Source organism: Cryptomeria japonica, chromosome 11, assembly GCF_030272615.1.
Source record: "Cryptomeria japonica chromosome 11, Sugi_1.0, whole genome shotgun sequence".
Classification (NCBI taxonomy): Eukaryota; Viridiplantae; Streptophyta; class Pinopsida; order Cupressales; family Cupressaceae; genus Cryptomeria; species Cryptomeria japonica.
Genome location: NC_081415.1, coordinates 664278620 through 664422798, shown reverse-complemented (window position 1 = coordinate 664422798; position 144179 = coordinate 664278620). Strand labels below are relative to the sequence as shown.

The 144179-nt window shown below is 37.3% G+C and overlaps 1 protein-coding gene across 1 annotated transcript; it reads right to left on the bottom strand.

The window, feature by feature from the left end:
- Positions 1 to 47396: 47396 nt before the first annotated feature.
- Positions 47397 to 139190, bottom strand: LOC131860390 (uncharacterized). The gene is made up of 2 exons (XM_059214795.1): positions 138864 to 139190; positions 47397 to 47636 (listed from the first exon to the last, which is right to left on the bottom strand). The coding sequence occupies exons 1-2, from the start codon at positions 139188 to 139190 to the stop codon at positions 47397 to 47399; spliced, it is 567 nt and encodes a 188-aa protein (XP_059070778.1).
- Between the last annotated feature and the right edge of the window lie 4989 nt (positions 139191 to 144179).

Here is a 144179-nt window from a genome sequence, read left to right as displayed (position 1 = left end):
TTATGCATTTGGGGTCCATTAGTGGCTTGCAATAATTAGGTTTCTTACCGATTTCCAAATCTTGCCTAGAAAAGGGCTACAAGGAATTAGCCTAATTAGGCCTCCTAAAACCCTTTTTTTAAGGCTTAAGTGAAAACAATTCAAAGGACCCCAAAATAATTTTGGATTTTCTTCAAAGATACACCTATCCCTAAAGTATTTTTGTGGTTTTGACCCCAAGTTTCACCATACAATGTATGAACCTCAAAATGAGGGTTTTGAAGGGTTTACTAGGCCTTTAACCGACAGTGAATGAAAAAATTGGGGTTTTGGTATCAAAATGATTTTTCAAAGCTTCTCCCTACATAAAAAATTATGTCCCAACTCCATGGACCCCTCCAAACTCTGAAATGGTGATTTGGCACACACCCCTACACTTAGCACTTCATTTTCACCTTATTTCCTCTAGTCGGGTTGCTCCTAGACTCGCCTAGAATAAGGTGACAAACATACTTAAAATCCTCTCCATAAATTGAACATATATATGTAAAATTTATAGGTGGTTTCCTAACATTTCCCAACTAGCCGTGATGGCATCATGTGTGGAACTCATGGGGCAAGCATATTTACAAGAAAACTGCTATATACAAGCCAAAATTGGTTGTTTACAAACTTCAATAGGAAAACACCAATGAACAGGATTTAAAAGACTCTAAATTGAACCAAAAATACAATAACACATAGGAGTAACTCAATCCATTTTTGGATCAATTGATTCAATCCATAATCAATTGCAAAAATGAGTAAAATCAAGCCAAAATGCTGCCAACAAGACTGAAAATAAGTAGTTTCAGTTGTTGAACTTACATCACACACTTCTCCAACCTTGGTAAATGTAAAAGAGAGGGTATATATAGTTTTCCCATGTGTGGAGTCCTCCTAGAGCATTGTACAATCCCTAACTCCATTACTAACCAATTTAGGACAAAAGTTGTCATGACAACTTTTTGCACTTTTTGGTCTCTCCAACCTATAAGACCTATTCTAAGTCATCACATATGACTTTTCAAACATGTCTAAGACCTATTTAACTCTCCCTAATTCTTATACCAATTTTTGACACTTTTGACCAACAAGAAGGTCAACTACCTACTCAAACTCACTATTTACACAAAAATGCAAACCTAAGAAGTATGAACTCAACCTAGGCCTACATTGACACAAAATACTAACTCTTGGACCCTCCTCAAGTCCTTATTCATGATGAATCAATGATGAACAGTTATTACCAAACCGGTACTGAGAGGGGGGGGTGAATCAGTACTGATAAAAACTTTTCCTTGAACCGGTTTGACTAAGAACCCTGCACTTTGACTGGCAAGCAATAACACCAGTCTAAACTAGATTACTACCGGTTAAGCATAGTAAAAGACATAAACTGATAACTCAACTTTCCACACAATCTAACATCTTATTTCCACTTCACCCATATGCATACACTAGTAGTACTGCAATACAAATGTAAAGACTTACTGGTTCAACATGCTTTACCGCTTAACAGAGAATAACAAAGCATCACATGAAAGGAATCACACATAACACACATATTTTTCACATGGAAACCCAACTGGGAAAAACCACGGTGGGGATGAATACCCAAAAGCTAATTCTTGAACTCTTTAGAAGTTCACTCTGTTAGGAGCCTAGTCCGGTTAAAGACTATTACAACGGTTTTGTTAGGAACCGATCCTGTTAGGGATCACCCGGTTAAGGGGTGGCTAGAATACCCCGTTAAGGATTAAACCCTATTAAAGGTTACCTTGTTAGAGGATTTTAGAACTCAATGACTTTGAGTCATCCTGTTAAAGGATTTATAGCAAGCTAGTTAAAGCTACCCTATTAAGGGATTTTGCAACTATTGAAGTGGTTAGAGATCAACAGGTATTACAATGATCTAGTAACAACACTCAATGCCAATGTAGATCTGCTTCAGTTCCTTCCTTCTGCACTCACACTCTATAGGTATCTATTCTCATATCTGGTCTGGCAAGAATCACATATCTTTGCACTTAGATACAAACACAACATTTGCCAACAACCTCAACATGAAACACAACATCGACCTTATAGGAAACAGATAGGTCGGTAGTATAAACCCTAAACCCTAAACATTTAGGTTGAGAAATTTAGATGGTTCAATCCTCACCATTGAACACTTTGCATTTGAATACAATGGTCTTGAACAAATCTCAAGATGTTCTCCATCATTCATTCTTCACCGCATCTTGGAGGTGATAACCCATTACGCCTTATCCATCATTTACAGAGACTTCGCACATTCCTGAGGTAGATAGGATCAATCTCCTTCATGCAAGATCCCTCACTCACACAAGGCTGATGTGGCAACATGATCTGATCTCCATTAGAATGCTAACTCATCACACAATATCATCGATTGAATCACACAGGCTTGGAACACTTCAACCAGAAACCCTGAAGCTGAGACTACCAACCGGTAGTCATGCAAAACTTCCATAGACTGATGCTCATATCAGCACACCAGTTCACTTTAAACATACCGCTTCACTATGTTATACCAGTTCTTACATATACCAGTTCACTAGTTGTACTGGTTCTCACATATACCGGTTCTCAGTATTATACTAGTTCTCTTGAACATATTGACATCAATGACAACATACAATATCATCATGTCAACATACTTTGTACATATGCCAACAATCTCCCCCTTTGGCATTGATGACAATATACAAAGATCTCTCTGAGCTTCACAACTTCTCCCGCAATACTACAGATATCTTCTCCACTTCACATCTTCTCCCCCTTTGACAACAATGTCAAAGTGAAGGCATAAGCATCTATGTTCTACTATGCTACTCCACCTAAGGAGTAGCATCCTTCAACTCACCAATCCTGAGAAAAATATATCAATGTAAGTCCTGACTGATATGGAGCACATGCCTTTAGTTTACCTCTTGAAGGGGCAGCACCCCTAATTCACCTCTCAAGTAGGTAAAGGTAACCTTCGATAGAGGCTTGATGAATATGTCTGCTAACTGCTTCTTACTAGAAACATGTTCCAGTACAACTTCTTTGTTCTGAACCTTTTCCCTTAAGAAATGATACTTAAGCTCAAAGTGCTTGGTCCTAGAATGTAAAACCAGATACTTGGAGATGTTAATTTCACTTGTGTTGTCAGAAAATATACTTACCGGTTCAGATACAGGAACTTTGAAGCCATTTAATACATGCTTCATCCAAATTGTTTGGGTACAATTCATGAATGCTACAACATACTTTGCTTCTGCTGTAGATTGAGAGATACAACTTTGTTTCTTACTCATCCATGAGACTAGTCTTCCACCAAGAAAGAATGCACCACCGGTTGTGCTCTTCCGGTCATCCACATTACCAACCCAATCAGCATCTATAAACACTTTCAAGTTGAAATCATTACTGTATGGATACCATAATCCATAGTCAATAGTTCCCTTCAGATATCTCAGAATCTGCTTGACTACTACCAAGTGGGATTCTCTTGGGATTTTCTGGAACCATGCAGTAATGCCCACTGCATGTGCAATGTCTACTCTTCTATGTACTACATAGTGCAGTTTACCAGTCATTGATTGGTATTCTTTCTCATTTACTAACCCTGAGTCATCCTCTTTGGATAATTTACAACCGGTCACCAGTGGTGTACCAACCAATTTGTTGTCTTCCATGCCAAAGGCCTTCAACACCTCTTTGACATATTTGGACTGAGTGATAAATATTACATCTTTCATTTGTTGAATCTGTAGTCCAATGAAGAACTTAATCTCCCCTATAAGTGACATCTCAAACTCCTTTTTCATCTCTTCTACAAAATCATGACTCATCTTGTCATCTCCTCCAAAGATTATGTCATCAACAAATACCTCACAGATTAGAATTTGATCTTCTGACTTCAGGTAGATATTACTATCCTCACTTGATCTCTCAAATCCAATCTTCACAAGATGGGAGTGCAAGCGTTCATACCATTCTCTAGGTGCCTGCTTTAGTCCATACAAGGCCTTATGTAGCCTACACACCATGTCACTGTCTTTCGATAGGGCAAACCCATCTGGTTGCTCTATATACACCTCCTCTTCTAGTATTCCATTCAGAAATGTAGACTTTACATCCATTTGATATACCTTGAATCCCTTGAATGCTACATATGCAAGAAGCATACATACTCCTTCCAATCTAGCTACTGGAGCAAAGGTTTCTCCATAGTCTTCTCCTTCTTCTTGGGCATATCTTTTACACACCAATCTGGCTTTGTTTCTAACCACTGAGCCATCTTCATTCAACTTATTTCTGAAAACCCATTTGGTGCCAATGACATTTTTATGCTCTGGTTTGGGTACCAAAGACCATGTACCATTCTTTTCTATTTGTTCAAGTTCCTCTTCCATTTCCTTGATCGATTCTTCATCTTTATGTGCCTCTCTGAATGTTTTAGGCTCAAATTCAGAGATCATGCAATAGTTTTCTCTGATCTTTCTTCTTGTAAGAATTCTTGCATCCTTGTCTCCTATGATCTGCTTTGGATCATGATTCAGCTTTACATACCTAGGAATGATCTTAGGTGTTTCCTCTTGCTTTTCTTCTTCATCCTTATCTCCATCAACATCAACATCCACTAGTGTAGGAGCACTGTTACTGGTGCTTGGTTGTTTTGCAACCGATTCCCAGAAGGTTACTACCAGTTTCTTCAGGTTTCTTACAGTTTTCATCAACTCTAACATTGATGCTTTCAACAATTCTCTGAGTCCTATTGTTGAAACATTTGAGAGCTTTTCTTTTTGTGGAATACCCTAGGAATATTCCCTCATTATATTTTGCATCAAACTTGCTCTGATATTCACTCCTCTTGATATAACATTTTCTACCAAACACTCTGAAGTAGCTTACCACTGGTGTCTTACCGGTCCAATACTCATAAGGTGATTTGTCCTTACCAATTTTGATGAGTACCTGGTTCATTATGTAGATTGCAGTGCTCACTGCTTCTCTCCAAAAGGTGTGAGCAACCTTTCCTTGGATCAACATAGTTCTAGCCGCTTCAACCACAATTGGGTTGTTCCTCTCTACTAAGCCATTCTGTTGTGGAGTCCGAGGGGCAAACAGTTGCCTCTTGATGCCATTCTCTTCACAATATTTGTTGAATTCACCGGAAGTGAATTCCCCTCCTTGATCAGTTCTAAGGAATTTGATTCTTCTACCGCTTTCCTTTTCTACCAGTGCTCTGAAAGCTTTGAACTTTCCAGAGGCTTCAGATTTATCCTTTAAGAATGTGACCCACATCATTCTTGAGCAATCATCTGTAAGAATCATAAAATACCTATCTCCCTACACACTCCTAGTTTTCATAGGACCACACAAATCAGTATGTACAAGATCAAGTAGATTGTTTGTAGTGAAAGATTTGTTGGCATATGGACACTCCAATGAGACATTGTGTGTGATTGAAGGTTTTGTCATTGATGGAAACCTTGCAATCCTATGGCATTAGCAAGACATTATATCGGCAAAGCATTACACAAGCAACCTTGCAATCCTATGGCACTGGCAAGACATTCTATCGGCAAAACATTATTCAAGCAAGACATTATACCGGCATCAGCAAGATCACTCTACACTGGCACCGGCACCGGCACAAAAGAAAAGACGTATTCTGGCATAGAGGCCGACAGGATTTTTGATATGTAATATTTTGTTTATTATTGTAAGCCGACTTGGCAAATTGTAAAATGACTCTTATATATAAAAGAGATGGATATGGATATGCAGCATAAAGAAAATTATTAGGTAGACCTAATGTGTGAATTATAGGTCAAGGGTATATGTAAAGAACAGAGCAAGAACCGGTACTGAATCTAGCATTGAAGATGCTATTGTAAAGAAGTACAGAATATTGGATTTGTATAATCCTCATTGTAAGTCAGTGTGACTTCTTATTGAGCAATGTGCTCTAGGCAGTTGGCCTTCCTACATGTGCAGGCCCCTATTGTAAGTAATATTCTCTTATTGGCCAGTAAGTGAATATTGTGGGTCACAAATCCCACCGAGGTTTTTCCCACATCGGGTTTCCTCGTTAAACATCTTGTGTTATGGTGTTCTTTTCATGTGGATGTTTTTGGTTCTGTTAATTACATTAATTCTTGCATACCGGTATACTGTTACTTTATGTTTTGCATGTTCTATTTTAAGAAAATTACATTACCGGTGAGATACTGATTCACCCCCCCCTCTCAGTATCTGTGGGAACCCTAACAATTGGTATCAAAGCTTGGTCCTCTATTTTCAGAAGCCTAATAGCTTGAGGAAGATCTTGACACTGGTAAAGATGGAAAATCTGATGAAGCAACTTGAAGGAGCTCTTACTGACTATGATTCAAAGAAGCTGAAGAATATCAAATTAGAAGATGATTTAAAAGCAGCTCAGGACATTATTCAGGCACTTCAAGAAAATCTTACTGTTACAAGAAATAAGAGAAGAGAACTTTGTGAAAAATTGTAAAATGAGAATGATGAAAAGGAATCACTTAATGATATGATAAGCAAATTGAAACAAGAGATCATGACAACAAAAAATGAAATGCAGGATATGACTATGAGATTTTGCAAAGAGATTGAGGACAGAAAGAAGAATGAAGAAGAATTGACTAGAAGACTAAGTGATGCAGCAAATGAGAACACAAGACTTAACTATGAGAATGACATGTTGAAGACAGATCTGATGCATACTCAAAATGACTCGAATGAACTAATGAGACAAAAATAAATCTTGGAAAGGGAATTGGAAACTGCAAATCAACACAAAGAAAAATTCAAGAAAAGCTCAGAAGAACTTGGTACCTTATTGAAGAATCAAAAACCCGAAGGTGAGACTTCTGGAATTGGATTTGAAGTTGGAGAAAGCTCTGGTACTGCAAATACTCAGGATCACAGCAAACCGATAAGACCTCCTAATACTTACAAATTCAATGGAAAATGCTTTAAATGCAATAAATATGGTCATAGGGCAAATGAATGTAGATCTAGGAATTATCAAAATATCAATCCTCCCACCGGTCAATGCTCCAAATGCAACAAAATTGGTCATAACTCTGAAAACTGCAAAATGAATGTAAGATGTTATGTTTGTGGAAGATTTGGACATTTATCAAATCAATGCAGAACACAAACTAGCATAGGTTATGGGAAAGCTATTCAGAAAAATAATGTAACTTGTTATGCATGTAACAAGATTGGTCATATTGCTAAATTTTGTAGAAGTAAAGGTACACTGGTAGACAACAAAAGTACTAGCTTGAAAGGTAAAGAAAAGGTTGAAGAGGTTAAGCAAGAATTCTCAAAGCAATGGATTAGAAAAGGTGATCTAAATATTGGATATACTCCTCCACCAGTAGAACCAACAAATACTCCACTGCTAGGATAATGTGATGCTCCACCGGCAGGATAGAGCAATGCTCCACCAGTAGGAAGTTCTTCATCAAATTGAAGAAAATTATCTTGAGGATCTGGCAATCTAATGACACATGTGCTATTATTCCCTCGGTTAGAGAAAAGAAGTTGAAAATCACTCATTACCGGCAAATAAAGTTAAGCTAATACATTACTGGCAAGCAATTAATGTGGTAGGTAGTAGAAAAGACTTTATAAAATAAGGTTTTGGCTCCATTTCACTTCACCGAGCATTCAAACTTTCAGAGAGCATGAAAATTTTTGAGCTAAGGCATTTTGAGCAAAGAGGCAAAGCATTTCAGCAATCAATCCATCCAAAGGTAGAAAAAGGTATTTATCATCATGGCATCCTCCTCTACACCTGAATTCATAGCAAACCCTACAGTAGTCAAGGTTATAAAATGCCCTAGGCCCATATTTCAGCTAGTTCCTGAGGTAGCTAAGAAAGATGACAATACAGGTGCTTTTTCCCAAATTCCAAAAGGTGTTATTTATGCAGAAGACCCTAGAATGTATATTCATTGCAACATGGAGGAATTAGGAGATGAAGAAATTAAAAACATGTATAGGACTATTATATGTGACAATTCCAAAAATGTGAAACCTGAACATAAAATTGTTGAAACCCTAGGATTCACTGAAATCCTCTGCATTCCTGAATTTCCTAAGGAAGTGATTAGGATAGCTTTAAGTAGGGTACATGGCTCATTCTTTTGGCTTGATTCAGTTCACAAAATTACAAAGGAAGCTGTGAAAGCAATAACAGGGTTACCTTCCACCAGTAGCAGACCCAACAAGACTAAGAAGGTCTCCAATGACCTAGTAATGAACTTAACTGGTGCAACATCAGACAGAAGGTCTCTAAGGGTTAATGATGTGACCAATATAAATGTTAGATTTGTTAGCATGATTTTAGGGTACAAAGCAACTCATGCAAATAGACTCAACTCAGTCTCCAGTTTATGCATTGAGAGTGCTCATGATATGGTAAAAGAAAATGTGAAAATTGATGTATGTGAATGGTTAAAAGATGAGTTGATTGATAACTTAGCCAAAATCAAGAAAGCTAAGAAAGGAACTTTTAGATTTGGAAATTTACTTGTATGCTCAATGCTACACATAACAAAACAGGTTCCCAGTATAGGCAACAAAGATTTTGGATATGACATACCAGTAGGAAAACAATTATCAGACTTATTCAACAACATGGGTGAAAACAAGGAAAATAATATTATGCATTAAGAGTGCTCATGATATGGTAAAAGAAAATGTGAAAATTGATGTATGTGAATGGTTAAAAGATGAGTTGATTGATAACTTAGCCAAAATCAAGAAAGATAAGAAAGGAACTTTTATATTTGGAAATTTACTTGTATGCTTAATGCTACACATAACAAAACAGGTTCCCAGTATAGGCAACAAAGATTTTGGATATGACATACCGGTAGGAAAACAATTATCAGACTTATTCAACAACATGGGTGAAAACAAGGAAAAGAATATCAATGAGTATTTTCAGGCACTAAAGGTCATAATGAATAAAAGAATCAGACTATCACAGGAAATTGTCAACAAATACAAGGATGATATATGTTTTGTAATTAAAAAGGATGAGATCTGGATGGAAGCAGTCATCCCTAGGACAATCAAGGTAACAGAGATGGGTTATGAGACCGATGATCATATCATTGAAACTTATGCCAAAGCACTTCTGGAAGCACCTAGGGAACAAAAGGAAGAAGTATTTGGTAGTGTTGAGACCATAGAAAGTCAAATTCAATCTAAGAAAAGAGTGAAAAAGGTTGAGGCATTTGTGAGAAAAGGATCTAGACAAGCAAAAGCCATAAAGGAAGATGTATTAAAGAAAACCGACATAACTGAAGATGAGTTGGTAGCACAACAACCTGAAACTCATCTATCACCGATAGATACTTCCTCAGAAGGAGATATGCTAGCAACTTTCAAAAGAGTTGTTAGGAAAAAAGACCCCTCACTGGCAACCACTCCTTCACCTAGAAGGACAAGGCAGAAGCAACAAGATGTGAGATCTCCGGTCAGAAAGGTCACACCTAAAAAGAAGTTGACCCCTAAGAAGAAGAAAAAGACAAACACAGACTTGGCCCCTCTTGATATATTCCTGAATGAGATCATAGAGGAAGGAAAATTGAAAAACATAGGGAAAATTTATGACACCCTATCGGATGATGAGAAAGGGCAAGTTGAGGAGAGTGTAATATTACACATGGACATGTATAAAAAGTTTTTGATGCAAGTCTTAAATGAAATTCCTGATGAACTATACAAAAGACTTGAGGCCAGAAGGCAAGGAATAATTGAATTGGATAAGAAAATTAAAATAGAAAAACTACTTGCAGTATATCCGGTAAACTCACCTAAAGAAATTGATGATCTGATAGCTCAGGCCAACCGGATAGTTTTTTCCACTGCACACAGGCAAATTTCACTAATGGCAGGGAGAGTTACAGAGGTTTTAGAGGAAACAGAAGATGGTTGGGATATATTCTTGGTTGAAAAAGAAAAACAAGAAGAATATAGGAATCCCAAGCCCATTAAGGTATATCAGAAGGACAAAGGGAAAGGTAAAGTTGGTGGACCACCAAGTATCAAGATTAAAGACAACTTACCCCCACCTCCTTTAAAAACTCCACCAGTAAAAACAACAACTACTGAAGATCAACCAGCAACCGAGAGTATGGATACAGAGGATAATAATCCTAATCCTGAAGTCCTATATACTGTGAATGTTGATACTCAGAAGATCAACATAGTGGTAGATAAAGATACAACAGATAAATCAGGTATAGCCAAAGAGCCTCCGGTAACAGGGAATACAGAACAATCGGCAGCAGATACAGGGAAAAAGGTGGAATCTGAAACACAAACAGAGAAACCGATAGAGCTAAAGGCTCCAGAACAGATGCCACCAGTAAGAAATGAAGCAGGAAAACCAGTGCTTAAAGAAATGCAGACACAAACAGACCTACCAGAGGTCAATACAAGCATGGTCACTTCCACCAGTACTCATTTTGTTGGGTCACCATCAAAGTCACCAACAAATGTGACTGAGGTATTACTTGAATCTATCAAGAAAATAACTGATTATAGCTCACAAGCTTACAAAGCGATAGATGATTCAATCCCATTTTTGAAATCAATAGCTCCTAATTGTAATATAGACAATAAAGATTCTTTAGGAGAGTTGGATACACTTTGTAAATATATTTCTGGAAATTTTGAGCAAACAAAGGTAGAATCTGTAAAGGAAATTGTAGAAAAAGAGAAACAAAAATTCTTTGAGGAAGGAATAAAGAAGTGTAACAGGGAGTGCGACACACTTCTACCGGAACTATGTAATTTGTTAAAAGAGTACAAAGAATTGTATAAAGATACATGTAAAACAAACTTTTTGACTGTAGATATTGACAAAAAGATAAGAAAGGCACAAGATGAGATAAATAAACTTGCAGACAATTTTGTCAACTCACCTGATTCATTACCAGTTTTTGAAGAGAAGATAGAAAATTTTGAGAAAGAATTGCTCAAATTGGAAAGAGAGAAAGAGGCAATAATAAACAACGCAAAACTTTTGAGATCTAAACAAAGTCCAAGATTGGACTATTTAGCATCTCTACAGAAGGAAATCTCAGAGGCATTAACATAGGGAAGCAAAACACCGACAGAGCACTTGCAATATCTCACCGGTACAGTAAAAAGAACTGAGACAGCAATAAAAGATAGTAAGAAGTTTACGGATGGTATAAACTTAATTTTGGGAGATCTTCTTCAGATAATAACTACCCAACTACAAGGTTGAGGTTATGGATTGGTACAACTACAAACTCTACTAACCTTTGTCATTGATGCCAAAGGGGGAGTAGTATGATGAGAAAATTCAAAACACAGGGATCATATGCTCAGGGGGAGTTCTCACATTTTTGGTAACATTTTTGGTCTACACATTTTTGGATATCTTTTTGAAATTTCTCATGAGTGTTGCCATCAATGCCAAAGGGGGAGATTGTTGGCATATGGACACTCCAATGAGACATGGTGTGTGATTGAAGGTTTTGTCATTGATGGCAACCTTGCAATCCTATGCCACCGGCAAGACATTCTACTGGCAAAGCATTATTCAAGCAAGATATTATACCGGCATCAGCAAGATCACTCTACATCGGCACTGGCACCAGCACAGAGGCCGACAGGATTTTTGATATGTAATATTTTGTTTATTATTGTAAGCCGACTTGGCAAATTGTAAAATGACTCTTGTATATAAAAGAGATCATTGTAGACATTTGTAGGATATGGATAGGAAGCATAAAGAAAATTATTAGGCAGACCTAATGTGCGAATTATAGGTCAAGGGTATATGTAAAGAACAGAGCAAGAACCGGTACTGAATTTGGCATTAAAGATGCTATTGTAAAGCAGTACAGAATATTGGATTTGTATAATCCTCATTGTAAGTCAGTGTGACTTCTTATTGAGCAATGTGCTCTAGGCAGTTGGCCTTCCTACATGTGCAGGCCCCTATTGTAAGTAATATTCTCTTATTGGCCAGTAAGTGAATATTGTGGGTCACAAAATCCCACCGAGGTTTTTCCCACATCAAGTTTCCTCATTAAACATCTTGTCTTATGGTGTTCTTTTCATGTGGATGTTTTTGGTTCTATTAATTACATTAATTCTTGCATACCAGTATACTGTTACTTTATGTTCTGCATGTTCTGTTTTAAGAAAATCACATTACCGGTCAGATACTGATTCACCCCCCCCCCTCTCAGTATCTGTGGGAACCCTAACAAGATTTACCTTTGAAAGTTGAGGAAGACATTTTCCCCAATTGACACTCTCTGCACAGAGGATTTTCCAGTTTGCTCAGTGCAGGCAATCCTCTAACTACCTTGATCTTACTGGCCTTTACAATGTTATCAAAGTTTACATGGCAGAGTCTCCTATGCAATATCCAGCTATCATCAAACTTATCCATAAGACATGTACTGATATTTGCATTCAATTGAAATAGGTTACCTTTGGTCTGCATACCGGTGGCCATCAGTTCACCATTCTTTCCTTTGATTTTGCACACTCCATTTTTAAATTCCAGAGTGAGTCCACTATCATTCAACTAGGCAATACTCAAAAGGTTGTGTCTAATACCTTCTACCCAATACACATTGTCAGCACTGCTCTTTCCATTCAGAGAGATAGACACTCTACCTTTGACCATACATGGTGCATCATTACCAAAACGAACAACACCACCATCATACCCTTCCAGAGATAGAAACTTACTCCAGTCACAAGTCATATGGTGAGAACAGCCACTGTCAATAATCCACTCATTGGAATTATCAAAGCGGGAGACAAGAGCCTTCTTATCTGACACATCTTCCTTGACTACAACAAACGCAATATCTTCATTCTCTTCATCTTCTGATTCCTCACTAGTGACACCTTCATCAACTTCTACAAAACATTTTCTCTAGTTTCCTCCTTTGAACTTCTTGAACCTCTATGTTTTATCCTTGTTGTCACCATTAGGGCAGTTTATAGCAATGTGTCCTATCCGGTTACATGATTTATTTTGAGGTTGATTTGTTTGTTCAAGTGTGCTTTGAGGGTTTGCAACAATGGCCAGTTTCAGTGTTCGAGAGTTTTACATGTTGGAGGGCGCTACCAACATTGTAATGTGGAAGTGCAGGTTGTAGGATCTCTTGGAGGAAGTTGAACTATGGTATATTATGGATAAGGGGCTCACACCTCCCACTAATCCCAAGTTAAGATCACCTATATCAGGTCAATAGAAACCTTCCAATCACTAGAAGATCCTAGGCATCTCACCCTACAACTTATCATAGGGCCACATGCCAATCATTGGCACAAATTTGCTTCAACCACTTAAGCTTGGGCATCACACCCACCTTGTACATCTTACCTCTGTATTTACCGATTCCCTTGGGAAGTCTCTTAGCAAGAAGAGCTTCAAATTCCATCAGGATCTCCTCATCATCCATTTCTCTACTTTGTCTTGGTTCACCACTGGTACTATTTTCTTTGCCTTTTCTAGATGGTGCAGCAGATGCTCTGAAGACTGATTCAGTCTTCTGAATACTTCCATCATAATTATTTAGCTCATAAGTTGTTAACTTTGCAATGATGGAATCCAAGGATATCTTTGTCTTGTCTATAGACCTCAACTCCTGAATAGCAGCAACCCTTATTGCATAGACTAGTAATAAGGATTCTTAATCCATATTGTTGAATGGTCTCTCCTTCAACCATCTACATGTCTTCAAACTTTCCCCTAAGGCTTTCTTCCTTAGCTTGTTTCACATGCTCATCACCACCATAGATATTCTCAAGGGCATCCCATACTTCTTTGGCATTCTCTTTGTCCTGAACATCAATAAACTCAATGTCAGATAAACTGCTAATTAGGGCTTCCATGACTTGCCCATTCTCCTGAATCTCTCTCTTTTGATCATCGGTGAGAGTATTGGTACGAATGACATAAGCATTCTCAACATGGCTCCAATGTTGAGCACCCATGCTTCTGATGTATATATTCATTATTTCCTTCCATATTTTAAAGTTGTCTCTGTTGAACTTTGGACCTTCCCTCTTCATCATTAGAGTTGGATCTTTACCTCAAGCGGTTAAGCTTACAACACAGAGGACCTCGAGGATGCTCTGATACCAATTGATGAATCAATGATGAACAGTTAGTACCAAACCGGTACTGAGAGGGGGGGTGTGAATCAGTATTGATAAAAACTTTTCCTTGAACCGGTTTGACTAAGAACCCTACACTTTGACTGGCAAGCAATAAAACTGATCTAAACCAGATTACTACTAGTTAAGCACAGTGAAAGACATAAATCGGTAACTCAGCTTTCCACACAATCTAACATCTTATTTCCACTTCACCCATATGCATACACTAGTAATATTGTAACAAAAATGTAAAGACTTACTGGTTCAACATGCTTTACCGCTTAACAGAGAATAACAAAGCATCACATGAAAGGCATCACACATAACACACATATTTTTCACATGGAAACCCAACTGGGAAAAACCACGGTGGGGATGAATACCCACAAGCTGTTCTTGAACTCTTTAAAAGTTCATTTTGTTAGGAGCCTAGTCCAGTTAAAGACTGTTACAATAGGTTTTGTTAGGAACTGATCCTGCTAGGGATCACCCAGTTAAGGGATGGCTAGAATACCCGGTTAAGGATTAAACCCTGTTAAAGGTTACCTTGTTAGAGGATTTTAGAACTCAATGACTTTGAGTCACCCTGTTAAAGGATTTACAACAAGCTAGTTAAAGCTACCCTGTTAAGGGATTTTCCAATTGTTGAAGTGGTTAGAGATCAATAGGTATTACAATGATCTGGTAACATCACTCAATGCCAATGCAGATCCGCTTCAGTTCCTTCCTTCTGCACTCACACTCTACAATTATCTATTCTCATATCTAGTTTGGAAAGAATCGTGTATCTTTGCACTTAGATACACACACAACATTTGCCAACAACCTCAACATGAAACACAACATCGACCTTATAGGAAACAGATAGGTCAGTAGCATAAACCCCAAACCCTAAACATTTAGGTTGAGCAATTTAGACGGTTCAATCCTAACCATTGAACACTTTGCATTTGAATACAACAGTCTTGAACAGATCTCAAGACGTTTTCCATCGTTCATTCTTCACCACATCTTAGAGGCGATAACCAATCACGTGTTCTCCACCATTTATAGAGACTTCGCACATTCTCAAGGTAGATAGGATCAATCTCCTTCATGCAAGATCCTTCACGCGCACAAGGCTGACGTGGCAACACAATCTGATCTCCATTACAATGCTAACTCATCACACAATGTCATCGGTTGAATCACATAGGCTTGGAACACTTCAACCAGAAACCCTGAAGCTGAGACTACCAACCAGTAGTCATGCAAAACTTCCATAGATCGGTGCTCATACCAACACATCGGTTCACTTCAAACATATCGCTTCACTATGTTATACTGGTTCTTACATATATCGGTTCACTAGTTGTATCAGTTCTCACATATACCGGTTCTTAGTATCATACCAGTTCTCTTGAACATATTGACATACTGGTTCTCAGTATCATACCAGTTCTCTTGAACATATTGACATCAATGACAACATACAATATCATCATGTCAACACACTCTGTACATATGGCAACAATTCACTAGTGACTTGGCTAGGGTCAGTACAAGCCAAAATTGTGAAAACTAAATTGCCTAAGTCCTAGGTGCTCCTGCACCACCAACCCTCTTTCTTGGAATCCCCATCCAGCACCTCATGCTGAAATTGGGCACCCAAGAACATTTCAACTAGAACTCCTTCCTCTTGGACCAAATTTTCTAGAACATCAAACCTATCTAGGGTGACATCATTTTGCCTATCCAACTAGGTTCTCTTCTTACCTTTGTCTTTATTCTGAGGTTTGATAGGAATGAAGCCATATTTATTAGCATGACTATTAGGCATAGGGGCTTTCCTCTTATCTTCCCCCAGAACAGAGTGAGGAGGATCAGAAACAGCCAGTTTAGAAGATTTATTTCAGGGACATCTCCACTGTAAATGACCATATTCATGACAAATTTTGCATCTAAATGGTAGGGTCTCATAGTCCAACTGTTGGATCCAAGAAGATGTCCCCAAATAGATTTCCATAGAGTCTAGCAAAGGATTATTTAAATCAACTTCTACACATATACGAATGTAGGAAATTACCTTTCGATCTTGAGTTTGTGAAGCCGAACCCACAGGTTTACCAAGAAGCAGTCAGATTGGGTGAAGAATATCTTCTCTCCAGAATTCCAATGAAAGCCTCGGCATTCAGATCCACATGGGCACATGAGAGGGAAGCTCCTCAGTAGAATTAAAGACAATATGCCAAGGTTTGATAAAGAGTCCCACCTGGTTGAAAAAATAAGGGTCACCCTCAAAATCCTTGTTCCTGTCTGCCAAGTTAGAAAAAATAACCAAAAAATAGTTATTGGCTGCCATAAGTAGATCCATGTCTCCTTTAGGATTCTAGACACAGCGTGCCCAAGACTCTAAAATGAGTATAGAGAGGCGAAGACCGATAAATTTTCATACGAGAGCATGATTACACCAATATTCAACATACTCTAAAATTTGCTTAGGTTGAATAACCAGAACTGGATGATCTTAGGATCTCTCCAAACAACCATTCACCTTTTTCATGTGAAAAGGCTCTTTCAAAGAAGAGATGTCTGCCCCTGATTGGGAATGACCAATGTGTTTCTTTCCACATGCATGCATCAAATGAGACAGATCTGCCATATCCAGATCTCCAGAGATCATCTGAGAAGAGGATAATCCTCTATTCTCCATGGACCTTGTGAAAATATCAAAAGAAGAAAAAGAAGGGGGGTAGAAAACCCAACCCCAAAACCCCACACACCCTAACGACAACCCAAAGCAGAAGAACCAGAAAAGAGTTTCAAAAAATCCCTACGGCAGCCCAGAAAACCCGACCATGGGCAAGCAAAAATCGACCCCCAGCAAGCAAGAAACCCCCCCCCCCAGAATGAAGCAAGCAGAGTACAAGACACGGGCTAGGGCACATCAGCCCTAGCACGACACCCACACACACACAGAGCCATCTCATAGAGAAGAACAATTCATAGAAAACTATTTAAATGGTTCTCATCTCAAATATAATTATTAATTTGTAGTATAATATTATATTATTTTTGGTATTTATGTAATATTAATTATAATTAGTTTTAATAAAATAATTATGAATAACTATAAAAGTGAAAATAGACATTTTTTAAATAACTTAAAGAAAAATATTTATTTTTATGACTATAAGTTATTAAATTATTTTGTATATATTAAAATAATTAAAAAAATTATGATTTTTTTTTTGGTAAAAAGGCCTTAGCCGTATTTTTACTGATAAAAAATGTTACGATCTCCACTTAGTGTGGGGGCTAGTAGGAAAGAGCGGAGAGGAGAAAACCTTTGGCCTTGTCCGAGACCATTGGTCCAGTTAAACTAACAACCTATAAATTACAAATGACCTTTTATAGGTTCTGCAATCAGGCTTGTAAAAAAACCCCTTCATATGGAGAAATTGTGCTTGGTATGGGTAGGTGTATTTCTGTCCAACTTTCCCATTTCCCTTTTGTCATCCTAGTCCACTCTGCTTATCCTGCAAAACAGATTTCAATACTTTCTTCTGCAAAACCACTATATTAATTGTTAGTTTCAAAAGAAGAATAAAGCCAATATTATTTCAGTACCCTCTCCCCTATTGATATTCTAGACTAGGTTTCTTTCAAAATAGGTCAACATCAGAGATTGTTGTTCCTACTTTGAAAGATTACCTAGTCTACAATACTTCTCAGAAATGAAAGCACTGGACAACAAAGGATTGATGCTACCACAACCTCTCTAGTCTGAACTTTAGTAACTTATTATACTAATCATGTTTTCTATCTCATCTAAGTATAATAACTGATGCCCTCCTAAATGGCAGAAGGTTAGTCTATGATCAAGTAACACAAAAACACACAAACATTAGTGTTAGTCAATCTAAAACTAAACATATGAAGGCATACCAAAAGAGACACAAAGAGACATGCTAATACATCTAATAAGTAGAACAAAGATCATGAGACATCTCCAACTGCCTCTTAGCATGGCCTTAGCTTCTTCTCCCTTGTTCCTCTCCTCTCCAAGTTCCAAAATAGTGTAGCTCTCAGCAGCTTTTTGCACTATGGATGCTTATGGAGGATTGAGATTTGTAGTATAGCTCTAAATGATGAAATAAAAAGCTAATACTAATGCTAAAATGATGTATTTTAACCAAAATGATAAAATGTTAGATTTCTTATGCTAAAAATGCTCTCTAAAATGTCTATAGCTTAGATGCATACAAGTTTTTCAGGATCTGGATTATGAAGGAATGGGCTCTATTTATAGGAAAAATGGAGCAATGGATGGCCAGGATTGAAGGGTTTAATCAAGGGTCTAGCTTGAAAGTTGGGGATCCATGTGCACAATTTGCACCAATAAAATGGTGACAAGTGTCAACATAGGGTTGGGTTGAGAGAAGGGGTTGGAGGCATTGAATGCCTGAGAAGACCTCATGGTTATCTAGAAGGTAAGGGTCAAGCCTAAATTAAGATTACCCACTGGATTAAGAGTTAATCCAAGGATAAACCTTTGTGCAAATGATTAAGAGATAATCATGGTCAAAGCATTAAAGGCTTGATGAGACCCTTGGGTTGGGTAGAGGTTGAGTCAAAACAAATGTTTTAACCATGTGGGAGGGTTTGGGTTAACCATTAATGGTTTTTGAAGACTTTGTGGATTAAGTGGTTGAAGGTTGGAAGCTTTCAAAAGTTATCCAAGACTTTGAGACATTTAGTAGTTGAAGGTTGAAAGCCTTTAATGGTTATCAAAGACTTTTAGGCTTTGAGAAGTGACTCCATTTTGCTTAGGAATGTGACAATAATTAGGGGATGGATTAGGCTAATTAGGAAGGGGTTAGAAGAATCTAGAAGGGCATTAGATTTTGCAAGTGGATTTGGTGGGTGAGGGAAAATAGGATTTTATTAAAATAAAAATTCATTTATTTCAATAAATGTGTGCAAGTTGCATTTGTAGGAAAATGCAAGTGGGGGGTGGATAATGATTTAAATAAATGTTTTATTTAATTTATTTAAAAGAGGAAAAAGGGGATTTTTAATTAAATAAATAGATTTTATTTATTTAATTGATTTGAATTTGATTTAATGAATTAATTAAAATAAATTGAATAATTTATTTAATTAATAGAAGAATGTTTGGAGATGAATTAATTAAATATTAATTTAATTAACTGATGGCTAGTGGATTTTTAATTAAATAAATACAAAATATTCATTTAATTAAGCTGGACAGATTTGTGTGACTACATTTGCCCCTCTTTGAGACGGTGCGGTTTATCGCGTCGTTTCAAAGAAAGAAAAATAGGTGTGAAGAAATGCCCTATAAAATGTAAATTTAATGGGTGGTATGCCCCCTTGAGAGATGGGCCGAAAAATTTCAAAAAATTGGGCGATCTCTCGAAAAAGAATGAAAATTGGCAGGGTGGTAGAAGAGAAGAAGTTAGGTATACGGGTGAAAAATAGGAGAAAACAAGGGAAACATGGAGAAATGGGGGGCTCGGGAAGTTCACGGGGACCACGGCCATGAGCGGGGCGAAGTTACGGTGACGGCGGGGGGTATAAATAGGGTGAAAGGGGTGAAAATAGGATCATTTGTGACCGTGTCTAGTTGAAAACGAGAGCTCTGATAGTGACATTTGGAGGAGCAAGGAGGAGCTACTATGCCGATTCCGATCACCGAGCATAGATTCGAGCGAGTCCAACGGTTCCAGCGCCCAGACGACTACGGACCAGCGGTACGCAAGATCGAAAACTGACTTTTTATGCATTTTTGATAGGTTTTTAGCTGAGTCCAAGTCAAGTCGGAGCAAGAGCACTGGAACTCGGGTTTTGGCGCTTTTGCTCCATAAACTAGCGCTATTGTGTCGCAATGGTGCTATTGTGCTATTGTTTGAGCGCTTTTGCAATGAATTAGCGTTATTGTATGAAAGTTTTAGCACTTTTGAGTAAGTAGCGCTATTGCAGGGGTAATTGAGCACTATTGATGTTTAATAGCGCTATTGAATAGCTAGTTTAGCGCTTCTGTTGTTGTAGCGCTTTTGTATAGTTGTTTGAGCGCTGTTGATAGGGTTGTAGCGCTATTGTGTAAAATAGTGCTGTTGTAGGTAAAATAGCGCTTTTGCTTAGGATAAAGAGATGCCCCAGCGTTTGGACAAAATAAATCTCCTGATGCCTAATGATGGATGGAAGGCGAGGTGAAGTGGGAGTTGTTTTGAACCATAGCAGCCCGATGAGACTTAGGTCATTTGTTAGGATAAATGCCTGTTGAAGTCTAGGTGGCCATGATTGCTTACCTATTGAGACCCGAAGATACTTGATCAAAGTATCTGATGATAGTCTAGGTTTAAACTTAAGAAAGTTTGAAAACAAAACAACTGATGGTGATTGATGAATGTCGATGTGCAGGAGAATCTGCGCGTGTTACAGTTACGCGAGCGCCACCTTGCGACACAGGGGTTGCGGGATCAATTGACGCAGATAGAGATTGATTGTATAGCAGCGACTGGTCTCTACGAGGTGATGCACATGCCCGTGATTCGGATGAATCACGGCCTGATCATAGCATTGGCAGAGCGATGGCACAGTGAGACGTGTACGTTTCATTTAGCCCAGGGAGAGATGACTGTGACCTTGGAGGACGTGTGGCGCATCCTTCGGATTCTGATTCGAGGAGAGCTAATTACATATGACAGATCCTGGGGGACGCTTTCTTGTCAGAGGATTTTTGACGATGATGTATATATTGATGATGGCTCGATCGCATGGGAGGATATAGCGGCACTATATGAGCCCCTTCCAGCAGTGTTATCAGGGATTGTGGGAGGACTGTTGTGTCCAGACAGGCGGTCACATGGATTGGCAGTGGGATGGGGACAGGTGATAGAGATGATGATGACTGAGGGGACTCGATTTGCATGGGGGCCGTGCGTGTTAGCGCACATGTATCAGGAGCTCCACGAGGTAGTGTACCGAGGGAGGGGTTCTCTAGCAGTGGGCATGACGCTGCTACATGTTTGGGCATGGGAGTACCTACCAGTGACTCGACCAGTGAGTCTCAGATTCTGAGCCGTGGACCAGCCATACATGTTTATGTACAGTGGCATGATGAGTCAGCCCCACTTGGGGAAGGTAGAGTGGTGGCAGCGGGCATTGGATGACTTGGATGCAGTGATCTGGTGGCCATACTTGGAGTCTGAGCCATGGGATGATGACGCGGAGGCACTACCTTATGTCTTCATGACCCGATTCCTTATTGGGAGGACCTCCTATCATGTAGAGAGACAGGTGCCTGGACGAGTGATGAGTCAGTTCAGATGGCAACAGGGATTGCCTAGCGGATCAGGGGAGTATGCACGGGTGATTCAGGAGCGGTATGCATGGGGTCCAGTGCTACCGTATGATCAGGCACTGGCAAAGTTTCGGACACTGCAGGCGAGGCCATGGGACCTACGACCGAGGGTCATTGATGCAAGGGTGACAGATGCGTACACACAGTATCGAGCGGTGCACCTGATCCTACGGATATCAGACCCGGCAGAGCCGATCCCATCTTTTGAGGGTGAGAGAGGACGGGGACGAGGACAGAGAGCAGGAGGCCGAGGAGGAGGAGGAGATGGAGGAGGAGGTGGGGATGGAGGAGGAGATGGAGGTGGAGGAGGAGGAGGAGGAGGAGGTGGAGGTGGTGGTGGAGGAGGAGGGGGAGGAGGTGGTGGAGGAGGAGGAGGGGGGTTGGGGATGCCAAGGCAGCGGAAAGGGAGAGGTGGACTGCCTCTTCAGATATCACAGGGACCATTGATGCAGGGAGGAGTGCAGCTGAGTGGGAGGGGGATGGAGAGAGAGATCCCGATGGATACAGGTGCAGGGGAGGGTGGTGCAGGGGAGGGCGCTACTGGAGGGGGTGATACAGGTGAGGCAGCCATGGATACGGGAGAGGGAGATACCGGGGATCTGCGGGATTATATGATAGGTTATTTGCAGACCTGGATAGAGAGGTTAGAGGAGGAGGTAGCAGCGAGGGATGTGCAGCTATTTGCACGTGAGTCAGAGCTAACGGTGGTGCTGCGGGAGAGAGATACTGCAGTGGAGAGATTGGCAGAGCTGCAGGAGAGAGTCCGAGCTGGAGTAGGAGCATAGGGGCCTACAGGGGAGGTTATGAGGTAGTTTGGGCGAGCACAGGCTGAGATAGAGTACTGGCGAGGTTTATATGAGCAGGTGGTGCCACTCAGTCAGCGAGCTCTCAGTTATACCTAGATGCAGCAGACGAGATCAGAGCGATCACAGAGGATGCAGAGCAGTGGGGGTGTGATGGGTCCTTTGAGGCGGGAGAGATCAGGGGATGCAGAAGGGAGTGGTGGTTCGATGAGGCCTCCACGGAGAGATGGATCAGGTGGTGCAGGCACCAGTGGTGGAGCAGGTAGAGGTGGTGGGACAGCATCGGGTCAGAGCGGCATTTGAGAGAGCATTTTTGCATACATGTATTGTATCATTGTTTATCTATGGACTGTATATTGGATGGCTCTTGGTAGCCGATTTTGTAGACTTCTTTGTACTCTGATATATGAGATGATATATATGAGGAGATCCCATATTATGATGATATGCATTTGATTATGTATGGATGGTTATGCATGATGATGATTTATTGCTTTAGATGGATATGTGTACATGGATGCATGTGATGAGATGTTTCTTTTATGCATGTTTTTATGATGTTTGAGATACTGACATATGAAATGCAGGTTTATATATGTATGATTTGTTTTTGATTTTGGATGCAATGCTTTATGTATGTAATGCCTGATGATGATTTATGCTTATGCTTGATGCATGAATAGGTTTTTGGTGTTTCCTATTGCGATGTAATGATGAGATAACGTTAATGCAATGGTGGAATGAATGATGTTATGTATGGATATGCATCTAGATGTGTTTAGATGAATGTAATATGGAGAAACAAAATGTAAGATACACATGTTTATATGATAATGTCTAAATGAAATGTATATGTAAAATGGATATGGCACAATGGTATGAACCAATGATTTATAAACAAATGGACTTATGAATCTAAAATGCTTTAAATATGAGAGTGTGATGATGCTATAACTAATATTTGTAATAACTGCACCTTAATGCAATTAAAAAGAGGATAATGAATGTGATGTTTTAATTATGAATGTATGCAATGATAAATGATAAGGGATAAGGAAATGATAATGGATAATTGACATGATATGAATGCTTAGTAAAAGACTTAATATAACAAAAGACAATTTAATCCCATGAATAAATCGACCTATCTATGATGAATGCTATGATGCAAAATGATTGATGAAAATTTAATGTCCAAAATGAACTATATACAAACTTGAAAATGACATGAATGTTTAATGCAAGATATAACTAAATGTTTAATGCAAGATGCAACTAAATGTTTAATGCAAGATGCAACTAAATGTGAGGATGATATGACCATGAGGAATGCAAGGTTTGTAAGACTTTGTATGATGCATTGATGATGTATCAGAGTACTCGGTCATGATTGTATCCAAGACCAGCTTAATTTTCTCATTTGGCATATAAAAGCCTATATATGAATGAATGAATGGATGGGTGATATGCAACAGAATGCAAGATATAAATAGATGAGGCGAAATGATGATCCATAGTGCTCTATTTTCATCATTGAGCTTTAAAATGTTTGGAAGAGAATACAAGCATCTTGACATAATGATTCAAGATGACCTGAGTATTTCTTTCATGGATTTTAATATAGCAAGTTAATACAAATGACTTGATATAAGGGTCAAGTCGACCAGAGTATTGCTTGCAGAACAGACAAGGATTATCTCCGTTCATGCATGACTTGGATCGTCCTCCTTGATCTTAGGTTGATCAGATCCTGAGACAAGTGCATACCGTAGTAAGAAATAAAACCTTTATCCAATTTGGAGGAAGAGGAACCAAAGAATGAGCATTGTACCTGTAACCAAACAGTATATACATAAAGAATAAAAGAATATGGATCCTTGGTAATGGTTCATGCCCATATGGTCGAGGTATACGCTGTAGTCAACAAGTCGTAATGATCTATGACTGCATTTTGGCCTATGATCACATAGCTTAGTGAACTTCCCACGTAGACACCATTAGTACATGCCCCAGAACTTCATCGGAAATAATGTGCAAACGATACAACACAATGCTGAAAGATGCCGATACAGATAAACAAACGATTATATTCACAAATCAACCAAGTATTTGATAGCCTAACAGAATTTTCTTGTCAAAGAAAACGTCATCTTGTCTTTGTTTTGGTAAGGAAGGATGCATCCTTGTTTAAAGACAGTTTGGATTGTTGATGTTGATTGTTTTGGTCGAGTGATAAGTGGTCAGTTGTGTGAGTGTTTGTGTCAATGTTTGTTTTGTATCTGTGCGGATGAATATGTACAAGGTGTTGCCATGTTTTTGTGTGATTTTTCAATGGTTTTGTCAATGTTTTTGGATTTTGAATTGTTTTGAATGTTTTTGGTATTTTTGCGAGATATTTTCTGAATGTTTTTGCCAATGAATCACCAATAATGTAGAATCCACTTCCATCAATAGGTTAAGGGTATTGCCCCCAGTTTTAGACCTGACTATGAAAAAGCGGGATGCAAGATGCGTGGAGTACTTTCTTAATTGCAGATCAAATAACAAGCCATGGTTTGGATGGATGGATGTGTGTATGTATGAATGTGATCGCAACGAACCTGAAAGATACTGGAGCCATTGCCTTTACGAGTGGCGCCTGTTTGCCAGGTTTCACCATCGCACTTACCCAAGGTGCCACCGGAGTGTTTGTTCACCGTTTGGATGTATGATTTTTCTTTACTTTTTGAATGTTTTTGTATTTTCTTCAGGACATTTTTTGAATATTTTTGGTATTTTCTGATATGTAGGGGAGCCTAATGCTCTATACACCTTAGGTATAAAACCGTTTTAGGTGCATGCTATTGATTGGATCTGCAAGCGGTTCTCCTTCTGATGTAGCCAATTGATATGCCCCAGACCCGAACACAGCAGTGACAACATACGGGCCCAGCCAATTTGATTCAAACTTGCCTTGATGTTCTCAGTTTGGTTGGTTGCGAGGATTCTCTCGAAGAACAAGATCACCTACCTCAAATGTACGAGATCTAACTCGGTGATTGTAGCTTCTGCTCATGCGCTGCTGATAGGCTTTGAGATGATTATATGCAGCTTGTCGCTTTTCATCAAGTAACTCCAAGTCCTGAAGATGGGATACTCTGTATGCTTCATCATCGATGAGATTGTGCAATGAAACCCGTAGTGATGGTATCTCGACCTCAATAGGTAAGATAGCTTCAGCACCATAGACCAATGAGTAGGGAGTTGCGCCTGTAGGGGTTCGAATGCTAGTCCGATATGCCCATAATGCTAGATTCAATTGAACATGCCAATCACGACCGGCATCATTGACAGTCTTCTTTAGGATTCTCAATATGTTTTTATTGGATGCTTCGGCCTGACCATTGCCTTGTGGGTAATAGGGAGTGGAAAAGCGGCGTTGGATATGAAATTTTTCACAAAGTTCACGGACATCCTGATTTTTGAAAGGAAGACCATTATCTGTGATGATGGACATGGGCACACCATACCGGCAGATGATGTAGTTGAGGATGAATGAGGCGATCTGCTTGCCGGTGACTTGGGTAAGTGGAACAGCTTCGATCCACTTTGTGAAATATTCGGTGGCGGTAATAATGAATTTATGGCCATTGGATGAAGATGGATGAATCTTACCCACAAGGTCTAGGCCCCATTGATAGAAAGGCCATGGTGTCGTGATTGGTTGCAGTTCCTGGGCTGGTGCATGTATCAGGTCACCATGAACTTGACATTTCTTGCATTTCCTGACAAAGTAGTAGGAATCCTTTTCCATAAATGGCCAATAGTATCCAGCTCGCATGATCTTCTTGGCTAGTGATGGACCACTTGAGTGAGTCCCGCAAATTCCTTCATGTACCTCTTCCAAAACCTTTGTTATCTCACCTTGTTCCAGACATCGAAGGAGAGTACCATCAAGACTATGTCGGTATAGGGTTTCGGCAATAATGGTATATCGAGCAGTTTGGCGAATGAAGGTTTTTCGTTGGTTATTTGATTGGTCGGGAGGAAGGGTATGATCGCGGAGATAGGTGTAGAACTCACCGTACCATGGGGATTCGGAACCGACAAGGTGACATATCATTTTAGATTCGGGGATATCATAAGTGGGGATCCAAAGCTGTTCTACCAAGAACTCGTAGCGTGTTGAATTCTATGGAAGATCTAGTAGAGATGCAATGGTAGCCATGGCGTCAGCAGCTCGATTCTGATCTCTTGGTATCTGCTCAAAGGTGATAGTAATAAATGATGTCTTTAGATTGTACCATTTGCTTGTATGGCATGAGTTTATCATCCTTAGTCTGATACTCATCAGTTGCTTGTCGAATGACCAGTTGGGAGTCACCATATACTTGTAGTTCTTGTAATTTCCATTGTACGGCTAGCCTGAGTCCTGTGATCAAGGCCTCATACTCTGCTATGTTGTTGGTGCATGGAAATGTGAGCCTGTAAGACTTCGGGATGCTATCACCTTGAGGTGTGATAAACAGAATGCCTGCCCCTGAGCTGTGCCTAGTGTATGAACCATCAAAATATAGTTTCCATGGTTGTACTTCTGTGATCATGAATATCTCTTCATTTGGAAAATTGGAAATGAGGGGATGATCGCCTATGAGTGGTGCATCGGCCAACTGATCTGCAATGACCTGCCCTTTGATAGCTTTACGGTCCACATACTCGATGTCAAATTCACTTAGAATCATTACCCATTTGGCCAAGCGACCTGTCAATGCTGCTTTGCTGAGTAAATACTTGAGTGGATCAATCTTTGCGATGAGTTGTACCTTGTGTGTCAACAGATAGTGCCGCAATTTAGTGGCTGCTAAGATTACTGTTAGGCAAGCTTGCTCAATAGGTGTGTAATTGAGTTCATAGCCAACCAGTGTGCGAGAGATGTAGTAAATAGCACACTCTTTGCCTTTTGCATTATGTTGTGCCAATAATACACCTAATGTTGTACTTGTCGCTGAGATATAAAGTAACAACGGTCTACTTGGATCTGGTGGCATCAACAATGGTGGATTCATGAGATAGTCTTTAAGTGTCTGAAATGCTTGTTGGCATCTTGCATCCCACTGAAAGTGGATGTTCTTGTGTAGCAAGTGTGTGAATGGGTGACACTTATCAGCCAATTGTGCAATGAATCTTTGGATGGATTGAAGCCGCCCTTGTAATGTCCTTAGTTGACTGATATTCTTTGGAGGTGGCATGTCCATTATTGCCTTAACCTTTGCTGGATCGACCTCAATGCCTTTGCTTGAGACAATGTATCCTAGAAGCTTCCCGGAGGTCACTCCAAAGACACATTTCTTTGGGTTGAGTCGAACATGATATTGTTCCAGTCTATCAAAGATTTGATCTAAGATGTGGAGATGTCCTTCTCTAGTAAGTGATTTTGCTAGTAAGTCATCCACATAATCTTCCATCATAGTATGCATCATGTCATGGAAGATGGTGGTCATTTCTCTTTGATAGATTGCTCCTGCATTCTTTAGCCCAAAAGGCATTACATTCCAGCAATATGTGCCCCATGGACATGTGAAGGCTGTCTTATGTTGATCTTTGGGTGCGATCTTTATCTGATTGTAGCCGGAAAAGCCATCCATGAGTGAAAGCATCGCATGTCCTGCTGTTAGATCCACTATGATGTCGATATTTGGTAGGGGAAAGTCATCCTTAGGACATGCCTTATTCAGATCTCTGAAGTCAGTACAAATGCGGATGCCCCCTTTTGGTTTGCCGACAGGCACAATGTTGGAGATCCATTCTGCATAATCAATTGGCCTAATGAAACCAACATCTAGGAGTTTCTTGAGTTCTATTTTGACTAGCACTGCAATCTAGGAATGCATCTTACGAAGATTTTGCTTGACAGGTTTTGCTCCTTCTGCTACGGTGAGGTGATGCATGACTAAATCAGGATCAAGCCCAAGCATGTCTTCATATGACCATGCAAAGTTGATCTGACGCTTATGGAAGAACTCTATAAATTTAGGTTGTTCCTCTAGAGTGAGAAGAGATGCCAGATGTATGATATGAGGATTTTCAGGAGTCCCCACATTGTATTCTTTGGTTTCCTCGATGAGAATCGTTGATCGTTCCTGTTGTGCATTAGCAGGGAGAATGTCAAACCCTTCATCCTCAGGTACCTCAAAGAGGTTTTCACCGTTGGATACGCTCTTTCTTTTTACTTTTGTGGGATCAAACAGTGCCACAGTGTGGTTTTCACTAGAAGATCCATGGTTTATTGCTATATTTTTGCAGCTGAAAGGTTTGACATCCGCCCCGAAGTATGATGCGCTATTAAGTTCAATGGCGAATCCAGCTTTGTGATCCCCGCTTGGTAGATTATCCCGTAATTCCAAAAAGTCAATGATAGCCTCATCGTTTTGGAAGAGGTCAAGACATGGAGGATTTGATTGGTTCCATTCGATGAGTTCAGGGTGGATAATGGGCATTACTTCATCGATTAGGTTAAGTGCGGGAGATGTATCAGTGAAGGGTAAGACGTTATGGTGAAGGTCGTTAATGGTACTCTCCCTGTCAGAATCAGGCGTAGGATGAGACATAGGGTCTGTGGAAGATGTTTCCAGCTCAGGTACCCAAGTGGTCTTTATCTGTGCTTCTCCGTAAACAGGGATGTCTTTGCGTGGCGGAGGTGGTGATGTGTCTTCCTCATCTGAAGTGTTAAGTTGTACAGAATCAAATTCCCACTCATGTGAGTCGGTCTCTGAATCACTCTCTAGCATCCGATTCCTATACCATACTGGGATGTCTTTGGAGTTAAACACGGCAGGTGTGATTGGTTTATGTATCTTTGTAGTGATCGGTGCTGCAGGAACTGTGATGGGGATTAAAGGATTTGTTACTAGAAGTATCGGCAGTGTTGATTTAGTGGCTTCTGTTGGAATGGCTGGTGCCATAGATGTTGCTGTAGGTTTCCATACAGTTGTTGCTACACATGGTGTTGCTGATGGGATTATTGGTTCGTTTGGTGGGATGAATGATATTGATGACGGTTGCGGTGGGGTTGTGAGGCTCGATGGGGTAGTGGGGATAGTGCTTGATGGTGCTTTGATTATGAAAGGTGTCCTCTTTGCAGTAGGTGGGCAAAATGGTTTGCTGGGTTTTCCTTTGAATTTGAGTTTAGGAAGGATCTCTTTTTCAAAGCCTAGGCCTATATTACCTTTGGGCTTGAATTCTAGTAGGAGAGGTTCATGTCGTCCTTGTTTGCAGTATCCCAAAGTACTATGACCATCATATCCCATTCTTTGCATAATGAGGAGGCCTTTGCCATATTGTTCTGTAGGAAGTGTAACTCGCGGTTTATCAGTGGTGATGGGATCTTTATAGATCCAGTCCGCTAGGTCCTCATCTTGTGTCTCTTCCTCTTGACTCTTTCCAAGGACGAAAGGCGTCAAGGCACATGCTGGCGTGATTAGTGGTTGCTGGAGTAACTGCTATGGCTTACCATGTGTTCTAGGAGAAGTGGGCATTTGTCCCACACAAAAGAGTTGACTCAAATTGTATTCCCCGGGACCTTCCTCTGCGACTTTCATCTTAAGCTTTTCTTGCTTGGGTATAGGGGTGTTCGAACTGGCAAGAGGGGTGGGACTTACATATGATGTGGAGGAAATGGCTTCCCTATTATTAGGAACAGTAATCTCTAGTTGATGGCTGATATTATGGCAAAAAGAAAAGGGATTTGCATCGCCCAGGATTGTGATCTCTGTACCGTTATATGGGAACTTGATACATTGATGGTAGGTAGATGGAACAGCTTTCATGGCATGTATCCAAGGTCTCCCTAATAATAGATTATATGGCAGAGGAAGGTCCAGAACCTGACAGATGATGTGCTTTACTACAGGGCCCACTCGGATTGGTAGTACCACAGCTCCTTTGGATGAGCGCTCTGCATCATCATAGGCCTTGATGGTGATCTTCTTGCGAGGATCCACTGATTCTATTGCATATCCCAATGCTGTGACCAACTGTAGTGTACAAATGTTTAGGCCTGCTCCATTATCTATCAAGACGCGCTTGATCCTATGTTGGTTGATAAAGCCTTCAATGTGTAGTGAAGCATTATGAGGTTGTTGGAACGAAGAGTTGTCACTTTCGGAAAAAGTGAGACAAGGTGATGCCTTTAGATTTCCAACCATGGCTTGAAATTGGTCCGTATTTAGGTTTGTTGGGACTGACACCTCTTGGAGTGCTTGATCCAAGATAGTTTTATGAGATGGTGATAGACGCAAAAGCTCTAAAATGGATATAAGCACAGGGGTTTTGTCTAATTGTTCCACAAGATTGTATTGCTTTGGGATGGAGGTGGTGCCTTGTGGAGCTGCCTTTATGGTAACTTTGCCGCGACGCGTAACAACATTGCAATTGGAGTTGGGATTTTTGAAGGTTATAGTTGCAACTTGTTCATTGGCATCATATAGGTGATTTACAGTGTAGTTATACGCAGCCTGCGTATAATCAGTGGTATCAGTGCCTCGCCGAGAAGTGGAAGGACCCCTTTGATCTTGTGATGGAAGTGGATTTTTGAACATCAGATGATCATTATTTGTTGTTTTTGGGTCATGTCCTTCAATTTCAATTTCTCCTCGGTCAATAAGATCTTGAATGAGATCTTTCAATCGGTGACAATTACTTGTCTTGTGTCCTCTTCCTTGATGGAACTCACAGTGTTCAGTATCTCTCCACCATGCTGGTTTGACCTGAGGCTCGTAGTTGGATAGTTTAGGTAGAGTGACCAAATTCTGAGAAATGAGTTGTCGCAACACTGTTTCAATGGGTTCCCCTAAGGGAGTGTATGCGCGTTTTTGTTTTTGTGGACGAGGTCTTGGTTCATCATGAGATGTGATGCGACCTTGATTGGAAGGAACATTTGTGTTATTCTGAGGTGGAGGATTTTGTCCTGCAAATCGAACCACAGGTTGTGCATTTTGGATAGTCCGGGCATCCACAACCCCATCATTGACGATATTCTTGTTTTTATTCCAGAAGTTTGGTTTATCGCTATTGAAGCGTGGGCGAGGACCATCTTTTGGTTCATTAAAGATTTTGATGAGTCCTTTCTTGATGAGTGCCCTTTCACATTTTAAACCCTTGGTGATCATATCATTAAAAGAGTCTGTGTCTTTGACATCCAGGTGAAATTCCATTTCTTTGTTTAAGTTGGAAATGAAAATTTCCACTAGTTCTCGTTCAGGTAACTGAAGAGAACGTCTGCTAGACATTTGGCACCATCGTTGCAGGAATACTGAGAATAGTTCACCTGGTTTTTGTTTGGTGTTGCACAGATCAGCCATGGTGATGTCGCGTTCAATGTTATGAGAGTAATGAGATAGGAACTTCTGGATGAGTTCCTCAAATGTTCTAATGCCACCCGGTAGTCGGGAAAACCATGATGTGGTTGTTCCTCCCAAACTTTGGGGAAAAAGGCGCATTAGGTATGTGTCTTCATATGCCACTTCAAGACAAGCGGAATGAAATTCTCAGACATGATCACGGGGATCCCCCTTTCCTCTATATTTTTCAAATTTGGGTGTTTCAAACCCGCGTGGAAAGGGTGGCATATAAAGATTCCTATCAAACAGATAGGGACAAATGTCGTTAAGTGAGAATTGATTGGTCTTAACACCACTATGAAGTTGTTGGGCAAGATTCTCGACTTGTTGCCGCAACATCTCCATTTCATTTGGAGGAGGAGGTGGTGGGTTACCTCGAGGGATGTTATACCTAATGGGATCTCTACCTCTTTCTTCTTCATGGCAACTTTGTCTTTCTGATGCTTGTCTTAATTGGGCAAGATCAAAGTCTGAGGGGAGTTTGGCTCCTTCTTGAGCGAGTTTTAAGAAGTGAGCATCTGCATTGCTCTTGAGTATTTTGTCAAATAATCTGTTAAAGAGAGGGTTATGCTGAGCCCTTTCTATTGTTGCAGTAGTAGGAGTACTTGGGTTTTCGTCATTTGCATTTCCTCCAAGTGCTTCTTGGAATTCATTGAGATTTTCCTCTTCTTCTTCTTCTATTTCTATTTCTCGTTGCCGTGACTGTGATCGGGTTTGGGCCATTTTGTTTATGAGTCTTTGTTGAAATTGAATGAAAATGATGATGAGTTGTCGATGAAATGAAATATTGATGGTTGGTGATTTATGTTGTATGTGGATCTCTAGCACTTTTAAGGTAGATGTAACCGAAATTCCTTCTTCGAATTGCTTGCTTGTTTGATAAGTTTTTGATGTGATAAGGTGTAGAGAAATCTGAGATGTGTTACAGATTGAACTACCTAGTAATGAGAGGATTCACTCATGAACTAGTTTTAACCTACGTAGATGTGTCTCTTAGGATGAGCTTATCCTAGATGTAGAAACAATCTAAAAAGTGATGTGATGTGTTTGATTTTAAGCAATATCTAAAAAGGAATCTTGGGACAAGAATCTCTTAATGTTTTGAGAGTTGGGATGGATTGATGATGAAGTGATTATGTATGAGTGAGATGATGGAAAAATGTTTTCAACTTCAATAAAAACTTTGTGTTACAAATGGGACAAACTCTATCTCTTCCCTTTCCGGTGTTGATGGTATTTCTCGAGCTGTGTTGTAGGTGATGCAGACGTTTGGGAAGAAGTTGGGATTAATCTTTCCTCCTTGATTTTTGTGATAACTTACAGCTCTATATTGCATAAAAGCTCTGGGGTTCAATGATTCTGAATCAAACTCGTTTGTTTTTCCTTGAAGGTATAGACGCATGCGATGTAGAAAGACTCTATGTGAGACAAAAATTTGTCTATTGAGATAGAAGAATTTCCTCCTTTTGATCAAAGCCTTTGAGCTTAATGGTCTCCTTTTCAAGTTGATATTCTGATGACACTTCTTCTTTCGCAAGATGTGAAGAATGGTCATAAAATTTGTCTATTTGTTGTTTGCACTTGGTTTTTGGTATTTTTTTTTGAGAAATGTTGGATGGATGAATACTTTGTTTTTGGGATTGATTTTCTGATTTTTCTTTGACAAGAAAACAAAGCAAGCACACAAACACAAGAATGTTGCCTCCAAAGGCACAAATGAGTATGGGTCTAGATCAACCCAATCCTTGGACTTTTATATAACCCTTCCTTTAGATGTATTTTAAGGTGTATTTCCAAAGCCTGAAGTCGGCTCAATTTGCACTAGGTCTGTAAAATGAACACACTTCAAACACTTTTTATCCCTAAGGTCAAATGGCCAGTTGTGATAAATTTAGCCCACATCTTGATATTTCTTCGACTTTGGTACTACATACCTTATGAATCCCGCCATGGCAGGTAAGGATGTGATATACTAAGTCTTGTACGAGCATAACAAATAGATGATCCCTATGATGGGGGAGTCACCACTTTTATCAAGCCACAAGTGACTTTTCAAAAAGCTATGTTTCTACTCAAGGAAATATGTATGGTGAGTATCTTGGGAGAAAAACCTTCTATGCTCTTGCACTAAATTATATCTCAAATATCCTCAATCAATAGAACAGGTGGGCTACTACTTAAAGGTGTTTAGTCATGTTCGATGTTTTTGGACATAAGTTCATTCTGCAGTGACTCACTTAAGAGCCTTGTAACTGGTGGTGGGGCCCATTTGTCCTTTCAGCCAGTTACACTATAGGAATAGCTATACCCAAGGCTACAGCTTTTGCTCTCACCTGATTTCTATAGCGGCTCAAAGGATTTACCACTCGAGGTCGTTTCCCAAGAGTATTGATCCCTTGGCAGGCCTCTCTTAAAAAGATAAAATTTTGATTACTAACACTTTTCTCTTGCACCTAGGACCACGAGAGCCAAGGGAGAGGATAGTGTGTGTTAGAAGTAGGACCACTCGACTGACTTTTTGCACAAGCGTGCCAAATACGTAAAACACTTGTTCTTTTTAATCCAGCATTTGTAAATGTGATCTAACTATTTGGAGATGTTGCTCCAACAGCCATGGTGTTCGTTTTAACTTCAATGGCAAAATGTGTTGTAATCTAAAAATTTGGAAATCCTGGTCAACTTAATGAAAAACACGTTTTTGCTTCAAGTAAAATTTGTTTGCAAAAATCAAAACAAGTGGATTGTGTATTTTATTTGCACCAAAATTTTGAAGTGTGGATTGTAAATTTTAGGTCCAAATTGATGCAAGGAAATCAAATTTGGGTTGTTGATTTTAAGCACCAAGAGAAAATGAGTCCTAACTAGAAAACAATGAAAAAAATTTCTTCTTTTGTGTTTTTCAAGTTCTTTTTAAGCACCAAATGACAAAATGTGTGATTTTTATGGTGAGTTGTTAACCTGCATGAACAAAAACAAGTTAGTAAAAATCGGTGTTCAAGGGGGGCTTCCACAAGCCTAAGATGTTCAATTTTTCGGTTACAAAGCGACTTGGACAACACTCTGTCGCAATAGCGCTAGTCTGTGTTTTGGACAAAAGCGCTAATTTATACAATAGCGCTAGTCTGCATTTACAGAAGCGCTAATTTAAACAGTAGCGCTGAAAGAGAAGAAATTACAGAAAGACAGAAGCGCTAGACTTTTTCCAGTAGTGCCAGAATAACCACAGAAGTGCTAAAACAATTTCAACAGTGCGAAAACTTTTACAATAGCGCTATTGTAAAAACAATAGCGCTAAAAGAAAAATTGTTGGTAGCGCTGAAACGTGTTCAATAGCGCCGAAGCGCGACCTGTGTGGCACTTTCAACAATCAAACATGTTAGTAAAAAAAAAAAATGAGATGTTTTTGGTGATTCGATTCACGTCGGGTTCACCAAATGATGCCCTCCTAAATGGCACAAGGTTAGTCTATGATCAAGTAACACAAAAACACACAAACATTAGTGTTAGTCAATCTAAAACTAAACATATGAAGGCATACCAAAAGAGACACAAAGAGACATGCTAATACATCTAATAAGTAGAACAAAGATCATGAGACATCTCCAACTGCCTCTTAGCATGGCCTTAGCTTCTTCTCCCTTGTTCCTCTCCTCTCCAAGTTCCAAAATAGTGTAGCTCTCAGTAGCTTTTTGCACTATGGATGCTTATGGAGGATTGAGATTTGTAGTATAGCTCTAAATGATGAAATAAAAAGCTAATACTAATGCAAAAATGATGTATTTTAACCAAAATGATAAGATGTTAGATTTCTTATGCTAAAAATGCTCTCTAAAATGTCTATAGCTTAGATGCATACAAGTTTTTCAGGATCTGGATTATGAAGGAATGGGCTCTATTTATAGGAAAAATGGAGCAATGGATGGCCAGGATTGAAGGGTTTAATCAAGGGTCTAGCTTGAAAGTTGGGGATCCATGTGCACAATTTGCACCAATAAAATGGTGACAAGTGTCAACATAGGGTTGGGTTGAGAGAAGGGGTTGGAGGCATTGAATGCCTGAGAAGACCTCATGGTTATCTAGAAGGTAAGGGTCAAGCCTAAATTAAGATTACCCACTGGATTAAGAGTTAATCCAAGGATAAACCTTTGTGCAAATGATTAAGAGATAATCATGGTCAAAGCATTAAAGGCTTGATGAGACCCTTGGGTTGGTTAGAGGTTGAGTCAAAACAAATGTTTTAACCATGTGGGAGGGTTTGGGTTAACCATTAATGGTTTTTGAAGACTTTGTGGATTAAGTGGTTGAAGGTTGGAAGTTTTCAAAGGTTATCCAAGACTTTGAGACATTTAGTGGTTGAAGGTTGAAAGCCTTTAATGGTTATCAAAGACTTTTAGGCTTTGAGAAGTGACTCCATTTTGCTTAGGAATGTGACAATAATTAGGGGATGGATTAGGCTAATTAGGAAGGGGTTAGAAGAATCTAGAAGGGGATTAGATTTTGCAAGTGGATTTGGTGGGTGAGGGAAAATAGGATTTTATTAAAATAAAAATTCATTTATTTCAATAAATGTGTGCAAGTTGCATTTGTAGGAAAATGCAAGTGGGGGGGGGATAATGATTTAAATAAATGTTTTATTTAATTTATTTAAAAGAGGAAAAAGGGGATTTTTAATTAAATAAATAGATTTTATTTATTTAATTGATTTGAATTTGATTTAATGAATTAATTAAAATAAATTGAATAATTTATTTAATTAATAGAAGAATGTTTGGGGATGAATTAATTAAATATTAATTTAATTAACTGATGGCTAGTGGATTTTTAATTAAATAAATACAAAATAGTCATTTAATTAAGCTGGACAGATTTGTGTGACTACAATAACATTTGATATTGTCATACAGTAAATACCTTACCCTTCGCTATGCATATTATGTCACAGGAATAAACAGTCCACTATGTGTCTTGATATAACTATCGCTCCTATCAGTCTATGCTTAAGATTCATTATAATAATAATATCAAAAAAAGAATATGTAACTAAAACTTAATCCTCTTCCCTGTCATCCAAAATTTCCATACCAGAGGCATGTGCTTTAGTGGGATTCTCTGCCTAGAATGGTGTCCATCCTTCTTTGAAGATGTAACTCACCCACCATTCTCCTTTCAGTTCTTTGACCACTCCCAGCCATTTCTTGAGGAATGCAATGCTTTTGGCAATCTTTGTTTGTCTTTGGTTGCAGAGACTCTTGTCCTTATTACTAAGGATGGGCCTTTTGAATTCTACATTGAGCACCTCCCCCTTATCAATGGCTTCCGCCACTTTGGAGTAATCCTTCGGGTATGGTGTTTGCAGATTCTCATCCATGCATTTTATCACCAATTCCAGGTTATCCAAATATTTCTCTTTGAAAATCAACTTGCATAATGTAACTATTGTTGCTTTTCCTTCACCCATTGTAAGTAAAATCGCTGCAAACCCTGTTGGGATGCTACTGTTGACTCTTTGTCTATGCTATGCAAGGATTATCTCGTTACCTAGAATCCTTTTGGTTGCATGTATAACCAAATCATCCTCCATTTTCTGGATGACCGACCATCTCTTATTTGAAATTTCTCCTTTGAAGGACATTTCCCTTTTCTCAAAATAGAGACAAATACCAGAATCCATTTTTGGCAGAGTTTAGTGTTGAGTGCTTATGTGGATATATACTAGTTATGGCAATCGGTGGAATCGGTACTACAATTAGTGACCCCGGTTGAGTCACATGAATTTAACCTCTCTGTCATTCACTTTTTTTTATGATTACTTGTCGATATATCTGACATATTCCTTTCCCCAAATGACTATGAGAGTGATGATCAGTGATTCATTTTACACCTAGCCTTGCTAGTGTATGATTGCTCTGACAATTGAGCAGTATATTTGGATGACTTTTGGCTGTTTTTCATCATGTTTATATACTACATCGAGACATAGATATATGTCCACATACTTATATAATAGATATATGTCCACATATGTGTGTGTGTGTACAATACATACATACATATATATACATATATACATACATACATACATACATATATGTACATATATATATGTATGTATATATATATAAATATATGTATGTATATATATATAAATATATGTATATTTATATATATGTATACATATATGTATATATACATATATTTATATATGCATGCATACATACATACATATATATACATATATACATACATGCATACATACATATATATACATACATACATACATACATACATACATACATACATATATATATACATACATATATATGTATATATGCATATATAAATATATGTATATATATATATATAAATATATGTATATACATATGTATATACATATATTTATATATATATATGTATACATATATGTATATATGTATATATGTATATATACATGTATAGACATATATATAGAAGTATGTGGACATATATCTATGTCTCAATGTAGCATATAAAAATGATATATATAGATGTATACATATATTTGTGTGTGTGTGTGTGCGCGTGCGCGTGCGCAAGTATATCTATAATCCTATGTATGTATATATGTGTTTGTTCCCAATTTGTTCATGCTCAAGTATGCATGATGTATATGTCTTAATGTATTTCTATTTATGTGGCTATGTATACGTATATGCATTAATATGCACATATCTGCACATATATATGTGTGTGTGTGTGTGTGTGTGTGTGTGTGTGCATCTATTTTATATACATACTTGAATATCTATCTATATGTGCATATATATGCATGTAATTATATAATTGTCCTGCTATATGTATGCAAGTTATTCTATTTGTGTCCATCAAATCTGTGATGGTGCTATATTTGCCCTGTTGTGTCATAACGTTTATGGAACTTGGTGTTATGGTCTAGTGTCATCATTTTGCTAAGGATTCGGGCCGCATATTGCATATTGGCTCTGAGTAAAAATGAGTCTATATTTATGAGTATCTTTGTATGAGTATGGGATTGTTTCTATGTGTGTGCATGTGTGTTGTGTTCCAATTTGACATATTCTTGTCTGCCTTAAATTCTTGGTGCCTGGCACCATACCTAGATTATGTTTGTGCCTATAGTATGGAATGTTCTCTATTTTCAGGATACTTTGATGATTTTTATATGTGCTTGCATGCACTTATAACTATACATATGTCCACATATACCTGTATATATGTATATATATGCATATGTGCATCTATGTATGTCTTTGTTCATATATATGCACATGTACATATATAGTTGTATAGATACACCTATATATGTACATATATACCTTTATTTGCACATGAGCCTATGTATACCTTCCATTCTGCCTAAGTGAGTTGTGAATGTTTCTATAATCTTGTCTCAATTTTTGTTTAAGAGTGGGTATCCAATGACTGTCTGTATGTGGTTTTGTTAATTCCATCTGCCCCTGTATTGGTTAAATTATCTACCAATGTGTTTTCTTCCCTGTATATGTGATTGATTGTGTAGTCTGAGAAGCTTTCTAATAACAATAGGGCTCTGTCTAATAAGCTTCTAAGCTCCCAATTTGTCATTGTCCTGGTCCTTATTGCATTAACAATGATAGATGAGTCCCCTTCTATTTCTATTTTGGTTATATTTAATTGTTTGCATAGATTTAGACCTTCTATTAGGCTCAACATTTCTGCCTTATTGTTTGTACCCTATCCTAAATATCGAGAGCTCGATCCAATACATATCCCTTCATGTGAGTGAATTATGCATCTCACCCCTGCCTCCCCTAGGTTTCCTCTAAGTGCTCCATCAAAATTGAGTTTGCACCATCTAATCTTCGGGGGCACCCATTTGCATGTTTTTCTATCCTCAAATTTATCTATGTTCCCTTTCCCAACAAATGGGAGAATCTTGATCCCCTTCCACTGCTTCCTAATATAGTTATCCCACTCTGTAAATGTCTTTTCATATTTTGGTATGTTCATATTCCTATTATTGGAGCTTTTAGTGATGGAGGCCTCTATTTTTGCTATCAATATTTATGTCTTCATTTCTTTATCCTGAAAGATTCTCTTGTTTTTCTCCTTCCAAACCTCCTAGATTACTATTGCTAGACTGCAAATCCATAGGTTATGGAAGATGCTATTATTTTTTATTAATGGCCAATTTCTAAGCCAGTCCTTTAGGTTAGGAATGATGAACCCTGACCAGCCTAATTGTGCCATCAACCAATACCAACATTTTTGTGTGTAGTTATAGGTTGTGAATAAGTGGTCATTTGTATCCTCATCTTTCTTGCATAAGACACACATTGAGGGCCCTTCATACCCTCTGAGTTTAAATTGTTCAGTGGTAAGAACTTTCCCCTGGAATGCTGCCCAGGCAAAAAAGCCAGCTTTTGGGAGTACAAATTTATCCCAACAAATTGTATTAGGGGAGTAGTCTTTGATTATGTTTTCCTCCTCATAAATGGTTCTAAAACCATCTTTGCAGTTGTATTGTCCATTCTTTGATTTTGACCATATAAGCTCATCCAACCCAGGTCTGAGAATTATTGTTCTACCTTCTAGTATTTGCAGCAATACTTGGTCTTTGTTGTCCACTAATAAATGAGACATTTTCTTCCATGTCCATCTCGTTATTGATTCAAGTGCCAGCATCATGTAATCCCTTACATGGTTCCCCCATAAATATTTCATTTGATCTTTAATTTTGTTTGTATCCATTAGACTATCAATTGAGGGGTGACCACCCTAGGAATCCTCCCAAAACAAAGTTGTCATACCATCATGAATATCCCAGGATAGGTGGTTCATAATGAGTATCTGGCTTTCTCTTATAAAGTTCCAGATTCTATATCCCATGGGAGGATGTACTTCCCTAAAAATAGCCCCTCTCTGATTTTGTGATATATATGTGCTCCTAAGGATTCTAGCCCATTTCGCTTTTGAGGATGCATATATTTTCCATGCCAATTTTGCCCCTAAGGCCATATTTTGCCATAGTAATTTTCTTATTCCCATTCCTCCATCTATCTTTTCTCGACATATCCTTTTCCATGAAATTAGTTTCATTTTGTTTTTATCTTCTGCACCATTCCAGTAGAAATCTCTCATTATTTGAGTTATTTTTTTATATGTCCCTGTTGGAAGAGGTATACAAGATAGAAGGTAGATAGGCATTGTTGTTAATACTATTTTTATGAGGGTTAATCTGCCTGCCTCTGTCAGCTATAAGGCTTTCCATGATGCCATCTGTAATACCCTAAAATTGGTCATCTAAACCATGGGCCCCTAATCTCGACAACATCACCAAGGTCCTAACCAAAGGCAATTAAATCAATCTTGAGCACATTATTAATTCTTTAATTATCAAAAATCACATGGCAAATCAACTACTCAATATTAATTAAATATTTATTTAATTAATCAAATCATTTCCAAGAATATCATTTTGATCAATTATCCCATTTTAATTTATTAAATATCCTTGCTTATTTAATTAATTAATAAATTTGACATTCAATCATGCAAAAAGGATTAATTTATTACAAAAGAAGAATTAATTTATGACAAAGAGTTGAATTGAAAATAAAACAAAAAAAGAATTGAATTGAGAGAGAAATCAAACTTGAGATATTATTTCTTTTTCTAAATTTAGAACTTGAAATCAGAAAAGCAATTTAATTGAATTATTGAATTATTCTCTAAAATTGGAACTCAAAGCTTTTCAAAAAAAGAAGTTCAGTTGCATTGAAAAGACCCTTTTCTTGAATAAATTAAAGAATTATCTATTTTTATCCTATATGCATGGAATTAATTTATTATTATTTTCCAATGCAACTTGGACTTCTAATTTGAATGCATTTCAATTAAACTATAATTGGAATCTATCTCAAGATTAACTGAATCTGATTTCTCAGTTATTTTCAATTAATCCTAAATTAAGCTTTTTCTCTTGTGATTCTCTATAAATTCAGTCTTTAGCTCTCATTCCAATTCACCCCAGAGATTTTTGAGAACACACTTGGAGATTATTATCACGCTAATTTCGCTCTGGAGTCATTGAAGATTATTGTGCTTTTTAGATTATTTGCATCCATTATTACTTGCATTCATTGTTGCTTGAATTATTCATCCATCTTGCATCCATATAGCTTAATATCATATAGATTAAATCCTTCGTCTTGGTGTAGTCTAGTCACTGGTATTGCTTATAAAAATCTGAGAGCAATCTTATACTCGCATCTTTTAGAAGGCAATTAGTTACTTTGCTATGGTTTATTTCTTATTGATTATTGATTACTAACCATGCATATAATGACTTAATTGAAGTGTTGTGCTTTCAGCTACAGGTTCACTTTTTCACACACACATCTCTGGCACCCACCGTGGGGCCCGAAGACTACATTTTTTTCGGCCTCCAAGACTGACTGCTTTATTTTTTATTATTTTCTAGGTTTCAGATTTTTTGGTTTTTCGTCCGTACATCTCGTACAACAATTTTTACAAACTGCAGGTGTCGCACGAATTGCAAATATCCTATCGTACAAGTAGATCCTCTATCGTACGAGCAAATATCATTAGCAATCTTCTTTCGTACAATACTACATCCTGTCTCGTATGAGTCAAGTATCTATCGTACGATTCTGTATTTTCTGGAAAAAAAAAAAAGGCAAATTTCATAAAAAAATTTCATTTTTGATTGATTATTCTAACAACTGACCCTGACTATTTATCTATCTATCTCAGAGTTTTTCACAACCTAACTAGTTTTTGCAGAATGCTTGTCGAAGAATATGCTTGTCGCACAAAAACAATATGACTACTGATTCGTTGTCTTTGCAGGTTGCCTAAGGAGAATCGACTAAACATCATGTATTCTTTAAATTCATTTTTAGGAACCTAACTCTCTATCTAGTTAAAGAACAAATCTGTCTTTTGTGCTTTTAGAAGATTCTAAGAGGTAGGAGAGTATGCTCTTGTCTTTTTCTAGACAATCAGAAATCCAGACCCTTGAAGCTTTTTCTTTGTTTGAGATTTGTACATCTTTAGCAGGCCTGCCCTCCCGAGGGGTTGAAAAACTCTTAAAGCCGTTACGACCGGTGTGAGGGGAATGACCTAAGTGGGAACGGCTAGACGCCAAGTACTCCAACCCACTATAAAATAAACGTGATTTGATGAAAATCAAGTCAACGGCAGTGCTCGAGAATAGCTCTCCTCCATACCTTCGGGTATATTAAACCTTGGTTTTCAAGTTTGGGAGACCTCTTAATTGAGTTTATACCTCGATGTGCTGAACGGATCCCTGACTAAATCCAATTTATAATTAGAAGCTACCCAATTCATCTCTGAAAGGGGGATAATCTTTGTGCAAGAGAGATAGTAACTCTCCCAAGATACTTGTCATTTCGTGCCCCCATTAGTGTTTGGAGTCAGATAATATGGCATTGAGAATCCATTGCGTGAGACTCAATGGCCATATTTTGATTAGCTATTGGGTGTGTACCTGAGTCTACAAGCAAAGTTTTTTTTTCCTCACCAAATTCCTTAGGGTTTGCATGCTGTGATTGGAGTCACTATACATACTACTTGTTTTCTGTGTTTTCATCCCTGAAACAAAAACTGAAATACCAAAAATTGGTGAAGACCAGAAACAACTCAGTGAGTCAAAACTCTATCTGTGTCAGAAACTAGTCCATCCTAAGTCGAAACTCTATCCGTGTCAGAAACTAGTCCATCCTAAGTTGAAACTCTGTCCGTGTCAGAAACTAGTCCATCCTGAGTCAAAACTCCGTCCATGTCAGAAACTAGTCTATCCTGGTCAAAAATCAGTCCATCTCAGAATTGGTCATACTCAGTTATCATACTCAGCAATCAAAAAATCTCAAAATTTCTAGGCTCTGTCCTATGAACAGTCGTACAAGTCTGATAATTCATCGTCCTTTATCACATCCTGTGTCGTGCAAGTCTTCTAGTTTGTCGTCTTAGACCCAATCTTGTGTCGTATGAGTCATTTTATTCTATTGTCTGACTTTGTATCCTGTGTCGTACGAAACAAAACTACTCTGAGTCTTTTGTCCTCCTACACATACCCATTTGTCGTACGGTATGAGGCAACAACTCGTACGAAATAGAACTATTGTCATCTTGTAGCGGCTAAATTGTCATCCGGTCCAGAAAATCCTATCGTACAAGTCTCTGGTTTTGTCAGAACAGAATAGTCAAACTTGCCTAAAAACAGTTTACAGCAAACATAATACTGGTTATCATTTTCTTGAGCATAAACAGATCAAGACAGTGTAGCTCTGCCATTTGCATTGCACAATTTGGTCGATCACCTTTCAGCTAGTTCAATCAACTACCTATCAAATTTTAGTCACTTAGATAACGTCTTATACAAGATAGATCATTCCTGAAACCAGACTGAATCTTACACTATGCTTAGAATCAACTTAGATAACATCTTAGACAAGATAGATCGTTCCTAAAATTAGACTAAATCTTAGTCGTTTCTCCTAAACAATACTCTAAACAGAACAACTAGCTCTGAAATTAATCTTGAACTCTGCATCACAAACACATTTAGGTCACACAAATCCATAAAGATACCTATTCAAACCAGGAGTTCTCATAAGAAATAAGCCAAAGGCAAAGAACAAACCTTCACCTATCAAGATAATCCATTCTACGTGAAGGATCCACTCACTGACATGTTGTCGTCATCAGGCGGACCAATTTTTGATGAACCAAAATCTCCCACTATACATGAGACAAAATACAATGATGGAAACAAAAACGACCGTAATATTCCTGAAAATCATAATGACTCCTCATCATCAAGTGAGATTGACGAAGACGCTGAACCTCCAGAAAAAGAAATCCTTAACTGTCAGAAAGACAAAGACTTTAGAAAAATGATGAAAACTATCATGACCCAAGAGAAGGAAGACTATTTCTTAGAACTAGCAAAACAAGGTGCCAAACTTCCTATTGGATATGATGTTCAGACACTTGTTACTAAAAGGGAAGACTCACCTATACTCATGGTACACAAACAGTTACTAGCTTTGTGGATGGAGCTCACAGAGCTGAAGAATAAGGACAAATCCCCAAAACAATATTCTCTAGAAACAATATGTCCCTTTCCATTTGACAAAAATCTACACATGCCTCCATTTCCTTCACGAGTGGAAATCCCAAAGTTTGACAAATATGACGGTACCTCAGATCCTTAAGATCATGTTAGGAAATTTAGTGCTGCTTGTATGGAATTCATGCACGATCAAACGTACCTCATGCGTCTCTTCCCAAGGAGTTTAGGGGGTCAAGCAATGGAATGGTTCTCAAGTCTACCCAAAGGAATAAAAACATTCGAAGAACTAATCCAACTATTTTTACAACAATACTCATACAATATTTGACATCCTGTGACTATGATCGATCTTTGTAATACTCAACAGAAAATAGGGGAACCTCTTCTTACTTTTCTCCAACACTGGAGAAAGATGTTCTCTAGGTACCCACGACCTATTCCAGACTCTGAAAAAATGGATATATTTGTCAATAACTTGGTCCCCAAACTGAAATATAGCGTACAAATGCAAGTACACCCATCATTTAACAAAATGGTAGATAATGTCATTCGAATGGAAGATGTGCTCATAAAGAAGGGGGATATCACACCTTGGAAGTAAACACAAATAGGATCTAGCTCTAAAGAGAAGAACAAGTATTGGAAATTTGCCAAAGACAACAACAAGAATGTTGTTAATGATGGAGTAGTAGACACTGTCAAAACCAACTCAAAATCTACAATATTCAACTTGGTTGGTGGTACAAAAGCACTTAAAGCTATTGAGATTGCAGCAAAGAATTCACCAAAGAAAACAAAGGAATGGTTCAAAGAAGAGCCTTGGCTTTCCAAACCTAAGCGTGATTTTACTCCTCTTGAAGAATCATATGAATCTGCTTTCAAAACTCTATTGGAAAACAACTTGATAACACTACCAGATAACTCTAGACCATATGATCTAGATGTCAAACCGAGATGGTGGAGAGAAAATGAATATTGTGACTTCCATCGGAATAAGGGTCATAACATAAACAATTGCATGAAGCTAAAACATGAGATTCAAGATCTCATAGACGTTGGTAAAGTTGTTGTTGGGAATCATCCAACCAATGTTGATCATAAAGAATTTAAAGACCTTTTGCCTGCTTATGAACAAGGTGATTCCTCAAAGACCAAAGGAGGTGCCAAGGTAAATTATACTTATGCCAGCCAGGACAACGTTATCAACATGATTGAACCTTCACACTCATAATATTGCAATGTGATTATAGTTCAAGATAAACCAAATGAATCACGATATGCAAGAGCTCTAACCTGATCTCAAAAGAAAGTTACCCTCCAAGGAGCTAGTTCTTCCAACCCGGCTCAAGAAACATCAAATCCAATAGCCTTGCCAAACAAACAAAAGGAATCAACCTTGGACAAATTTAAAAGATTAACCTCATCATCATCCACTAGATACAGCATGGTTGAACAGTTAAAAAGGACAAATGCTCAAATTTCAATTTTTGAATTGCTACAACTCTCATCTGCTCACAAGGAAATCCTAGACAAAGCATTGCTCACTACCAATGTTCCAAAAGATTTAGACATTGATCGGTTTTAGTCTATGGTGGGTCATCTGAATTCACCTCACTATTTGACCTTCTCTAAAGAGGATGGCAATTCATCAAATCATCCACAAACACAGAGTCAAATGTGTTTTGATAGACGGAGGCGCAGGGTTGAATATCTATACTTATCATCTGCTTACACAACTAGGATTCTCTGAAAATGTCATTGATCCAGGCAAGAAAATAACAATTAAAGCCTATGATGAAGAAGAGAGGACCTCTATGTTAGAGTAAAGTAATTAATTAACTTTGCTCTCCTCTTAAGATTTCTCTTTATGCATACATTAGTCATTTAATAATTAATATTTAATTATTAAATGCTCACACCTTAGGGTTAGGTTTTCCTTTTGGTGTTGATCTCCTTTATAAGGATTGATCTCTTGTATTATTCATATTCTTGATTCATTTTTCTCTGATAATACATCTTTTCTCTTTGTCAGAGCCAAAACCCTTGTATTCGTTCTCTCTCTTTCTCTGTGACAGGTTTCTTACATGCAGGCTTCTTTTGGGTTCTGTGGATTTGTATTTCTCAAATCCTACATGGTATCAGAGCTGGATCTGCTGCAGCTTGTTCAAACTTTTGAAAGATTTTGAGATCCAGGTTTTGGTTGCATCAGATCTATGTTTGTCTTCTGTTTTTTATTTTGGAATAGGGGGTATTTTTTTTCGGTGCACTTTGATCCCAAACGGACCTCACCGTTGAGCTCGTAGCGCCCAAAAACCCCTATTTCCATATAAAATTCATCCGATTTGGACACAGTTGCACCAGGAGGCAAAAAAAATTTGGCCCCAAGGCCGTACGGCCCTAGGGCACGAAAACCGAGGCAAAAAATTCAAAAAAAAAATCAAAAAAATATAAAAAATCGGCATTTTTTTGTTTTTCGACAGGCGCAGCCAGTGTTAAGGCCAGCGTCGCCCCCGCCCAGCCCAGCGGCCACCGCTCGGCCACCGCAGCTGGTGGTAACCTCCGCGCCGCCGCCCAGCGCAGCCCGCAACCCGCCTGTCGCCAGCAGCCCGCACGCCGCCGCCAGCTCGCCCACGCCCATCCAGCGCGCCGCCCACCGCCAGCCACGCTGCCCCAGTGCCGCCCACGCGCCACCGCCTCCTGCGCCCGCCCCTGGTCGCCCAGAGGACCAGGGGCTGATTTTTTTTAGCCCTTCAGGGCTATAAGAGCTTATTTGGGCCCTTTAGGAACAGTTTTACAAAATCGGGCATAACTTGGGCGTCCGATCTCCGTTTTTCGAAAACAAATAGGTGTTGGAAAGCTGGTTCCAAGCACGATCTAATTAATGTAGGACTTTTTTTCTGATTTTGCCGTTTTGTAGTGTTTTTTCCTAGTCAAAGTCAGAACAAGTTTTTTGCACTCCAGGAGCCATATCTTTTGCATACGGACTCCGTTTTTCGAAAGCGAATAGGCGTCAAAAAGGTGGTTCTATGCTCTTTCCAGATCTATAGTCTATTTCATCAGAAAAATCTTTAGGTGCTCCAAATTTTGTCTCAACCCGTTATTGCTTTCTATCATTTTCTAGCTTTCAGTTTGTACTGGGGATTAGTTTTTTGCATTGTGGGGGGGTGTTTTCTCTTGCTTTCTGTTATTTATATCAGAAAACCAGAATTTACAAACACCAATACAAAAAAAATCAAACCCCCTTCTGCATCTTCTGTCTAGTTCTTAAAGACCACTTAATAATAATTAAAAATTCAGAGCAGTTGAGGCACAGTTCACAAGATGGCAGACAGACCTATTGAATCTCTCACACCGCATAATTACCACACTTGGAAGGGTCGCATGATGACTCTTCTCCAGTCAAAAAGGTTATGGTCCTGTTTGGATGAGGTTCAGCCTCAGTTGACACGTCCTTTTGAGATTATGCAGCACAGGAACAATATGGATCAGGCTATGGGATTGATGGCTTTACACATTTTTGACAGTCTCCAGTTTCATCTTGAGGGTTGTATCACTCCTCGAGCCATTTGGACCAAGTTTGAGGGACTTTTTGGTACTGTCAACGAGTTCAGAGCTTTGCAGCTTGAGGCAGAGTTAACTTCCTTGGTACCTGATTCATTTCCTTCTATTGAGGACTTTCTGATGAAGTTCAAACAACAAAGATCTATCTTGCAGGGTTGTGGTAAGACTAAGACTGATACAGAGTGCATTTTCTTGATTCTCTCCAAGCTTCGGGGTCCATTTCAGATCTTCTCTTCGACCTTCTATTCCACCATGGATGCCTTGGGTGCTCGCCATGTCATCCCTTCTTTTGAGGTCTTTTGTGATCATCTGACTCGTGAGCAAGCTAAGCTTAAGCAGTTGGATTCCCTTTCAGGTTCACAGAACCAAGCATTGGTAGCCCAGCCCTCCAAAGGAAAACAGAAGCAGAAACCAAAGCCTAAGAAAGATTCAGAGGCTAGTGAGAATCCCTCCAAGCCACCACCTAAGTTTGATTCAAAACCACAGTCCAATTCTAAACAGGGCAAATCTTCAAAGTCTGGTGAGTCTTCCTCCAAGACTAAGAAGAAATCAGGTGATCCTTGTAGTTTTTGTGGCAAGGAAGGACATCCCGTTTCCAGGTGTTGGAAACGTTTAGAGGCTTTGGAGGAAGCCATGCAGCAGCATAATATCAGTGCACCACAGCCTCCTTCACAGCCCACAGGGAAAGGTCATGCTCTTTCTGCATGAGCATTGTCCTCAGCGTCCACTTGGATTCTAGATTCTGGTGCCTCTCACCATATGACACACACACAGGATTTGGTCACCGCTCTTGCTCCTACAGGCACTAGACATATTGCAGTTGGTGACTCAGCACAACTTTCCGTTCAGGGTTCAGGTACTGTTTCATTGGATGGTGGTTGTCTTCAGGATGTGCTTTTGGTTCCTGACATTTCAATAAACCTTCTATCCGTTTATCAGATTTGCCACTCTGGCTCTGGTAAGACAGTTGAGTTCTCTCCACATGATGTGGTTATTCGAGATCTTCATGATCCTGACTTGGTTGTGGCTACTAGGAGTGTGGATTTTGCATCTCACTTATATAGTTTTGATGGCTTTGAGAGTTCAGACACTGTTGGTTCCTCTCTTATAGCACATGCAGATTCAGTGAGCAGGCTTTGGCATGAGCGTTTTGGTCATGTCAATTACAGATATCTACAGCAGATGAGTACACAGGCACTTGTGATTGGGCTTCCATAGATTTCTTGTACAGATGGTGTATGTCGTGGTTGTGTCCTTGGCAAACATCATCGAGATCCTTTTCCTAAGGGTCGAGCCTCTCGTGCTAGGGCAGCCCTAGAGTTGGTACACAGTGATCTTATGTCCTTTCCGACTCCTTCTTTTTCAGGGGCCCGCTATGTACTCACTTTTATTGATGACTTCTCCAGACGTACATGGGTGTACTTTCTTAAGTACAAGTCTAATGTCTTTGACTCTTTCAGGAAGTTTAAGACATTTGTGGAGAAGCAATCTGGACTTTCTATCAGGAGGATACACATAGATAATGGGGGGGAGTATGTAAATCAGGCTTTCAGAGATTTTTGCACTGAGCATGGTTTACAGCATCAGTTTACAGTTCCTTATACCCCTCAACAGAATGGTGTTGCTGAGAGAAAGAACAGAACCTTACAGGAGATGGCAAATTGTATGATACAGTCTCGAGCTATGAGTTCTTCATTTTGGGCTGAGGCAGTCAATTGTGCCAATTATATTCAGAACCGGATGCCCCATAAGGCATTACGACATATGACTCCTGAGGAGGCTTGGACCCATGTCAAGCCTGATGTTTCTACATTCCGAGTTTTTGGTAGTGAGGCTTGGGCATTTATTCCTGATGCTCAACGGATAGCCATGGAGAGGAAGAGCTGACCACTCATATTTGTTGGCTACTGTGATGATGTTAAGGCATACAGGTTGTTTGATCCTGATTCTAGAGAGGTCTTGTTTCGGCGGGATGTCCAGTTTAATGAGTGCTATCCTCAGATGGATTCTCCATCACCAGCTTCTCCCTCATTGCCTACTCCTTCCTCTTCATCTCTTGAGGATTACTTATCTCTTGAGGATGATGTAGATCATGATCCACCATCTCCACCACCACCAGTTGCTCTGTCTTTGCCGAAGTGGGCCCGTGATACTGTTGATGCAGCTGGTTCTTTGGCAGGTGATCCTTCAGATACTCGTCGCACTCGTGCTCAGACATCTGGTTCTAGTCTTTTGAGTCATACCCTTTCAGATGATCCTCAAAAGTTTTCAGAGGTGACAGGACACCCAGAGTGGGATAGGGCCATGGATGAGGAGTATTCTTCTTTGATGAAGAATCATACTTGGGATCTTTGTCCTCTTCCTAAGGGAAGAAAGTTGGTTCGGTGCAAGTGGATGTATCGTACCAAGTATGTTGTAGATGGTTCTATTGATAAGTATAAGGCCCGTCTTGTTGCGAAGGGGTTTTCTCAGGTAGAGGGTATTGACTACTCTGAGACCTTTGCTCTTGTCGCCAAGATGAATTCTATACGCCTGGTACTTTCACTTGCAGCTTCACAGGGATGGATAGTGTTTCAGATGGATGTGAAGAGTGCCTTCTTGCATGGAGACCTTCATGAGGAGATCTATATGGAGCAGCCTCAGGGTTTTGTGCAGGACACTTCTTTGGTTTGCAAACTTCGACATTCATTATATGGTCTCAAACAAGCCCCCAGGGCTTGGTATTAGAAGATGGACTCCTTCTTGCTTTCCTCGCACTTCACACGCTGTCATTCCGATCACACAGTCTATATTCAGCGTCAGGAGGGTGTTCTTTTGATTCTAGTGCTATATGTAGATGATCTCATCATTATAGGTAGCTCATCCTCCATGATTCAGAGTGTTCAGAGAGCTTTGATGGAGCAGTTTGAGATGACCGATCTTGGTCTCTTGCACTTCTTTCTAGGTCTACAGGTTATTCAGTCTTCGGATGGGATTTCCATTTTTCAGGAGAAGTATGCTCTTGATATGCTTCAGCGATTTGGCATGCTTGATTGCAAGTCTGCCCCCACTCCATTTCAGTCAGGTGTTGTTTTGTCTTCCACTTGCTCTACACCTTCAGTAGACCCCACTTTATACAGGTAGTTGGTTGGCAGTCTGTTGTACCTGACACATTCTCGTCCTGATCTTTCCTTTGCGGTTGGCCTTGTCTCTCGGTTCTCCCATGATCCTCATGAGAGCCATTGGCAAGCAGCCAAACGTATTTTGAGATATATTCAGGGCACCACACATTATGGCATCCACTACTCTTCAGGATCCCCTCACATCATTGGCTTCACTGACTCCGATTGGGCTGGTGATGTCAACGATCGGAAGTCTACTTCTGGCTTCGTTTTTTGCCTTGGTTCTGGTCCTATTACATGGTCTTGCAAGAAGTAGTCTGCTATTGCATTATCATCTACAGAGGCTGAGTACCGAGCAGCAGTGTTAGCCAGTCAGGAGGTTTTATGGCTTCGGCAGTCGATGACAGAGTTTGGGTTTCCTCCAGATTGTCCCACTATTCTTTGGTGTGACAACCAGAGTGCCATTCACATTTCACGCAACCCAGTGGAGCATCAGTAGACAAATCACATTGAAATCCACATGCACTTCATCAGGCAGTTGATTCAGGATGGTTCTCTCATCTTGGAGTACATTCCTACAGAGGAGCAGGTTGCTGACATCTTCACTAAACCTTTGGCATCTCCGCGCTATCTTCAGTTGCGCTCAATGCTTGGGGTGAAGGAAGTTGTCCTTGGGGGGTCTTAGTGAGGCCTTCCTTCCTTCATGTTTTTCTTTTCAGCATGATTCTTTATCTCTTTTTGGAGAGGAGTTTTTTCCCACTGGGTTTTCTCCTTTACTCCACTTTATAGAGATTTTCTTGTATTCGGGTACCTCATCAGGCATTGTTGCCGGGACCCTCTTTTGCATTGTAGTTCCTTTGCTTTCTTCTGCATTGTTTGTAGCTGCATTGTAGCTCATCTTAAGGGGGGGTGTTAGAGTAAAGTAATTAATTAACTTTGCTCTCCTCTTAAGATTTCTCTTTATGCATACATTAGTCATTTAATAATTAATATTTAATTATTAAATGCTCACACCTTAGGGTTAGGTTTTCCTTTTGGTGTTGATCTCCTTTATAAGAATTGATCTCTTGTATTATTCATATTCTTGATTCATTTTTCTCTGATAATACATCTTTTCTCTTTGTCAGAGCCAAAACCCTTGTATTCGTTCTCTCTCTTTCTCTGTGACAGGTTTCTTGCATGCAGGTTTCTTTTGGGTTCTGTGGATTTGTATTTCTCAAATCCTACACTCCAAAGGTCTGGTATCATTACCAATCAGAGTGGGACTGGTAGAGAGAGATGTTCTTTTCCAGGTTCTCGATATTCCATTGTCATACAATATTTTACTAGGCAAGTCATGGATTCATGAAATGAAGGCAGTACCATCAACATATCACCAATGCTTAAAGTTTCCTTATAACGAAGCTGAAGTCAGTATTCTTGCTGATACAAATGTCATCTATAATGCATTGACGAAAGGTGCAGATACTTTTGTGCCTCATAATAGGGCAGCCTCTCTAAATGAAGATCCAGAAACATTGATGAAAGACTTAGAAAAGAGATTGAAGATTATAGATACCGGCATGGATGGCTACAAGATAGAACTGGTACTATCATTATTTTCTCTCCCTCCATCACCAAAACAGTTGGGCAAGCCATCAAAGGCTACAAGAACACAAAATTCAGCTCTGAATACTATATATGATGGTCTCTTTATACAGTCTTCTACCTTCTTGGCGGATGAAATAGAAGAGGATGATGTGTGTAGACACCCAAAAATGGTCAACGCTTGCGAGGTCATACTTTAACATTTGCGCATTGCCTCATTTTAGGTTTTTGCGTCGCATTAACATTTCTCCTATGTCACGCACTTGGTCTTTATCATTTGCGAACATCGAGTCATTCTTCTACATTCTTCAATCATCTCGTCCTCAAATTTGTTCTTGTCGACAACATTATCCAATCATGATTTTGATAAATTTTACCCTGTCGCATCAATGTGCGTGCTAATTTGTCATCATTTTGGACATCGTCAATCCTAATTAGGGTTTTGTCCTCTTTTCAATCTTGTCATCTTGCAATCTATTTTATCATCGATTCTTGTCCTCTTGTCGATCTTGTCATTTTGCGATCATTTCGCTATCAATCGTTGTCTGTCTCAATTATGTCAATTTGGATCAATTTGTCATTGTTCCTCAGCAATTGGCGCATTTTCTTAATCAAATCAATTTGTTGCACTGGTCATTTATCAATTCAAAATCATGACATTAATTATCTTCAATCAAGACCTAATTGTCATTTTTGCACTTCTAATTCGTCTTCTAGGGTTTTATGATTTATTCATTTAACCTAATGTGTCATTTCTTCCTCTAGGATTACTAAATTATTTATTAATCCTTGGTCTTCTCGTTACAATTAAATCTTTATTTAATTGGCTAATTATTCTTCCTCTTGTAAATTAATTAATAAATGACAAATTGTTAATTAATTTACCTAATTTCTTCTAGTTCCTAATTTCCTATTTTTCCATCAATTTCTAATTCCTAATTTTCATCAATTTCAATTTTCTAATTTTCTAAATTTCTAAATTCTTTTTCCTCCTTTTTCATCTCCTAATTCTATGGGAATGACATTTCAATTTGTCATGAAATTGTCATAATTGATAATCAATCAATTTGACATGGAATTTGTCATAAGTTTGTCATCAATTATCAATCAATCAAATTGTGCATGGAAAGTGCATAATTTGTCATATTTTGTCATGTTGATTGGCAATTTCCATTTGAATTGCATCATGCCAATCTTGTCATTTATCCAATTTCTCTATAAATTGGATGTTTTTTTCAATCAAATCCCTTGGGGAATCCTTGATCCTTGAATTCTTCATGAATCCTGAATTTCTGTCAAACTACCGAACTTTCGTTTCTAGTACTCTTGAGCCTTTTGCTTTCAATTGTGTGAGCACTTGTAGGTGAGATCCACAAACCCATTGAAGAGGAAAGAACAACAATGGAGCCAAATGGAAGAAGCATCCGAATTGTTATATGGTTTGCATGATATTTTCTTTTAGATGCTTTGTTTTCATACCTCTATTGAATGTGCTTTGGAATTAGGTTCATTTCAATGAGTGTTCTTTTGATTGAGCTATCATGTCTTGTGTTTTGATATATCTATGCTTTGATGATTCCTAATTTCTACGCTACAATGTGCTTAACTAGCTCTTTAAAGAAGATAGTCCAAATGAGGAGGTATGACATTGTGAGATTTCCTCAAACCAATATGGTCATGGTCACAAAATGATTCAGTGCATGGGGTACTCAGGTACTAGTCCTTTGGGCAAACAAAAAGAAGGTATTACTGAACCAATTCAGCTACAAACCAAATCCACACATGATAAGGCTGGACTGGGATACAATCCTAAAAAGACATCAGACCAAAAACATGTTTCTAAGTCTAAGTGCTCGAAAAAGATATCGCCTTTAACATTACATGAAGCAGACACTAAATAAACAAAAGTAGAGTGTAGACAAGAGAAAGAGGAATCAATGGTCAAGAAAGAAGAAATAGTCAGTTCTCAAGCTTCGACGGTATCAGCTACGATAATACAAGAAGTTGAGGTTCCTGAGGATATAAGAGATGAAGTTGTAAGAATCAGAGAATTGTTTGCACCATTAAAAGTTCCAGTCACATATACTGGCAAGCAACAAGTAGATGATTCAGAGATTGATTCAAACGAGTATGAATGGGGTCCTGACTATCTTTCAAACACATCCACTACAGAAACTCCAGAAGAATATAGTGGTGTCATAGATGATACTCAAGAACTGATGCGCATAAAACTAGAGAAGGAAATACAAGAAATTAGAGAAAAGAGGCAAGCAAATTATGAACAAGGATTGAAATAAGGAACAATACCAGAAAGCTTCTCATCTATGTGTCCTTATCCTAAAATAGAACAAATCAGTTATAGCACTACACAGGAAGAGTTAGAAGCTACAGAACAAGAACCAATCATCAGTCCAGAAGAAGCTGAATAGAGTAGATGACAAAAAATCACAGAAACAATGAGATCATGTCAATAGGTGTGTCAGATACAAATGACAAATGAACCACAACATGAAGGAACTTGTAGCATTAAAGATGTTAGTATTGATACCATACATATGCTTACTAAATCACCTGAAAGAGACTTGGAAACTTCATCTGATGACTCTGATGACTCTAATGACAATCTTGTTTATGATGATATCCACTCAGCCTCAAATTCTGAATCATCTGATACAAACAATGAAAAGTTGCCTACTAGTCTTATTGTTGTTAAACCACGATATGATGTCCAGTCCGGTGTAGTAAATGACGTTACAAGTATGTCTATTGGATTAGATCGATTAAATATTAATGTGAACTTTAATAATCATGATCTAACTCTTCCTGGTCTCGATACACTTACATAAGGTATCATTCTGAAACTTGACTTTTCGATCCGCAGTTGTGATAACAATACCATGAACGCTCTTGAACCTATCCAAAATTTGTCCTTAGTACATCCTAAATTGATTGACTGTACTTTACAGAATCAACCCATGGATATACCTACTTTTGCCAATGATTATACATTATCCTATTATCTCAATGCAGTCGAACCTATGAACTCTTCCACTAGTGAACGGAGTGAAAATATGACTAAAGAAGATATCAAGTATCTTAGTCGCAAAAACAAGAAAAATAAAAATAAAAGATCTGATGGTGAAAACCACATTGTGGCAATGTCAGAATCTAAAAAAGAGAAAATAAAGGACATACCTAAAGGTGAAAACCTCTTTGAGGTGCCTGAAGGTGAGATATTTGGTATACTGCCCAGTCATTTTCAGGAGCGGTCTTCCATATTGATCGAGCCAACTCAACCAGTGAATATCAAGAATCAAGAGACACCACAAATTATTCACGTAGCTCAATCACTATCAGCAGAGGAATTGAGGGATTTCACTCAGCTATTCTTAGAAAAGAAAATAAACTTTGCATGGACATACTTTGATATGCCTGGCTTGGATCCTAATCTCATTATGCACCATCTCTCAATCACACCAGGAGTAAAACTAGTTAAAAAAACTCCGTAAGATGCACCCGCATGTAGAACTATTGGTCAAAGCTGAACTAGAGAAACTACTCAAAGCTGGATTTATCAGAGAAATAGATTATGTTGAATGGATTTCCAACATAGTGCATGTGTCGAAGGCAGATAAATCTATCAAAGTTTGTACATATTTTAGAGATCTCAACAAAGCATGTCCAAAAGACGACTTTCCATTGCCAAATATTGATATGATAGTCGACATGACAGCTGGGTATGAGATGTACTCACTAATGGATGGATTTTCTGGCTACAATCAGATTAAAATCGCTCCTGGAGATCAAGAAAAGATAGCTTTCACCTATGCATGGGGAACCTTTTGCTAAAACGTTATGCCATTTGGGTTAAAGAACGTAGGGGCGACCTATCAAAGAGCAGTTACAACTATCTTTCATGACATGATGCATAAGAAAATGGAAGATTATGTTGATGACACCTTAGTGAAGACTATGAAAAGATCAACGCATATTCAAGAGTTAGGTCCTATACTTGACATAATGGAAAAATTCAAGCTCTGATTAAATCCAAAGAAGTATGCATTCGGAGTGACATCTGGTAAACTACTTGGCTACATCATTTCAAAGAAGAGAATCGAGGTTGATCCTAAGAAGGTCCAAGCTATAATGGAAATGTTGCCTCTAAAGAACATCAGTCAAATGAGAAGTCTACAAGGACGTCTCCAATCCATTAGAAGATTCATTTCTCAGCTAGTAGACAAGGCTCAACCTTTTACAAAAGTATTGAGAAAAGGAATAATATACAACTGGGATCAGTAGTGTGAACAACATCTTCAGTAGATAAAAGAGTAATTGTCTGATCCACTGATATTGATGACACCTATTCAGGGTAAGCCACTAATCTTATATATATCAGCAACTGATTCATCACTGGGGCACTTCTGGCGCAACAAGATGACAACAAAAAGGAAAGAGCTATTTATTACATCAGCAGGACATTGGTGTCTTATGAAATGAGCTACAGTATAATAGAAAAAGCATGCTTGGCATTAGTATTTGCATCACAGAAACTGAGGCACTATATGCTAGCACATTCAGTCAAGTTAGTGGCCAAAATCGATCCACTCAAGTATCTTCTTAATAAAGAAACACTCACCGGAAGATTGGCAAAGTGAGTAATGATCCTTACAGAGTTTGACATTGAATATGTGGAACGCAAAGCCATAAAAGGACAAGTAATTTCTGATCAACTTGTTGAAGCTCCACTTGAGGATACTCAACCACTACACATCGAGTTCCTAGATGAATCAATAATGCATCTTACTCAACAACCCTAGAAGATGTTCTTCGATGGTTCCTTTACTCAAAATGGTTTAGGTGTTGGCATACTATTCATTACTCCTCAGAAGTATTCAATTCCAAAGTCTTATAAGATTCTATTCCCTTGCACAAACAACATTGCAGAATATGAAGCTTTGGTGAATGGAATAAAACTAGTCATTGAATGGAAGGTTGTTGAATTACATATCTATGGAGATTCTCAGCTGGTTATCAATCAGATCAACGATACATATTAGACTTGAGATGATAAATTGATGCCTTACAAGAAGATGGTGGATGATTTCAAGAAGTACTTTGCTTTTGTATCATTCCAATAGATTCCTAGATCAGCGAATAGAGCAGCAGATGCTATGGCTACCTTGGCATCTATACCTAAGCTACAGGAGTCCAATTTTTGCTTTGATTTCCTAGTGGAAGAGTTATATTACCCTGCTTCTGATTCTCCTGAGACCCAAATAGTCCATTCTATTATTGGACATGACTCATCCTGATACAGCCACATCTATTCCTATCTATGCAATCAAATTATCCTTGAAAACCTCACTCGTAACGAGAAAAGAAACCTAACTCAAAATGCTTCGTAGTATGTTATCATAGCTAACGATTTATTTAGATGAGGTTTGGATGGTACATTGCTTAGATGTCTAGAAACTAAAGAATCTAAACGTGCATTATCGGAAGTCCATGAAGATATTTGTGGATCTCATTCGAATGGTTTTACTTTAGCTCGAAAACTATTATGGGCTGGCTACTACTGGCCAGATATGGAAAAAGACACCATTAAATTTGTTAAGACTTGTGAGAAATGTCAGCTTCATGGAAATCTCATACATGCCCCGGCAAGGAACCTCATACCATTTATAACACACTGGCCTTTTCAGCAATGGGCCTTTGATCTCATTGGTCAGATATATCCAGCTTCATCCAACGGACATAAATTTATCATAACTGCCACTGAGTATTTCACCAAGTGGGTAGAGGCAATTCCACTCACCAAAGCAACTGGTAAACAAGTCGCCTTATTCATCCTAAACTATATAATTTGTAGGTATGAGATACCTTCGTCCATCGTGACTGATAATAGAGGACAATTCAAGAATAAAGATCTGGACAAGCTTTGTGAGAAATTCAAAATAAAGAAACACTGGTCATCAGTGTATTACCCTCAAGGTAATGGACAAGCTGAGGCATCTAACAAAAACCTACTGACTATCTTGCATAGAACAGTGAACAAGTCTGGGAAGGATTGGCATCTGCAGCTCAATCCTGCACTATGGGCTTACAAAACCAGTATCAAAACACCTACTGGGGCTACACCTTTCACTTTGGTGTATGGGTCTGAAGCAGTATTACCTATTGAAGTAGAAATACCATCTCTAAGAGTTTCATTGCAAGGTCTTGTTACTGATGAAGATCATAGAATATCTAAATTGCAAGAACTCGAATTATTGGATGAGCGTCAGCAAGTGGTGTTTGATCATCTCAGAGTGTATTAGAAGAGAATGTCTAGAGGGTATAACAAGAAGGTTCGACAAATAGAATTTCAAGTTGGTGACCTAGTTCTAAGAGAAAATCCAAAAAATCAACAGTTTCGCGACAATAAAGGGAAGTTTGAACCCAACTGGCTGGGTCCCTACATTGTTACTGCAGTATACGACTCTGGTGCCTATCAACTCTCAAACTCAGAAGGAGAACAGCTCCATGAACCGATTAACACCATCCACTTGAAGAAATTATTCTCTTAGCACTCTTTGCTCCAGCAAACATGTACAGCTGAAAAAAGTCCTTAGAAAAATCCTTAAAATCAGAAAAAGTCCTGAAGAAATCAAAACAAAAAAAAAACAAAAGACAAAAAAATATATATAAAGAGAGAAATTGCCCTGGTGAAAACCTGGTAAACAGGCACCTTGGTAAAAAGAAAAAAAAATGAATCTCTGCCAAGTAGGTGAAAACCTGGCAAACAGGTACCTCTTGTACTCAAGCGCTCCATCTATCAACGCAACATTGGCATTTCCCGCTTTCAAGCATCTTTTGCTTTCGCTTGTAAATATTTTCAGTCACTTTTGTGACATCCTGGTTTGTTGGAACCCTCATGACTTGAAACTAATCAACATCCTAATATTAGGTTACTCGACAGAGCACATTACATATCCTAAGCAGTGTCAACCAAGTCATTATTTCGTCAGTGAAACCTGGTCATCCACTCCGAGTCAGTCACCTGTCTCCTAACTACTACAGAGTTTTTATCACTGAGTTCACAAGCAAAACAACATAACAGAAAACAATTACTAAACATTTTGAGCTATGAATGAAAATTTTCTTTGTATGTTGTCTTTTATATTGATTTTTGATTATTGTCCCTCTGAGTAACTCGAGGAAGTCTATTGTGACTAAGAGAAGCAAGGATTGGGGGCATAATATATTCTTTGTTTTCTGCTTGTAGGAATGATCCCGATGATCTAGAAACATATAAATTAGCTAGGTGTCTATGATAAGAGCCTTCACATTAAGGTGAAATCACCTCACATACCTTGACTCCGCTTATTTGTATGCTACAGGGAGGTCTATATCATTTCTTTGTTTGTTTTGAGAGAATTTCTTTATGATGCAATTCGGGTCCCTGCGAAATCTGTCCAAGGATATGAACGAAAAAAGGGTCATTGCGGACAAGATAATTAAAATTGCACATTGAAAAAGAAAGGAACTCTAACCTGCCTATTGTGTTCGTTATTCTCAATGATGAATCTTAAGTATTTTAAATCCAGTGACTAGGTTTAGGTTGCATTTCGCATATCATTTTGCATTTCATTTTGCATTTTTGTGAATCTAGAGTGATTTCAGTATGGTAATAATCTTTTTATCTTCTGAAGGAGAGCTGAACGCATCATCATTTCTTACGCTAAGTGGTTTATTTATCATTATTTCTCTGATCGAGTACTTGTGTTTTGAGATGTTTAGCTGCATACATAACATTTCATATCTTATTCATTCGTTTCATTATTATTCATTTACATTGATCTTATTGCATGGGAAAATGAAAAAATTGCATTACTCATTACTCATTACTCATTTTCATTCATTTATTTGCATATAAAAAGAAACCAAAACATAGACATCCATATTCATTTGCATTACATACATTCATGCTGAAATAAATGCATACATATAGAATAAAGCATATAGAAACATCTCATAGTTGATTGACACAAGTACGATGAAGTCAAAATGGATCTCATATATATATAATGTCAAGTATAAGGGTACAAAATGATGTCCAATGACATATACAAACTCCCATCAGAGCAAGAATCGTATCGGCTACAAAAAATGGGTGTGTCTACAAAAAATATCCCAGCTACAAAAAGAATCATCTAGTTGACACCCTCTCCCTCATCGCCTAGTGGAGGAGGAGGAGGAGCCTAATGCTTGGGATCCTAGCGCAGTGCTCATGCTCCCTTTGATCTAGCCATATACTGTGAATAGGGTTGTACTTGTTGTGCAATAGGAACTGTGACACTAGATGCTGCCCTACTGCTCTAGAGAAGCACCTCCTGTCGTAAAGACTCTATCTCTGCTCTCGACTCAGCTCTCAATGCTATGATCTGGCGATCACACTCAGCCCTAACCTCAACCAACTGTCGGTCTCGCTCTGCTAGCTAAGTCTGAGCCACTGTCAACTATGACTGCAGCTCCGCAAGACGTGCTCTCATCGACCATCCTGTGTCAGCCCCCTGCTCTCTCGCAGGCTCCCCACCACCATCTCCACCACCATCTCCACCTATGGCTCCACATTTCTCATCCCGCCGCTGCCGGACCTACCTTGGAGCTGCTCGCTCCTCCTCTCTGCCACCCAACCTCACACCTACTCTCCCAAGGGATCCACCCTCACCCCTCTACTATCCAACATCAGCTTGCACCCAGCTATTGCTAGCACCAGGATCACCACCAGTTCGTTGTGGAGCATCTGGTCTCTGGCCCTGTCCCTGCCTATGGCCTTGTCTCCGTGCCTATCCCTGTGTCAGTGCGGAGGCATCATCCTCCACATCCTCAATATGAGGAGCATGCTCTCCTGGATCTGTAAACCGAGGGAATGGATGTTGCTAAAAGTAATCCCTGTACTAAGGCAATACCCCCGAATCTGCTATATCATCCAAGTAATCCCACCTCAGGCAGTGTAAACCTATCAGCTCCTACAACGCTAAAGCATAGGATAGCCTAGGTGACCATCCCTGTCTCTCCTCATCGATGTATCGAGCATACGTTGTATACTCCTGAGAGATCCCCTAAGGCCGACCGTACTACCTCATCTCTCATGAAATGATGAATCACTCCACAATAGTCTGTGACCTCCCAATCAGTGGGCATGTAACAAAAAGGTCTCTCCAAACCGCCCGCCAGTCATCCCATGACTCCAACCCTCTATACGGTCTCCGTATGACAGCTATCAGATCATCGAGTTGTTGTCACCAGAAGTCTATCTTGCCCAGATGGGGCTGCGTAATATATCTAGCATACCTATAATAATCAGTTGCCCTGGCTCTCTGCTATCATCAACAATCAGCCGACAAACGGGAAGGTGCTCCCAAGCCCACACCTATAAAATGTACACCCCAGCGGCCATGCTCTGCCCATCTCTGTAAACAATCTCATGCATCTCCCGATACATGTGGGCCAACAAACAACAGCCCCAGCCAAGTATCTGAGGGGTCTCTATCAACCTCTCCAGCATACGGCCCCATCTGCTCTGGAAACCTTATTGCCCTCTATCTGGCATCAAGAAGCAACCAATGAAACCTGCTAGGACACATGCCAGCGGATACTCCTCACTGTACCTGCTCATCAATATATCCCAACTCATGGAACAAGTCAAGATATCGGGATCCCTGAATACGTTCCTAAGAGCCTCTAGTCCAGGTAACAATGCAGTATCATAATCCACCTTATCCCCAGCAAAAGGGATACGAAGGATCCTGTACACATCCTTGGGAGTGATAGTCAACTCCCCAACTGGCAAATGAAAGGTATTATGCTCTGAATGAAACCGCTCTACCAACACTGTGAGCATCTTGTGGTTCACATGGATATCAAGTAACCTCATCAGGTGAGTCAAGCCACACATATCAACATGAGCCTGCTCAACCTCAAACAAATCACGAACTAAAGCCATAGTGGGAGGGTATACACATCTGAAGAGCACAAGAGGTAAGCACACTTGCAAAAAAAGCCAACAACGATCATTAGAAAACATTCCAAATGAGCCTACAAGAGAAGTTAAACATCACGCAAATCCAAATAAGTCAAATGCAAAAGCAAAATTTCATGTTTACACTTTCAAAAATGATCACTATTTTTCGAACGACAAAACACAGTCAAACAGCATCTCGTACGAGTCAGGAATGGCTCTCGTACGAGAAAATAGCCTCGAATGACAAACTTTTACACATCGTACAACAAAATGGTCTTCTAACCGACCTGTCGTACGACACAAGGGTGAATCTCGTACGACAAATCTAATGGCTTCAAACAACAAAAGAAAATTTGCCAGTTTCTCGTATGAGATAGGATCCTGCATCGCACGATAAACCACGACACCCGACCCAAAACCCGTGAAAAACGTGAAAAATGAACAAAAAAATTCAAAATTGGAAACATAAAGAGGCTAAAGATCGATCACTTACCGCTGGCTCGTAGTTTCAGGGTCGGTTGTGACGTCTCTAGCGCTCAAATCGATGCTGACGAGTAGGGACCACCATTTTTCTTCGCAGAAGGCTTTTTGAATTTTCAAACTTGGAGGGTTAAAATGATTTAAAAATGACACTTTCATCCTATATATAGCCTATAGCCTAATTTTTCAACTTGCTCTGATGGTTATGAAAATTGTACCCTTAGCTAATTTGCCTACTCTGATTCCATTTTCGAGATCGAAATCAAATTTGGAGATCATTTTGCTAGTCAATTTCACAATTTTGACCACTTAGCGCTTTTTTCATCAAATACTCATTCTTTCTTCAAATTGCGCTCAAATTTCAATGCTGAATCTTAATTCAATTTCGTTCTACACATCAACATTTCAATAAACTCTACGCTCAATTTCTCATCAATCAACGCTGAAATTTTCAAAAAAATCCCCAGAATCAATTTGTGCTCAAATAACTTATTTTCGCCAAACAATTGCCTATAATCAAGTACCATCGCTATCTTTTGATTTTGCTCCCGATGGGGCATACTCATGACCTTATGACTTCACATCTCACAAGTTGAGCAAAATCTTTTCAATTAAAGAAAAAAATCCCTTATTGCTAAGGGGCATCTTAGCTTCATCACTTCACATCAAGTTGAGATCTCTAGATCATCTGAATGAAATCAATCGCTAGGGGCATATCAGTTTCATCGCTTCAAATCAAGCTAATATTTGTCTTTCATCTGAATTAATCTCTTAACATTAATCAATTTCATCGCTTCAAATCAAATTGATTATACGTTTAAACTCAATCAAAAGTTTAAAGAGTTTCTTTGATCACACTAAATCTAAGCAGGTGTTCAATATACGTTTCTTGATCAAGCTGAATGATTCATTCTTCACTCATCATGTCTTGATCAATCAAGTTCAATATTGATTTTTATCATCACTCGCTACATCTAAGATCAATCAAGTTCTAGATCAGTAAGATCTACTTCTTGATCAATCAAGTTCTAGATCAGTAAGATCTGCTTCTTGATCAATCAAGTTCAAGTTCGGTATCTTTGTTTTCTATCGTTCCTCAGTTCAATCAAATTCAGGATCAGTATCACTTTAATCAGACTTCATTCAGTTTTGTCATTTTGAATCAAGCTAAACACTTTGCTTTCTATCTAGTTTGTGATCAATCAAGTTCAGAACTGGCATCTCCTAGACAACACACATTCTTTGAACCAACGTGTTGCTCGCACATTAATTCAAAGAGGGGCAAATGTAATACCCTAAAATTGGTCATCTAAACCATGGGCCCCTAATCTTGACAACATCACCAAGGTCCTAACCAAAGGCAATTAAATCAATCTTGAGCACATTATTAATTCTTTAATTATCAAAAATCACATGGCAAATCAACTACTCAATATTAATTAAATATTTATTTAATTAATCAAATCATTTCCAAGAATATCATTTTGATCAATTATCCCATTTTAATTTATTAAATATCCTTGCATATTTAATTAATTAATAAATTTGTCATTCAATCATGCAAAAAGGATTAATTTATTACAAAGAGTTGAATTGAAAATAAAACAAAAAAAGAATTGAATTGAGAGAGAAATCAAACTTGAGATATTATTTCTTTTTCTAAATTTAGAACTTGAAATCAGAAAAGCAATATAATTGAATTATTGAATTATTCTCTAAAATTGGAACTCAAAGCTTTTCAGAAAAAGAAGTTCAGTTGCATTGAAAAGACCCTTTTCTTGAATAAATTAAAGAATTGTCTATTTTTATCCTATATGCATGGAATTAATTTATTATTATTTTCCAATGCAACTTGGACTTCTAATTTGAATGCATTTCAATTAAACTATAATTAGAATCTATCTCAAAGTTAACTGAATTTGATTTCTCAATTATTTTCAATTAATCCTAAATTAAGCTTTTTCTCTTGTGATTCTCTATAAATTCAGTCTTCAGCTCTCATTCCAATTCACCCCAGAGATTTTTGAGAACACGCTTGGAGATTATTATCACGCTAATTTCGCTCTGGAGTCATTGAAGATTATTGTGCTTTTTAGATTATTTGCATCCATTATTACTTGCATTCATTGTTGCTTGAATTGATTATTATTGCTTGAATTATTCATCCATCTTGCATCCATATAGCTTAATATCATATAGATTAAATCCTTCGTCTTGGTGTAGTCTAGTCACTGGTATTGCTTATAAAAATCTGAGAGCAATCTTATACTCGCATCTTTTAGAAGGCAATTAGTCGCTTTGCTATGGTTTATTTCTTATTGATTATTGATTACTAACCATGCATATAATGACTTAATTGAAGTGTTGTGCTTGCAGCTACAGGTTCACTTTTTCACACACACACCATCTTCTTTCTTACTTTTTCAATCAAGGGATCCTAGAGTTTATTCGATCTGATGCCTTTGTCTAGGGGCATCCCTAAATATGTTAGTGGTAGATATCCTTTTTTGTATCCTAGATATGAAGCTATCATGTGTTCTTCCTATGGATCCATTTTGAAGAAGAATATTTTAGACTTCTCTTTGTTTACCATCTCTCCTGAGGCCAGCCCATAGGATTGTAATATGTTTTTAATTTTCTTAGCTTCCTTTAGCTGTCCTTTTCCCAAAATTATTGTATCATCCGTAAACTATTGATGGGTGCACGAGTTAACTCCACTCGTGATCTGAATTCTCGATAGTTTGTTGGACCTTCGTGTTGCCTCCAAACTCCTTCCCAGGGCTTTAGACATTATTATGAATAAGAATGGGGATAAAAGATCCCCTTGTCTGAGTCCTCTAGAGGTTTCAAAGAAGCCTTCCAATTTCCCATTTAGTAAGATAGATAACCTAGGGTTTGATATACAAAGGTGAATCCATTTTCTCCATTGCTTGTTAAAGCCAAAGGCCTTAGTGTAGCTGCATAGGAAGTACCAATCCACTTTGTCATAAGCTTTTTGATGTCTAATTTTAGCAACATATTGGGTTGTCCCTGGATTTGGCAAGAGTGGATGGCTTCCTGGACAATGATGATCCCATCTAAAATAGATCTATTTGGTACAAATCATGTTTGTTCTTCTGATATTATGATAGGCATTAATTTTGTTAATTTATTGGCCATGACTTTAGCTAGTAGCTTGTAGATCATGTTGCATAGAGAAATGGATATGAACTCATCCCATTTTGAGGGGTTCTCCTTCTTTGGGATTAAGGCTAGAAAAGTGTTGTTAATTTCTTTTAGGAATCTTCCTTGGTGCAGGAGCACCCTTCTAAGGGCTCCCACCATTTGTTTTTGTTGTGATTTTGCTTCTTCATGAAGCCATGTAATGTAATAAGAGCCAAGAGCTCATTGGTTTTGTTTAGGTCCTAGGTTCACAAGTCTAGGTTGAGTTTTCTCTTGGGGTTGAGGGAATGTGGGCCTATTGATGAGTTTGGGGTCCTTTTGGCATGGTTGTGTCTAGAGGATAGCCTAATAAAGGCCTAAAAGCCAAGAAAAGCAACATTGCAAAAGTTGCAAAAAGTTGCATGACAACTTTTCAAAGTTGTCATGCAACTTTTCCACCAAATTGGTCATAACCTTAGCTTGGAATTGGGAACCCTAACTTTGGCACACAAACCAAGGCAAAGATATTATAAATTGTTGCAAACCCTAAAATGAGGGGTTAGATGTTAGATTGTACGGCCAAAGGAAAAACATCTTGACTATGACTGTGTTTTTGTTGCCAGTCGACACAAATGGAGCATTAAAGGATTGATAATGGATTGTTCAGGAAACTAAACTATGTTGAGAGTATTGTATAGTGTTTATACTTTCATTTTGAGCATTTAGATTAGGTTTTTTTTTTGCAGGTGTTGTGTGCTTTGTAAATATTTTATAGTTACCTCTTCACTATCCAGTTTTGGACTGCTTTGTGAAAATGGGTTGGTAACTCCTATCCCCATTGTGGAAACACCATGAAACCATGGGGTATAGGATTAAAGACCCTATAAAGTATCTCAGAGGAAGCAGGGCCCTAGAGAATGCAGGAAAACCTTTCAAAAACCCACTCCTAGGTGAGACTGGTCTGTGCCCGGCTAGGAAGGGTCAAGGTTGCAAAGGTCCATGAGAGAAAGGAAGGACAAGGAAGGAGGCACCCTTTAGAGGAGTTGTAGAGGGGTGTGTGGAGAATCATTTGTGGGAAGGAGGAGCTTCCACAAATCCAGACAAGGTGGTTAAGATAGAAAACCAACTCTGTGACCCTAGCAGGCCTAAAAAACCCTTAAAAACCCTTAATTTCACCTAGGGTAGTGTACGGACACTTGGGGGCCCAAAACCAAGAAAATCCTTGAGCCTTTGATAAATGAATAGCAGTCCCTTTGGGAAGTTTTACAATTTTTGGCATTGTTTGCAAGAGGAAGCCCTAAAAGTCTGGAATGGAGGCCTAATAGGGGCTCATTCCTTGTAGCCCTATTTTGTAGGAAAGAAGCAAAATTGTGAAATTGGTAACAAGAAGGAATGTCAAAACCTCTTGGGGGAACATGAGTGGTTGGAGAAACATGTCAAAGACCTGTCCTATCATTGCTAGGACCTGAGAAGGTGTAGGAAGAGTTAAACACTTATTAGCCTATGTAAGGGTTTTTGAAGCTTGTGAGTAGGTGAGAGCTTAGGAGAAGAATCACATGTTGTTGGTGGGTGGATTGGGCAAGGTCAGGGTGTTGGCATTTGGCATTATAATAGACAATGGGAGATTGTTGACATTTCAATAAGGATATTGAGAAGGTTGTTGATGATTATGGATATAACTGATTAAGGATGTTTACTGTCTTGATATTATTATTTTGTCATTGATGTCAAGAAATTGATTTTCTAATTCAGTATGATGTTGCCATATCTTGAGAAGTATGATTTAAAGAGTATAAAGATGTCGGTAAAACACATAGAAAGAATATGATGAATAAGGGGATGAATAAGGTATTCAATGGGCAACTATTACCGAGTCAGACAATGATGAGATCAGGATGTTTATATTGTTTTAACATCATACATATGTTGTAAATTATAAGGTTAATACTATACTATGTTACCGAGCAAAGAACCTAGTCGGTAAACCCTAAGGAACCTAGTTGGTAAACCCTACGGTTATCACTATCAGTTAATGAAGGCAGAATGTCTACCGAGTGAAGTTTAGTTATTACCGAGTTATTACCGAGTTGTAACCGAGCTGTAACAAAATACATTAAATGGTTACATGCGTTATTTAATGAAGGAAGCTGATGAGCTGGAACTGATTAAATGATTGGTATGCTATGCATGAATTTTGTTAATGAATCTATGGCAAAGGAAAATCGGCATGAAGATCTACAGCTCAGATTGAACCGCAATACCCTAGCACAAGTTCCAAGAAAAGTATGCAAGTTCCAAGGTAGGGTAAAACATTTTCAGATCGAAGGATACATTGAACCTGGTCAAAGTTTGAAGATTTGATGGCTATGATTGATTAAGCGGTTCGTGAATTGTTTATAAATAGGGAACTATTGATAAACAATGTATGCGGGCAAATGTATGCACAGGGATGCTATAGAGTGATTACCGAGCACAGAAGCTTGAAGACCTGTTTGAATAACAGAGTATAGAAGACCAGCAAATGGACAAGATTAGTTCTATGTCTAGATTGTATTGAGCAAATAAGAATCTGCTTTAGCATTTTAGATGTGAAGTTGCAGATAGATTTTATTACTGTTATTTTGTGAAGTGACAGAAAATCTCTTAACCAAGTGGACTTAACAGTCTTATTTGTAAAACCCTCTAGCAAGGTGACATTCTGATTGAGTGTTTGAAATCCTTTAACAAGGTCACTTCTAACAAGGTGAAGATCCTAACAGATCTAAGGGAAATCCCTTAACCGAGTCACATCTAGCAATGTGTTTGTAATCTTTAATAGGATTTGCTTTTAACCGAGCATACTCTAGAAGAGTATATTTCTTAGTGGGTCCGAAATCCCATAGTGGTTTTTCCCTATTTGGGTTTCCACGTTAAATCTGGTGTTATGAGGTTTATGATGTTAATATGCTTTTGAGTTTGCATGTTTAGCAGTTTTGGTTATATTACTGAAGTATATGTTACCGAGGTTGAATTTGATGTTTTTATGGAAGATTAAGTTTGTATGATTCACCCCCCCCCCCTCACATCTTGTTGGCTATTGGATTTGTGCTTACATTAAGTATCAGAACTATCAATTGGTATCAGAGTTTTGGACTCCGGAACAAAAGTTTAAAGGTACTTGAGGCAAAGATCCAAAGATGTATAAGAGGGATGCACTGAAGCTGAACAAGTCAAGTTTCTCTACATGGCAGAAAAGGATGAAGCTGCACCTATCAGGAGTTGGAGAATATGTTGTATACTATCTGGAGAATGATTTCATCACACCGAGCACCTATCCATTGACAATGGAAGAGATAAAGGAAAAGCAAGAACATATCCAAGCAATGATTGAAATAACATCTGCATTGACTGACTCAAAGTTTAATGATCTAGAAGGCTGCAATGATGCAAAGGCTATGTGGGATAAGCTCATATCAGTATATGGAGGAGATGAACATGTTCAAAGAGAAAAAGTAGATAGTCTAAGAGGACGACTTGAATCTATGAGGATGAATGAAGGTGAGAACATAACTCAGTACGGTACAAGACTAAAGGAGATTGTCAGTCAAATCAAAGGAGCAGGTGGAACTATTGAAGAAAAGGATATAACAAGTAAGTTGTTAAGAACCCTTCTACCGGCTTATGCAATTTGAGTCTCTGCAATCAATGAATTGAGGTATGTACCTAATATGCCAGTTTCTTTAGATGCTACTATTGGTAAGCTACATGCATTTGAGTTAAGTAACTTTGATAATAGTGGATCTTCGGTAAATAAAGTTGAATCTGCATTTAGTTCTTTTCATCTTGATGAATCTAATGATTACAATAAAAGAAAGTATAAGTACTCTGAAGGAGATCACAGTGGAGCAAGTGAAAGATTTTGTAAGAACATGGAAGAAGTACACAAACTATATGAGGAAATCAGAAAGCAGGAAGAGTTTGAAGCACTATTATCCAGAAGGTTACCGAGAGGCAAAGGCAAGTATAAAGGAAAACTACCTTTGAAATGTTTCAATTGTGATAAGATAGGACATATGGCTTCTAACTACCCTAACAAAGAATATACTGAAAAGAGAGATTACCGAGATGACAGACAGAAAGATAAACATTACAGAGGACACCGAGACTTCAGAAGAAGAGATAGAAAGACATGCTTAATAGCTGATGAGGAATCCAATGATGATAAATTAGATGAAACTGATACAGAGGAAGTAGTTTATGTGGCTATCAAAGATGGATCAGATGAAGAAAGGTATGAAGAAAAAGCCCTCATATCTCACATAAATACTAATGATTCTTGGATCGTAGATAGTGGATGCTCACATCATATGACAGGTGATAAACACAAGTTTGTTATGTTAAAAGATTGTGATGGAGGCTATGTAAGATTTGGTAATGATCCACCATGTTCGGTGAAAGGTAAAGGATCTATAACACTTCTTGACAATGCAAGATGCAATGATGTTTATTGGGTTGAAGGTTCGAAATACAATTTGTTGAGTGTAGCACAACTAAACAATACAGGTTACCAAATAGAATTTCAAAAAGGAATTGTAGCTGCTACCAGGACACAAACAAAAGGTAACATATTTCACCTTGACTCAACTCGGAACAAGTGTTTGTATGCAAAGATAGATGATACTTGGTTATGGCATAAAAGGTTTTGTCATGTTAATTTTGATAATCTGATCAAAATAAGTAAGAAGCACTGAGTAAGAGGTCTACCGAGTTTGGAAAAGCCTGAGAATGCTATGTGTCGAGGATGCTAGATGGGTAAGATGACAAGATCAAGCTTTACAAGTAAGTCTTACACTTCTATCAGAATTTTAGATCTTGTGCACACTGATCTTTGTGGTCCTATGAAAGTTCAAAGTTATTATAGTGATAAATATTTCATATTATTTGTGGATGACTATTCAAGGATGATGTCAATTGTGTTTTTAAAAGAAAAATTAGAAGCTTTTCAAATGTTTAAATGGTACAAGGCAAGAGTTGAAAATGAAATAGGAAGACAACTGAAATGTCTTAGATCAGATAGAGGAGGAGAATTCACATCTGATGAGTTCAACTTATTCTGCAATGATCATGGTATTAAAAGACAAGTCTCTGCATCGAGAACTCCACAGCAAAATGGAATAGCTGAGAGAAGAAACAGATCTATTATGGATTGTGCTAGAACCCTGATGGTTGAAAAGAAAGTGCCACAAACATTTTGGAGAGAAGAAATAAGCATAGTAGTTTACACCCTGAAGCGAGTACAACTGAAGAAAGGTACTTTGAAGACACCATATGAAATCTGGTATGACAGGAAACCTAATGTAATTTATTTTAAAATCTTTGGAAGTAGATGTTGTGTACACAAAGATGATAGAAATGGCAAGTTTCATCAAAATAGTAGAAAGTGCAAATGTGAAAATTGATGAATTTGCATAAAGAAATGATGAAGGAAATTCCAAAGAACTGGAAGATTATGATGAATTTGTCTATGTTCAACCGACAAGTTTTACCAAGAAAATTGTTCAAGAAAATGAAGAGAATATCCAGTTACCAAGTGATGAAGAAGATCACACAAAGCCTACCGAGCTTGTATTAGCCAAGTATGTCAGAAGACATCATGCACCAAGTCATATTATAGGAGATAAGGATGATCCAGTGATGACAAGGAACAAACTAAGGCAGAACACATGTCTGATATCTGAATTTGAACCGAGAATAGTGAAAGAGGCATTTAACAGTGAAGATTGGATAAATGCTATGATAGAAGAGATTGATCAAATCAAGAAGAATGACACATGGACACTAATCCCAAGACCAAAGGACAAAAATGTAATCGGTACAAAGTGGATTTTTTAGAAACAAGCTAAATGAAAAAGGTGAGGTCATTCGAAATAAAGCAAGACTAGTTTGCAAAGGTTATGCTCAAGAAGAAGGAATTGATTATGGTGAAACTTTTGCACCTGTGGCTAGACTTGAAGGAGTAAGAACATTGTTGGCATATGTTGCTTTCAAAAACTTCAAGGTATATCAAATGGATGTCAAATCTGCATTTTTGAATGGAATATTAGAAGAAAAAGTTTTTATTGAACAACTTGAAGGATTTTTTGAAGACAATAATAAAGATCAAGTATGTAAATTAAACAAAGCATTATATGGTCTGAAACAAGCACCTAGAGGATGGTATGAAAGATTGCACTCTTATTTGATTAAGATTGGTTTTATAAGGACAAGTGAGAACAGCAATATGTACATGAAGAATGATGAAAATGGAATACTAATCTCAGCCATATTTGTTGATGATATTATATTTTGTGGAAATGACTCTCTATGTAAGAACTTTGGAAATAAAATGAGCAAAGAATTTGAGATGTCATTAATCGGTGAGATAAAGTATTTTATAGTTTTACAGATACTGCAAATGAAATATGAGATTTTCATTACTCAATCCAAGTACATAAAGGAAATCTTGAAGAAATTTGGAATGGAGGATTCAAAACCAGTAAGTACTCCTATGACAACCAACTGTAAACTATCAAAGAATGATGAATCTACATCTGTTGATGAGACACTTTACCGATCCATGATTGGAAAGCTACAATATGTTGTTCATAGCAGACCAGACATAGCACATGCAGTAGGTATAGTTGCAAGATTCTCTGTAGATCCTAAGGAAACACACATGACAGCAATCAAAAAAAAATTTAGATACTTGAAAGGCACAGAGGATTATGGCTTAGTATATCAGAAAGGAAATGATTTTGATTTAAAAGTTTATACTGATGCTGATTGGGCAGGCAACATTGATGATAGGAAAAGCACAAGTGGAGGAGCTTTCTTTTTAGGAGAAAGACTAGTGAGTTGGCTTAGCAAGAAACGAGGATGTGTTTCACAGTCAACAGCAGAAGCTGAATACGTTGCTGCAGCATTGAATTGTACCAACATAGCATGGATCAAACAATTGTTGGAAGGTATAAATGAGAAATTTACCAAGCCAGTAACTATTAACTGTGACAATACTAGTGCCATTAACATTTCGAAGAATCTTGTTATGCACTCTAAGACAAAGCACATCTCTATCAAATATCATTATCTTAGAGAAGAAGCTCAAGAGAAGAAAGTGGTGTTGGAGTATGTTAGCACAAAGGAACAAATAGCAGATATATTTACCAAGCCACTACCAAGGGACACTTTTGAATATCTCAGAAGTAAGTTAGGGGTCCTACCCCTATCTTCTACTCACTGACCGAGTTCAGTGAAAGCATCAATTCGATGACTCTATCAAATATCTTTCAAGAGTTGATGCTGATTTACACACTTTAGGATGTTTTCTAAAGGTGTGCAGGAAATAATGCAGGATACAATACAAGGAACAGGAATTGAAGACAAAATGCTCTGACTGAGACTCAGTTGATACACAATAGCAGGAAATCACTTCATATAGGAAGAAATTATATTTTAGTTCTTTACTTTTTGGCATTGTTGTCAAAGGGGGAGAAGACTGATTGAAAAGACTGAAACTGAAGATTGAAAAAAGGGGGAGAAGACTGAAGAAAATAGGAGAAGTCTAATGTATGGGGGAGAAGTCTGTTGACAGCAAGAGAGCATTTCAGCATTTCAGAATCACAGCAATCCAAATCTTTTTAAGGTCAAATCAATTGGTTTTGCCATCAATGCCAAAGGGGGAGATTGTTGGCATTTGGCATTCGGCGTGAAGATCTACAACTCAGATTGAACCGCAATACCCTAGCACAAGTTCCAAGAAATGTATACAAGTTCCAAGGTAGGGTAAAACATTTTCAAATTGAAGGATACATTGAACCTGGTCAAAGTTTGAAGATCTGATGGCTATGATTGATCATGGGAAATATGATCAAGGAGATTAAGCAGTTCGTGAATTGTTTATAAATAGGGAACTATTGATAAACAATGTATGCGGGCAAATGTATGCATAGGGATGCTACAAAGTGATTACTGAGCACAGAAGCTTGAAGACCTGTTTGAATAACAGAGTATAGAAGTCCAGCAGATGGACAAGATTAGTTCTATATCTAGATTGTATTGAGCAAATAAGAATCTTCTTTAGCATTTTAGATGTGAAGTTGGAAATAGATTTCATTACTGTTATTTTGTGAAGTGACAGAAAATCTCTTAACCGAGTGGACTTAACAGTCTTATTTGTAAAACCCTCTAGCAAGGTGACATTCTGATGGAGTGTTTGAAATCCTTTAACAAGGTCACTTCTAACAAAGTGAAGATCCTAACAGATCAAAAGATAATCCCTTAACTAGGTCACATCTAGCAATGTGTTTGTAATCTTTAACAGGATTTGCTTTTAACCGAGCATACTCTAGAAGAGTATATTTCTTAGTGGGTCCAAAATCCCACAGTGGTTTTTCCCTATTTGGGTTTCCACATTAAATCTGGTGTTATGAGGTTTATGATGTTTATATGCTTTTGAGTTTGCATGTTTAACAGTTTTGGTTATATTACTAAAGTATATGTTACCGAGGTTGAATTTGATGTTTTTATGGAAGATTAAGTTTGTATGATTCACCACCCCCCCTCCCTCTCATCTTGTTGGCTATTGGATCTATACTTACATTAAGTATCAGAACTATCATAGGGGATCCCACAAGCAAGGGAAGACCTAGAGACCCTAGGGTGTGGTTGGAACACCTGGTGATCCAAGGAGAGGATCAAAGAGCATAGACTAGGCTAGTCTATCCCAAGCCCATTCCCATCATTCCTGCATTGCGGGCAGATTCTAATGCATTAGTTACCTCATCCCTAAGATGTGCCAGCATTTCTGGAAGAAGCAAGCAGGGAAGCCATCCGAACCAGGGGCTTTGTCTCCATGAAATTGATCCAAAGTTGTTTTAACTTCTTTGTGTGTGATTTTGGAGTTTAACATTTTGTTGTCATCCTCTATTATTAGTTTAGGTATGTTGTTTGTTAAGATTCTATTGTTGGTGAGTTCTAAGTTTTTCCAATTGTTGAGGATGTTTTCAAAATACATGATTGCATCTTTTGTGATGTGATCTTGACCCATTATGATCTGATCACTGTTATTGGTGATTTGGGTGATTTTGTTTGTTGCTCTTTTAATTTTAATACTGTTGTGAAAGAATTTGGTTTTTCAATCTCCATCTTCTAACCAGGATTCTAGAGATTTTTGTTTCTAGTATATCTCTTCTCTTGCCAAGATGCCTTCATATTCACATAGGAGCCTCTTCTCAGCTTCCTATGTCTCAAAAGTCATCACATCAATGTTTATTATCTCCATTTCTTTCTCAATTCTTGTCTTTTCCTCAAAGATGTTTTTTAATTTCTCTTTGTTCCAAACTAATAACTTGTGCTTAATCTCTATCATCTTAGATACCAGACAAAAAAAATTTGATCCTACAAAAAGTGCTTTCCTTCCACCATTTTTGTATGTTGGGAAGGAAGTCTTCGTGTGTAAACCACATTCTCTTGAACTTAAAGAGATATCCCATCTACTTTGTTTCCCCCATAAGTTCTAAGCGTATCGGGAAGTGATCAGAGCCTGACCAAGGTAGCACCATAGTTTTTAGTTCTATGTGGAACTCAATTAGATCTCCCTTAAAGAAGAATCTATCTAATGTTTTTGCGATGTTAGTGAAATATTTTCTCCTATTATTCCATGTGTGGAAGCCAGTCTTTGTTTCAATTTCGAATAAGTTATTGTTGTTTATCCAATTAACGAAGTCTCTTTGTGATTGTTTCATGTTTGTTTTACCACTGCTTTTATCCGATGAGTATAAGATAGTATTGAAATCACCACCTATGATAATGTGTTTTCTATCCTGCATCCTTAAGAATTGTTCAATTTCCTGCCACACTAATCTCTTCTTTTCTGTTGGGATTGGGCCATAAACATTAATGATTATAAACTCAAGGTTAAAACTAAGGGTTCTTACTCTGCCAGCCATCTAATTTTGCATTTTGGATTGGCATGTGAATTCAACCATACTTTTTCTCCACATTATACCTAGTCCTCCTGATGCCCCTATAGATTCCACAGCTTCCATTTGTCGTTGGTTAAATTTTCTACTAAAATTATTTATATCATTCTTACTTAGCTTTGTTTCTTGTATCAAAACTAGATCCATGGTAGATTTTAGTATACTTCTCTTAATCAGTCTCTGTTTGTTCCAGGTAAGTATGTTTATACCTCTTCTAAGGGGAGGGGAGATTTTCCTGGCCCCAATAATGTTGTTATTTTGGCCCGCCCCTCTACATCCCCATCCATCTTTCTTTTGTCTAAAAAAGACTTCCTACCTCTTTTGTTACTCATGGTTTTTCCACAATCAGGAGTTGTTCTCTCACTTCCTGTCTAGATAATACCTCTGTTTGGTGGATTGGTTTTCTTATTATCTACTATTATGTTATTGTCTTCTACCTGCATATTGATTAATTCCTTGATAATGAAATCTCTTTCCTCATTTGCATTCAACCCTTCCACCACAGGCGATTCCTTCGGATTGGTGTAGTTTGTAGTTATATCTTCTTGAGCCTCTTCATTAGGGTTGTCAATCAGAAAGGGTGTTTTGTGAATGGATTGAACCTGTTCTATAGTGGGGATACTATCATTTTCTGTCGATTTTGGTGGGGTATCGATGAGTATTTCATCTACATATTCCTTAGCTAGTTTCCTCATTAGGTTTTCTATAACCTTGTTCAATTCATCTTGGATTTGCTCTTCATTATCATGGGTTTGAATTTCTAGGGTTCTGTTATTACTATTTCCTAAGACCGAGGGAGGAGTAGTTGGGGTATTCTTAATCCTTTGTTATCCATTGTTTATAATAAAGCCACCCTTGTTCACATTAAATTGTATGTCTAATTTCCCATTTGATGCTACAATTTTGTCCAAAGCTGATGCTTGCAGCTTCTGAAGATTATAGTTTGACCTCTTACAGAAGGCTAGATCTTCTTCTACTGGCCCATTAAACCAAACCATCTTTAGAGTATATGTGCCATCGGTAGTTTCTAAAATTATATTTTTAAGATTTCCCTTTGCTTTGTTGAATTCTATTTAGGATTTTTATGTCTGAGCTATCCGACCAATTTTTTTCAACCGCTATGAATTTGCCCAAGCTTCCCCTATTTCTATAAGGATTTTAGCATGCATTAATTCTACAAGAACAATGTGGATTTCTATCCATTTTGGTTCCGTTTCAAATTCAAATCTTTTGGCATCAAAATTCGGTTGCCAATCAATGAAATTAAAATTTATGCCTTTATAAAAAACATAGTCTTCATGCAGAAGCTTAGCCTTCATAGATTTATGATTGCATTCTATATATATAAAGTTGTTTACTAGGGTTGTTATACTTACTTGGTCGTAGAATTTTGTTTTCCACCATTCCATAATTTATTTGATTGGTAGGTTGTTCCCTCCCTATTTTTGCAAAGAGACCTTGCCCTCTGCAATACTCGCTTAGAGCCTTTGTTTCTATAGGGAAATTTATTTTGATGGGCATTGGAGCGAGATTTGATGTTGCTAGGGCATCCTTCTTTCTTGCATTCTTGTGGGGCATATTGTCCCACATCGTGTCCAGGACCATTTTGACAAATTTAGGGCCATTTATTGCCCTTCCTCCATTTTTCATGGGTCTACCATAACCCTCCATTCTGCTAGTAAAAGGGCGCGTTATCTATTGCGGTTTATGGATGGATTTTCTAGAGCTTGAGTTTGTTCTAGTACCCAATGGAATCCTATTTTCCTTGGTGGCACAGCTAGGAATTTGTGATGTGATTGGGATCACCCACATTTGTGGTTGATCTATTGCCCTGCCTTTCTTCGTCTCTACCCTAGCCATTCTCCTTCCCATTACCACGGTCCTTGATTGGATATGTGCTGAAACTTTGCTCGCATGTGGATTCTTTTCAGCCAACTCTCGGATCCTACCCTGGTTTAGACGTTTTTCGTCGTGGTGTTGAAATGTATAGTTTTCGTCTGCCCTCGCAGCCCATCTCCTTTCTGCCCTAATGATCTTCTTGCTTTTCACTATTTCCCAGTTTTGTCCCTACTAGAAGGGAGCCCTACTAGATGTTGTTGCGACCCCATCATGTATTCTCCTCTCATTAACTGCTCTATTATGCGCGTATCTGCCAAGTTGCAAAGCCATTTTTTTTTTTTTTTTCAAATTATGATTTTCAAAAAGTATTAAAAAAGGAATGATTTAAAAAAATATATAAAATATAACTATAAAGAATAATATAATAATTAGGTTTTTTTTAAATAGAAATATTTGTATTTAATTTTTCATTTAATTTCATTTAAACTAAATGAAATCCTTATAATTGGTTTTAATATCTATATTTTGAGATAAAAAAATTATTATTATTATTTATATGTTTATTTAGAAAAAAATTATTATTTATAATATTATGAATTATAAAAACTTAAAAAATATATTTAAAATAGACATTTCAATTTTTAAAAATAAAAAGAAATCCAAAAAAACCTAAAAAATCTATCATCCCTAAATATTTGCTCCTATAACACAAAAAATTTTAAACCAATCATAGTGTAGATAAATAATTTTTACAATATCTTAAATTTAAAAATATAAATCTTAACTTTACAAAAACCAAGTGTTTTTTTTTAAGAAAAAATAATAATCACTTTTGATTGGTGCATAATAATTGAATAAAGTGGCAATAGTATTGCCTACACAAGTACTAACAAGTGCCACGTAATGGCGAGTACTTGCCATCATAGTATTGTAATAAAAATATTTGTTCTAGTTTTTTATTATTATAATTTTAGTAATTAAAATATTTGTTTTAATTTTTAATCATTTTAATTTTGAATCATGGTTAATTTAAAGTTATATTAGAATAATTATATTTATGTAATATTAACTACGACTCTTATTTTAATAAAATAATATAAACTAGCAATTGCACTTTGGTGTGCATTGGGTGTGTTGAAGAGGTGTGGAAGGTCAATTGGGGAAAGTCTGGTCTATTTTTTTGATATATTTGTGTAGTTCATGAAGTCAATTTGTGGCCATGATGTTGTTTGTGCAACAAATGACTTAATTGAGAGGTGGTAGCTTAAGATCAATGGTGCATCCACTTACAAGAACTCAATCATAACTGAAATGAAACCTTTGAATCAAGAAGATAATCAATTTTTATTAGAAACAATCTCATCTTATGTTTGTAATAGGGTGAGCATGCGAGAGAGAGGTTGAGATAGGGCTAGAAAGAGGTATATATAGAGGGGTAAGAGTGAGAGAGAGATGGGTAAAGAGATAGATATATAGATAAAGAATAATATGGAGGTATAGATGGAGTCAAAGATAGAGATGGAGAATGGGGAGAGGAAAATGGAGAGATAGAGAGAGAGAGATGAAAGAGATAGAGAGAAAGGGGAGAGGAATATATAGATATGGAAGAGAAAAATAAATAGTTGGAGAGGGATGAAGGTATAGAAAGATAAAGATAGAGATAAGAAGTGATATATAGGTAGAGGGAGATATATAGTGGTAGAGGGAGATCTAGAGATAGAAGGATTAATGAAAGAAGTGATAGGGAGGTATAGATATATAGAGGAAATGAGATAAAGATATAGAGGTCCAAAAAGAGGGAGAATGAGAGAGATGGATGGATAGGAGGAGGCATGTCTAGAGATTAGGGAGAGAGATGAAGATAGAGGTAGAGATGCAGATGGATAAAAAGAGGAGGGAAAAAAAGTTGGATCAAAGGGAGAGGGGGAGATAAAGATAGAAAGCAAGGAGATAGAGAAGGAGAGACAAAATGTATAAATTCTAATATTTTTAATTATTATTTCTAATTCCATTAAAAAACATAAATAATTAGAATACAATTTTAACTTAATAAAACATCAACCCTTAAAAGAAGAAGTGGAATAATTAAAGTAAATAAATAAATAATAGAATATCTAAATAAATAAGATAATATTAAAAGAAAATAGTAAGAAAAGAATTTTTTTAATTCAAAATATAATTATTCTATCATAATTAAAATTTTAAGAAGACAAATAATTATAGATTAAATTAATTATAATAATTTTATTATTATAAAAAGACATAAATAATTAAAATAAATTTTAAACTTAATGAAAAATTAACTCCTAATAAATAATATTAAAATGTATATTTTTTATTATAAAACATCTCTTTTTTTAAATTAATATAAATTTAAGAGATTAATTCTATAATCTTCATTCTTCTCCCCAATTTTAAACCATTGATTTCAATAAGTAGGTTGTTCACCTCATATAGGAATGCTTCGACATAATAATTATAATATAATACAAATTTTATAGTGAAAATATATATTTTTCTTAAAAGCATAATCCTAATTTAATTTAAATTTTTTTTTAAATTATAATTATAATAACTAAATTAATCTCAAATATATAAACTAATTTGTAGTATAATATTATTTTATTTTTTTATATTTATGTAATATTAATTATAATTAGTTCTAATAAAATAATTATTTATAATTATAAAAATGAAAAATAAATATTTTTAAATAACTTAATAAAAAATATTCAAATTTACAACTAAAAGTTATTAAATTATTTTGTATATGTTAAAATGATCAAAAAAAATTATGATTTTCAAAAATTATTAAAAAATAGAATGATTTCAAAAAATATATAAAATATAATTATAAAGAATACATATAATAATTAGGTTTATTTTTAATAGAAATATTTGTATTTAATTTCATTTAAACTAAATGAAATCCTTATAATTGGTTTTATTATCTATATTTTGAGATAATTATTAAAATTTATATGTTTATTTAGAAAATTAATTTTATTTACAATATTATAAAAGATAAAAAATGAAAAAAAAACTATTTAAAATAGACATTTCAGTTTTTAAAATACAAAGCAATCCAAAAAAAACCTAAAAAATCTATCATCCCTAAAAATTTGCAAATTTTCTCTTATAACACCAAAAAATTTAAACCAATCATAGTGTAGATAAATAGTTTTTACAATATCTTAAATTTAAAATTATAAATCTTAACTTTACAAAAACCAAGTTTTTTTTCTAAGAAAAATAATAATCATTTTTTATTGGTGCAAACTAATTGAATAAAGCAACTTAGTGAATGCAATAGTATTGCCTACGACAAGTATTAATAATAAAAAATGAAAAAACTATGTAAATAAACATTTCTTTTTTTAAAATACAAAGAAATCTCCAAAAAATAAAAAAATCTATTGCTCCTAAAATTTTGCTCCTATAATACCAAAATTTTTAAATAATTTCTACAATATCTTAAATTTAAAAATATAAATTTTGACTTTACCAAAACCAAATTTATTTTGAAAGCAAAATTAATAATCACTTTTGATTGGTTCAGAGTAATTGATTAATTGGGCTTCATTGAATGCAATAGTATATCCTAGCAAGTACTAATAAGGTGTTAGATTGAATCTAGCTTTTTAATTAATTTCACCAATAAGAACATAGAATTAAAAAATTTGAACAAAAATCTATAGTCTAGCTTTAATTTTTATTTTAAATAATTATTAAAATGATATTTTTCTCTATCTCTATTGGCAAGTGGCAAGAGTAGATGTAAAATTCAATTTTTCATTTAAAAAAATACAATTTTTTAGATTTTCAATGCATTAAAGAAATGTCAGGTGATCGGTTTGATAGCATTCACCCCACAAGTTGATTTTATTCACCTGACACCTGTGGCGATAACTAGAGAAAGTCATCAAAATTAACAAACATGCAACGAATATTTTATATTTATTTTCTTGCCATTTAATTTAGTTAGATTTTTTGGGGGGGATGGCCATAATCATAAGCTTTGTATGAACATATATATGCCATTTAAATTACATATTTAAATATATATATTTGCAAGGAATATGTTGTGCATAGGATTTGATGATTAATAAATATGTTAAAAATAGTTAGTTATTTAGCTCTTGGAAAAAAATATAAAATAATTACATGTTGAAAAAAAATTCAAAACTTTTATTTTTCTTTTGACAAAAGCTAATAATAAAATATATCTTTTTAAATTATATTTAATTAATAAACGCTAAACAATATTTTATTTTCTTTCCTTTCAATCATCATTTAGAATTAAATATTTAAATCTTAAATTATTTAAATAATTTAAATTCTAATTAATCTCATTTATTATTCAAATGAAACCATTTACGTTATATGTTTTATTCCTAACATATATATAAAAAATAACATATTTAAATGTCTATATTTTATTTTAAACTTGTTTTATCTTTATTCTTCATTAATTTTGATAATATTATTTTTCAAATCTATTAGAATATTTAATCTTTACTTGACTTAGGTTTATTTGTATTTAATTTGGGATATTCCTTTGGAATCCCTACATGTAATTTGTCCTCTAGTAATTGTGTGAGGACAAGTCATTTCATTTATTTTCTTTTATTAAGGAATATTAGATTTCCTCCTTATGAGGATTGTGACACATTGCACACACATATTGTGAATGGTGGCATTCATAGATTTGGGAGTTACTTTGTAACTCCTCTTCTCATCTCTATTTAAGAGATGTTTCTCCTCTCTTTCTTCTTATGGAAGCATTTCTATGCTAATCTCTCTCTCTCTCTCTCTCTCTCTCTCTCACACACACATACACACACACAGACTCTCTCTCATTATATTTTCTTAGGCTTTATGTCATCTTCATAATCATAGGGTTTTTTTCTTTTCTTTTTCCCCTTTATAAATATTGTGTCTCCTTCTTGGATTATGGTGTGCTTGCTCTTGGTTTTTGGATTATCATTTTTATGGTAATACTCTACCTTCAAACAATGGCTCATTGATTAGTTCTTTCTTGGTACTTCATGTTACTTTCCTTTCATGGTATCAAAGTAGGTTTCTACTAATCATTTATTGAGCTTGTATTGTTCAAGGATTACCATTATCTATTGGAGCAATCTCTTTTAGGAAAGAAGAGAAGAGTTTTAGCTTACGTGTGCTTGCATCAATTTTTTCTAACATTTTTTTTTGTGCGGGGATCTCTATCTATTGTTTGCAATTTATTGCAGGATTCTAACCTCTTTTCCTTCATTCTTTGATTTATTTTCGTTTTGGAAGGCTTGCCGCCAAAATTGGTTCATTATTTAGTTTTATCTCTATTTTATTTGCAGGTTCATTTTAAAAAATCTCAATAACCTCTCTGATATTGTTGTTTGGCTAAGATCTCATAGTTTTCTCCGAAGTAGTATTTTTATTTATTTTTAGATAAGCTCTACCTATGATGGGGGTAGATCCCTATATTAAGGAGAAAACATTACATTTGGGTTCGGCCTCCTTGGCCACATCCATTACAAACCAACAAACAAGCACAACACCCTACTTGCTGACTAACAAAAACACAAACTAAACCTCCCACCCTCCTTCAGACAAAAATATTTATGTAGAAATAACTGAAGTATTATTGTTTCTTCGCACCTCTGTGTGATTTTTTTATTCATTTGTTCTCAACATTTTCTTATTATTTTAGCACTTGTACTCTCTCTTTATCAATCTTTGGTTTCTTGTATTAAATATTTCTCTTTGTGTGTTGTCATATTGTGTAATCTCAATCCATATATCACATTCTATATTTCACATTTGAATAATGCATTTGTTTCTTGTTCTTATATCTGCATTCAACATTTCCGTAACTTGTCCATATCGCTCTGTGTATAACATTTCTATAACCTTTATGGTTCTTCTGCTTGCTTTTGTTATTTTTGTCAGAATATTAGTGAAACGTCTTTGCATATCTTTATGTATATGTGGCTTGAATATTTTTGCATCGTTTCATTTTATAACGTCTCTATTTTTCTTTAGCATATTTTTTACCAGTCCTTGAATCCTGTGTTTTTCTGTTCACCTTGCAATTCCATCTTTGCCCTTTTGTCTCTGTCATCATCCTCTCTTTTTCTTGCAGGTATTTAGATATCATTTGCTTGTTGATTTCTTGATAAAAAGGAGTTTCATATTATTAATTTATTTAATCTCTGTGTAATATATATTTCTAGTTTATTCCTCCTTGCCCGTGTTCACCACTTTGACTTGTTAATATCTTCATGTTAATATCTCCTCCAGCCTTGCATCAACGAGTATAAATTTTGAGTTGGGATTTGCCTCCTTATTCTACTTTCTAAATGCCTCCAAAAATTCAAAGTAAAATTTATTTTCTCACTGCAAAAATGTTACCAAGAAATATTGATAGGAACAAAAGGAAAGGAAAAATGTTACAAAGGATTGTCTTTAAAAAAATTACCATCTTCACTAGCATGAGCCAATTTGTTGATCATTTTGTAGGCTCTTTCATCTAAATTGTGTTTCCTCATAACGTCTCTATTGTTAACGCCTCTGCATCTTATTACACCTCTACAATTACATAACGCCTTACATTTATCCTTTTCCTTCTCATACAAGTTCTGAATTATATTCATATAAGTTAAATCTTTCATAAGTTTAAGTTTTTTTGTTCTTATCTTTCATGTATGAATAAGTTTTAAAAGGTATAAAGTTTTTAATATATAACAAGTTTTTTTTTTTAAATTATATTTAAAAGTTTAAAATTTTATAATTCTTTTATATATATTAAATTTTAGAAATTTTACGGTGAAAGTCAAGAGTCATGGCTACTCTATCCATATTCTTGTTAATGACAAAGGAGAGAAGCTCTCAGCCATGCATGACATCTCTAGGGAGGTTGTGTGGTACTTTGCTTCTTTATTCAGAGAGGACTCACAGGGGGTTCTGCTAAGGAATCTCGCGTCATTTCTTGTATTCCTCTGTTGGTTACTGGGGAGATGAATTATCATCTTATGGGCTATATTTCACTTAAGGAGTTGGAAAGAACTGTGTTCTGTTGGAATCAATGAACATTGAGAGGGGGGTGGAAGTTTATTAAGCTGATTCTTTAACCACTGGATGTAAAGAACATAAACTATAATGCAGAAACACAAAGCAAATAACCATACAACCATAACACCAATATTTTTACATGGAAACCGAAAAGGGAAAAACCACGGTGGGATTTGAACCCACAATATTATTATACTATATCCAGTAGTAGAACAATATTACAAAAGTGGAATGCACTTGCATTTAGGCACACTGCCTAGAGCTCACTACTCAATTACAAAGTAGGGTTGGGACCCCGGAGGACTCATTGTTCTACAAATGAGATATAGAAGCAAATACAATTTTTGAAATGGAGTATAGAATCTACAAATGCCAAAGATTAGTTCTAGTTAGGCTCAAGAATGATCCATTGTCACTGCTATGAGAAAATGCTTTGTTCTACTCTGCTACCATGTACCAGATCAACAAAACTCAAGATATGCACGTGAAACTATGCTCACTTGCACCAAAAATAATTTTGCACACATACCATCACCCAAAATGATTACCCAAGTCCATATTATATATCCACACCACCAAAACAGATCACTAACTAGTCTGCTACTCAAAACAAAAAAATGTGAAACGTGTAGGCTCATGTCGACTCAATCCTCCTACAATTCCTTGTTCCGGACCTAAAACCTATGATCACAAACTTCCAATAAGTCATCCCAATCACCTCAAACTCATCAACATCCACTAGAATCACCTCAAGGACTCCGGACCACACACTACAACATCAAACATGAAGATAAACCTGTTCTTAGATTCACTAGATACCAGACCAAGAAACTTACACTACAGTAAACACCAGATGATAAGATCATGGACTAATATGTCTCGATCCTCAAACCACCTTCTTAGATCACTGCAACCAAAAATACTTCACTGAAATCAGAATATGCACCATGAACTCATGCTCTATCAGTTACAATGTTCCACCTTCAAGACTTATGCCTTATAAACAAAATGATTTCTGGTATACCCAATCTCCATATACCGTATAAGATTACTAGGCTGAGTTGTCATCAATGACAACCCCTAAGTAATATCCATGCATCAATCTTCACCGGAGCATCATCGTAATAGTGTCTTATGCCAACATGTTCCGCATGAAGAAGGGGAAAGCTCCTGGTCCTGATGGATTCCTGTTTGAATTATTTCAATAATCTTGGGATATTATTTAGATGGATTTATTGGAGGTGGTTCAGGAATCCCAGAGGAATATATAGATGCTTCGGGCTTTGAATTCTACTTTCCTTGCCCTTATTCCCAAGTGTGAGGGGGTCGATCAATTAAGTCAGTTCCATGCAATATCTTTTTGCAATGTGATCTATAAAATTATCTCCATGTTGATAGTTGATAGGTTGAAGAAGTGGCTTTATTAGCTCATTTCAGAAGAGCAGGGTGGATTTGTGGTAGGCTATCAAATTTTGGATGGTGTAGTCATTGCTACTAAATCCATTCACTCTATGGCTACCTCGAAAGAAAAATCAATGTTCATCAAATTGGATATGACAAAGGCTTATGAAAGGGTTAGATGGTCCTTCCTCTAGAAAGTTCTTGGGGCCTTTGGATTTGTTGTGGATTGGATCCAATGGGTTATGTCATGTGTTACTTCTATATCTTTCTCTATTTTGATCAATGGTGGACATACTGGAATTTTTGGTGCTTCTAGGGGCCTTCGACAAGGGGATCCACTCTCCCCTTATTTATTTATTCCTTTTGTAGAAGGTCTGGGGAGACTGATGAAAAGTAGTGTTAGGTTGGTGCTTATTCAAGGATGGAGATGGGGATTCAACCTTCCCCCGTTGTCTCACCTGCATTTTGTGAATGATGTTGCCTTGATGGGAATGGCAAAGGTTAGATAATCTATAAATTTGCAAAAGGCTTTGGATGTATATCTCGTTGCTTATAGTCAGTTGATTAATGAGGACAAATCCTCTATTTTTTTTTTCAATACACCAGAGCCTATACATTTGAGGATTGCTCAGATCTTGAGGTTTTAGATTGGTTCCCTCCCCTTGACTTATCTTGGTATTCTTATCTATGTTGGTAATCTCCCCAGGGATTCTTGGTAGAATATTATTGACAAGTTTCATTTGAAGGTTAATCATTGGACTCACAGATGGATTTCCTTTGCTGAGCGAGTTTAGTTGATCAAAGTTGTGGTGCAAGCTCTCCCCATCAATAGATGCATGCTTCAGGTTGCCCCAGTGGGTTTTATCAAGGAGATGGACTCTTTGGAAAGGTAGTTCTTATGGGCGGGCAGCCTATCCTCATCTAAATGGAGTCTTGTCAAATGGGATATTGTTTGTAGCCCGAAATAGTTTGGAGGACTTGGTTTAAGGCAAATGGCTTGTTTTGGGATGGCTTTGGATGCAAAGTTGTATTGGGGGTAGTGTGTTGAGAAAGATCAAATCTAGGCTAGGGTTTTATCGTATAAGTATCTTCAGGGGGTTTCAAAGGAGGAGATATCAAGATACCCTCTAGTTGCGAAAGGTTCAAAAATCTAGAGCACACTAAAAAAAGGGGCTGCTTTGATTAAGGATGATTTATTGTGGATCTACAAAAGGGGGGAAGAGACACTCTTTTGGTCTAACTCCTGGGATAGCTTCCCCCACATTTACTCTCAATATCCTAATTTGAGGAATCTCTGCCAATAGTTTCTGGAGGTTGGGTGGTCAAGGATGAGTGATTTCAATTCTTTCTATTAGTGTGGGTAGTTGGAGCTAACGAGGTGGAAGGCTCCCAGAGATTGGCTAGTGGTTGGAAGGGAGGAGGAATGTGATAATCTTAATGACATTTAATCAAAAGGACATTGTATCTCTATTAAGGATAACAATTGTCTGGCCTAGTCTCTGCATCCGAAAGACATTTTTACTGTTGCTAGTGGTTATCAGGAGTTGTTGTCCCAAAGTCGAGATGGGGAGGAGGTTCCTTGGTGGAAATATGTTTGGAACAAGTTCTCTTGGCCAAAGTTCAATTATTTTGTGTGGACTCTCGCTTTGAATAGATGTTTGACTTGGGGTAATATTCAGAAGTGTGGTTTCCAGGCTCCTTCTATCTGTGTCTTGTGTGGTACTAGTGAGGAGGACTCTGATGGGGAGGTTACTCAAAGAGAGTCTATCCTTTATCAAAAGGAAGTCAAGTGTTGTCCTAGTGGGCTCCCTTCATCATTCATCTAGTCTACTAATCAATTTTATACATCTCAACTCTCTAGGAGTTCTCCCAATCAAGATGTGCTCACTGGTTGCTCAGGCATGGTTGAGATTGACAAGGGTAAATCCAACCTTATACTCTCAAACTCCTAAAAAATTCTTTCAGAGGTTGGAGTAAGTGTTCATGATGTTTTCCAAGGGTAATCAACTAGGTTTGAGTAAGGATTTGATCCATTTCCCCATCGCTCCTTCCTTTCCCTATTTTCTAGGCCTAGTAGCCCTAGAGCCCCAATTAGCCCTACCTAACCATTTTTTGTGGACTTTCTCATGATTTCCCAAAGACCCACACAAATTATTTAGTGATCTAAGTACCCTTTTGGAAGTACTTTACAATTCATGAAATGAGAAATCTCAGTTTGTCTGTACAGGTACAGAACCTGAGAAATGCTTGTTTTAAGGGGTTTTAGGCTTGTTTTGGTCTTTTTCCAAGGGTTTGGTGTCTTCCTTGATCTACCACACCTCCAAAATCTCACATATGCTTTTCCACACCCCACTTGTTCATGCCAAATACTGCAACTCCAACCATGCTCATCCCTGCAAGCACTTGCATGATTTCATTCATTTCCTAACCAGGCTATGACTGAGCTCGCCTAGGAAATGATGCTCATTGGCCTTTCAATGACCTCCAAAGAAAAATAAAGACTATTTACATTTTAAAAAGGTTTCATGTCTCAATTCCCAAGGTTTATTGAGAAGAACTCAAAGGACTTCAAGCTGGAACCATGTTTGGGCCACTCAAACCCTTACTCAAGCCGAGAGCTTACAAATTGAAGAACTTAATTGAAACCTGCAATAAAAATAACCAAATTGATTCTTGAGTACTAAAATAACATGTACAAAACAATGAGAAAATAATAGTAATGCAATCAATCCATTAAGTATGGACTACTTCTCTAATTCTTAGAAAACATAATGTAAAAACTCAATATTGGTCTCCAAAATTGTATTCAAATCTGCTCCAGGCATTCACCAACCTTCTTACATTCATTCTCAGGGAATTTATATTCCACTTTTAGCCTAACTAACTATCCATCGGTTTCCAAACCAACCCTTTGCTCAAAAACGCAAAAAGTTGTCAAGCAACTTTGACAACTTTTGCCAAAAAGTGCATTTTTGCATTACATGCTTTGTTTCCTTCTCCAAACCATCTAGGATGAATAAAAACCACTAATTTAACATGTCCCAACTCCAAACAAGTCTATTCAATGCATTTTACAAGGGCTTACGAGCCAAAATTGAGCAAATGTATTGTCCTATGGACATTCAACCTACCAAAGCATTTCAAAAACATATGAGGACCTATGATAAGACTCTTCTTCACCATACCAAACCAAACTATGAGCAAACACACAAAAATGAAGAGATTGTACTCAAAACTAGGTGCTCCCACACCATACTCCCCCAATGAAAAGAAGACAAGTGACTCCTTGAGGCAAAAAAGAAAGGAGAACTCCATGCTTAGAGAAATTTTCCTCAGGTATCCAAGTAGCCTCTGATGCTGGAAGGTTCTTCCATTTGATCAAGTGCTCCATATAGGCAGTATGCCTTGTTTTCTTCAAAACTCTAGAATCTAACACCTTCTCAGCTTGGGGAATGGGTGCAGCTAGTAAGGGCGGGTCTAAAAGTGCTTGAGAGACCTCTGAGACTTTACTATCTTCTATTGGAAGTGTGCCCTTATACTGCACCAAATCTACCACATTGAAAATGGGTGATAAGGCCATATCACCGGGCAAGTCTATCATGTATGCATTATGGCCATACTTGGCCAAAAATTTGCAAGGACCTATCCTCCTCATCTGAAGCTTACTAGGGACACCTTTCTGAAGCCTTGCCTTGTTAAAATGCACCATCACCATGTCACCAACAACAAATTGGATTTCCTTTCTTTTCTCATCTACTCTTTCCTTGATCTTTTGAGTAGTGTCCAATAGGGTTGTCCTAACCTGCTCATGAACCTCTTGCATTGATTGAGCCATGTCTAAGGCATGTCCACTCTGCTATCCCATCTTTTCCACATCTCTGAGCTCCAAAACTCCTCTAGGATGAATGCCACACACAACCTCAAAAGGGCTTTTACCGGTGGACCTATTCACACTGTCATTGTAGGCAAACTCAACTTGATGGATGATCTGATTCCAAGCTTTCCCATACTCTTTTTTCAGGCACCTAAGAAGGTTTCCAAGTTTTCTATTGACCACCTTAGTTTGGTCATCCATTTGGGGATGATAGGTTGAATTGAAAGACAAATTAGTACCTAATCTTTGCCACAAAATCTTCCAAAAATGACCAACAAACTTTGCATCCCTATCTGACACAATGCTTCTAGGTAAACAATGGATTATAATAACCTCTTTGAAAAACAAGTGAGAAATGTGGCTATCATCATGAGTGACCTTGCATGGAATAAAATGAGCCATCTTACTAGATGCTATCAAAACCTGATTTGGTTTTAGGAAAACCAACATCAAAATCCATACTCACACACTCCCATGCCCGGTTAAGGATAGGTTAAGACTTATAAAGACCAGCATTGGAAGATGCACCCCTAGCTCTTTGGAAAACCACACATTTCTCCACATATTTTTTGATATCTCTTTGCATTTTAGGCCAATAGTATAACCTTTGGACAAGTTCCAAAGTCTTGTTCAAACCAAAATATCCACTCAAGCATCCATTATGCTTCTCTTGCATTAAGTTTTCTCTCATAGACCCTTTAGGCACACATACCTATCCTCCTTTGAACAAAAGGCCATCTTACTAGGTGTAATCTACATATTCACTGTGAAAATGATTTCCAAACCCTTGGCAAACCTTGTAGGCAACAACAAAGTCTTCATCTTCTTCATACAAATTCTTGAAACTATCCACCCCAATGCTTTTGAGTTGCACTTCCTGCACTATTAGTAACCTCCTACTCAATGCATCAGCTACCTTATTACATTGTCTTTTTTTGTGTTTTATGGTAAAGGTATAGGACTGCAAATACTCTACCCATTTAATATGCCTATGGTTTAACTTTTATTGAGAATTAAGAAAGCTAAGAGCTTGATTATCAGTGTAAACCACAAATTTCTTAGGAAGCAAATAATACCTCCATTTCCTAAGAGATTGGACAAGTGCATACAATTCCAAATCATAAGAGAAATACATTTTCTTTGCATCATTGATATTCTCACTAAAGAAGACAGTCGGTCTATTGTCTTGGCTCAAAACTACTCCAACCGCTATGTTGCTTGCATCACATTCAATGGTGAAGAGCTTGTCAAGGCTTGGTGAGATAAGTACCAGTTGAGTAGCCACATTTGTCTTCAACCGATCAAATACCCTTTTTTCTTCCTTTGTCCATACATACTTGGTTCTCATACCTCCCTTGATTGTCTCAAGCATGGGTGCACATATTTCACTAAACCCTCTAATGAATTTTCTATAAAACTAAGCCAAGCCATGGAAACTTATTACTTCACTTGTTGTCTTAGGTGTAGGCCAACTGATTATGGCTTCCACCTTAGAGGTATCCATCTTCAAATCACCTCTTGAGACTACAAACCCATGATACACCAACTCCTATTTCATAAACTCACATTTCTCCAAATTGATGGTTAGTTGCTCATCACATAGTTTACTCAACAAAATTTCTATATGCTTAAGATTTTCATCTTTGAACTTGCTAAAAATTAAGATGTCATCTAAGTAAACAACAACAAATTTACCAATGTAGCCCTTGAGTACTTCATTCATGAGTCTCATGAATGTGCTAGGAGCATTTATGAGTCCAAATGGCATAACAAGCCATTCATAGAGTCCTTATGTAGTCTTGAAGGTTGTCTTCCATTCATCACCCTCTTTTATTCTGATTTGGTGGTAACCACTCTTGAGATCTATCTTGGTGAAGTATTCAGCACCTCCCAAACAATCCATCAAGTTTTCAATTCTTGGGATGGGAAATCTATACCTGATAGTAATCTGGTTTATGGCTTTAGAGTCAGTGCAAAGCCTCCAAGTACCTCCCTTCTTTGGAGTCAAAATGGTGGGTACTGCACATGGGTTGATGCTCTTCCTAATTAGTCCATTATCTAGGAGTTTTTGTATTTTCTTGGCTATCTCCTTGTTCTGATCCGGTGTCATTTTATAAGTTGCCTTATTGGGCAAAGAATCTCCAGGTATAAAGTCAATTTGGTGACTTATGGCAATGTAGCTGGTGTTCCCAAATTGACACCGGTATAAAGGAAATGTAGTTGGTGTTCCATCACTAATGATGTCCTTAAACTAATTTAGGACCTGCTGCACTTCTTTAGGAATGCTTACCTTCTTCTCTTTGTTGTTCTCTTTTGGCCTTACAACAATGGAAAACCCCACTCCTTCTCCCTCCTTGAGTGTGTTGATGAACTCTTTCTCACTAACTAGTAGCACATTAGAACCTTTGGATCTGCCCTCTACTTGGTCTCCTATGGACTGGATTTTATAGTTGGTTCCATCCTTTTGGAAGGTATAGGCATTCTTCTCTCCATGGTGTATTGCCTTTCTGTCAAACTGTCATGGCCTACCTAGGAGTAGGTGGCAAGCATCCATGGGAAAGATATCATACAATATTTTTTCTTTGTATCCTCCTATAGTGAACTCCACCCAAGTGTGTTCACTTACAAGAACATGTTGCCTCTTGTTGAGCCATGTAACTCTATAGGGATCACTATGTGGTATTCTTGGAAAATTGAGCTTACTCACTGCTTCCTCTGACACTATGTTGTTTGTGGATCCTGAATCCACCACCACTCTACATACCTTTCCCATGATCTTGCATTTTATTCTAAACAAGGATCTCCTTTGGCTAGGTTCCTCCTTAATCGGTTCTTTAATCAAGACTCTTCTTATCATGAGGTTCTCTCCAACCTCTGAATACAAACTCACTTCTGATGCTTTCATGTCTGTTGCATTCTCTTGAGCATAATTTACTCTCCTCTCACCTCCTTGGGATGAAGAAGACTTCTCAGGGCATCTGTAGGCCGGGTGTCCAAGTTGATGGCAATTGCAGCACTTCATGGTGGCAAAATAGGACCCTCTTCCTAATCCACTAGACCTTCCTCTACTAGAGTTGTTAGATCCCCTTCCTCTATAGTTTCTCTTTCTATTAGAATCCCCACTTTGCTCAACCAACTTGGATTCCTCTTGGGATCTTTGGTCTACACTTCTTCGACCAAAACTACCTCTCTAACCTGTGCCATCTCTTACCCTACCTCTGCCTCTGTTGCTTTGTTCTTGTTTCTTCTTTCTCTTTTCCTCCACTTTCAGTGCCAATTGATAGCACTTATGCATGGTATTGGGGCACAAGAAGCTTAATTCCTCTTGAATATTCCATCTCAAGCCATTCAAGTATCTGGCTACATTGATGCTCTCATCCTCTACCACCTTGGATCTCAAATGCAACTTCTGAAATTCCTCAGTGTAGTTGCTCACATCCAAGTCTCTCTATGTCAAATTTTGTCTCCTCTTGTGCAACTGGATCTCATAATCTTCACGGATGTATGCTTCTTTCACCTTGGCCAACATGCCTTTCCAAGTGGCTATTGGGTTCTTACCCTCTTTTTGCCTCTCTTCTTGGATAAATTTCCACCAAGTCAAGGCTGCTCCTCTCAATCTAGACTTGGACACTTTCACCTTTTGTGCCTCACTAATTCCATCACACTCAAAGTGATTCTCCAATCCCTCTATCCATTCCAGGACTACCTCGAGCTCCATTTTTTCACAAAAAAGTGGCACTCCTTATAGGGATTTTCTTCCTATGGCTTTGATTTCTTTAAGGAAAGGTTCTTCAAGTAGAATGGGATCTAGTTCGAGTGTCCTATCCTCTTCTACAACTTCTTTACCCTTCCCTTCATTGACCTTAATTGTCACTTTCTCAATTTTGTCTTCAACTACATCTAGTTTGCTCTCCAGTTGTAGCAATCTTTCTCTGAGGAGCCTATTTTCTTCCTCTTGATCTTCTACCTTTTTGGCTAACTTTGCATTGGTCACCATCCTTAGACTATTCTCTCCTACTGATTCAATGTCTGTCATGTACTGGCTTCTTCCCAAATCTTGGTGGCTCTGACACCACTATGATGGGGAGGTTACTCAAAGAGAGTCTATCCTTTGTCAAAAGGTAGTCAAGTGTTGTCCTAGTGGGCTCCCTTGATCATTCATCTAGTCTACTAATCAATTTTAGACACCTCAACTCTCTAGGAGAGCTCCCAATCAAGATGTGCTCACTAGTTGCTCAAGCATAGTTGAGATTCACAAGGGTAAATCCAACCTTACACTCTCAAACTCCTAAAAAATGCTTGCAGAGGTTGGAGTAAGTGTTCGTGATGTTTTTCAAGGGTAATCCATTGGGTTTGAGTAAGGATTTGATCCATTTCCCCATCGCTCCTTCCTTTCCCTATTTTCTAGGCCTAGTAGCCCTAGAGCCCCAATTGGCCCTACCTAACTCATTTTTGTGCATTTGCTCACAATTTCCCCAAAGACCCACACAAAATCTTTAGTAATCCGAGTACCCTTTTGGAAGTACTTTACAATTCATGAAATGAGAAATCTCAGTTTGTTCGTATAGGTACGAAACCTGAGAAATGCTTGTTTTAACGGTTTTTAGGCTTGTTTTGGTCTTTTTCCAAGGGTTTGGTGTCTTTCTTGATCTGCCACACCTCCAAAATCTCACATATGCTCTGCCACACCCCACTTTTTCATTCCAAACACTCTTCAACTCCAACCATGCTCATCCCTACAATCACTTGCATGATTTCATTCATTTCCTAACCGAGCTATGACTGAGCTCGCCAGGAAATGATGCTCATTGGCCTTTAAATGACCTCCAAAGGAAAATAAAGACTATGTACACTATACAAAGGTTCCATGGCTCGAGTCCCAAGGGTTATTAAGAAGAACTCAAAGGACTTCAAGTTGGAACCATGTTTGGGCCACTCAAACCCTTACTCAAGCCGAGAGCTTACAAATTTTTAGAACTCAATTGAAACCTACAATAAAACTAACCAAATTGATTCTTGATTAATAAAATAACATGTAGAAAATAATGAGAAAAGAACAGTAATGCAATCAATCCATTAGGTACGGACTGTTGCTCTAATTGTTAGAAAACACAATGTAAAAACTCAAAATTGGTCTCCAAAATTGTATTCAAATTTGCTCTAGGAATTCACCAACCTTCTTATATTCATGCTTAGGGAATTTATATGCCATTTGTTGCCTAACTAACTCTCCATCGATTTTTCTGATGTATGTTCCTTCTGGTTTCTTAATGCCCTTTTTTCTAAAGGATCTTTTGTAAAGGGTTCTGGGGGCCCTTCAAAACCTGCTTTTACCGTAATCAAAAACTCTCCATCGGTTTCCTAACCAACCGTTTGCTCAAAAATGCAAAAAGTTGCTCAACATTGCAAAAAGTTGTCAAGCAACTTTGACAACTTTTGCCAAAAAGTGCATTTTTGCATTACATGCTTTGTTTCCTTCTCCAAACCATCTAGGATGACTAAAAACCACTAATTTATCATGTCCCAATGCCAAACAAGGATATTCAATACATTTTACATCAAAATGCAAGATTAGGCCATTTTAGGCTTACAAGGGCGTACAAGCCAAAATTGAGCAAATGTATTGTCCTGTGGACATTCAACCTACCAAAGAATTTAAAAAATATATGAGGACCTGTGAGAAGACTCTTATTCACCATCCCAAACCAAAATATGAACAAACACACCAAAATGAAGAGATTGTACTCAAAACTAGCTGCTCCTGCACCAAACTCTTCACACTTGTTCTTTCGGTGTCCCTTCTCTTTGCAGCTCTAGCATTTTTGGTGGGGAGTGTGGAATCACCCTTGTGTTCATGCTTCATCCTTGGTGGAATTATGGAATAGTTTGGGTAAGCCTCCTACTTTGACTTCCTTTCTCCAGATTGTGTGGTATATTGGGTCCTCTTTCATTCTCTAGCAGATTTGGCTAGAGCAAAATCATAGGATTTTCAAGGGGAAAAGTTAGTGGTTCAACAAGTTTGGAATAGAATTGTGGGGATGATTTAGGAGATGGTGGAAGATAAATGTGAAGTGTTGTTCCCTCTGGATAAAGGGGATGTTGAAATTGTGAATAGAATGGGTATTCAAGGATTGTCTCCAATTTATGCCTGTGTGAGAAGAGGTAGACAAGGGAAACAAAAATTTCAAAGAGTGGGTAGATGGTTGCCTCCTCCAGAGGACTTTCTAAAGATCAATATCGATGGTTCTTCTTGTGGTATTCCTGGACCTGCTAGAATTGTTGGTGTTGGTATAGATTGTTTGGGGAGGGTTGTTTTCCTCTTTTCTATCTATAAAGGCCAGCAGTTGAATAACTTTATGGAGGGTTTGGCAATTATTTATGCTTGAAGAGGTCTTATGCTTTGGGCTAGTGTAAGATTATCTATGAAATAGATTCATAGGTTATTGTTAATTTATTGATTGAAGAGAAGGCAACTGATGTAAATTGGCAGATGGCTTTGATTGTTTCCCAAATTTCACAGATTGGATCTAAGATGGAGTCGTTGTCTTTTATCCACATTCCACAAGAGTGGAATAGGGCGGCTAACTAGTTGGCTAAGTGGGCTTCAGAGCATGTTGGTAACTTGAATGTGGAGGGGTGGGATCACCTTTCCCCTTGGTACCACTAGGATTTGGAAGGAATCTTTGTTGTTGATTTGGATGATTATGAAGGTAGTTGAGGTTGTTTCTTGTTGGTTTTTGGGGATGTTGTATTCTTCTATGGAGACTTGAGCTCTGTGTATGTTCTGTAATGATCTATTATGAGTTTTAATAAAGTTTTTACCCTTTTAATAAAAAAAAAAGTTTAGAATTTTTTTTTTTTTTTTAAAAGTGTTTTTTAAATATAAAGTTTTAAATAAAGTTTTTAATATAAATAGTTTTATTTTGTTATTATTAAGATTTAAATTTTCTTTAATATAGTTTTTTTAAATAAAATTAAAAAAATTAAATTTAAATTTGTCATTAAATTTTTTTTTCGATCGGTGAATGTTTCTCATTTTATTCAATATCGGGTTGTACCTAGCCCGAACCAGTAGGGATTACAATAAGGGAACCCCCTCCCCATCTCATATGTATGACCCATGAATAGGTCTATAATTACACTACAATTTTAATTGTCCCTTAACATTAGAATAGGGAGGGACATTAGGAGAGATATTCTCCATGCCTTTTTTGTCTTTTTTATTTTTCACCTCTATCTAGCCCTCCACCAGAGTCCTTGCCACTTGTGTCGCCTTCTTGGATTCATCTAAGTAATTCTCCTTCCGATTCACAAGAGCTCGTTGCTCATTCTCCTTCTTCTCGACACAAAGTAACTTAGGGCAGGACGAAACCCTAACATTGTTGTCCTCTTCGGTTGTGACACTCCAACATTCAATATCTACACTGGATTTGGTCAAAACCCTAGACTCAGACAAAAGGGGGGGTATCAACTCCCAAAGGTGTGGCATAATTTGCCTCTTGCAGGGAGACATTGTTACTATCTCATCCCTTCGTATAATGGGCATCAGATACATCTTTCCCCTAGGTGTCATGCTTGGTTGATTTTTCCATCTCACAACTAGCAGCCAGATGACCCATCTGAAAGAATCGTCCACATCTGAAAGGAATGCCTCGTAATCGATTACTTGCAACCAGCTACCTTCACCAAGTTTTAGATTAAGATCTATTGGAAGTCCCTTCCTCAAATCCATCTCCACTACGATGTGGGCAAAGGAAGTGTGATGAATACCCACATCCACTCCCAAGAATTTTCCCAAGGAATCACCTATGGCCTCAAAGAAGGATTGAAACCAGAACTGTAGAGGCAAATATGGGAGTCTAACCCACAAAGGGATACAATCAAAGGATTCTATTGTAGGGTTAAAGGATGGGTGCTATAGTTTTAGTAGTAGCAAATATTTATCTTCCCAACACCATTTGTTCTCAACAAGGATCTAATTCTGATTTGCCACATTGTCAAAAACTATCATAAAGAAGCCCCAGGCTCTTGGAAAAATCTGGATGTTCCCATCAAGAATGGGTGTCCAGAGTGAGGTAATCCATTTGTGGAGATTAGGCAAACTGGGCTAGAAGCCCTTGAATCTCCCAATAAGACCCATTTCAGAAAAATATTTTTCATTACCCTTTACTTCTTCCACAATTTCCGCTCCTGAATGAACAGTGGGACTATCTGCAATGGGAAAACAATGAGGAATAGTCTTACTCGAGTTGCAGCAAGCGGCCCTGTCCTGGGTGTTAGGGGTGTTCCTATTTGTAAGTCTGATTATCTTTAAACCCGCATCTCGAGTAGTGTCCCAAATGTCGGATTTTCCTGAAACCCCACACCCAGCGCGAGATACATCATTGTCTTTGGCAAGTTGGAGCTGAGACCTCCCAAAAGCATTGTCACGGTTGTGCCCTAAACTACCACCATGATTTAGGATGGAGGCTCTGCCTGTCGACAGGCAACGCAAGCCATCCCTATAAACCCTAGCATAACTCGCACCCTACAATGCCTCCATACTTTTCTCTTTTTATAAAAAAAATTATTTAAATTAATTTGTCATTAAAGATGAAAATAACTCTTTTTCATAAATAGTATTTTTTACATATTGTTATTTTAAAAGTGATTATTGAAATTTGGTTCAATTTTAATCAAGGAGATTTTTTTTTCCCGTCTTTTAATAAAAGAGGTTGATTTTTCTTCCAAAGCAAATAAAATTGAATTGGTAAGATTTGTCAAGATTATAAATTAAATTTTATAAATATATGTGTCACATGATTGATCAAAAGCATATAAAGTCATTGATAATGCTAAATTATAACTTTTTCAAGTATAATGAGTTTTATCACAACGTTGTCTTGATGAGCATTATTATTGATTTCAATAGTTAGCATGAAATGCTATCAATTTTGCCTCGTTGCAAAATTTCTAGTATGGTTTCATTCCATCTTTTTGTATGCACTTTGATGCATGTTATGGTAAGTTGTGTAGGGAGCCCTTTCTACAAGGTTAACCATGATGGGCAACTCAGTTGCACCTCATTCATTGTATCCTTTTGGGACCCATGGAGAATATCTCCATCTAGATTATGGTATGCAGTTACATTTATTGATAATTGTGAACTTGGATCTCTTTTCTTGATAGTAAGAATTATGTTCTTAAAATTATTATGTTGAATTTCTTATATCTATTGGAAGGCAATCTGGTTTTAGACTCAAAATTCTTAGAGAGCTAATTATAATAAGGCATATCTCAATTATGCTTTCAATGGCTCTTTAAAAATACTTTGGTGTTGATCACGAGCTATCCACTCCCTATACACCTTAACACATTGGTGTAATAAAAAGGAAGCATTTGGTATTGGTTTAGTTTATATATTCATCTCTAAACATCATCAATCTTATTTTAAGTGGCAAAATTCTAATATTTTTATTAATGTTGGTCTATTATATGATGGGAATTGTGGTTATTTTTAAAGGTTTTCCTAATTTGAATCTAGGGAGAGATCCACTTGTGGTTTTTTTGTTGCTTTGTTGCATCAAGTTCAATCTCATTGAATTGTGAGCAATATTAATCTACTTCTCTTGGATCTAACGAAGTTGAATATAGAAGTTGTAAAAATTCATTGAAAGAGATTCTATGGTTAAGAAGATTACTTGAAGACTTTCCTGCTACCTCATTTCTCTACATTATAGATCAAATTTGAAGACAAACAAGTTTCACTTCTATATTGCAAGGGCAAACATCAAGTTATGGATATTCTAACAAAGCCACTTTGCAAAGAGAAGTTCCAATTTCATTGTAAAATCTTGGTTTGCAACCCTTTGAAGGGTTTGGTGTAAACTCCCTAAGTAAATCTTAAGGGGGGGTGTTAGAATATTTAATCTTTACTTGTCTTAGGTTTATTTGTATTTAATTTGGGATATTCCTTTGGAATCCCTACTTGTAATTTGTCCTCTAGTACATGTGTGAGGACAAGTCTTTTTGTTTATTTTCCTTTATTAAGGAATATTATATTTCCTCCTTATGAGGATTGTGACACATTGCACACACATATTGCGAATGGTGGCATTCATAGATTTGGGAGTTACCTCCTCGTATCTAATTAAGAGATGCTTCTCCTCTATTTCTTCTTATGGAAGCATTTATATGCTAATCTCATTATCTCTTTCTCTCATTGTATTTTATTAGGATTTATGTCATCTTCATAATGATGAGGGTTTTTTCTTTTCTTTTTCCCCCTTACAAATCTTGTGTCTCCTTATTGGATTATGGTGTGCTTTCTCTTGGTTTTGGATTCTCATTTTTATGGTAATACTCTAACTTCAAACAATGGCTCATTGATTAGTTCTTTCTTGGTACTTCATGGTATTTTCCTTTCAAAATCAAATCAAAGCATAAAACAAGATCTTCAAATAATATTATTGAACCTCATTTTTTGTCATATCTCAATAATGTCTTTCACTTTTGTGGAGACACCAGTCATGAGGGATATAAGCCTTTTACTAAAAATATTGCCTTGTACCTCTCTCTACTTCTTTTTATATATCACCTATATATCTTTACCTTTCCATCTCTCGATCTCCTCCTCTCTTATCCTCTCTTATCTCACTCTTTCTTTCTCTATTTTTCCATATCCCTCTTACCCTCTATCTCATTATCTCTCTCTTTCTATCTCTATTTCTTCATATCACTCTTATTCCCTTTCTCATTATCACCCTCTTTCTATCTCTATTTCTCCATATCCCTCTTACTCTCCTCTTCTTAACATCTTTCCCTCTCTATATATTTATCTCTTTGACCTCTTCTATAACACTAGTGGTAGGAACATGACACATTGTGTCCCTTGTTATATATAGATATCATTGTAGGTTGTTCATTCTATGATATGGTTTTCTTATGTCTGCTACACTTCTTATTACAAAATAAGCATGTTTTCTTTTCTCATTTTCCATTTTAGGTAGCATACCAAATAGGCCATCATTATTATAACTAACATAATCTTGCATCGAACTATTATTTTAATTTTGAAGTTGCTTATGATTAAGTACTTATGGATTCTTTCTTCCTACTTTTGTTTGCATCTAACATATAGTTGTTTTGAACTTCACACGCGTAAAGGGCCATTGAATTGGCAAGAAAATCATATAAAATTTCCTTAATTTTCTAATTACATAATCAGCATTTATGTATCTGTATTGTAGAAAGTAAAAATATTTTGATTCCTCTTGTATTATTTTTGCTTTACATGTTTCCCAATGGAGCCTATTGTAAAAAATTAAGCTCAAGATACTTGTTCTTTTCCACTATTCCAATGGAATACCTTTTAAAAGAAAGTTAATTTGTTTCAAATTTCTCTATAATGAAAATATTGTGACAAGTTTTGTTAGTATTCACTTGAATCTTGACCTCTAAGGAGAAGAGCTTTAAAGCCCTCAGGTGCTCTCTCAAACTATGAGATGTTTTTGCAATTAATATGAGATCATCTACATGGAAGAGTAACTTTGCTACATATTTAATAAGTTAAATGCACTCACCTCCACCATTATTTATCCACTTTTTTAATTTATCAATATGTGACCCAAACAAAATGGGAGAGAGCACACAAAGTTATTTGACATCAATGTTGTTTCCACAACCTTGTAACATTCAACAACTTATTATAATTTTAGCCTATAACTCTCTCATAAATCCTTCGAACTACCACTCTAAATTCATCTAAAACTCCTAGTTTCATCTTATTCTAAATCTTATCTCTAGGCATTGAGTCAAAAGTTTTTCTAAAATCTGCAAAACAATCAAAAAAACTCTTTTCCTCTAGTGTCCATATTTTTGATCAAGTAATTAAGGGTGATACAATGATCAATATGGAGTGTTTCAATCTCAAACCAACCAACCTCTTTTCACATTTCTCTCTTTTTCTACCCATCTACCAAGTATACACTCTTTCATGCTTCTAAAAGTTTCCTAAGAAGAGAATTAGCTATAATAGTATGGCAATTTGATGGATTATTAATATTTTTGCTTTTATAGAGAGGGATAATAATCCTAGTCATTCAGTTCATCTAGAGGCCTTCTTGAATGACATTATTGAAGATGCATTTGATGTGAGGTGTAAAGAACAATATTTCCTATTTTGATTACTCAACTTTCATCCCATTTATAACTTGTGTTTTCTCACCTACTAAAATATTTAGGTAGTGGTTGATGCCTTATGCGAAAATAGCTTACTAGTTATATTAATATTATAGGAGTGTTTTTATCTCAAACACGCTCATGGAAAAACTTTGCATGTTCATAGAGTAGTCTTTTTTTTTTTTAATTTTTGTTTGTAGTTCACTCTAAAAGCTCTTAGAATTGTATTTTCTAATAACAACTGGTTTTTTTCTTCTTGTGTTTACACACCTTTCCCTTTTTAGGACATGTCACTTTTCATAATCATTCTTATTTTCCTTGTTGTTGGTTAACATATTTGTCACTTCAATTAATACTCTCTAGCTCACATAAATGACAACCTGACCAATAGTTGAATCACTTGCAATGATAGTTGCAAGTGCTCTTTTCTTGTTTTACAAGGCACAACTACCTTTGAAGGTTATGTGATGAATGGAAATACATGGTATGCTTTTAAATAAAAAGAAGAAAAGGTACACTACCATCTACCCATAGCCATGAAATAGATGTGAAAGGTTAAATCCATAAAATAGTGAATGCAGAAAAAAATGACACAAAGTTCACCTCTCCCACACCCACGGATGAGAAACAAGAAAAGGATGAGCAGTAGATCTTCACAATAGATTAATTAATTTAAATTCAAATATTCAAAAATAATAATCTACACTATTTGATATAATGGAAATTGCACTGGAAAAAAGATTACAAAGACATAGGAATTTACAATCTAAAGAAAAAACAAATAAACACACAAATTTATCGACACCTCCTTTATTTCCCAATACCAAAACTAAGTTCACAGACTCATTTCCCTATACATCAAACAATGACCAAGAAAAATAATTATCCCTGCTTCTCTCCTTCTCGAATAGCTAAGAAAAAGATCCCCCTACCTCTATCATATTCACATTTTTATAATCTCCAACAATGTAACTGCTAAAAAAAGAGAGTAACTGAGTCTTTAAAAGAATCAGTTACAAAGTCTTTTGGAATTACAATAAAGTTTCTTTTAAAAATAACTTAAACAACATATGAAATGAATTCGCAGTGACTGATTAAAAGAGATTACTATTGAGGTGGCAAATTCACATTTGGATCTGTGCTTGATGTAGACAATTTCCTGAAAATCCGCTTTTAAATATCGTCACAAACTCTAGGATTAATTTTCATTTAATACGGACTGACATAATTAACCACTTTGATTATGTCGACGATTTTTCTATTCTGCAAACCAAGTCGGGACTTTATGAAGTTTTCAAACTCTTCTTTTTATCGCTTTTCCCTTTTACGTTGGTGTTTTCCAAATTCTTCAAACCTTGTTGGTGCTTCTACTAGTTTGAAAGCTTATGAATTTGACACCATTGATACTTTGTCACTATTTTTAACTTATGTCAATGATTGTAAGTTTTTAAAACTAAGATTTAACTAACAACTAACCTCTATCGGAGGTTCAAAGGTTTTGATAACCTCCGATATATCGACAGTTATCAAATTTTTAAAACCGCTAACTTGACTGAAAAAGGACTAAGTATGGAATGGGATGAAAGTTAAGGGTGTTCACTTGGGCTTTTGGAGCATATAGGAGAATGCACTAAAATTTGAAAATTTTGAAGTTCAAATTTTGGGGTAACACTTGCCCATTCCCAAATTCTATATAAAAAAAGTGTTGCATTACACTCTTCATTATACCAAGGCTTTGTTGGAAAAGTATTTGCTATTCCTCTTGTAAAAAGCATTTGTAGCTCATCTCTTAGGTCTAGATCTTTTACACGCACTATATGCATTACAAATCAAGGGATTGTCATACTTATGTTTACTAGTTGAATTGTCATAAAAGATATACTACTTTTGAATTCTTAAAAAAATTATTAATGGTTTCTTTGAAAAAAATTAATTGTCTTTAGTCATGAGGATTTTACCTTGTGAAGTTATCCTTTTTTAATTGTGGTGAATTTGTTCTCTTTGTTGATTATTTATGTGAATGTCAAGCTTTACATTGATTCAACTATCATTTGATTTTACTTCTATAGGATATACCTCAACATCTATCTCCATCAACCTTGAGGTAAAGTTATATGATCAAATAAAATTGTCCACCATACTTTGGTTATTGTAAGTTTTACATGAGATGCTACTTAATTTTAACAATACACTCATGTCATTACAAATGACCATGCCATACAAACTATGTATCCTATAATGCCATGCCATTGAACCCACCAAAAAATCCAAGAAAAATAAGAAAAATTATTTTTAAAAATAATTAAGCTAAACAAAAACAACTTTTACTAGCTCCATGCTTGCATTGTTATGTGCATATGCTATTTATTGATACAATTCCAAAATGATCAACCTATCACAAGGATATAAAGGTAGCTTATTTGGAGTGATTGTACAACCTGCCACCTAGATGTAAGAGAAGGTTTTGAATTGAATAAAATAACTTCCTAATCTTTGAATCTTAGCTGCAACATAAGGTGACAACATTTTCCCAAAAGCTCCTTCTAGAGCTTCGATTATTGCAAATTCACTATGTAATGACTATTCCTTCTTCTCTCTACTGTTAGCTATGGGTAATGATTATATATATTCATGTTAGGATCTATGATAGATCCTACTTTCCTTAAACTTAGATATGTGGCTTGAGCAAGCAATAGATACACCAAATATGATGTCATATAGAACCTAGGGTCCCTTTTCACTCTCAAAAATTGCTCATCAAAATTATCGTTGATCATCCTTTCCCAATCAATGAATTCTTTCCTTACGAAGATAGTCTTGATGAACAAAATCATCCATGGAAGGAGTTCCTTTGCATCTAGTAGTCATGCCACTTGTCTAAGAAGGGTGACATAGTCCCTTGCATCCATATGTAGATGAGCTTTGTGAATGATCTACATTGTCTCCAACTGATAAGGCTTCCCAGATTCCTTGAACAAATGCTCATTAATGTATACCATTGGCTTCTTCTCTTCTACATAGTAATACTCTCCATGAGTGACTGTCACTTTTTCATATTGATCATGTTGTTGAATGTGGAAGATTTCTTCTATGTAATTAAGAGAAATATATAGGATGATACCTCCCAAAGGACCATAAACTCTCCTCTCATTTGAATTGCAATTTGTAGCTCAGGCCATGACTAGGTCCAAAGATTGTAAAGAAATAATAAATCTAATTGCTTGTACTAGCCAATAATGTACTAGAGATATATCCCATGGGGTCCTCTCATTAGGTTTCACATTCTCCTCAGGAAGTTCTCCAAGTCTACAAGTCCCGAACTATATCTATAATGTCCTAGTCTAGTGAGTGCAACTAAGAGGGAAGAAGATATCCGTTGAATTTTCACTTCATTGGGATGACCTTTTGTTGACACATCACACATTCTGAATAAAACAAGTCAAGTTAAAAATATTTTATTGAATGAAAAAGTGTATATATTAAAGATGATAAAACATATTATTGAAAGAAAAAGACTAAAACTAACCATCAAAATCGAAGCACTAAAACTCTAAACTAATGATGGTTATGCCCTTTAAAACAAACCCACTCAACTCTGGGGTCAAGGGTGTCTCCGCCTTCAATCCCTATCTTATAGCACGTATCAAAACCTTCAGGAGTTGGGTATGAAATCATTGTTGATCCTCGCTTTGCATTGATATTAGCATGTTAGGATCCAAGGATGTTAACATCCCTAATTCACGATTTTGGGTTAGTTGAGGGTCGGGGATGTTAACATCCTCTATCCTCACCTTTATTTTGTGGGATTAGTGTATTGGGGGTTGGAGATAATTTTAGGGATGTGAGCATCCCTGATCCCTGAAAGGGTTTCAGTTTCTTGAATCCGCGAGTTGGGGTGAAAGGTGTTAACATCTTCGATCCCCGCTTTTTACCATTTTTTCTACTTTCAACCCTTGATTTCTTTGAAAATATGATCCCCATACTCACTTCTACATGACACAAAGGCATTCATAAACAAATTTGGGGCACAAACAAGGAGTAAAAAAATTGAATTATGAAAGCAAAAATAATCTAAATTGAAGAACTATCCAAACTTAACCACAAGGAATGCACCAATTGACAAAGAATGTAGGACAAACAAAGATAAACAAGCTTGACACACACTCCTACTACTAGTGGGATGATAGTGTTACCACCCCATAGGGCACACTAAAAGACAAAAAAGAAAAAGAATCAATGCGAACACCTGTAGGGAGAAACCCCAACACAAAGAAAAGAAACTATATATATATTAAAAAAACCAATGAAAACAAAGAAAACAAACCCTACCTCCAACAAGAAAGATACAATACACCCATCACTCATCTTATAAAGACACCTAAACAACCCTATTACACCCGCGTGTGACAATCAAGCAGAAGCAAACTCTATTGGTAGCTAAAACTTGGTAGATAGAATAAAAAAATCTGGTTCATATCGAGTATATATAGGGTCGATAGGGTGCATTTAATGCAACCTACACCTTTGAACCCCATCCTCAAAAAGAATTGTCAGGGGTCAAAGGTAGAAGGATCCCCAATCCTTTCCCGAGGAGGCAAAAAACAAAGACCAAATCATGGGTCGGGGGTCCCAGTTCCAAAAAAAAGGGAACCTCTAAACCCTGATCCCTGCAAGGCCAAAAGAGCATGAGAGAAAGGGAAAGAAAAGGAAGGAAGAAGAAGAAAAAACAAAGGAAAATGAAAAGAAAAGGAAGGAAGAAGAATAAAAAAAAAAGGAAAAAAGTGAAATACAAATGCAAAAGAAAAAACAAGAAGAAATAGGAATAAAGGAGGGTCCCTAGTTTTTTCAAGTGAGAAAATGAGGCATTAGTCGTCAAGACACAACATAAGCCATTATGTGTGCCTTTTATAGTTAGAATGAAATTATTTATTTTGGATTGTCCTACATCCCCATCAGAGATGGAAGAGATGAGTAGAGTGCCTTACTAGAGTGCATTTGGAAGTTTGATGTATGTTATGGTTTACACTAGACTAGGAATTGCCCAAGCAATGGGAGTTTTTTCTAGATATATGCCTAATCTTGGTAGAGTTCATTGGGATGCAGTCAAAAGAGTACTTAGATATTTCAAGGGTACCTCAGAGTATTATTTGTGTTATCGTGGTAATTTTATAGGAGATAAGATTTCCCTTGATATTCATGGTTATGTGTATTTAGACTCAGTAGGTGATGATAGCAGAAGATTTGCCAGTGCTTATGTGTTCACATTATTTGGTGGTGCAATTAGTTGGATGAGTATACAAAGGTTGTGGTTATATTGTCCACTATTTAAGTTGAGTATATGGTAGCTACTCATACTTGTAAAGAAATGATTTGGCTTAAGAGATTGTCTTTAGATATTGGAATAAAACAAGGTGTAGTGACAGTTTATTGTGATAGTCAAAGTGCAATCTGCTTAGCTAAGAACCCAAATTTTCATGCTAGGACCAAGAACATTGGTGTTCATATCCTTTTTTTAGAGATATGGTTGAGGATGACAGGGTGAAGCTAGTTAAGTAAGAGACTTTGATGAATGTTGCAGATTCTTTAACTAAGGTTGTGAACACATAGAAGTTTAGATGTGTTTAGTGTCCATGGGTCTCACGGACCCTAACAATTAAATTATTGTGTAGATACTCCCTTTTCTTTTGAAAGGTGTTCGACAAGTGGGAGAATGTTAGGAAAATGGTGTCTCAACCTTGCATATACATAAGGTTACTATTTATAGTAAATTTTTATTTGAGCACAGATTGGACCGAAATTCTCTCCAAATATTTGGATTGGCTAAATAAGAAAAGGTAGTAAGTTTTTGTGAAAAGGTCATGTCTAGTTTTATACATATAAAAATTTCCATTTTTGATGGTGTCATACAAAAGCTTCAAAGTTGATTTTGAAAGCCTGAGAGGATCCAGATGGGCCCAAAATTGGTTGTAAGTTGTGAATCTAAGGTAGAAAATGTTTGTGGTGAGAGTATTGGAGTAAAATTGTCAATAGTTACTTGAGACAGTAGTCAAGAGAATCTACGCTCAAGGGAGATTATTAGATAATATGATGTTGAAGGCCTACAAAGTGTAATTCAACATTTTATGTATCTTTGTCTGAGGCAATGAGTCTCAACCTACAATTTCGTTGTATCTTGCCCTAAAGAAGTGATCCTCAACTTGTAATTCCTCCCAAGAGAAGGTGAACTTCCTTGGGCAATGACCCCTAAAACAAATATTGTAATACTTGTTCATATAGTGTGAGTTGACTCTCACTATGTTTTTTCCCTTCTTAGGTTATCCATGTAAATCTAGTGTTCTCTTGTGCATGGGTGTTCATTAATTTATCTTTCATTTCTTGTGATCATCTTAAAGTTTTAAGTTATAATTAATTTATGCTCTAAATTTTTGTATATGTCCAATATTGATTCACCCCCCCCTCTCAATCTTGGGGTGTGTTCAAAAAACTTAGACATGTGCCCAAAATTGTTACACTTATAACATATGACATAATAATCCATTAGAGGAGCAAATGAGTTGAAGTTCCTCTTAAAAAATCTAAAATTATTTTCTTGCATTCACTCTACATTCTAATGCTCTATGACTGTATGGATTGCATGAAAAACAATATCCATGAAAAGAATAGTTGAATCTTGTAGTGTGTGAATTTATTTTAGGGAATGTCCATTTGAGATTGTCCTTGTTGGTTCTTTGAGACTTCGATATTTTATCCTCCTTGCTTGGTTCCTTGTGATTCTTTTCTTTTTTCACCCCCTTTCTTACTTGTTGGATTGTTTGAAAGATGCAACATGATTCTTACTATCTAATTGCTTTGTGTTATGCAAACAATTTCCACAAATACCACTTTTGACAAAGGGTGATCTTTGTGAATTAACAAGTTCTTATAAAATTTCCAAAATATTGTCAAACTCCATGCTCTATTCAGCTGCTCTTAGGCCTTTTCTATCTCCTTCCATAGGGAAACATTCTTCAATTCAAGCTTCTCATATTCCAAGATTTTTTCCTTTAGCTACTCTTTCAAAACATCCTCAATGCATTTGGCTTCTTCAGCTTAAATCTTTAAGTCCATAATTGTCAACTCGAACTTTACGTCATCTTCTCGAATTTGATCTTTCATATTTGAACTTATTTTCTCGTGTCATTTAGTTTCATCAATAGAAACTATAAGCTATTTCTCAAGATCTACTATAGTATCCTCCTTGCTTTTTAGTTTTCCATTTTCTTTATCTTCACATGTTGGAGCTTCTTATTTCATTTTCATGGCCATGAAGAGTATTTATTCTCTTTCGCTTTTTTGAAAATCTTTCATCGCTTTTAGATGATCTATTACTTCCTTGGGCATATAGGCTCTTCTCGTGTCTACAAAAAATCTCCTTGGATTTTCCTTGACTATGTTTCTTCTTGCTATGGTAAATTAACTTGTGGACATTTGGTAGGATAATGACCTATATTACCACAATTAAAAAATTTAAAAGTATACTTACATTTGTTCTTGTTGGATCCTTTATTGAATTTCTTCATAAAGTAGGCTTCTTTATATTCACTTGAGCTTTCATTTGATGTTGGAACTTTGCTTTTCATCTTTCTTGATGCCTTGAAGGCAATTTTCAATTCCATCACTCCTCTATTTTTGGTTCTCATTTTATATGCTATAAGAATGTCATGCAACTCATCATTCTTCAAGGTATTTAAATCCCTCATTTATTTGATGGATGAAACTTTGCATTGAATCTCATGGGAAGATATCTTAATACTTTTTTCACTATAACCTCATCCTCAATCATTTCTCTAAGACCACTAATAGTGTTTACAACTTCACCCACATGGAGGAAATAGGCCCGACAATGTGTTCTTCTTTCTCCATCTTTAGGATTTCAAATTGTCTCTTATGGGTTTGGATGTTAGCCTTTTTCACCTTGTCGTCTCCTTCATAAGTCTTTCAAAGAGATTTTCTCATATTTCTATTGTTAATATGCATTGCATGACCTTGAGTAATTTATTTTTGGTTAGTTCACTTAGAATTGCATTCATAGATTTTGCATTGTTCTTGAAAGCTCCTTTTCTAGCTTGATGAGTAGGTAGAGTGGATGGTATCACATAGACGTCCAAAACTACATGTCATATACCAGGTCCATGGGCCATCAAATAGGTGTGCATTCTAAAACTCCAAAAAGGATAGTTATTTCCATCAAACAATGGAGCTCGACTTGAATAAAACACTTCTTGTCTTGCCATGTGTGTTCTTAAGATCTTTTTTTTTCAAGTGGTTAGGATTTTTTGAATTAAATCACTCTAATACCAATTGAAGAAAACACACACACAATTATACTGAGAGAAGGGTGAATCAGTATAAGTCCAGCAATGTTAATTTATAATTTTATCAATCTTAGAGTAATTAAAAAATCATCCACATAATTTTGATCTAACAAAAAGGAACACAAGTTGCACACATGATTTACATGGAAACCTTGGTGAGAAAAAAACATGACAAAATAATGTTTTGATAAAGAACTTATAGCTATGTAGGCACCAATCCATAGGAGACATTAATCCCCTCCATTAAACTCTAACTCAACAAGAGACTTCGATCTCTTTGAATGAGAGACTTCAACCTCTTTCTCTTGTAAAATTGAAAGCTCCAACCTTCAAATGTAAGGTGATAATAATGTTTGTTGGATTTGCCCTAGATCCCTTCAAGGTCTTCAAAAATATTCCCACTCCTTCCCATAAGTTTTCCTTGAGAATCTACTCTAACAACCCTCACTCATATTTGAAAAATAGTCTTCAAAAATAGGCTCACAATTATGATAAAAATATGCGCAAATTTTGTCATAGTCTTCATAAGAATTTGCATGAATTTGCCTCAAAGATGAGGTTAATTTAACATCAAAAACATGCTCATATACTACTATGATTTTTCTCCATAAGACTGCTTGGTTTTTTGGCTCCTTATATCCGCTCTAAATCTACTCCTTGTGTCTAGTCTTCATGAAATGAAATGCAATGAATTGGATAATTGAATTATCCTCAAAGACCATTCTTTTATACCCCACATGCCAAAAATTATGAACTTTTGAAACAAGTAGCTGGCCAAGAGAAAATAATATTTTTATACATTAAAATATCTTGCTAAAAGTGGGTGCACCTTTCTAGGATGTCATCCTTCTTGAGGAGAGCATAAAAAATAAATTAAAAATTGGTTTATTTCCTTCTTCAAAGGAGAGCTAGCCATTAGGACCCCTTTCTCTAGGGTTGTCTCCTAATAGGGGGTTGGCCCAACTTACATTAATTTATTTTTATTGCATTAAAGAAATCCTAAAGTAGGTTAAAGTAGGTCAACCATAAGGTTGCATTGATGTGTTTTTATCTTTAAGTATATATATCTAATCTTCATTTTATTTTGATATCAATGATAATATTTCAACACCCTCGATCATTACATAATATCCAAAAAGACAAATTATATACAATATTTATAGCTAACAAAAGCCAAAAAAGACCGAGAGAGATTCAACCTAATTTTGAATCATTTGTACTTGAGCTAGTATGATTTCTATCAGAATTTTCATCAATCAAATTGTAGTAAGTCGTCCATGTAATATTTGAGGGACCAGCACCATTAGACGACATATACCTACTAGGTCCAGATAAGTTCCTAGCATTAGCAACCACAAACCTAGTAGAATCTAAAATGATAAGCAACTCGAACTCTAAAGAAGTTGAAATCTTCCATTGGTGGTGCAACATTAAGAGGTGTTAAAGGTAGTGGAGCACAATGTCCTAATAAGAGGTGTACATAAAGTACTAAACTTATCAAAAGCATCATTGAAAACTTCCTCTCCAACTTGAGGACATATATGCTCAAAAGCTCACATAGTCCCTTCAAAAGGATCATTCAGCAAGCCCATTCTTATTACATTGAGCAACTCTGCAAATTCTAGAAGCATAACCAAATCCTCTCATGCTAAAAATCCCCCAATTGGGAGCAACCCCACTTCGTATCATATAAATTAATAATTTCCTCAAGGTCTCTAGGAGTGAAGACAAAAGGTTCTATGTATAAATTTTTTGAAGTTGTCACCAACTCAGAATCCAAGAGAAGATCCATGCAAATTGTAATAAACCTTGAAGAAAACTCTAAAAACAAAGCTTCGGAATGGATGCTTAACCTGTCTTCTCTAACGACCGAGCGAATAGAGATTTCAATACGCACACATGGGAGTACAAAGGCCTTTGAAATATTTTCCTCATTATATTTTGCACCATCTCTGCTTTCCCAAAAACAGTTAGGAAGCATAATTCTCATTTTGTTCATCATTGAAGAGATCTGCAACAAGAAAACAAACACAAGAAACATGTATAGGAAGTATGGTTTAAAAGAGAATAAATTTACTATTAATAAGAAATGTTTGTTGTGCATCAATTAAGGAGGCATCATAACTTGGCAATGTTAAGAAGTAACCAAATAAATTTTAGTATATATTAATCATGCAAACACTGAAATAAATGGTGGAGATAATGCCAAAAAAGAGAGTTTGTATTTTCCAAACAACAAGAGATGATCATGATGAAAGGATAATCCCATAGTAGAAGTTGACACATCAGATATCAACATTCAAACTTTGAAAATTCATGTCTCATAATTGTGGATAAAAATTAGATTAATCTTTCCTACACCCAAAATTATTTCAAATGCAAATAAAAGAGAAAATCTTCCTCAGCAAATAATTTAGAGTAAATGTTTTTTGCAATAGTTGTATTAGCTAACTCATCCATACACATATTTTGCCTCTACAACAATGAGACAATTCATAGTAATTAAGCCTCAATAACATAGAATTGATTTGATCAAAATGATAATTTAGGTGCTAAGCAAAAATAAAGTTTTTGTTAACTACATTAATTGATATCATTGAATCACCTTCAACAAAAAGAGAATTAAAAATGTATTGAATTGTAAAGGATAGACCAAAACGAACTGTTGAGAATGTTACCATATTTTTAGTACCAAACTAGAATTGATTTGCAAGCTGCTAAAATAACCTTGTCATTATGATATTTGAAGATCACACCAATACCATATTTCCTCAGATTACCCTTGGAGGCAAGATCAAAATTCATTTTAAAGCTATTACAAGGGGGGTATCCACTTAGCTTCCTATAATATTTCTCATGCTCTAACACTAAATAGATTTCTAAAGGGGAGGAGGCTTCAGTAGTTTCAACTTCTTTAAGATAATAGCATCCCATACAAAAAGAGAAAACTTCCTATTACAATCTCTTATAATAAAGCTCATAATAACCTCAAATATGGATTTCTTAATTTTTTGAATCACAATTGATATTGGAGAAGGATGTTTTCTCAGTATCATATTATTCCTCTCTAACCACAAATTCTAAATGTGAATAGAAGGGCTCAATTCCCAGATACATCCAAAGGTCAAGGATTTATATAGGTGGTTGTCCTAGAAAGTGCCCAAGAAGATTACCATGCAAAGCTAAAAACCAAGTCCAACATTGTTGAGCAAAATCACAATGAATAAGTAGATGATTCGTACATACATAACAGTCCCCATAGTACATATAGAAAAAGGGGATTAATCCCAAGTCTATCCAACCTCGTGCTTGATAGAAATCTATCGTGAATCGACAACCACACAAAAGAGCCAACCTTAAGTAAGAAAGAGGATCCCCAACAAAGTCTAGTGGGACAAAAATCAGACTACTCTTGTGAAATGAAAGTATGATAACCTTGTTTCATTGAATATTGCCTAGAGGAAGATTTTGTCCATATATTTTCATCCTTGTTTGAAAATAGAATTGTTCTTTTTGATCCACCTATCTTGTTTTAAAGAAAGAGCTTCATGCCTAGTATGGAATTGGAAAAAGGTCAAAATATTTCCATCTTATTTGCATATGGGTGGAGAAGGTGTTCACCTGGATGTAATCATTAACCTTAGTTCCCCATAACATTTTTAAGATATTTGTAATGATTATCCACTATCCAAAAGAGTTTAATGGTTGGTGCACATTCTATGAATCCTCCCAAAACAAAGCCTTCTCCCCATTATCGATGATCCAAACGATATGATTAGGGAGATTGATTAGGTGACTTAATGAGTGATTAGAGTGCAAGTGGGAAAATTAGGAGGATGTGACAAGAGGAGAGAGAATGAGTGGAGGAATTTAAAATTGAGGAATAATGATAATCATGCTTCTAGAAGAATTAATTAGGTTAACTGAGGATTAGAAGAAGTGATTTGTAGGAATCACATGATTAGCTTAGTTAATTGAAATTAATTAACTAAGTAGAGCTTAGAAGAAACAAATGATATTTGATTTTAGAAGAATGGGGAAACAATTAATTTTGATAAATTAATTATAGGACTATAGTGATAAAATTAATTAAATTTGATTTAATTAATTTTAAGAAGAAAGGGACCAATACAATTAAATTAATTAATTATGTTGACAAGCTTAACTTAATTCAATATTAATTTAATTAATTTAAGATGTCTACATTTTGCCCCTCTTTAATATAGCGTCATGAAGTGATGTTATATCAAAGAAGAATAAAACATAGTGGATGGAAAGGATAAGGACTAGTAGCATAATGCCCCAGTCATAGGTAAGATGAGGAAGGATGACGAGGAGGCAGTGGTATGCCCTCTTGAGAGGACATGCGGGTTCTAATAACATGTGTGTTCTCTTGAAATGGATTAGAGGACTGGAGGGTTGAGGATGTAAAAAGGACAAGGATGATGAAGGGGAATGAATAAATTGAAGTCTCCAAGATAAATGGATAAAATGAGATGAATGAACGAAATGAAGTAAGTGGATGAGATTTCTTGTTGTGTATATGTGGAGAGAAAACCTATTTTTGATTTTGCAATAGGCCATCTACACGACTGACTATAGAAGTTAGGATGTTGTGAATATCTGATGTGTGGACTAGACTTTCAAACAATAGGTATCTCAATGCACATAGGTTCACAAACACCGATGATGGTGTAGATACAAGACTGTAGGATCATACAAGAGAAACCATCAAACATGCCATACCACAAAACTATGCCCCATTATACACCAACCAAGATATACCGAGATATAGGATGATCAAGGCATCCTTGAGCAGGTAGAGTCCTAGGACATTAGATAAAAATCAAAGCGAAAAGCTCAATCAAGCAAAAAACATGCACATGGCCAACTTATATCTCTTGCCAAGAGTAGGACATGGATCTGGATAGACTTTTGGACATGGGAAGGATAAATCCCGATGGGCAGGAAGATGGATTTGGATAAACTGCTAGACATGGGAAGGATGCATCCCAATGGATAGGACATGGATAGATTGATGGACAACAAAAGACAGGCTGGTTGTGTGAGGTTTGCAAATGAGAGGATTGCCGCTTGCATTTGCCGATGGGAAAATATTAGTGTGATGGGGGTCTTGAATGGATTAGATAGGATGGGAGGAGGATAAATTATTGGATATGATAGGAATGGATTATGGATATAGAATAAATAGATTAGGACAAATGACAAGGGAGAACCAAGGCTTGGTAAAAGGATGGAATGGAGGAAGAGATTGCTTGGATAGGATATGGAGGGATTAAGTAGATGAATATTGATAAGATATGGAGGAGTAAAGCATGAAAGATAGGTGGGATGGGCATCCAAGAACTATGTTGCAAAGGAGTGCATTGCCCCACATTAGAGGTAGTGTAATTAAGGATGGAAGGATGGTGGATAAAGCATGAATGGGATGGAAGCATAGTGTGCAACGGATATGGATGGAGGAGGAATTTTGGATTGTATTTTCCAAAGCATGCATATACATTATTTTTCCTCTAGCATGATCAAGACCAAAGTTAATAATGGAGGATGCATTTAGATAGGATGTGGGATATGAGATGGGGGATATGGGTAGGATAGTCAAGATCAAGGATAGGAAAGGAGAATGGACTTAGATAGGATGTGGATAGAAGATAAGGAATACAAAAGATGTGGATGGTAGGATGACTTGGATGAAGCTTGCCCCCAAGTGTAGAGTGCAAGAGGATGAGGGAATTACACATGACCCTGGCTTCACTAGTTAGAAAATATCATATCACGTGTGTTCATATTGGGGGGTTTAATATCCCAAAAATGAGGGTACAATATATTTGCCCATTGGTGAAAATAGGGGAGTTTTTAATTTGGGCTATGAAAAAATGTAATATTTTGTGAAAATAGAGGGGGCTTTTAATTTAGGTTGTGTATTGGGAGGGGGTGGGAAAAAAGGAGTTTAGTGCAATATTTTTTAAAAATAGGGGGATTCTTTAGTATGACATGAATGCATGTGATATAACCCAGGTTCGCTAAATGAAGCCTCTGTGCACATGATGCTTGTTTACCAAGTTTTCATCAAGGTACTTACCCACGGCACCACAACAAGTGGTTTTCACCATTGGATGGATTTTTTTTCTTTTTTTTAATTTTCATTTTTTTATTTTTTTGGAATAATTTGGATGGATAAGGATGAGGATATGTGGATGTGGAATATAGTGGATGTGGAGGAAGAACTCAAGAATCTTGTTCCATGGAAGGTGTCCCTTAAAGATGTGTTATGTTGAACCAAGATAATTGGAGGCATGCTCATATATGTTGCTAGAAATAGATGGGGAGATGGAATGGATGGAAGATGGAGGGGGATAAGGATTTATGCAAAATCTTGAATTAAAGGGATGGGATTATGGAAAATGGATGGGGTTGTGAATGACTTGTGGATAAATGGATGGGGATGTTGGGAAGATAAACATTGGCACATACCTTGACTGGTGGTGGAGTTGTGGAGGAGAGGATTTTAAATTAGATGGAGGATCAAATGTTGATTTTGGGACATGAGGACCCAAAATAGATGAAGCACATGATGGATGTAAGATAGTGAATTTTGGAACATAAGGACCCAAAATGGATTTTAAAGATGGAGGATTGGAGGACTTATGAGTGGAGGGAGCTTTTGGATTAACAAGTTTGGATGCCAATTTGGATTTTACTTTGAGATGCATTTCTCACTAATACATTTCACCTAAAATTCTGACGGAGAAAGTATATTGTGTTTGATGCTCTGCAAAAAGGATTAGAAAATCTATTTGATGGCAACACACACAAGAGCACAAGAAACAAATGTTAGTGTTAGCAACAAAAGATTATCCTAAACAGGCATATCAAGAGAGATATTAAGCATGAAATAGAAAGCATATAAACATAGAATAAAATAGCTAATCAAGATGCTCATAATTTCTCCTCCCTTGTTCCTCTCCTCTCCAAGTCCCAAATGAGTGTAGCTCTTAGCTTTTAGCACTAGCCATGGATGCCATATGGAGATTCAAGATAGTTGAATATGATAAGCAAATGCTATGCAAGTGTAGATAGTGATGCTATGAGAAAGCTCTATGCTAATGCCAGTATAACAACAATACTCTAATGCTTCTCTTTTTTCTTGAGGAGAAGGGTTCTATTTATAGAAGAAATGGGGAAATGAAGGGTTAAGATTGAGTAATCTTAACAAGGGTTAGGATTGAAAGATATTCAATCCATGTGAGACTTTCAACCCAATCCCATGTTGACAAGTGTCACCATGAGGAGGCTTGAGAGGAGAGATAAGGAGCATTAAATGCTTGAGGGGACATGATGGTTACTCTAGTCAAAGAAATAAATGCTTTGAAGAGACACATGGGTTACATGAGGGTTAAGTTAGGGGTCAAAGTCCTTAACCATGGGTGCAAGTGGAATTAACCATTAATGGTCATGTAAGAGCCATAAGTGGTTTGGAAGACTTTAGAGGTTAATTTGTTGAACACACAAATCATTAATTGCTTTTCAAAGACTTTGGAGTCTTTGAGAAGTGACTCCAATTTTCTTAGGAATGTGACAATATTTAGGGGATGGATTAGGTTAATTAGGAAAGGTTTAGAAGAATCTAGAAGGGGTTTAGGCATGCAAGTGGATTTTGTAGGAAAATGCAAATGGGAGGAATTTTGGTATTTTCAATTAAAATAAAATCATTTATTTCAATTAAATGGTGTAATTTGCATTTGGATAAATATTCAAATAAATATTAATTTATTTAAATGAGAAAAAGGAAGATAAAGCATTAAAATGCTTGAAGACTTTGAGGAAAACCATTAAAGGCTTGAAGACTTTAAGGAAAACCATTAAAGTCTGAAGACTTTAAAGCCATCAAGTTTGAAGACTTTAAGGGAAACCATTAAAGGTTTGAGAAGACTCTAGAAGGAAGCCATCAAGTTTGAAGACTTTAAGGGAAACCATTAAAGGCTTAAGAAGACTATAGAAGGAAGCCATCAAGTTGAAGACTTTAAGGGAAACCATTAAGGTTTCAAGTGGGTGAGGATAAATAAGATTTTAAATAAATAATTTATTTAAAATAGTTGTGCAACTTGCTTTTGTAGGAAAATACAAGTGGGTGGAGGATAAAGGTGATTTAAATAAATAATACATTTAAAATAATTGTGCAACTTGCTTTTGTAGGAAAATACAAGTGGGTGGAGGATAAAGGTGATTTAAATAAATGTTAATTTATTTAAATGTGAGAGGTGGGATTTTGGGGGATTTAAATAAATATTAATTTATTTAAATGTGAGAGAATATTTAATTAAATAAATATGATTTATTTATTTAATTAATGGTTTGAATTTGGTTAAGTGAATTAAATCAAATAAATTGAATAATTTATTTAATTAATAGGAGAAGAGGGTTAAGATGAATTAATTAAATATTAATTTAATTAATTATTAATTGATGGTTAAATAATCAAATAAATACTAGGTATTCATTTAATTAAGTGGACAGATTTATGTGACTACATTTGCCCCTCTTTGAGACGGTGCAGTTTATCGCGTCATTTCAAAGAAAGAAAAATAGGTGTGAAGAAATGCCCCATAAACTGTAAATTTAATGGGTGGTATGCCCCCTCGAGAGATGGGCCGAATTTTATTATTATTATTTTTTTTTTGAAAAATCGGGCGGTCTCTCGAAAAAGAATGAAAAGTGGAGGGGATGTAGAATAGAAGAAATTAGAACTAATGATAAAAGAATGGGAGAAAATGGAGTGAATATGAAGAAACAACAAGCCAGCGAGTACCTTGAGGTCATGCAAGAGATACATAGCAGATGTAGTGTGGGGTTTGGATTGATGCTATACAATTGATCAAAATTGGTTGGACAATCTGGTGCAATCAGTTTAATTGCCCCAGTCAAGTCAAAGCGTGACAGTTGATGTCAGTTGGTCGCTTGGACATGATAAAGTCTGAGTAAGTGAATCAAAGTGACCTGATGTGACTTAGACAATTGATATAATTGCCTGATGAAGTCAAGGTATATGAAGCAAAATACTCGTTGAGACGTAGACAATTGATGTAATTATCCATTGGATTGTGTTTGATTGGTTGATCAATTGATAGTGTGTGTGTGTGATGGATGGTTGTGGGGAATCATGGCAACCCCGTTGAGACTAGGTCATTATGATAAATGCCTGTTGTAGTCTAGGTGTGCCATAATCGATTACCTGTTGAGACCTGAAGATACTTGATCAGAGTATCTGTTGATAGTCTAGGTGTGTGTGAGTTGATGTACCTGTGCAGACAGAGTAACTGGCTTAATTTTGTGGATGAGTGAGGATGGGAAGTGATGAAGGGATTATGATGATGTTGATGATCAAGATAGGGAGGGTGAGGGGGGATTTGATGTTAGATAGAAGATATGGAGGACTAGGATCGAGTCCTATGGAAGAAGATGAGTAAAATAGAGTATGCATTATTATGACTATGTATACATGATATGCAACTATTATGAATGTATGGATGGGTGGAACGCAACGAAATGCAATATATACAGATGAGATGGAATGACGATCCATGGTGCTTTATTTTTCATCATTGAGCTTTAAAATGTTGTAAGAAAATACAAGCAACTTGACATAAAGATTCAAGATGACCAGAGTATTTCTTACATGGATTTTATATAGCAAGTTAATACAAGAAACTTGATATAATGGATCAAGTTGACCTGAGTATTGCTTGCGGAACAGACAAGGATTATCTCCTTTCATGCATGACTTGGATCATCCTCCTTGATCTTAGGTTGATCATATCCTGAGACAAGTGCATACCGTAATAAGAGATAAAACCTTTATCCAATTTGGATGAGGTAGGAGGAACCAAAGAAAGAGAATTGTACCTGCAAACAAATAGTATATACATAAAGAATAAAGAATATGGATCCTTGGTAATGGTTCGTGCTCATATGGTCGAGGTATACGCTGTAGTCAGCAAGCCGTAGTGATCTATGACTGTATTTTTGCCTATGATCACATAGCTTAGTGAACTTCCCACATAGACATCATTAGTACATGCCCCAGAACTTCATCGGAATAATGTGTCGAAGATACAAAAACAATGTCGTAGGAACCGGATATAAATTCCTAGACCATAAATCAACCAAGTATTTGATAGCGTAAACAGAATTTTCTTGTCAAAGAAAATGTCATCTTGTCTTTGTTTTGGTAAGGAAGGATGCATCCTTGTTGAAGACAGTTTGTGTGTTTGAAATTGACTGTTTGGTTTGATTGATAAGTGGTCATGTGTTTGGAGTATGTCGCAATGTTTGTTTGGGATCTGCTCAAATGGGTATGTACAATGTATTGCCATGTTTTTTTTGTTTGATTTTTTTATGTTTTCTGATGTTTTTGGATTTTGTGAGATGTTTTTTGAATATTTTTGGATTTTGAAGTGTTTTGAATGTTTTTGGTTTTTTTGAAGTGTTTTGGATGTTTTTGGATTTTGAATTTGTTTTGAATGGTTTTGGATTTGGTGAGATAGTTTTAAATGAAGAACTTTAATGAATCACAAGACAATGTAGAATCCACTTCCATCAATAGGTTAAAGGCATTGCCCCCAGTTTAGACATGACTATAAAAAAGCGGGATGCAGGATGCATGTAGTACTTTCTTGGATTTGTAGATTTATAAAAAGCCATGGTTGATGGATGGATGGATGTATGTATGAAGTAGATGTGATCGCAACAAGTTTGAAAGACAATGGAGCCATAGCCTTTACGAGTGGTGCCTGTTTGCCAGGTTTTCACCATCGTACTTACCCAAGGTGCCACCAGAGTGGTTGTTCACCGTTTGGATGCATGATTTTTCTTTACTTTTTTTTTTTTTTTTTTGAATTTTTTTTTTCTCAGGACATTTTTCTGAATGTTTTTGGTATTTTCTGGTATGTAGGGGAGCTTGATGCTCTGTACAGCTTAGGTATAAAACTGTTTTAGGTGCATGTTGTTGATTGGATCTGCAAGCGGTTCTCCTTCTGATGTAGCCAACTGATATGCCCCGGACCCGAACACAGCAGTGACAACATATGGGCCCAACCAGTTTGATTCAAACTTGCCCTAATGTTCTCTGTTTGGTTGGTTGCAAGGATTCTCTCGTAGAACAAGATCACCTACCTCAAATGTACGAGGTCTAACTCAGTGATTGTAGCTTCTGCTCATGCACTGCTGATAGGCTTTGAGATGATTGTACGCAGCTTGTCGCTTCTCATCAAGTAACTCTAAGTCCTGAAGACGTGAGACTCTGTAAGCTTCATCATCGATGAGATTGTGCAAGGAAACCCGTAATGATGGTATCTTGACCTCAATAGGCAAGATAGATTCTGCACCATAGACCAATGAATAAGGAGTTGCACCTGTAGGGGTTTGAATGCTAGTTCGATATGCCCATAGTGCCGGATTTAGTTGAACATGCCAGTCATGGCCGGCATCATTGACTATCTTCTTTAGGATCCTCAATATGTTTTTATTGGATGCTTCGGCCTGACCATTGCCTTGTGGGTAATAGGGAGTGGAAAAGCGGTGTTGGATATGAAATTTCTCACAAAGTTCGCAGACATCCTGATTTTTGAAAGGAAGACCGTTATCTGTGATGATGGACATGGGTACACCATACCGGCAGATGATGTAGTTGAGGATGAATGAGGCGATCTTCTTGCCGGTGACTTGGGTAAGTGGAACAGCTTCGATCCACTTTGTGAAATATTCAGTGGCGGTAATAATGAATTTATGGCCATTGGATGAAGATGGATGAATCTTTACCCACAAGGTCAAGGCCCCATTGACAGAAAGGCCATGGTGTCGTGATTGGTTGCAGTTCCTGGGCCGGTGGATGTATCAAGTCGCCATGAACTTGACATTTCTTGCATTTTCTGACAAAGTAGTAGGAATCCTTTTCCATAGATGGCCAATAGTATCCATTGCGCAGGAGTTTCTTGGCTAGTGACGGACCACTTGCATGGGTTCAAAAAATTCCTTCATGTACCTCTTCCAAAGCCTTTGTTATCTCATCTTGTTCCAGACATCGAAGGAGAGTACCATCAAGACCGCATTGGTATAGGGTTTCAGCAATAATGGTATATCGAGCAGTTTGGCGAATGAAGGTTTTATGTTGGTTATTTGATTGGTTGGGAGGAAGAGTGTGATCGCGGAGATAGGTGTAGAATTCACCGTACCATGGGGATTCAGAACCAACAAGGTGACATATCATCTCGGATTCGGGGATATCATAAGCGGGGATCCAAAGTTGTTCTACCAAGAACTCATAGCGTGTTGAATTTTGCGGAAGATCTAGGAGAGATGCGATGGTAGCCATAGCATCAGCAGCTCGATTCTAATCTCTTGGTATCTGCTCAAAGGTGATAGTAGTAAAAAATGTCTTTAGAGTGCCCACCATTTGCTTATATGGCATGAGTTTGTCATCCTTTGTCTGATATTCATCTGTTGCTTGTCGAATGACTAGTTGGGAGTCACCATATACTTGTAGTTCTTGTAATTTTCATTGTACGGCTAACCTGAGTCCTATGATCAAGGCTTCATACTCTGCTATGTTGTTGGTGCATGGAAATGTGAGCCTGTAAGACTTCAGGATGCTGTCACCTTGAGGTGTGATAAATAGAATGCCTGCCCCCGAGCCATGCCTAGTGTATGAACCATCAAAATATAGTTTCCATGGTTGTGCTGTTGTGATCATGAATATCTCTTCATCTGAAAAATTGGAAATGAGAGGATGATCGCCTATGAGTGGTGCATCGGCCAACTGATCTGCAATAACTTGACCTTTGATAGATTTACGGTCCACATACTCAATGTCAAATTCACTTAGAATCATCACCCATTTGGCCAAGCGGCCTGTCAATGTTGCTTTGTTAAGTAAATACTTGAGTGGATCAATCTTTGCAATGAGTTGTACTTTGTGTGTTAATAGATAGTGCCTCAGTTTAGTGGCTACTAAGATTACTGCTAGGCAAGCTCGCTCAATAGGCGTGTAATTGAGTTCATAGCCAACCAATGTGCGAGAGATGTAGTATACAACACACTCTTTTCCTTCTGCATTATGTTGTGCCAGTAGTACACCCAATGTTGTACTTGTTGCTGAGATATATAATAACAACGGTCTACTTGGATGTGGTGGCGTCAGCAATGGTGGATTCATGAGATAGTCTTTAAGCATTTGAAATGCTTGCTGGCATCTGGCATCCCACTGAAAGCAGATGTTCTTGTGTAACAGATGTGTAAATGGGTGACACTTATCAGCCAATTGCGCAATGAATCTTCGGATGGATTGAAGTCGCCCTTGTAATGTCCTTAGCTGACTGATATTCTTTGGTGGTGGCATGTCCATGATTGCTTTTACCTTTGCTGGGTCGACCTCAATACCTTTGCTTGAGACAATGTATCCTAGAAGCTTCCCGGAGGTCACTCCAAAGACACATTTCTTTGGGTTGAGTCGAACATGGTATTGTTCTAGTCTATCAAAGATTTTATCTAAGATGTGGAGATGCCCTTCTCTGGTGAGTGATTTTGCTAGTAAGTCATCAACATAATCTTCCATCATGGTATGCATCATGTCATGGAAGATGGTGGTCATTTCTCTTTGATAGGTTGCTCCTGCATTCTTTAGACCGAAGGGCATTACATTCCAGCAATATGTGCCCCATGGACATGTGAAGGCTATCTTATGTTGGTCCTCTGGTGCGATCTTTATTTGATTGTATCCTGAAAAGCCATCCATGAGTGAAAGCATGGCATGTCCTGCTGTCAGATCCACTATGATGTCGATATTTGGTAGGGGGAAGTTATCCTTAGGACATGCCTTATTCAGATCTCTAAAGTCAATACAAATGCGGATGCCCCCTTTTGGTTTGCCGACAGGAACAATGTTGGATATCCATTCTGCATAATCAATTGGTCTAATGAAACCAACATCTAGGAGTTTCTTGAGTTCTATTTTGACTAGCACTGCAATCTGAACATGCATCTTGCGAAGCTTCTGCTTGACAGGTTTGGCTCCTTTTGCTACGGTGAGGTGATGCATGACTAAATCAGGATCAAGCCCAGGCATGTCTGCATATGACCATGCAAAGTTGATCTGACGCTTCTGGAAGAACTCTATAAATTTAGGTTGTTCCTCTAGAGTGAGAAGAGATGCCAGATGTATGAGATGAGGATTTTCAGGAGTCCCCACATTGTATTCTTTGGTTTCCTCGATGAGAATCGTTGATCGTTCCTGTTGTGTACTAGCAGGGAGAATGTCAAACCCTTCATCCTCAGGCACCTCAGAGAGGTTTTCACCATTGGATACGCTCTTTCTTTTTACTTTTGTTGGATCAAACAGTGCCACAGTGTGGTTTTCACTAGAAGATCCATGTTTTAATGTTATATTTTTGCAGCTGAAAGGTTTGGCATCCACCCCGAAGTATGCTGCGCTATTGAGTTCAATGGAAAATCCAGCTTTGTGATCCCCGCTTGGTAGGTTATCCCTTAATTACAAAAATTCAATGATGGCCTCATCGTTTTGGAAGAGGTCAAGACATGGGGGATTTGGTTGGTTCCATGTGATGAGTTTAGGGTGGATAATGGGCATTACTTCATCGATTAGGTTAAGTGCGAGAGATGTATTAGTGAGGGTTAAGACGTTATGGTGAAGGTCGTTAATGGTACTCTCCCTGTCAGAATCAGGCGTAGGGTGAGACATAGGGTCTGTGGAAGATGTTTCCAGTTTGGGAACCCAAGTGGTCTTTATCTGTGCTTCTCCATAAATAGGGATATCTTTGCATGGCAGAGGTAGTGATGCATCTTCCTCATCTGAAGTATTAAGTTGTACCGAATCAAATTCCCATTCATGTGAGTCAGTCTCTGAATCACTTTCCAGCATCTGATTGCTATACCATACTGGGATGTCTTTTGAGTTAAACACTACAGGTGTGATTGGTTGATGTACCTTTGTAGTGATCGGTGCTACAGGAAGTTTGATGGGGATAAAAGAATCTGGCATAGGAAGTATCGGCAGTGTTGACTCAGTGGCTTCTGCGGGAACTGCTGGTACCATAGATGCTGCTGCGGGTTCTGATATAGTTGTTGCTGCTAATGGTACTATGGATGTAATGGCTGCTGCGAATGGGATTACTAGTTTGATTGGTGGGATGATTGGTATTGTAGATGGTTGTGTTGGGGTTGTGAGCCTTGATGGGGCAGTCGGGATGGTGCTTGAAGCTACTTTGATAATGAAAGGTGTCCTTTTTGCAATAGGTTGACATAATGGTTTGGTGGGTTTTCCTTTGAATTTGAGTTTAGGAAATATCTCTTTTTCAAAGCCTAGGCCTGTATTACCTTTGGGATTTAATTCTGGTAGCAGAGGTTCATGTCGTCCTTGTTTGCAATATCCTAAAGCACTCTGACCATCATATCCCATTCTTTGCATAATGAGGAGACCTTTGCCATACTGATCTATAGGAAGTCTAACTTGCGGTATATTAGTGGTGATGGGATCTTTATAGATCCAGTCCACTAAGTCCTCATCTTGGGTTTCTTCTTCTTGACTCTTTCCAAGGATGAAAGGCATCAAAGCACATGCAGACGTGTTTAGTGGTTGCTGGAGTAACTGCTGTGGTTTACCATGTGTTCGAGGAGAAGTGGGCATTTGTCCCACACAAAAGAGTTGACTCAAGTTGTATTCCCCGGGACCTTCCTTTGCTATTTTCATCTTAAGCTTTTCTTGCTTTGGTATAGTGGTGTTCGAACTGGAAAGAGAGGCTAGACTTATATATGATGTGGAGGAAATGGCTTCTCTATTATTAGGAATAGTAATCTCTGGTTGATGGTTGATATTATGGCAAAATGCAAAGGGGTTTGCATCGCCCAGAATTGTGATCTCTACACCGTTATGTGGGAACTTGATACATTGATGGTAGGTAGATGGAACGGCTTGCATGGCATGTATCCAAGGTCTCCCTAATAATAGATTGTATGGCAGAGGAAGGTCTAGAACCTGACAGATGATGTGCTTTACCACAGGGCCCACGCGGATTGGTAGTACCACAGCTCCTTTGGATGAACGCTCTGCATTGTCATAGGCTTTGATTGTGATCTTCTTACGAGGATCCACTGATTCTACCGCATAGCCCAATGTTGTGACCAACTGTAGTGTACAAATGTTCAGGCCTGCTCCATTATCGATCAAGACTCGCTTGATCCTGTGTTGGTTGATAAAGCCTTCAATGTGTAGCGAAGCGTTATGAGGTTGCCAAAAGGAAGAGTTATCACTTTCGGAAAAAGTGAGACAAGGTGATGACTTTAGACTTCCAACCATTGCTTGAAATTGGTCTGTATTCAGGTTTCCAGGGACTGACGCCTCTTGGAGTGCTTGATCCAAGATAGTTTAATGAGATGGTGATAGATGCAAAAGCTCTAAAATGGATATAAGCGCAGGGGTTTTGTCTAATTGTTCCACAAGATTGTACTGCTTTGGGATGGAGATGGTGCCTTGTGGAGCTGCCTTTATGGTAACTTTGCCGCGACGCGTAACAACATTGCAATTTGAGTTGGGATTTTTGAAGGTTATAGTTGCAACTTGTTCATTGGCATCATACAGATGATTTACAGTGTAATTATACGCAGCCTATGTATAATCAGTGGTATCAGTGCCTCGCCTAGAAGTGGAAGGACCCCTTTGATCTTGTGATGGAAGTGGATTTTTGAACATCAAATGATCATTATTTGTTGTTTTTGGGTCATGTCCTTCAATTTCAATTTCTCCTCGATCAATAAGATCCTGAATGAGATCTTTCAATCGGTGACAATTACTTGTCTTGTGCCCTCTTCCTTGATGGAATTCACAATGTTCAGTATCTCTCTACCATGGCGGTTTGACCTGAGGCTCATAGTTTGATAGTTTAGGTAGAGTGACCAAATTTTGAGAAATGAGTTGTCGCAATACTATTTCAATGGGTTCCCCTAAGGGAGTGTATGTGCGTTTTTGTTTTTGCTGACGAGGTCTAGGTTCATTGTGAGATGTGATGCGACCTTGATTAGAAGGAACATTTGTGTTGTTTTGAGGTGGAGGATTTTGTCCTGCAAACCAAACCACAGGTTGTGCGTTTTGGATAGTCCGGGCATCCACAACCCCATCATTGACAATATTCTTGTTTTTATTCCAGAAGCTTGGTTTATCACTATTGAAGCGTGGGCGAGGACCATCTTTTGGTTCATTAAAGATTTTGATGAGTCCTTTCTTGATGAGTGCCCGTTCACATTTTAAACCCTTGGTGATCATATCATTAAAAGAGTCTGTGTCTTTGACATCCAGGTGAAATTCCATTTCTTCGTTTAAGTTGGAAATGAATATTTCCACTAGTTCTCGTTCAAGTAACTGAAGAGAATGTCTACTAGACATTTGGCGCCATTGTTGCAGGAATACTGAGAATAGTTCACCTGGTTTTTGTTTGGTGTTGCACAGATCAGCCATGGTGATGTCGCGTTCAATGTTATGAGAGTAATGAGCGAGGAATTTTTGGATAAGTTCCTCAAATGTTCTAATGCCACTTGGTAGTCGGGAAAACCATGATGTGGTTGTTCCTCCCAAGCTTTGGCGAAAAAGGCGCATTAGGTATGTGTCTTCATATGCTACTTCGAGACAAGCGGAATGAAATTCTCGGACATGATCGCGGGGATCCCCCTTTCCTCTATATTTTTCAAATTTGGGTGTTTCGAATCCTCATGGAAATGGTGGCATGTAAAGATTCCTATCAAAAGGATAGGGACAGATGTCATTGAGTGAGAATTGGTTAGTCTTGACACCACTATAAAGCTGTTGGGCGAGATTCTCGACTTGTTGCCGCAACATCTCCATTTCATTTGGAGGAGGAGGTGGTGGGTTACCTCGAGGAATGTTATATCTGATGGGATCTCTACCTCTTTCCTCTTCATGGCGACTTTGTCTTTCTGATGCTTGTCTTAATTGGGCAAGATCAAAGTCAGAGGGGAGTTTTGCTCCTTCTTAAGCGAGTCTTAAGAAGTGAGCATCCGCATTGCTCCTGAGTATTTCGTCAAAAAGTCTATTAAAGAGAGGGTTATGCTGAGCCCTTTCTATTGTTGCAGGAGTGGGAGTACTTGGGTTTTCATCATCTGCATTTCCTCCAAGTGCTTCTTGAAATTCATTGAGATTTTCCTCTTCTTCTTCTTCCCTTTCTATTTCTCGTTGCCTGGACTGTGATCGGGTTTAGGCCATTTTGTTTATAAGCTTTTTGTTGAAGTTGTGTGAAAATGATGATGAGTTTTTGTTGAAATGAGAGATTGATGGTTGGTGAATTGTGTTGCACGTGGATCTCTAGCACCTTTAAGGTGGATGTAACCGAAATTCCTTCTTTGAATTGCTTGTTTGTTTGATAAGTTTTGATGTGATAAGGTGTAGAGAAATCTGAGATGTGTTATAGATTTAACTACCTAGTAATGAGAGGATTCACTCATGAACTAGTTTTAACCTGCGTAGATGTGTCTCTTAGGATGAGCTTATCCTAGATGTAGAAACAATCTAAAAAGTGATGTGATGTGTTTGATTTCAAGCAATATCTAAAAGAGAACTTGGGACAAGAACCTCTTAATGTTTTGAGAGTTGGGATGGATTGATGATGAAGTGATGATGTATGAGTGAGATGATGGATGAAAATGTTTTCAACTTCAATAAAAATTTTGTGTTACAAATGGGACAAACTCAATCTCTTCCCTTTCAGGTGTTGGTGGTATTTCTCAAGCTGTGTTGTATGTGATACAGACGTTTGGGAAGAAGTTGGGATTAATCTTTTCTCCTTGGTTTTTGTGATAACTCAGAGCTCTATATTGCATAAAAACTCTGCGGTTCAATGATTCGGAATCAAATTCGTTTGTTTTTCCTTGAAGGTAGAGACGAATGTGACGCAGAAAGACTCTATGTGAGACAAAGATTTGTCTATTTATATAGAAGAATTTCCTCCTTTTGATCAAAGCCTTTGAGCTCAATGGTCTTCTTTTCAAGTTGATAATCTGATGACGCTTCTTCTTTCGCAAGATGTGAAGAATGGTCATAAAATTTGACTCTTTGTTGTTTGTACCTTGTTTTTGATGTTTTTGGTTGTTTTGACAGATGTTTGGTTGGATGAATACTTTGTTTTTGGGAAGTGATTTTCTGATTTTTCTTTCACAAGAAAACAATGCAAGCACACAAACACAAGAATGTTGCCCCAAAGGCACAAATGAGTATGGGTCTAGATCAACCCAATCCTTGGACTTTTATATAACCCTTCCTTTAGATGTTTTTTAAGGTGTATTTCCAAAGCCTGAAGTCGGCTCAATTTGCACTTGGTCTTGACTAAAATGAACACACTTCAAACACTTTTTATCCCTAAGGTCAAATGGCCAGTTGTGATAAATTTATCCCACATCTTGATATTTCTTTGACTTTGGTACTATATACCTTATGAATCCCGCCTTGGTAGGTAAGGATGTGATATACTAAGTCTTGCATGAGAATAACAAATAGATGATCCCTATGATGGGGGAGTCACCACTTTTATCAAGCCACAAGTGACTTTTCAAAAAGCTATGTTTCTACTCAAGGAAATATGTATGGTGAGTATCTTGGGAGCAAAACCATCTATGCTCTTGCACTAAATTATATTGCAAATATCCTCAATCAATAGAACGGGTGGGCTACTACTTAAAGGTGTTTAGTCATGTTCAATGTTTTTGGACATAAGTTCATTCTGCAGTGACTCACTTAAGAGCCTTGTAACTGGTGGTGGGGCCCATTTGTCCTTTCGGCCAGTTACAGTGTAGGAACAGCTATACCCAAGGCTACAGCTTTCGTTCACACCTGATTTCTATAGCGGCTCGAAGGATTTACCGCTCGAGGTCGTTCCCAAGAGTGATGTGTCTCTTGGCAGGCCTCTCTTAAAAAGATAAAATTTTGAGTGTTACTAACACTTTTCTCTTGCACCTAGGACCACGAAAGCCAAGGGAGAGGATAGTGTGTGTTAGAAGTAGGACCACTAGACCAACTCTTTGCACAAGTGTGCCAAGCACGAAAAACACTTGTTCTTTTTAATCTGTCATTGCAATGTGATCTAACTATTTGGAGATGTTGCTCCAACAGTCATGGTGTTCTTTTTAACTTCAAAGGCAAAATATTTTGTAAACTAGGAACTTTGAAATCCTAGTCAACTGAATTGAAAACACGTCTTGCTTGAAGTAAAATTGTTTTTGAGCTTGAAGGAAAAATGGCTTGTTCCTTTTAGATCGCCCAAAACAAAGTGTTGATTGTAAATTTCTTTTAAGTTGATGCAAGAAAATAAATTTTGTTTTGTTGATTTTAAGCACCAAAACGAAGTTTGTTTCCTAACTTGCAAGAAATAAAGTTGTTTTGTTTAAGTTTGTGGTTCTTTTTACCTTGGAACAATGAAATTCTTTTTAAGAGCCCCAAACAAATGTGTGATTCTTTTTTAAAAGCCCAAATTTGAAATGTGAAGTTAATTTTAAACCAAAATAAAAAGTGAATTCATTTTTAAAACCAACTTCAAAAACAAGTTAGTAAAAAAATATAAATCTACTTTTTAATCTAATTTAAATCTGCACAAAAGAGAAAAATAGTTAGTAAAATCCACCTATTTGGTGGGCTTCTACAAGCCTAATTTTTTTTTTTTGGGGGTTTTTTTTTTTTTTGGTTACAAGGTGATTTGTACAACGTTTTGTTACAATAGCGCTAGTCTGCGTTTGAACAGAGGCACTATTTAACACAAACGTACTAAAAGAAAGGGAAAGACAGAGAAGGCAAAAGCATTGAAACAGGGTGAATAGGGCCAAAATAATGTCAAACGCACCAAAACAGTGTCAAAAGCGCAACCTGTGTGACATTTTCAACATTCAAACATGTTATTGGTTAAAAAAAAAGTTGATCTTTTTGGTGTTTGGATTCACGTCGGGTTCACCAAATGATGCTCTGCAAAAAAGGATTAGAAAATCTATTTGATGGCAACACACACAAGAGCACAAGAAACAAACGTTAGTGTTAGCAACAAAAGATTATCCTAAACAGGCATATCAAGAGAGATATTAAGCATGAAATAGAAAGCATATAAACATAGAATAAAATAGCTAATCAAGATGCTCATAGTTGCTCCTCCCTTGTTCCTCTCCTCTCCAAGTCCCAAATGAGTGTAGGTCTCATCTTTTAGCACTAGCCATTGATGCCATATGGAGATTCAAGATAGTTGAATATGATAAGCAAATGCTATGCAAGTGTAGATAGTGATGCTATGAGAAAGCTCTATGCTAATGCCAGTATAACAACAATACTCTAATGCTTCTCTTTTTGCTTGAGGAGAAGGGTTCTATTTATAGAAGAAATGGGGAAATGAAGGGTTAAGATTGAGTAATCTTAACAAGGGTTAGGATTGAAAGATATTCAATCCATGTGAGACTTTCAACCCAATCCCATGTTGACAAGTGTCACCATGAGGAGGCTTGAGAGGAGAGATAAGGAGCATTAAATGCTTGAGGGGACATGATGGTTACCCTAGTCAAAGAAATAAATGCTTTGAAGAGACACATGGATTACATGAGGGTTAAGTTAGGGGTCAAAGTCCTTAACCATGGGTGCAAGTGGAATTAACCATTAATGGTCATGTAAGAGCCATAAGTGGTTTGGAAGACTTTAGAGGTTAATTTGTTGAACACACAAATCATTAATTGCTTTTCAAAGACTTTGGAGTCTTTGAGAAGTGACTCCAATTTTCTTAGGAATGTGACAATATTTAGGGGATGGATTAGGTTAATTAGGAAAGGTTTAGAAGAATCTAGAAGGGGTTTAGGCATGCAAGTGGATTTTGTAGGAAAATGCAAGTGGGAGGAATTTTGGTATTTTCAATTAAAATAAAATCATTTATTTCAATTAAATGGTGTAATTTGCATTTGGATAAATATTCAAATAAATATTAATTTATTTAAATGAGAAAAAGGAAGATAAAGCATTAAAATGCTTGAAGACTTTGAGGAAAACCATTAAAGGCTTGAAGACTTTAAGGAAAACCATTAAAGTCTGAAGACTTTAAAGCCATCAAGTTTGAAGACTTTAAGGGAAACCATTAAAGGTTTGAGAAGACTCTAGAAGGAAGCCATCAAGTTTGAAGACTTTAAGGGAAACCATTAAAGGCTTGAGAAGACTATAGAAGGAAGCCATCAAGTTTGAAGACTTTAAGGGAAACCATTAAGGTTTCAAGTGGGTGAGGATAAATAAGATTTTAAATAAATAATTTATTTAAAATAGTTGTGCAACTTGCTTTTGTAGGAAAATACAAGTGGGTGGAGGATAAAGGTGATTTAAATAAATAATACATTTAAAATAATTGTGCAACTTGCTTTTGTAGGAAAATACAAGTGGGTGGAGGATAAAGGTGATTTAAATAAATGTTAATTTATTTAAATGTGAGAGGTGGGATTTTGGGGGATTTAAATAAATATTAATTTATTTAAATGTGAGAGAATATTTAATTAAATAAATATGATTTATTTATTTAATTAATGGTTTGAATTTGGTTAAGTGAATTAAATCAAATAAATTGAATAATTTATTTAATTAATAGGAGAAGAGGGTTAAGATGAATTAATTAAATATTAATTTAATTAATTATTAATTGATGGTTAAATAATCAAATAAATACTAAGTATTCATTTAATTAAGTGGACAGATTTATGTGACTACAGTGTTCAAATTTGAATTTTTTTTGAAAAAATTGCCCATATTCGTCGGAATTCCGACGATAATTCAACATTTAGTTTCGACGGAGAAGGAATTGGCAATGATATTTTTGTTTTTTTAGAAAAAGTGCTCGCGTTTGTTGGGATGAAGAGGCGGGAATAATGTTTATCAAATGTCTTGGTATTTTTTTTTTTAAGTAATGCCCGTAATTCTGATGACCGCAGGCATTACTTAAAAAAAAAAAAAAAAGACCAAGACATTTGATAAACATTATTCCCACCTCTTCGTCCTGTCGACCTCTGCGATCACCAAAAAAATGGGGCAAATTGACAGAAAATAAAACTCAACCATTCTCACGTTACTGCCCCCAACAGCGTAATAATGGGCGGGTTTCATCAAGGTATCATCACTTCGGTGAATTGAACATACAATGGGCAGAGCCAAGGAGATAGACCAGTGAGCTCTTACACAAGCTTCGAAGGATGCCTCCCCAGTGATTGCAACGCGTACGACCGATCTGGGTTGTTACCCTCTCGACTCTAGATCAATGCGCCCGATGGACGATTAGAGGAGAGCACCCCACCCATATAATGGGAAACAATTCTGGATTGGGGTGCCGCTAAGATCTGGTTGAAGAAAAAAGGTAGGGCATAATCAACCAATAATTTGCAATGCATATTGTGTTGAAAAATATTGTTTTCTTTTCAAATATCTAGATTCAAAGTTTATTATAGATTTATCAGATTAATTGCGAATAGCAGAGATGGTGAGAGGTTTCTGTAATATGATATAATCAATTTAAAAGAAGAATTTCTCACAAGACCTAAACCCTTGAATAATCCTACAATTATGTATTAATTAAATCATTGCATTTTTTTCACATAGATAAGTACTAACCAAAGGGGGTTAGCTCCCTTATGACACAAATAAACCCGACTAGACATAGGTACATACATCCAAACTTGAGGCTATACATATAAAGGAATCTACAAAGCCTAGAGGATGATGGCCAAGTGCACTCCAATTTCCATTACTTTTCCCGCAACGGCCCTTGTGAGCCAGTAGACATCTCTATCTAGCAGCCTTTGGAAGGGGGCAAAATTCCTGTTGATGACTCCAATCCGGTAGACTTCCCAGGTATCTTCTATCAAGGATTTCAACCTTTCCTTCTCTTCCTTGGCACGATCTCTTTCCTCATCTTCAAGGTCCTGGTCATCTTTTGAATCTGAGGAAACATAGTTATACGAGTTGAAGTAACTACCCAACCGGCTAACCCACCTGTCTACATCAAGATTCAAAATCTCATTAGCAATGTCCTGCCCATTCATCACGCGAATAAAACCATATATCCTCTAGATGCATTCTTCCTTCGACCCCAAGATATCTATCATTGGGAAAATCACTGCCTCATAAATGAAACCAGCACACCAGTGTCTACCTCCACCAAGGATGGATACCACCAATCTCCAAACTACATCGAGGACACTTTCATCCGTGAGAAACAACCTTCTGCACTGCACTTGAAAGAATTCATCCCTACACATACAACCCAATCCAAAATGATGAACCATCTCTGCATCTCAAGACTCGAATGCTTTCTCCCTTCATCATGATAACCCTTATACAATGATCAACTCGTGAAGCCTTGAGTAATGTATGAAATCAATAAGACCCATCTGCATCATCCAATCTGCTTACTATCCTCGATATCTTTGTAAAAGTAAATGTGTATGAGGTTAAGGTTTAGGATAGGATGTAGGAAAGTGAAGGAGGTTAAGATAGAGGATATGAAAGGTAGATGGAAGGTAATAATGATAGGAAGTGAGGTAAAGGTTGTGAGGTGCGGGCTAGAAAATAGGGTGTAGGAAATGGAAGGAAGGGTCATCCATGTCGTAGTGCTTCAAGATGAGCACATTCACATGAGGGACAAGAAGAGTCATATCACTTTGAGAGTTTTCACCAAGATGAGTAGCCTAAGTATGGACCTCAAATCTTACAAACCTTATAGAATTTGATAGGTGTGATATAGGATTGGTTTTCACCCACAACAAAGACACCTCATGAGGATCCACTTGTAGTAGAGGAGCATATACTTGCATGTTGGGAGCTTATTAGCAGTTCACCTTGAATTTTGGAAATACACATAGAGGAGATAGAAGATTGATCAATACACATTACCTAGCCTCATCATGCATAAATACAAGAGGTAAAGAATATAGAAAACACATATCATGAGCCAAAGAATTATATTCGAGAGTTGCTATGGCAAAGTCTCTTATGGAAAAGGAGGTACATGGGAGGACACAAGAGGCATGAGAGAAGTTTGTAACCTTGATCAAGGGACTAAAGTGTCCATTGGCCTCCCCATCCTTCAAAGGAGAATTTAGAATTACTATAGGATTTCAAAGAAAAACCCAATAGTATCAATATTAGGGACAAAGGTCTAGAGCATAGTAGGGGCCATAGGGTAGTCACATGTAACCATCATCGACATAAGGATATTTTAGGTATGAGAGACTATAGGGCTATCAAGCTAGGCCTTCTATGACTCAACAACATTTTAGGGGAGAATCTAATGTTTTTAGTAGTTAGGATCTTCTAATTATGGTGGGGCCTAGCCAACATAGGGTTATATGAGAGGCACATGTTATGTATATGTTAGTATCAAACAGAGAGTGCCCACAAGGTTTTAGACTAGGTGGACACCATCCTAGAATGTCAAAGTGGATAGTTGATATGTGGGTCTTTACCCTCCCAACCACTCAACATATACCGCCATGGGTCTTTACCCTCCCAACCAACCAAAGGTCAAAGGAAGATTCACTGCTGCAACACTCACTTTTTGTGACAATCTCAAGCACTTAGGATAGTCACTCCTTTCATGGCCATTCTTCTTCACAATGCTCTCTAACATTAATTATGATGATAGTGTAAAGACCCACATATCAACTATAAAAAATGAGAGAAGAAACATTCATGTTCTTTTGGTACTTTGTGATTTCTAAACCATGTTTGAATCTTTCTTATCTTAGGTGAAAGAATCTTAGCATGATTCCTTTAAGTACACAACCTTAGATACACAATTCAAAATTTATGACATCATACCAATGGATAACAATTAGATCTAGGAAATGTCAACCTTCAAAAAAAAGATGAATTTAAACAACTAAAATTTGGACCATGTCCATTATCTAGCCTAAGGATAAAATCATATATGTGATTCTTATATGATTAAAAAACTAGCACATGAATTTTTAAATCTTGCAAGATCATACTGCAAAAGGTCAAAAGGTAGGAATATTATGTCTAAGACTTTTGTTGTGGAAGTTGGGGTGGTTGTCACCTATGTTGCCTTTACTCTATGAAATTTGTAGCAATTTGTTGAATCTTTACACCTCAAATTAATCATTGATAGTGTTGAGTTGGTTGATGATAATTGATTAAATGAGGGTAGAAACAAATACTAGCTCCCTCATCTTGTGTCTATGTCTATTTGGCTTGTGGTACACTAGGTTATCCTAAAGCAAGACACATGTCAAGGTTCGTATAAGAGTGTATGTGAGTGTACTGTGTTTGCTATGTAGAATGTTTTTTTTTTTTTAAGATCGATTGCCAAAATAAAATCAGAGCACAAAGTCAGGTTACAATAATAGTGACCAAGTTGATTACTCCATCAAATCCCCAACCAAGCTAAACTGCCTTAAAATTTCAAGAAAAAAAAAGAATAAGTTTATACGATTAAGAGTAACGTGTAGAGCTTCAAGTCAACATCAAATTACATTTGTTAGAGTAATTGGGTCTTTACTTGATTAATTAAACAATATTTGTTTAATTCTTTAAGTTCCCTATTATCTCTTTTTACACTTAAGCTAACATTAGGTGCATGATAATTAATTCTTTTATTAATTATTATGTGCAAGCCTAGGGTTTTCCCTTTTAGGGTTTCTTGACCTATTAGAGGTTAATTTTCTTTTCTTTGTATTATTATCTCATTACACATTTTGGGTGAATATTGAGCTCTCATCTTTTGAGCATATTTTCTGTGTTCTTTGATTTCCAGTTATTTTTCTTCCTTGCTTCTCCTTGTAACAGATTGTTTTAGCTTGCAAAAGATCTTTAGGCTCCTATGGTGTTGTGTTTCTCAACTCTCACATGGTATCAAAGCTTTAGATCTGCAGCTATTTGTTCTTGTTTTGAGAATTTTTGCATTGGAAGTAGATCTAGGGTTTCAGGAAGTTTTTTTTTGTACTTAGGGATAGGCCTTTTTTTTTGAGCACTATGGGCCGAACTAAACCTCACCATCATGCTCAGAAGGCCCAAAAACCCCTATAGTCATATAAAACTTGCCTAGTTTTGACTCATGAGCATCTAGGGGTGATTTTTTCTCCAAAACTAGGTCATACGGCTCTAGCACACAAATTGAGAAAAAAAATTCAAAAAAATTATTTTTGCCTTTTTACAGCATGCAGGCCTAATTTTTTATTTTTTTTTTTAAATCATCAAAAAAAATAATAATAATAAAAAAGGCCTTCGAAAAAAACAAAGGAGGGTTTCAAAAGTTTTGGGTTGCATTTTTAGGGTACCGGACCTGACAGTTCGGTCATCGTACGACGCCTACCAGACCTATCAGTCCAGCCCTGCTGACCCCCCCTTCTGACTCTCGTCAGCCATCTGCCGCCCCAACCAGCAGCACCAGCAACCGCCAGTAGTCTGTCACCCCAGCCAGCAGCGCCGCCACCACCTGGCTCCACTACCACCCCCGCCCGGCCTCCTCCTCCACCACCCACCGCTCCTCCTCGGAGTACCGCTGGAGCACTGCTTGTGCGCCACCTCCTCCTAGCTCCTCCACCGGACCTCCACCCTCTTGCCTTTTTGAGGGGGGGTTCATTTTTTGGCCATATCTTGAGCATCCAGAGTCATTTTTTGAAAAACGAATAGGCGTTGGAAAGTTGGTTCCAAGCCAAACCTTTTGGTGTTGGATTTTTTTTCCTAATCTTCTGTTTGATTGTAATTCTTTCCAATCAAATTTGAGCCTCTTTTCTGCACTCCCGACCTGTCGTAGAATGAGCAAACGGACTTCATTTTTCGAAAACGAATAGGCGTTGGAAATCTCTCAACATGATCTATTCATATTTGTGATATTTTTTCTCAGAATTTTTATCAGGTACATGAGATATCAATTTGAAGTTTTTTTGCTTATGCACTACTTCCTTCTCATTAGTATGTACTAGGGTTTGGGTTTATCTATTGTGGGGGGGTGTTTTTTCTTGCTTTCTGTCATTTATATCAAAAATCAAGAACACCAAAACTTTCAAAACAAACAAACCCTTCTGCATCTTCTGTCTATTCTGAAAGATCACATAATAAATTAAAAAAACAAGCAGGTGCAGGTTCAGAGTTTTGTTTTCATGGTAGATCCTTCAGTTGAGCTGTTGACTTCACACAACTATCACACCTGGAAGCCCTACATCATGAGGCTTCTCTAGACACGAGGGTTGTGGTCTTGTTTGGATGAGGTTTAGCCTGTACTGCAGCATCCTTATGAGCTTCTTCAACATAGGAACAAGATAGATGAGGGAGGCCATGGGTTTTCTCTCTTTGCATGTCTCTGACAGTCTTTTATTTCACCTTGATGAGTTGCTTACTCCTCGGGCTATGTAGTTGAAGTTTGATTCTCTCTTTGGGAGGGTTAATGAGATTCAGGCATTACAGATTGAGGCAGAGTTGGTTTCTTTGTCACCTGATTCCTTTCCCACCATTGAGGATTTTTTGAACAAGTTCAAGACTACCAGATCTGTTCTTCAGGGATGTGGCAAGATCAAGACAGACACAAAGTGCATTCATTTGATTCTTTCAAAGCTTCGAGGTCATTTTCAGTTTTTTGCCTCTGCTTTCTACTCCACCATGGATGGCTTGGGTGCTCATTTCAACATGCCTACCTTTGATGTCTTTTGTGAGCATTTGTCTCATGAGCAGTCTCATCTTTCTTGGCTAGATAATCTCTCAGGCTCCAAGAACAAAGCATTGGTTGCTTAGTCCTCTAAGGAGAAGCAAAAGTAGAAACCGAAGCCTAAGAAGAATTATGTCGGCAGTGAGTCTTCCTCCAAGCCATCTCCTAAGTCTGATTCTAAACCTCTATTTCCTCCAAAACAAGGGAAATCCTCACAGTCTGGTGAGTCTTCATCCAAGACTAAGAAGAAATCAGGAGACACTTACATTTTTTGTGGCAAGGAAGGACATCCCGTTTCCAAGTGTTGGAAACATTTAGAGGCTTTAGAGGAAGCCATGCAGCAACATCACATCTCCTCACCTCAGGAATCTTCTCCTTCCACAGAGAAAGGTCATGCTCTCACTGTTTGAGCTTCGACCTATGGGTCCACATGAATACTAGATTTTGGTGCTTCTCACCATATGACACACACTCAGCAGTTGGTTACTTCTCTTGCCTCTTGTGGTATTTCACATATTGTAGTGGGTGACTCAGTTCAGCTTTCAGTATTGGGTTCAGGTTCTATCTCTTTGGATGGGGGTACTCTGCAAGATGTTTTGGTTGTCCCTAACATCTCAAGGAACCTCCTGTCCATTTATCATATTTGCCACTCTGGCTCTGGTAAGACAGTTGATTTCTCACCACATGATGTGGTTATTCGGGACCTCCATGACCCTAATTTGGTCGTGGCTATTGGGAGTGTTGATATTGCATCTCATCTTTATAGATTTGATGAATTTGAGCCCCCTTCGGGTACAGGTTCATCTCTTATAGCACATGCAGATTCAGTGAGCCAACTATGGCATGAGTGCTTGGGTCATGTCAATTACAGGTATCTTCAGCAGATGAGTACACGGGCACTTGTTCTTGGGCTCCCACAGATTTCCTGCATTGATGGTGTTTGTCATGGTTGTGTGCTTGGCAAGCATCACAGAGATCCCTTTCCGAAGGGAAGAGCCTCTCGTGCTTTGGCACCCTTGGAGTTGATTCACAGTGATCTCATTTTGTTTCCCACTCCTTCTTATTCTAAGGCCAAGTATGTACTCACTTTTATTGATGACTTCTCTAGATGCACATGGGTGTACTTTCTTAAGTACAAGTCTGATGTCTTTGATTCCTTTCGAATCTTCAAGAAATTTGTAGAGAAGCAGTCTGGCTATTCTATTCGACGGATTCATACAAATAATGGTGGGGAGTATGTGAATCAAGCTTTCAAAGATTTTTGCACTGAGCATGGTTTACAGCATCAGTTTACTGTTCCCTACACCCCTTAGCAAAATGATGTTGTTGAGCGCAAGAACAGAACTTTATGGGAGATGGCGAATTGTATGATTCAGTCCGAGTCCATGGATTTGTCTTTTTGGGTTGAGGCAGTCAATTGTGCCAACTATATTCAGAATCGGATGCCTCACAAGGCGATTCGACATATGACTCTTGAGGAGGCTTGGTCTCATGACAAGCCTGATGTTTCTTTTTTCTGCATGTTTGGCGGTCAGGCATGGGCTTTTATTCCTAATGCTCAGAGGAAAGCCATGGAGTGGAAGAGCTGACCACTCATTTTTGTTGGCTACTATGAGGATGTTAAGGCATACAGGTTGTTTGATCATGATACCAGGGAGGTCCTGTTTTGATGGGATGTTCAGTTTGATGAGCGCCTTCCCATAGTGGATACCCCGACTCCAGTGTCTACTCCTCTGCCTACTCCTTCCACTCCATCTCTTCAAGATCTTTTTGAGGATGATTCAGATGATGGTGCTGATGATCTACCATCCCCACCTCCACCTGATCCACCTCAGATGCCCAAGTGGGCTCGCCTTACTGTTGAGGCGGCAAGTCCTATGGCCGGTGATCCTTCAGATACTCGTCGCACCCATTCTCATACTGTGGGTTCTATTCTTTTGATTCATGTTATTTCAGATGATCCTCAGAAGTTTTCAGAGGCTACCGGACACCCTGAGTGGGATTGTGCTATGGAGGAGGAGTATTCTTCTTTGATGAGGAATCATACTTGGGATCTTTGTCCTCTTCCTAAGGGCAGAAAGATGGTTAGGTGTCGTTGGTTGTATCGTACTAAGTATGCTGCTAATGGTTCCATTTATAAGTACAAAGCATGTCTTGTTGCGAAGGTTTTCTCACAAGTTGAGGGTATTGATTACTCCGAGACTTTTTCCCATGTCGCCAAGATGAACTCTATTCGCTTTGTACTATCTCTTGCAGCTTCTAGGGGATGGCTCATTTTTCAGATGGATGTGAAGAGTACCTTCTTGCATGGGGACCTACAAGAGGAAATCTACATGGAGCAGCCTAAGGGATTTGTGCAGGATAGTTATTTGGTTTGCAGACTTCAGCGTTCATTGTATGGTCTCAAAAAGGCCCCTCGGGCTTGGTATAAGAAGATGGATTCTTTCTTGCTCTCCACTAGGTTCACCCGCAGTCATTCTGATCACACAATGTACATTTAGCTTCTTGAGGGTGCGATCTTGATTCTTGTGCTATATATTGATGATCTCCTCATCACATGTAGCTCATCCTCTCTGATTCAGCATACCCATTACGCCTTGATGGACCAGTTTGAGATGATAGATCTTGGTCTTCTGCACTATTTCCTTGGTCTTTAGGTGATTCAGTCTTCTGATGGGATCTACATTTACCAACAAAAGTATACTCTTCTCACGCTTTGGTGCTTTGGCATGCTTGATTACAAGCCTGCTCCCACTCCTTTTTAGTCAGGGGTTATTTTGATTACTGCTTGTCCCACTCCTTCAGTAGATTCTACACTTTACAGGTAGTTGGTTGGCAGTTTGTTGTACCTGACTCACACCCATCCTGATATTTCCTTTTTGGTTGACCTTGTCTCTTGATTCTCCCATGATCCTCATGAGAGTCATTGGCAAGCTGCCAAATGTATTTTGAGGTACATTCGGGGCTCTAGTTCTCATGGCATTCACTACACATCAAGGGAGCCTCACATTATTGGCTACACTGGCTTAGATTGGGCTTCTGATGTCACTGATCGGAAGTCTACTTCTGGCTTTGTTTTTTGTCTTGGCTCTGGTCCTATCACATGGTCTTGCAAGAAGCAGACTGCTCATGCATTATCATCTACAGAGGTTGAGTACCATGTTGTTGTGCTCGCCAGTCAGGAGATCTTATGACTACGACAGTTGATGATTGAGTTTGGTTTTCCTCCTTATAGTCCCACTATTCTTTGGTGTGACAATCAGAGTGCTATTCATATTTCCTGCAACCCGATAGAGCATCAACGGACGAAGCACATTGAGCTTCACATGCATTTCATCCGCCAGTTGATTCCAGATGGTTCTCTCATTTTGGAGTACATTCCCACTGCCGAGCAGGTTACAGACATCTTCATGAAACCTTTTGCATCGCCGCGCTATCTTCAGTTGCACTATATGCTTGGGGTGAAGGAAGCTATCCTTGGGGGGTCTTTATGAGGCCTTCCTTCCTTCTTCTTCTTCTTTCAGCATGTTCTTTTATCTCTTTTTGGAGAGGAGTTTTTTCCCACTGGGTTTTCTCCTTTGTCTTCGTTTCATAGAGATTTCATTGTATTTGGGTACCTGATCAGGCCTTGTTGCCGGAACCCATCTTTCTTGCTTTCAGTAGTTGTTCTAGGTTTTAGCTTCTCCCTAAGTCTAGCTTAAGGGGGTGTTAGAGTAATTGGGTCTTTACTTGATTAATTAAACAATATTTGTTTAATTCTTTAAGTTCCCTATTATCTCTTTTTACACTTAAGCTAACATTAGGTGCATAATAATTAATTATTTTATTAATTATTATGTGCAAGCCTAGGGTTTTCCCTTTTAGGGTTTCTTGACCTATTAGAGGTTAATTTTCTTTTCTTTGTATTTTATCTCATTACACATTTTGGGTGAATATTGAGCTCTCATCT

What these genes read in the sequence shown, in the direction of transcription:
- LOC131860390 (XM_059214795.1), bottom strand. Translation starts at nt 139,190, where the DNA reads ATGCTCAAGATATGGCCAAAAAATGAACCCCCCCTCAAAAAGGCAAGA. An exon ending in TGACCGAACTGTCAGGTCCG is followed by an intron (nt 47,637 to 138,863) that starts GTACCCTAAAAA and finishes AAAAAAAATCAG; the next exon opens with CCCCTGGTCCTCTGGGCGAC.